Source organism: Bos grunniens, chromosome 17 (genome assembly GCF_055505025.1).
Source record: "Bos grunniens cultivar Pamir isolate PY7600 chromosome 17, Bosgru_T2T1.0, whole genome shotgun sequence".
NCBI lineage: Eukaryota > Metazoa > Chordata > Mammalia > Artiodactyla > Bovidae > Bos > Bos grunniens.
In genome coordinates, this window is record NC_141181.1 from 43758273 (window position 1) to 43865405 (window position 107133).

General features: G+C 38.9%; 1 protein-coding gene across 1 annotated transcript; it reads left to right on the forward strand.

Moving 5' to 3' along the window:
* The first annotated feature begins 29339 nt into the window (after positions 1 to 29339).
* ASIC5 (acid sensing ion channel subunit family member 5) lies at positions 29340 to 89335 on the forward strand. The gene is made up of 10 exons (XM_086346994.1): positions 29340 to 29379; positions 31930 to 32236; positions 53839 to 54076; positions 54700 to 54825; positions 57614 to 57763; positions 60670 to 60817; positions 63482 to 63538; positions 65572 to 65740; positions 85996 to 86087; positions 89145 to 89335. Exons 1-10 carry the CDS (start codon positions 29340 to 29342, stop codon positions 89333 to 89335), a joined length of 1518 nt encoding a protein of 505 aa, XP_086203120.1.
* Positions 89336 to 107133: the final 17798 nt, after the last annotated feature.

The following is a 107133-nucleotide window of genomic DNA, read 5'->3' on the forward strand; positions in this document are numbered from 1 at the left end:
AGTAGGGTCAATTCAGTTACTTGTCATGCAACATGAGAACTGATTATTCAAAGATGTGAATTCAGTGCATCAGAGAATACATAAGTTAACCTAAGGACAGTAACTACAATAACGATCCCTCATACAGAAATATTCCTATTTATTTTTGCAATAGAAAGTATAATGCAATTTTAGGACTGGTTGTATTCTGGCCAGAGTCTTGTTAATACTTACATGTTGCCTCTTGGAAATCAATCTGTTAGTCTGATGCTTACCTCATAGTGAAAATTTTTTCTTCATGATGGGATTTAAAACTTCTATAATCAATACAGTACTTATTGCTCCAAATATATTTTATGTACTGGATAGTTTATACAGACCTTGTAGAAAGATAATTTTAACTCCAAGAAATCTCATGGTGAGAACCTCAGACATCAAAGAAGGTGAAAAGGGAAGACAGACTTATGGGAACAGACAACGTTTTGTGGTACTCTTCCAAACTCATCATGTGTTCTCACACATGTAACTGTCTGCACACATGAATTTCAGAAGGGAAACACTGGACACAAAGCTGGCTGATGACCATGCTTAGAAGACAAGAATCATGCCCAATTTTTGACCCAAGGGAATCCCTACAAATCACCCATCTGTTTATAGGTAAAAATATTGAAAACCTGGGAAGCAAAGTAACCTTGTCCCCAGGTATGTCCTAAAAGGATTCTCCTGGTAGCTCAGCTGGTAAAGAATGCACCTATAATGTGGGAGACCTAGTTTTGATCCTTCAGTTTGAAAGATCCCCCGGAGAAGGGCATGGCAACCCACTCGAGTATTCTTGCCTGGAGAATCCCCATTGACGGAGGAGCCTGGCGGACTGCAGTCCACAGGGTCTCAAAGAGACACAACTGAGGATCTAAGCACAACACAGCACAGCACGTGTCCTAAAAATATTAAAAGTATATAAAAAATGAACTATTAAAACCAATGTTTTTGGTTCTTCCTTTGGTCTAAGATTAGGTGAAGAAAGGGAGCCTATGAGATGGAGCAAAAAGAATTGGCAAGAACTGGTGCTGGGCTCAATTTAGAAAGTGAAGGGAATTTGCCATCGCAGTATTGGTTTTGAAAGACCATCTGTAATCTGCTGTGGAATGTCCCATTTCCTTCTTTCACTTAGAACTGGGACAACACCCGCAACCCTACTCCACAAACCACCTGTTCCCATTTTTCTTGCTCAACAGTTAAAGATGGTGGCAGACAAGGAAATCAGGAGTCAAGAATGGAAGTTGTCATGGATAAATGACTAAGCATTCTATTTTTCAGAAGATAATTCTGAAAGGTATCCTGCACCCACTTCAAAACATCCGCAAGGGAACCTCAACTTATCTACCTCCATAAGGAATTTTGGTTTTGGCTTTTCCTCCTTCCCTGCCTGTCTCACCCACCCTCCTCCCCGCAACTCCTCACTACCTCCTCCTGGGACCAGTTTCTATATAAGCTCCCCTTGCTCAAGCCCTTGCCTCAGGCTCTGCTTTGGAGAAAACCAAAGCAATATGGAGAACTCTTATTCATCATGAGATGCAGAACACTCAGGAACTGAGTAGTTGTCAAAATCATTTTCCTTTCCAAGCGAAGAAAGTTCTATAAACATAGCAGCCATTCCACAATCCATTTTCATTGATTTATTTTGTGTGACAAATTGCCACTTGTTATATGAAGTAGTCTTTCATTGGTTGTTCTTGTATTGTTATTGTTGATGTTTTGCTTTAGTCCCATAGATGGGAGTCTCAAAAGAATTAAGATGCATTTTAGCTGATATTTAAATTTAGTCATACAAGAAGGAACTATGCAAAGTCTGTTTGATAAAACTTGGAAAAGCTATCAATAAGTAAATATTGCTCAGTTGTAATTATTATGACAGACCCAAGAAAAATCAGAAAAGACACTATTAGAACACCAATTTAAAGAGAAGGGGTTCTCATGTTGCTAAACATGGATCAAAGAAGGAACTATTTCTTCCCTCTGTGTGGATTTACAGTGACTATGACTACCTAGAAGAGAGCATAGGCAACACATCCTCTGACATAAATCGTAGCAATGTTTTCTTGGATTGGTCTCCCAAGGCAATAGAAATAAAAATGAAAATAAACAAATAGGACCTAATCAAACTTACAAGCTGTTGTGCAGCAAGGAAAATGATTAAAAAATGAAAAGACAACCTATGGGATGAGAGAAAATATTTGGGTTTAATCTCCAAAATATACAAATAGCTCATATAACCCAACAACAAAAAACTAAAAATTCAATCAAAAAAATTCAATCAAAAAGACCTTGATAGACATTTCTCCAAAGAAGACATACAGATGGCCAGTAGGCACAGAAAAAGATGCTCAACACCACGAACTCTTAGAGAAATACAAATTGCAACTACAGTGAGGTACCACCTCACACCAGTCAGAACGGCGTCATTATAAACTCTGCAAATAGCGGATGTTGGAGAGGGTGTAGAGAGAGGGGAACACTCCTGCACTATTGGTGGGATTGCAAATTGGTACAACCACCATAAAAACCAGTAGGGAGATTCCTTAGAAAACTAAAAAGAGAATTTCCATATGATCCAGCAAACTCACTTCTTGGAATTTACCCAGACAAAATTATAATTCAAAAAAATGCATGCACCCTTGCATTCATAGCAGCACTGCTCACAGCAGCCAAAACATGGAAACAACATACATGTCCATCAACAGAGGAATGGATAAAGAAGATGTATATACACATATATAAATATATATGGATACTACTCAGCCACAAAAAATAATGAAATGCTGAAAATATTGCAGCAACATGAATTCAACTAGAGGTTATCATACTAAGTGAACCAAGTCAGACAGAGAAAGACAAATACCATATAATTTCACATGTGTGTAATCTAACAGATGGCACAAATGAACCTGTCTACAAAACAGAAACAGACTCGCAGTCATGGGGATCAGACTTGTGGTTACCAAGAGAAGCAAGAGGGGGAAGGACAGACTGGGAGTTTGGGGTTGGTAGATGCAAACCATTACATTTAGAATGGACAGACAAGGTCCTAATGTATAGCACAGGGAATCGTATTCAGTATCTTTTGATAAATCATATAGGAAAAGAATATTTAAAAATAATGTATATATATATATACGTGTGTGTGTGTGTAACTGAGTCACTTTGCTGTACAGCAGAGATTGGCACGACTGTAAATCAACTATATGTCAATTAAAATATATATTTATATTTTTTATAATCCCATACATGAACATGTTAATCACTCTGTTGTGTCTGACTCTTTGCAATCCCATGGACTATAACTCACCAGGCTCCTCTGTCCTTGGAATTCTCCAGCCAAGAATACTGGAGTGGGTTGCCATTTCCTCCTCCAGGGGATCTTCCCAACCCAGGGATCAGACCTGGGTCTCCTGCCCCACAGGCAGATTCTTTACAGTCTGAGTCATCAGGGAAGCCCTATCCCATATACATATACATATATATATGATATCATAAAAAATATAGTTCCAGGCCTCATAAAAATCAGTCAACCTCAGTTTTCCTACAATAATCACCAGATGGACATAAGGGATTCTCAATGTCTAACTGTCCATGATATATGTATGTTCAACCCAATTATTTGTACAAGAAGAAGTGGTTTATGATGTAAGGAAAATATAAAATTAAGTTGGTAATATTTTAAAAAAAGGATGCAATTAATGTTTCTACCTTCCCTTTCCATCACCCTTTGTTCAAGAGAGTCAAAAACCAATTTAAAAACTTACCTATTTAGCAGAGAAGGAGCCTATTGATAGTATTTACAAAGGAGAGGCTAAACATGGTTAAACTTAGAAGAAAGTCAATGAACTTTGTTTTCAAATTAAGAATCTCAGATATCATGACTTGTATATTTAGAGCAAATATTTACACATAGGCAGGTAAGTGCGTCAACAACTTGCTAAAGCACCTGTTCAGTAAAAGTTGTTCAGGTGCAGTTAACCATCTTCTGTGTGTTTTTAATTTTTCTGAGTTCAAAGTTTAAATCAGTCACTCCCAAATAGTTGGCCAATATGTGTGAAATGATTTCCAGGAATGGAGAGAAAATTCAGTAAAGAGAAAGAGAAAATAATTGTGTAGTTTTTGTAATGTCCACTACGCGCCAAACACTATGCTAGGGCTGTACAAAGGTTCATACGTTTTTGGTCTTCTAAGAACTGACGCTGCACATGCTGGTGGTTGACAGAGCCAAAGTATAACCCAGACTCTCACTCTAAGTCCTTGCTCTCTCTCCTACATAGCCTGCCTTGTGTTTCCCAGCTGGTAGATTTCAGTAACATCCTAGGAGATAACAGGTCCTGGCACAGAGCTCTTTAAACCCTGGTAATTTCTTAAGTGATTAGAGTGTTGGCACAGGACTTCCCTGGTGGTCCAGTGGTTAACACTTCACCTTCTAGTACAGGGGACAGAGGTTCGATCCCAGGTCAGGGAGCTAAGATCCTGCATGCCTTGAAGCCAAAAACAAAACAAAACAAAACGTAAAACAGAAGCAATATTGTAATGAATTCAGTAAAGACTTTAAAAACGGTCCATGTCAAAGGGTGCTGGGAACATCTTTTGTTCTAATATTTGGTCTTTGACCCCAGCCCTGACACAGCTCCTGAAAGCCCTTTCATTTGCTGGATGACAGGAGTGTCTTTCGCTCTAATAAGGCAACTCTGGGTGGGTCCTGGCTGAGGAACGGTCACTGGAAAGAACAAGCCATAATCAGATGCTTGGGGTTTTCAGCCCCACCCCCACAATTCTCTTGTGAAGGGAGCATGGCTGAGAATGGGCTTAAAAACAGATCTTGCCGGTGTGATGGAGCCTCCACACACACCGCATAGTATGGCATCCAGGGGGGTTTCAGGTGGGTGACTGAGGGGAGGTGTGGCGAGGTGCTACAAAATGGGGGACACTCAGAGGGCACAAGGGCTCTGCACCCCTCCCCACACACCATGCCCGACACACCTCTTCATCTGTCTGTTCATCTGTGTTTTTAAACAAACTGGTAAATATAAGTAAGTGTGTCTCTGAGTTCTGTGAACTGCTATAGCAAGTAATTGAACCTGAGGAGGGGGTCATAGGAGTCTCCAATTTGTAGCCAAATCAGACAGAAGTTGTGGGTGACCAGAGGAACTATGATTGCAATTGGTGTCTGAGGGGTGGGGAGCAAACCTGTGGGGCTGAGTCTCAACCTGGGGAATCTTATGTGATCTCCAGGTAGACAGAGTTAGAATCCACTTAAGTCGTAGGACAGACACCTGCTGGTGTCCAGCTTTCCTTTTCCTTCCTTTTGGATGCTTTCTGTCCTTGACCCTCTCATGATTTTTGTGGGGAGCTCTTGGTGGTCTTTGCACCTGTTGCTCTGGGGCAGAGACTCTGCCTGTGAGGACCACCCTCCGCAGCAGCCCCGTCTGGGGAAACAGCCCAGCCCCTGGCTGGCCGCCTCTCTTCTGCTTGGTCTTCAGGTTAATTTGCTGCCCACCCTCTTTCTGCCCTGGCCCCACATCCAAGGTGGGGTTTTAAGTCTACATTGGTGTAACACCAGTTATCAATAATTCCAGAGGGAAAAAAGAACTCTTGGTGTGGGGGAAAAACCTGTACACAGCTGGTGACAGGAAGTAAACTGCTCTGTGAAAAGTAAAGGACACACAACAGGTGAGGCACTGAGGGTTTTCTTTTTACATACCTTTACTGATTCTCCACTTTATCAAGGATCGGGTCCCACGTTTCTCATTTCTGTAAATCTAGGAATATCTTGAGTTATCTTATACTATAAAGAAATCAGTTTTCATGATAATGATTTGCTGATTTGACTTTGACTTTAACCTTGATTATATTAATATTACATGATATTAACCTTGATTATATTAATATTACATGATAAACTTGCAGTATCCAGAGTCTGACCTGTAAGGCAAGTTTATTAGTTTCTCCAGGAAGGAAGCCATGCTGTTTTCTTTCACTAGTTCCAAATTTGCTTCAAGGCTTGAGTCTGTTTAAACAGCCAAATTTAAAGTAATACATCCAAACATTCAGATAAAACATCGTTAGGACACCCAAAGATTTATAGCTCTGGTGTAAAAACTCATGTGTAGTATTTTCTACACAGAATTTTTACCTCATAAAATCCTAGGTATTTAAAATACAGCCTGGGTTTCAGAAGTTAAAATCACTTAGTTTATCATCTGTCCAACAGTGGAAAATCCTTTTAAATACCAAAATAGAAATAATCTTAAGTGTTAACTTAAACTATTTATTATAAGTTTATTTAAAATTATACTAAAAATTCACTCAATCAGAATAGTGAGCTTGGTGACTATATTATAAACAGTGTTCTAAGCTCAAGGGTTAAAGTGATGAGCAGAACAGAAAATATCTGTGTGCTAATGTTAATACCCTTAGTAAGAAAAAATGACAACAAAATTTAAGACAAATTAAGAAAGATGAAAATTTTAGATCACAATGGATAAAATAAAACAGGATTATGAGACAGGGCTTGGGACACTTGATTGATAAGGCAAGGCCATCCGAGAGGTGTCATCCATGAGTCCAAATGGTATCAAGCCAGGCCCAGATTTGGGTGGACAAAATACATGTAAGGATGCTTGACTCTTGTATATTTTAACTCCAAAGCAAATCTATAAAAAACTTTCACATAAGACTGTTGATATCCAAAAAAGTTAAATTCACACAGGTGATTTAATATCTGTTGATAGCATGTGCTTGGCTCCAGGGTGACTGCCTACACTTGTTTCAAGGCAGGTCTTCCTGAGTGTTGCTTGTCAACAGGATGGGGCTGTGTAATGCCGCCATCCTGCCCGCACTTCTGTCTGTTCACACAATTGGGAAAGATCTGTTTCAGCAGAGCACAGGGATGGCATTTTTTTAAGCTGTTACTCTTTTATTGGAGTCACAATTCATACATAACTGTGTCCATTGGCTTTTTCACACCAACGGGGTAGAGTTCCAGGTGACTAGATGCCCACAGTGTCCAGAAGTGCTGTCTCTTATTCCATCACAGCCCTCTGCAGCTACAGATGGTGTTGTAGCGAGCACCTCAACAGTGCCCTAGTCACCAACTAAGGAAGCTGAGACACTCCCTATGTGCCTGGTGTGAACAAGTAGATACCCATTCAGTTCACCTGCATTCTTGTCTCATTTGCCCAGGACATATGTAGGGTTATGGGTGATAACGTGAATATAAACACGAATGCACAGCTCCCTGTATCATGGGGGAGACGTGACCAGAGCCTTCCTCTGTTTGCACAGGAAGCATCTTCAAGGCTAGGATGGAGGGGTAAGAAGATTCCTCACGAGTCTGACCTATCACAATTGAATTTTCTCTCCATGAGCAGGTGCAGGACAGTTAGCTGGAATTCTGAACATAAAGAATGCAAAACTATTGCTGTTTAATGGGAATAAATAACTTTTCATAAACAGATTCTCAATCCTTTGGCATGCTATTTTCTGAGGAATTTAAGATATAGAAGTATAATGAAGATGCCATTTTAAAAAGAAAAATTTTTTGAAAGAATTTAAAAATCTATTTCAAACTACTCATTCCACTTCAGATGTTGGAACTGAATCATCAGTAAGTCTGTGTTTAGAAACAATAATTCTGATTAAATGAAAATTTCTTCTTAACAGCTCTGTAAGAGATATTTGTTTAAATGGCCACCACACTGTGAGATAACTCCAGTCCTAGACCAGCACTGTTTCTACACAACACCAGACAAGAGCCGGTGCCCCTTCATTCTCTCCCTTCTCCAGAGGGCCATGAAAGTTGCATTTTCCCTCTCAGCCAAACTCCTTGACTTGAAATTCTTAACCTAGGCCATTTATTTCTAACAGTCTCACTTCACAGGTAGGAAAATGAAGGCTCAGAGAATTTCAAAATATGGCTTAAATGCAATATCTACTTAGAGATAGGATTGGAGTAAAACCATTTAAAAATCTTCTGCCTCCAAGAAGGGAATAATCATTCTCCTGTGTTACACTGCTTCTCTAAAAGGAGACTGGGTTAACTAAACAAAATACATGCAGGAAGTGGGATAAAAATATAGTTATTTATTATGTGATTGCTGCTGCTAAGTCACTTCAGTCATGTCCGACTCTGTGCTACCCCATAGACGGCAGCCCACTAGGCTCCTCTGTCCCTGGGATTCTCCAGGCAAGAATACTGGAGTGGGTTGCCATTTCCTTTTCCAATGCATGAAAGTGAAAAGTGAAAGTGAAGTCGCTCAGTCATGTCCAACTTCTAGCGACCCCATGGACTGCAGCCTACCAGGCTCCTCCATCCATGGGATTTTCCAGGCAAGAGTACTGGAGTGGGTTGCCATTGCCTTCTCCAATTATGTGTTTACACCTCTCCTATTCCAAAAGAAAAAAAAAAAATCAGGCAATTTATAATATATATTCAGTGAGCATGAAAAAAAATAGCTAAAATTAAACAGAGAACAGGGCAAAAAGAGAATGAATGTAGGAAAATAAGATTAAGCCAGAAATGATATTATCATAAGGCAAGCTGTAAGAATCTAGACAGTTTTTTAGAGAGGGAGCCAAAATTTGCTTCTAAGTTTTCTAGTAGCCAATGCAAAGAAGGAAATTAGATAAGTATACAAGTCTCAGTTTTGTTAAAATAAAGATAAGTCAGTTATTTGGGAAATCCACAAACAGTCCTAGTAATGAAACAGAGAAACGCCCTTTGTTCTAGTAAACAGAGGTTCCCTGGTGTAGGTAGGATGCTGCTGGGGGAGGGGCTAAGCCAGGACTCATCTCCATTAGGAGATGTTTCATTGAGGGTTATGAGTCCCTGAACAGCATACGAAGCTGTATTAATACCTTGCAATCTCAACCCATCACTTTAGTGGGAGCCTGAGACAGAATTGCTCTCATTGATTTCATGAGAGTCATCAAAATAAAGGTTTTGGTCATCAAATGATGGCTGTATGCACACAGGCTTAGATTCTGCAAGGCTTCTTTTTTTTTTTTTTTTCCATCTGGACACACGGTGTGAAGGGAAACATGGGATGAATTGGGAGATTATGTTTGACATAACTGCACTACCATGTGTAAAATATTTAATGTATAGTTAGTGGGAAGGAGAAGGCAATGGCACCCCACTCCAGTACTTTTGCCTAGAAAATCCCATGGATGGAGGAGCCTGGTAGGCTGCAGTCCATGGGGTCACTAAGAGTCGGACTCGACTGAGCGACTTCACTTTCACGCATTGAAGAAGGAAATCGCAACCAACTCCAGTATTCTTGTCTGGAGAATCCCAGGGACAGGGGAGCCTTGTGGGCTGCTGTCTATGGGGTCCCACAGAGTCGGACACGACCGAGGCGACTTAGCAGCAGCAGCAGCTAGTGGGAAAAGATGCACCATGTCCAGAGACAAAGAAGAAGGGATGGGCACAATCATGATAAAATCAAACCCCATTCCCACCAGGTAGGTGACACACAAACTGTAGAAAAATAATACCAAAGAAGTTCTCCCACTGTTGTGAAGGTTCTGAACCCCATGTCAGGCCTCCCAGCCTGGGGATCTGACAAAGGGACTGCGAATCCCAAGGGAATCTGACCTTGAAGGCCAGCAGGATTTGATTAAAAGACTTCCACAGGACTGGGAAAAACAGAGACTCCAGTCTTGGAGATCACAAGTAAAACCTTGCATACCAAGACTCAGAAGAAAGGAGCAGTTACCCAACAGGAGACTGAACCAAAATTACCTGCTAATGTTGGGGAGTCTCCTGTGGAGGTGTGGGTCAGCAGAGGCTCACCACAGGAATGGGGACATTGGCAGCAGCAGTGTGGGAAGGTCCCCTTGGCATAAACCCTCTTGGAGGTCACCATTAACCTGATCATAGAGCCCATAGACTCAAGGTCTGGGTCACCTCAGGCCAAAAATGTACCAGGGACGGAGTGCAACAAACCTGTCGGCAGATAAATGAATTAAAGCCTTACTAAGAAAGGCCCTTCACCAGAGCAAGACCCAGTTTTTCCTACCACTAGGCCCTCCATTAGGAACTTTACACAAGCTTCTTAGCCTCCTTCATCAGATGGCAGACAGAAGAAGCAAGAACCACAGTCCTACAACAACTAAAACAAAAACCACATTACAGAAAGTTAATCTGCAGGAAGAGGTCAGTTTTCGTTCCATTCCCAAAGAAAGGCAATGCCAAAGAATGCTCAAACTACCGCACAATTGCACTCATCTCACATGCTAGTAAAGTAATGCTCAAGATTCTCCAAGCCAGGCTTTAGCAATATGTGAACCGTGAACTTCCAGATGTTCAAGCTGGCTTTAGAAAATGCAAAAGAACCAGAGATCAAATTGCCAACATCTGCTGCATCATGGAAAAAGCAAGAGAGTTCCAGAAAAACATCTATTTCTGCTTTATTGACTATGCCAAAGCCTTTGACTCTGTGGATCACAATAAACTGTGGAAAATTCTGAAAGAGATGGGAATACCAGACCACCTGATCTGCCTCTTGAGAAACTTGTATGCAGGTCAGGAAGCAACAGTTAGAACTGAATATGGAACAACAGACTGGTTCCAAATAGGAAAAAGACTACAGCAAGACTGTATATTGTCACCCTGCTTATTTAACTTATATGCAGAGTACATCATGAGAAATGCTGGACTGGACGAAACACAAGCTGGAATCAAGATTGCCTGGAGAAATATCAATAACCTCAGATATGCAGATGACACCACCCTTATGGCAGAAAGTGAAGAGGAACTAAAAAGCCTTTTAATGTAAGTGAAAGTGGAGAGTGAAAAAGTTGGCTTAAAGCTCAACATTCAGAAAATGAAGATCCAGTCCCATCACTTCATGGGAAATAGATGGGAAACAGTGGAAACAGTGTCAGACTTTATTTTTCTGGGCTCCCAAATCACTGCGGATGGTGACCACAGCCATGAAATTAAAAGACGCTTACTCCTTTGAAGGAAACTTATGACCAACCTAGATAGCATATTGAAAAGCACAGACATTACTTTGCCAACAAAGGTTCATCTAGTCAAGGCTATGGTTTTTCCTGTGGTCATGTATGGATGTGAGAGTTGGACTGTGAAGAAGGCTGAGCGCCGAAGAATTGATGCTTTTGAACTGTGGTGTTGGAGAAGACTCTTGAGAGTCCTTTGGACTGCAAGGAGATCCAACCAGTCCATTCTGAAGGAGATCAGCCCTGGGATTTCTTTGGAAGGAATGATGCTAAAGCTGAAACTCCAGTACTTTGGCCACCTCATGTGAAGAGTTGACTCATTGGAAAAGACTCTGATGCTGGCAGGGGTTGAGGGCAAGAGGAGAAGGGGATGACAGAGGATGAGATGGCTGGATGGCATCACTGACTCGATGGACGTGAGTCTGGGTGAACTCCGGGAGTTTGTGATGGACAAGGAGGCCTGGTGTGCTGCGATTCATGGGGTCGCAAAGAGTCAGACACGACTGAGCAACTGATCTGATCTGAATCATCAGGAAAAAGCAGAAAGTTACATCCCAAATGAAGGGACAAGATAAAACCCAAGAAATACAGCTAAATGAAGTAGAGATATGCAGTCTTCCAGAAAATAATTTAGAATAATGATAGTGAAGATGATTCAGGATCTCAGAAAAAGAATGAAGGCAAAGACTGAGAAGATACAAGAAATGTTTACCAAAGAACTACAAGAACTAAAGAACAAACAAAGAGAGATAAATAGAAGGAATTGATAGTAGAATAACTGAGGCAGAATAATGGATAAATGATACAGAGGACAGAATGGTGGCAATCACTGCCACAAAACAGAATATAGAGAAAAGAATGAAAAGAAATAAAGACAGCCTATGAAACTTCTGGGACAATAATAAATGCACTGATATTCACATTATAGGGGTCCCAGAAGAAAAAGAGAGTGAGAAAGGACCTGAGAATATATTTGAAGAGATAATACCTGAAAACTTCCTTAACATGGGAAAAGAAATAGTCAACCAAGTCCAGGAAGCACAGAGTCCCAGGCAGGATAAACCCAAAGAGGCACACTGAGACACATAGTAATCAAACTGACTAAAATTAAAGACAGAGACAAAATATTAAAAGCAACGAGGGAAAAAAGATAAATAACATACAAGGGAATTCCCATCAGGCTATCAGCCAATTTCTCATCAGAAACTCTACAAGCCAGAAGGGAATAGCATGACATATTTAAAGTGATGAAAGGAAAGAACATGCAACCAACAATACCCTACCCAGCAAGACTCTCATTCAGATTTGATGGAGAAATCAAAAGCTTTCCAAACAAGCAGAAGTTAAGAGAAGTCAGCATCACCAAAGCAGCTTTACAAGAAATGGTAAAGGAAATTCTCTAGGCAGGAAACAATAGAAGGAAAAGACCTACCTATAGAAAATAAACCCAAAGCAATGGCACCCCACTCCAGTACTCTTGCCTGGAAAATCCCATGGACAGAGGAGCCTGGTGGGCTTCAGTCCATGGGGTCACTAAGAGTCGGACACGACTGAGCGACTTCACTTTCACTTTTCACTTTCATGCATTGGAGAAGGAAATGGAAACCCACTCCAGTGTTCTTGCCTGGAGAATCCCAGGGACCGGGGAGCCTGATGGGCTGCGTCTATGTGGTTGCACAGAGTCGGACACGACTAAAGTGACTTAGCAGCAGCAGCAAGAGGATAATACATGTCAGTAGTTACCTTACATATAAATGGATTAATGCACCAACCAAAAGAAATAGATTGGCTGAGCAGATGCAAACATGTGCATGTATGCACTTGCACTTACCACACCACTCTGCTTGAGCCCCAAAAAACAATGTAATTGTTTTACATTGTTAGAGTAATCACACTTCCAGTATGGCTTGCAATTGTAATTATCTTTTATTTTTTGTCTGGCTATTGACTGTGAGGATTCCCTGGTGGCTCAGAAGATAAAGACTCTGCCTGCAATGTGGGAGACCCAGAAACAATCCCTGGGTCAGGAAGATACCCTGGAGAAGGAAATGGCAACTCACTCGAGTGTTCTTGCCTGGAAAATCCCATGGATGGAAGAGCCTGGCAGGCTACAGTCCATGGGGTCGAAAAGAGTCAGACATGACTGAGCCACTTCACTTGCTATTGACTGTGAAAACTGATAAACATCTTTTACTATTGTGATTATATAACTATTACTCACTTAATACCATTGTATCATGATTGGTCAACAGAAAAAGAATAGAATTCTATATCATCAAAACTACCATTTAACAGAAACACCTACAATCACTTTTAATATCCAGATGCATATCAGAATTATCTTAAAATTTTTTGAAAAATATATATGCTCAGGTATTGCTTTTTTTCCTCCAGAGCTCCAGATATTTTTCTAATGAGCAGCCATGATTAAAAACAACTGAAATATTTTAAAATATTTTACTTTTATCTAGTTTTTTTCACTTTTTCTATTTCATATTCAGTGCTTCTATTTCGTTTAGTTTATTTTTTCCAATTTCTCCATCTCTTTTTTTTTTTTTGCATTCTTTCTCAAGCCTCTATCAAGCATAGTAGAAAGGTTTTTGCATACGTATATATATAAATAATATGTATAATATGTGTTTTTTAGAAAACGTGAATTTTCAGCTAACTAAAAAATTTATGACATTTTGATTCCATTTTGAGTTAGTATGAGTAGAATGCTAGTGTTCTAATTTAAAATAATTGATATGCAACAAAGCTGTACTGTACAGCACAGGGAACTATAGTCAGTATCTTGTGATTGACTATTGAATTATAGTAATACCTTGTAATAACTATAATGGAAAATAATTTCAAAAATGATATATGTGTATATGTATAACTGGATCACACAAGAAAGAATTTTACTTTTTGAAATTTAGTAATGTTTATCTCTTTACGGTTTTTGTAAATGTCCTATGGAAATCTAATAACCTATGAGATATAAAATTTTAAATATATTTATGTAAGATATAAGATTAATAGAAATATAAACTATTATATTTAAATTATTAATAACATCCTTCAAGATATTCTATTCTTATTTTTTCTGCACTTGATAAAATATTCTCAGAGAAATGTTAATATGTCTTACTATGATTATATTTTTTTTCCTTATATTTCTTCTGATTTTTGCTTTATGTACCTTTGTTTCTTTTCTGTTAGATGTCTAGTGGTTTATGAGGTCTATATTCTTTGTTAATTGTACTGTTCATCATTAAAAATATTCATCTTTGTTACATTTTAAAATAAATAAATTAATTAGTTTTTTAAAAAGATACATGTACCCTTATGTTCATAGCAGCACTATTCACAATAGCCAAAATATGGAAACAACTTAAATGTCCATCAACAGATGAATGGATAAAGAAGATGTGGTATAAATATATGTACAGTGGAACATTACTTAGCGATAAGAAGGGATGAAATAATGTCATATGCAGCAACATCTAGAGAGTATACTAAGTGAAGTAAGTCATATAGAGAAAGACAAATATAACATGATATCTCATATGTGGAACCTAAAATATGACACAAATGAACTTATCTACGAAACAGAAGTAGATTCACACACACATGTGTGGTTGCAATGGTGAGGAGGGTTGGAGGGGGATGAACTGGAAGTGGGATTAGTGGATGTAAGTTATTATATATATTATATATAGGAGGCCTAAACAACAAGATGTTACTCTATAGCACAGGGAACTATGTTCAGTATCCTGTGATGAACCATAATGAAAAAGAAAAACTACATTGTTAATGTTGAAAAAATAATGACAGCTTTAAACTTTTTGCTAAATTCAAATTATCATGCAGACTTGAGTGTGTAGTGGTTCATTTTAAAGCTTTCAGTCACCTCAAGCTTAAAAGGCTATTGTAAAAAGCCATGGGCCCTGAAACCATGACTGCTGCCCCCAGCCAAGCATAGATCTCATGTCACAGAAGGAAAAGAACCATGGCTGTCTCCTCAATTCTGAGATTAATTTAGCACATGGATAGAGATTCTTCAGCAGTCCTGAGAAAACACTGATACCAACAGAGTACAGCTGTGGTTAGCCACCTACTTTGGTGTTTTGTCTGTCCTGGTGAAGTCTGATTTAGCTGGTGTACAAAGAATGCTCAGGATTGTTGCAGAAGGCTAGAAAAGCATGTTCCTTGACACTCTGAGGGTACCTGGCTGTTTCTGAAAATCAAACTGACAAAGACAGATTAATAGAAGAAAATTATACAAATGTTACAGAATTTATACATGTACACAGGAGCCTTCATAAGGGAGTAAAGACCTGGAAGGAATCATTTATATTTCTTGGACCAAGAAACAATAAATCTGTGAAGAATTAACAAGAAAAAGGGGTCTGGTATAGTAAAGAGTGAAGAAGTAACTCAGGATATAAGGGCTAAGGGAAAAAGGCTTGTTTGCAGAGTCCTCAGCTGACTTTTTCTGGGCTGATAAGAGTCTGACTCCAGCAAAAAGGGAAAATTCCTGCTTTAGGCAGAAAGTGGGGAGCTTTTCCTACATTTACTGCTTCTTAATTGCCTTCAACTCGACATAATTTTTATGTCAAAGAAGCATGACACAGCCTGGGGTTTCCTTCTTTATTAAATACTTGGTAACTGTGGCTCTCCTTTGTATGTATTATCTAGCATGGTATTATACACACACGCAAACACACACAGAACAATGTTATTCAATTTTTTTTTTAAATCCCATGTTTTCTTCAGGAGAGACATTATATAAAATTAAAAGAACTCCAGGAAAAAACAGGCCTTTGAATTTTTCTTTATTCCTACAAAAATGTACACATTGTGAAACAATATCAATACAAAACAGCAGCAACTCAAAAATGAAGGTTACCAGGGCTCCACTTCCCAGAAAGAATCAATCTTTCACTTGAGTCAAATATTCCCATATCTAGAAAAATAATTATTTTTAATATTCTAAATTTAGTCAAACCTATTTACCTATGTTGAAAAATGCAAATATGTGTGTATTTGACTATTTTTATTATGAAGTTTTTCAACCCCAGCAAAAACAAGCTCATCTCTTAAGAGGTGTAAGCAAACCAGTGTCTCTTGATTAAGTGGTTCATTTCACTGTCCTGAAAATCTCCCCAAAGTTACTTATCCCCAAAGAAGCCCTCTCCAATATGCCTGCTTCTTCTCTCTGCATCTCTTTCACCATGGCCAGGGATAGAAATACCACTCACTTTTTAAAATTAATGTTTATCTTATATTGTGGTATAGTTGAGTTACAATGTTCTGTTAGTTTCAGGTGTGTAGCAAACTGAGTTAGTTTTATATATATATTCTTTGCAGCCAAAGATGTAGAAGCCCTATACAGTCAGCAAAAACAAGACCGGGAGCTGACTGTGGCTCAGATCATGAACTCTGTATTGCCAAATTCAGACTTAAATTGAAGAAAGTAGGGAAAACCACTAGACCATTCAGGTATGACCTAAATCAAATCCCTTATGATTATACAGTGGAAGTGAGAAATAGATTTAAAGGACTAGATCTGATAGACAGAGTGCCTGATGAACTATGGAATGAGGTTCGTGACATTGTACAGGAGACAGGGATCAAGACCATCCCCATGGAAAAGAAATGCAAAAAAGCAAAATGGCTGTCTGAGGAGGCCTTACAAATAGCTGTGAAAAGAAGAGAAGAGAAAAGCAAAGGAGAAAAGGAAAGATATAAGCATCTGAATGCAGAGTTCCAAAGAATAGCAAGGAGAGATCAGAAAGCCTTCCTCAGCGATCAATGCAAAGAAATAGAAGAAAACAATAGAATGGGAAAGACTAGAGATGTCTTCAAGAAAATTAGAGATACCAAGGAAACATTTCATGCAAAGATGAGCTCGATAAAGGACAGAAATGGTATGGACCTAACAGAAGCAGAAGATATCAAGAAGAGGTGGCAAGAATACACAGAAGAACTGTACAAAAAAGATATTCACGACCCAGATAATCACAATGGTATGATCACTCACCTAGAGCCAGACATCCTGGACGGTGAAGTCAAGTGGGCCTTAGAAAGCATCACTATGAACAAAGCTAGTGGAGGTGATGGAATTCCAGTTGAGCTATTTCAAATCCTGAAAGATGATGCTGTGAAAGTGCTGCACTCAATATGCCAGCAAATTTGGAAAACTCAGCAGTGGCCACAGGACTGGAAAAGGTCAGTTTTCATTCCAATCCCAAAGAAAGGCAATGCCAAAAAGTGCTCAAACTACCGCACAATTGCACTCATCTCAACGCTAGTAAAGTAATGCTCAAAATTCTCCAAGCCAGGCTTTAGCAATACATGAACCATGAACTTCCAGATGTTCAAGCTGGTTTTAGAAAAGGCAGAGGAACCAGAGATCAAATTGCCAACATCTGCTGGATCATGGAAAAAGCAAGAGAGTTCCAGAAAAACATCTATTTCTGCTTTATTGACTATGCCAAAGCCTTTGACTGTGTGGATCACACTAAACTGTGGAAAATTCTGAAAGAGATGGGAATACCAGATCACCTGACCTGCCTCTTGAGAAACCTATATGCAGGTCAGGAAGCAACAGTTAGAACTGGACATGGAACAACTGACTGGTTCCAAATAGGAAAAGAAGTACGTCAAGGCTACATATTTTCACCCTGCTTATTTAACTGGGGCTTGGTAAGCACAAGGTTTGTTTCATCCCTCCTAATGTCTCTGGCAGGTATGGGGTTTGATTCTAAATGTGATTTCGCCCTTCCTACCATCTTGCTGGGGCTTCTCCTTTGCCTTTGCACATGGGGTCTCTTTTTTTGGTAGAATCCAACTTTCTCCTCTTGATGGTTTTTCAGTGGTTAGTTGCAATTTTGGAGTTCTCACAGGAGAAGATGAGCACATGTCCTTCTATTCTGCCATCTTCTTTGAGGTCTTCCAGGTCACTCTTTATAAAAAGTCAAGGACTCAAGGAGAATGGAATCTTATGAAAGAAGGGCAAGGGCAAAGCCAGAAAGGAGGGAGTTTCCAAGGGCACCTCCTTGAAAGGATACACACACACACACACACACATACATATTCTTTTTCAGAGTCTTTTACAGCCTATAACCTGTAATATAGGTTATTACAGAATGCTGAGTAGAGTTCCCTGTTCTATGAGTAGGTCCTTGTTCTTTATCTATTTCTTATATATATTAATGTCCATATAGTTGAAACTATGGTTTTCCAGTAGTCATGTACGGTTGAGAGAGTTGGACCACAAATAAGGCTGAGCACTGAAGAACTGATGCATTCAAACTGTGGTGCTGGACAAGACTCCCTAGAGTCCCTTGGACTGCAAGGAGATCAAACCAGTCAATCCTAAGGAAAACCAACCCTGAATATTCATTGGAATGACTAATACTGAAGCTAAAGCTCCAATACTTTGACCACCTGATGAGAAGAGCGGACTCATTGGAAAAGACCATGATGCTGGAAAAGATTGAAGGCAAAAGGAGACAGGGGCAGCAGAGGATGAGCTAGCTAGATAACATCACCAATTCAATGAAATTTGAGCAAATTCCAGGAGATGATGGAGGACAGAGGAGCCTGATGTGCTGCAGTCCATGGGGTCTCAAAGAGTTGGAAATGACTCAGTGACTGAACAGCAACAACAACAAAGTGTGTACATGTTAATCCCAATCTCCTAAATTACCCCACACACACACCTTTCCCCTTTGTTAATCATATGTTTGTTTTCTGTGTGTCTATTTCTGTTTTGTAAATATGTTCATTTGTATCATCTTTTTAGATTCCATATATAAGTGAAATCATATTGTTTTTTCTCTTTCTGACTTACTTCACTCAGTAGGTCCATCCATGTTCCTGCAAATGGTATTATTTCAATTCTTTTTTTACAGCTGTCTGTTCACTTCTTATTCTTGTTTTCAGACTATTCTTTGTTTCTTTCTGAAAACTACATTACCCCTCACTGTTGATATGAAGGACAGAGTCCTGCACAGTCCTTTCATGTTTCCCAGGGCTTGTACCTACCTGCAGGTTGGCTTTCCTTTCAGAGGTTGTCATTTATTTATTCTTGAAACTTTCAGTGCGTGTAAACTGCCCTATGCACAGCCTGTCCAATCTGTCCTCTGGTCTTCTGTCTCCTCTAAGAATCTTGAACTTCCTTTTCTCTCAGCCAGTCACCCCCGGAGCCACCACCTGCTCTTGCACCACCCACACAGTAGCCATCAGATACATGTGGCTATTGACCACTTTAAGTGTCTTGGTCCAAACAGAGATGTGAGTGTAAAATATACACCAGATTTTGAAGGTTGAGCACTAAAAGAAGAGTGGGAAAATGTCTCTTTAATAATCATGTTGATAACAAGTCCAAATAATATATTAGTTATTCTGTTGCATGAGATATATGATTAAAACCAATTTCACCTGTTTCTCCTTTTTTAAAGTCTATAAGAAAATTTTAAAAGCTATACACGTGTTTTATTCTTGTGTCGTTCTACTGAATTCACTTTAAACTCATCACCATGAACCTCAGCTGGGTTCTTCACATGATTTTCATCTTCTCTCTTCCCCAGCCCTAGAACACAGAGTTAACATAGAAGGAACAGATTCAATATGGAGTCAAGTTTATTCTTTCCTGTTACACACTGACTGCCCCAGCATCATCTACACCATCTCCTCCAACTGAGGACCCTTGATCTCTCCTGCATGTTTTACCTTTTTCTTCTCAAGCACAGTTCCTTCTCTAACTCATTATATAATTTACTTACTGATTAGGTTTACTGTCATCTCCTGCTAAACTAGCACCTCCACAAAATCAGGCATCTCTGTTTTGCCCACAGATGCCTCTTACAGAACTGGGAGCAGCATTTGAACCACAGCAGGGTGTCCAGACTTTGTTGAATGAAGACAACTATCTCCACAGATTTAATGCTAAACCCAAGTATGGTGTAAAAGTATTTCTCATTGTTCTTGACTTATTGAAAGCCTTACAGAAATTTTGGGCTTTTGCTGTGACATAGTTTTCATGAAGCATTTCTTGATATCTTCAATATCTTTCCTGACATTCATCTGGATTGTAACATTTGTTTGCTATAGAGTTGCAAAGAGTTTCATCTCACATACAAACTTACTATTCACTTCTGAAAACCAGGCTTTATCATGAGGCTTAGTTGCCAAGAAATCTCACAACTTTTTTACAAATCCAGTTAAAAATCCACCAGATATCTCTTCATTGTATGCACGAGTTTGTTGTTGTTGCTTTTTAGTGGCTAAGTCGTATCTAACTCTTGTGATTCCATGGACTGTAGCCTGCCAGGCTCCTCTGTCCATAGGATTTTCCAGGCAAGAATACTGGAGTGGGTTGCCATCTCTTTCTCCAGGGGATCTTCCTGACCCAGGGATACCCTACATCTCTTCCATAGGCAGGCAGATCTTTACCACTGAGCTACCAGGGAAGCCCATGAGTTTTTTAGGACTGCTAAAATAATTTACCACAAATATGATGCCTGCCTCCTCCAGCTGCTGGGGGCTCCCAAAGATTCTCACCTGAGGCACAGTGTCCCTCCAATCACTGCCTCCATCTTCCATGGCTTCCTCTCTGTGTCCAAAATCCTGATGATTTCATCTTGAGATCCTTAATGGATCACATCTGCGAAGACTATTTCTAAATAAGGTCATATTGAAATTTCCAGTGGACATGAATTTTTTTTTTAATTTACCCCCCTCTAGTGTGTGAAATTCACATGAGAAAAATTAAAATTAGATCATTCCTATTACTCCCGACGATCTATGTCTGTTGAATGTTCAATTTTAAAAATTCACCATCTTTGAGTTTGTTTTGCCTTCTTTCTTGAAGATACTCTAAGCACACAACTTATAGCCTTCTTTAGAATAGTTTCCAAATGTATGAAAATTGTGAGGAATCACTATTTTTCCTCTAAGTAGTTGTAAGGCAGGTAAATTTTTCCCAAATATGCCATTGCACAAAGAAATAAGAGATCAGAGTTGAGAAAAAAAACAGAAACATAAAATCTCCAGTAGAATGTTTGGATAAGTTGACCCTATTCAAGTAACCTTGACCCCAGCATCATGAACTATATGGACACATAGTTTCACAACCTCCTGGGCCTGCAGGTTAAGCATTAGTAGAGTCCTTCCCCTACTTTGGCCAGTGACAGGAACATGTTCAATGCTGTGAGGAAAACCCAGCGGTGTTTAAACAGAGACCGTTTCCCTTGCGGGGTGGCAGGCGCTGAGTGACAAACAAACCTCCCACAGACTGGACCAATGGCAGGCTGTGGCAGAGCTGGAGTCCCCAAAGCCTTCCATTTTTAGAAAATTGAACATACCAGCTGGGGGTGGCCCTTTTCAACATACAAATAATTAGGATATCATTGAGGTACATTTAATACATGTTTATTAATGATGGTATTACAGATATGTGATGTTTTCTTGTCTGTCTTACTGCTATGTGTAGGAAACAGTAGCTTCCTATATTTAAAAATTAAAGGATGGGCATTTTATTGAATCAGAGCACGAAAATGAAATTCAGAATTGTTTGGATAACAAGGTCAACTTCTTATTATGGGTCAAGAGATAAAGAAACAGAGTCTGTGATTAAATTTTGTGTTGAGCCAAGAGGCTTTGTTTCTAGTATATCTAGAAACAAAGATAAATAAATGCATTTATCTTTATTTGATGTAAAATAAAGACAGAAAAGGAAATTGAGTTATTTAAAAGGAACACCCAAAAGTTAGCGTATCTACATGTCACCTTACCACTCTTTTGACAGCCACCCAAACAACTGAGTGCTAAAATAATTATGAACCCTATCTCTTTCCTAAAGCTAAGTATTTTGGTGCTTTAAATTAATTGATCCGAGTAGAAAACATCCCATGTTTTTATTCTCAGATTAACACTTTTTTGTCTAAAGTGCATTTTTAATTTCTAATTTTTAATAGATACTTATGGAAGATAAGAGAGGAGTAAACACAGGAAACATATTTCAATTAGTCCTTCCAGAAAAGTTGTCAATTTAAATAATTTTTTTAAAAAGTAGTAACCACAGAAATAAGTTTTAATGTATACAACAATTCAAAACTAATTTTAAAAAAATAAGGGAAATCAGAAGATAAAGCTCTTCTTTATAGAAGAATAGTGACAAAAAATATAGCAAGAATAAAGAAAGAGTATCATTCTATAAACACCATAGCTATAATAATTCAGATGAGACTCATTGATTTGTGCTAAAATCAGTGGGTGAACAGTTGGGAACAAGAGTCTAACTTCCTTCTGGTTACTTATTAATTACAAAGGGAAAAGGTGCATTTACAAAGAAGGAATATGACTGGCCTCCCTTAACCAGGCGATCAAGCTTCCTGCCGTCAATGATACAAGAGATTGAAGTCACATGCTCCTTGATCTGATGCTTTGTGAGGAACACCAATCCCCGAGTGGTTCTCCAGGGACCTTAAGTACCTGACCTGAGCCTAATTATGAAGAAGAAACTGTACAGCCCTGACTTGAGAGACATTCTGCAAAACATCTGGAATGAATTCCTCAAAACAGCAATATGATGAGAAGACAAAAAAAATAAACTAATGGCTAGGGAACTGTTCTGGATTAAAAGTTAATGAATAAAAATGATAAGGAAATAAAACCCATGATCCTTGAAGGGATTTTGGATTAGGAAATAAAATATTATAAAATTCAACTGGGGAAAAATTTGGAAATATTCAGTATAGAATGAGTATTAAAATATACTGCTGCATCAAAATTAAGTTTCCTGAGTGTGATTTTTACAGCATATTTACACAGGAGGGTGTCTTTTTTCTTAAGCAATAAGAGGATGGATTTTATTCCTTTATTTAACAAGGAAGATAAAGCAAATGTGAGAAAATGTTTAAAATGAATAGATTATGGTAGAGTATATAGGTACTCATTGCACAATTTATGCAATTTTAAGTTTGTACTTTTCAAAATAAAAGTACAAAATTAATGACAATAATTTTCTTGTATCATGATAGCATGTGCATAATGAAAAAAGTACAAGGCTAGGACAGACTTTGTATTCATTCAACATATTTGTTGACTATCTCTTACTTACCAGTTATTTTTCTACCCAGTTGGGTAAACAACAACAGCAAAAAAAAAAAGAACCCTGCTATTTTGGAATTTACTTTCCTTCTCCTCTTGTCTGGGTGAGGGTGGAGGTAGCTATGAGGCTTGGACTTGGTGGTAACATAAGTTTCCTTTCTGTGACAAATGCTATCATTTTAAATATGTGAATTTATTTGCTTTTAATAGATATGATATAGTAGCTAGTTTCTTTCATTTAGTGTTTTATAAAATATATATATATACTGTAACAAATACAAAAACACTAACCCACAATGCTTACACACAGGGCACAACAGAAAATAGCAGCTCTGTTTTTGTGTTAATACAAACCCAAAGCAAAATAGAATTATTTATTGTTGTTGTCCAGTCAGTCGAGTCTGATTCTCTGTGACCCCATGGACTGCTACATGCCAGGTTTCCCTGTACTTCAGCATTTCCCTGAGTTTGCTCAAACTTACATCCATTGAGTCAGTGATGTCATCCAACCATCTCATCCTCTGTGGCCTCCTTCTCCTCCTGCCCTCAATCTTTGCCAGCACGAGGGTCTTCTCCAATAAGTCAGTTCTTTGCATCAGTTGACCAAAGTACTGGAGCTTCAGCTTCAGCATCAGTCCTTCCAATTAATATACAGGGTTCATTTTCTTTAGGATTGACTGGTATGATCTTGCAGTCCAAGGGACTCTCAAGAGTCTTCAAACACCACAGTTTGAAAGCATCCGTTCTTCAGTGTTCAGCCTTCTTTGTGGTCCAGCTCTCACATCTGTACATGACTACTGGAAAAACCATAGCTTTGATTAGATGAAACTTTCTTGGCGAAGTGATGTCTCTGCTTTTTAATATGCTACTAGGATTCTCATAGCTTTTCTTCCAAGGAGCAAGCATCTTAATGTCATGGCTGCATTAACCATCTGCAGTGATTTGGGGAGCCAAAGAAAATGAAACCTGTTTCCACTTTTTCCCCATGTATTTGCCATTAAGTGATGGGATCGTATGTCATAATTTTAGTTTTTTGAACGTTGAGTTTTAAGCCAGCTTTTTCACTCTCCTCTTTCACTCTTATCAAGAGGCTCTTTACTTACTCTGCACTTTCTGCCATTAGAGTGGTATCATCTGCATATCTGAGGTTGTTGATACTTCTTCCAGCAATCTTGATTCCAGCCTGTCATTCTGCATAATGTACTCTGCATTTAAGTTAAATAAGCAGGGTGATAATACACAGCCTTGACATACTCCTTTCCCAATTTGGAACCAGCCAGTTGTTCCATGTCTGGTTCGAACTGTTGCTTCTTGACCTAATACAAGATTGTCAGGAGGCAAGTAAACTGGTCTGGTACTCCCATCTCTTGAAGAATTTTCTACAGTTTGTTGTGATCCACACAGTCAAAGTCTTTAGTGTAGTCAGTGCAACAGAAATTTTTCTGGAATTCCTTTGCTTTTTCTGTGACCTAAAGAATGTTGGCAATTCCATCTCTGGTTCCTCTGCCTTTTGTAAATCTAGCTTGTACATCTGGAAGTTCTCTCTTTACATACTGCTAAAGCCTTCTTTGAAGGATTTTGAGCATTACCTTGCTAGCATGTGAAATGAGTACAGTTATGTGGTAGTTTGAACATTCTTTGGCATTGCCTTTCTTTAGGATTGGAATGAAAAACTGACATTTTCTAGTCCTGTGGCCACTGCTGAGTTTTCCAAATTTGCTATCATATTGAATGCAGCATTTTAACAGCTTCAACTTTTAGGATTTAAAATAGCTCAGCTGGAATTCCATCTGTTCCACTAACTTGGTTTATAGTAATGCTTCCTAAGGCCCACTTGACTTCACACTCCAAGTTGTCTGACTCTAGGTGAATGACTATATCATCGTGGTTGTCTGGGTCATTAAGACTTTCTTGTATAGTTCTTCTGTGTATTCTTGCCACCTCTTCTTAATCTCTTCTGCTTCTGTTAGGTCCTTGCATTTCTGTTCTTTATTGTGCCCATTTTTGCGTGAAATGTTCACTTGTTATCTCCAGTTTTCTTGAAGAGATCTTTAGTCTTTCCCATTCTATTGTTTGCCTCTATTTATTTGCAGTGTTCACTTAAGAAAGCTTTCTTATCTCTCCTTGCTATTCTCTGGACCTCCACATTCAGGTAAGTATATCTTTTCCTTTGTCCTTTGCCTTTCACTTCTCTTCTTTGCTCAGCTGTTTGTAAGGACTCTTCAGACAACCACTTTGCTTTCTTGCATTTCTTTTTCTTTGAGGTTTTGGTCACCACCTACTGTGCAATGTTTCAAAACTCTGTCCATAGTTCTTCTGTCTGTCTACCAGATCTAATCTCTTGAATCTATTCTCACCTCCACTGTATAATCATAAAGGATTTTATTTAAGTCATACCTGAATGATGTTTTCCCTACTTTCTTCAATTTAAGCCTGAATTTTGCAATAAGGAGCTGATGATCTGAGCCACAGTCAGCTCCAGGTCTTATTTTTGCTGGCTGTATAGAGCTTCTTCATCTTCAGCTGCAAAGAATATAATCAATCTGATTTTGGTAACAACCATTTGGTGACGTCAATATGTAGAGTCATCTCTTGTGTTGTTGAAAGAAGGTGTCTGCTATGACCAGTGTGTTCTCTTGGCAAAACTCTGTTAGCATTCGCCCTGCTTCATTTTGTACTCCAAGGCCATATTTGCCTTTTACTCCAGGTATCTCTTGAATTCTTACTTTCGCATTCTAATTCCCTATGATGAAAAGGACATCTTTATTTGGTCTTAATTTTAGAAGGTCTGTTAGGTCTTCATAGAACCATTCAACTTCAGCTTCTTTGGCATTAGTGGTTGGGGCATAGATTTGGGCATAGACTTACTGTGATGCTGAATGGTTTGCCTTGAAAACGAACCAAGATAATTCTGTCTTTTTTGAGACTACATCCAAGTACTGCATTTTGGACTCTTTTTTTTTACTATGGGGGCTATTCCATGTCTTCTAAGGGATTCTTACCCACAATAATAGATATAATCAGAGAAAGTATTTGTTAAGATATGCTAAGCTGTGAGTTTGCTTTATTTTTTCCTTTCCAAGATTATTAAGAACAGTGTCTTAAAATAATACAAGATAAGGTATTTTTTACATTGTCTTCCTTTGCAGAACGTATAGTCATTATCAGATCTGTCTAAATCTAAAAAAGTTGTGCATTACTATTAATAGTTATGCACTTCCCTAAAGAGAAAGTAAAAGTTTTAATTCAAAGGTAAACTTAAAAGTAGCTAAAGATGATCTTTTTGATACCTTTAGATGTAGGTCGATTCAATGGGATCAAAAATTTTATTAAAAACACATAAGATTTGGGGCTTCTCTGGTGGTGCACCGGTTAAGACTCCACGCTTCCTATGCAGGGGGTGCAGGTTCAATCCCTGGCCAGGAAACTATGACCCCACCTGCTGTGTGGCAAAAAAACAAGCAACAACAACAACAACAAAAAAAACACATGAGATTTTTTTGAAAAATAGAATAAAAATGTGTCTGTATAACGAATGTGGTACCACAATATACTTCTCTAGACACTGCACAAAATTCTTAATGTTGCTTATGCTCTGAATTCAAATGCAAGGGCAGAGAAAATGCTCTCCCCCACCATCCACTCTATTTCACCTTTTGTATTTATCAGTAGTAATGAGTGGTTTTCTGCTGCTGATACTATTGGTGCAAGGGTGGTAGATAACAATAATTTAGAAATCTCTGGACTTCCTCTGGATTTGACTTTGTCTGTTCATGAGCATGTTAAGGGGTGGTGATGGGAGAAATCTGGAGATAGGATCTTTTGCCAAAGGCCCTTGCTATGCAAATCAAGGGCAGTGGGCAGGGCAAGCAGAAGGAAGGGAGTGGGAGGTTCTGTGTTTTCACTGAGCTGCTTAAAGAGGTACATTAATTAACAAAGAAGAAACCAGAGGCACTTTCAAGATGCACGGTGGCTTAGATTTCACACAAGGACGTGATGAAGCAAACGGGGGCATTTCCTCAACTGGACAAAGATTGAGTTCAAATTTACTACCAGCTGCTGATAGAGGAAAGTGACAGTAAAATATTTTAAAACTGAGCAGAGAAGGAGAAAAGGAAGCAATGTTGGAAAGGCCATCCTAAAGTAGAAGAGAGAGGAGGAGGTGTCAGAGCAAGCAGGCCAGAGCAACCACAGTCTTCAATTGTGTCACATGTGAGGAATACACACAAAAATAAGAGGCTTTTAAAATGCTATTCTCTATCAAGTAAAGGGTAGGCAAAACAAGAGAAGTCTTGGCAACCTTCTTTGCTTCCTGTCTGTTTCACTCTTCTTTCCTCTTTGCTCTGAGGTCTTATGTGGAAATAACCAGAAGTTGTGAGCAAGAGGGAGAGGGAGGGAATACATGAAAGGGACTTTAGGAATGTTCTAGTGGGGATTTCCCTGGTGGTCCAGTGGTTAAGACTGTGCCTTCCAATGCAGGAGGTAAAGGTTTGATCCCTGATCAGGGAGGTAAGGTCTCACATGCCTTGGGATAAAAAAAAAAAAAAAAAAAAAACAAACATAAAACAGAAGCAATATTATAAAAAAATTCAATAAAAACTTGAAAAAAATGTACCACATCAAAAAATTTTAAAAATCAAAAAAAGAAATATTTCTAGTTATGCCTGCCTGCTTGCATGCTCAGTCACTTCAGTTCTGTCTGACTCTTTGCTGCTCCATGGACTGTAGCCCCTCAGGCTTCTTGGTCTATAGGATTCTCCAGACAAGAACACTGGAGTGGGTTGCCATGCCCTCCTTCAGGGGATCTTCCTGACGCAGGGGTTGAACGCACAGCCCCTGTGCCTCCTGCACTGGCAGGCAGATTCTTTACTGCTGAGCCACCAGGGAAGCCCTGGTTATGCCTGAGCCTGCATTAAATTGTCATGCAGATAAAATGTGGCTTTGGAGGCTATCTTTCTCTCTCTTGATTTCCCTTCCAGCATTTTCCCCCCAGGGTACCCACTCCCAGTTTTATTACTGCCCCCCACCTGGCCTGCCCTTTCCATGTTGGCACCATCACCTACCAGTCTGTTCCCAAACTGAAATCACCCAGTGAGTCTGCCCCTAAAAGTTCAGACAGTGAGTGACAGGACATGAACAGGTAACCTCCAGGAATGCTGCAGAAAGATGTTCAGAAGAAGAAAAGGAGGAGGACATGCAGGGGAAGGAAAAGTGATCAGGTAAGTGAGGAGCACCTGGATTTTAACAGACTGTAACTGAAGCTGTCATTAACCCCAAAGGAGAGCCCTCTAAGGGAGAAATTCATACGTTAAGATTGACCCTCTTCCTGTAATTTTTAATTTCATGGTTATGGAAGTCATCCCAGGAGTTTCATTTACATCTCTTGAAATTTCTTAGTTTGCTTCCATATAAGAATAGTTTCAACTTAGAGTCCTGAGTTTCCAAGAAAATACATGTAACACATATGTTAAAGGTTAGTGATCATATGAAATGCTACCATGGCAACTCTAAAAGGCTTTAAGTAGTGATACAGACAGTTCCTCAGTTCTGTCAAGAGATGGTGCCGTTTAAACACAACAATGCATAGTCTCCAGTTTATTATTTAATATAATAAGTGCTTATAATTTCTCAGAATTGTTCCTATGAACAAATAACCAGCCTTTGTGCTCGATTGAGTTTGAATGCTTTCAACAACCATTTCCTCTCAAGGAGATATTTTTCTGGGGTTTTATTTTGTCATTTTCATTTGATTATTATTTCTGTACAAAACCTTCATCCGCTATTTAGAAAGAAAATTCAACAAGGAAAAGGCATCTTTATCCCCACAAATTTCACTCCAACTGCATTTTGATTCAAAGTGATGTAAAGAGAGGTGGAAATAAAGAACAAGAAGACTTTCTCCCGGGTGAGTCTTCAGAGTCACGTGGCCTGTTCAGGGGGATTCTAAAACCACAAATATCTGTAGGGATTGTCCCTTTAGTTCTGAGAAAATGGTTTCCTTAATTATACTTTTTGGTTTCACTCTGCCAGCTTCTCATGAGTCCACGGAGGCCCATAGCTGGTTCTGCCAGTGTGTTCAGCTTGCAGGTTATGCACTTTATGAAGCAAAGCATAGCAACACAAACATTTAAATTGCGCCCACGTTTTATAGCCTCAACTGCTGTATTTTATATAAAGGCCACAAAATGAGTATGGTTATTGATGGAAATTGGTTAGACCTCAAGGACTCCTGCTTATTGAAATTGGAGATGGAGCAGTTTGAGAAATCAAACACCCAGGCTAAGAAAGGTGGGTAAGGAGTAAAATCCTCAGAACAGGTAGAATTTTTATCTGTAAAAGCCAGAAATTAACAAAGGAAAAGGAGGTTATATTTTCATTGGGGAAATTTGATTTCCAATATTACTTGGATGTACTATAAGTAATACAGTTTCTGTTACCTAGGAAAAGTGTTATTTTGTATGCAGGAGTCAAATATATGCAGTTTTAAAATATCCTTGTATACCAGAATCAGTTTTTGTAGTTTTATTTATTTGGTTTCTATTTATCATGTGCCTACAATTTTTATATTAAAATACAGCAAAACTTGTTTGATGTTCTTTAGAATGCTTCTGTAAAGATCAATATTCAATGCAAGGGCCACTTGCAATAATTACAAAGTATCCATTTCAGTGGAAAAGTAAGAAGTTTCTTGCTTTGTAGACTGGTAGACTCCTTATTAAACAAATTCTAATCTTCCTGACAGTAATACATGACCTTGTTACTTCACTATCCATCCAAAAATATTTTTAAGAATTCTTTTAATGCCCTAGCATATGATGGAGAACACCCCAGGAAAGTCAGAGCAGTTGTCAAGAAGTAGATTTATAATAAATGAGCTGAGTTTTGACAGAGCTACTTAAAACTTATATTTTTCAGAGTAATGTTTACAACCAGAAACACTGCAGTTGACCAATTACTAATTTCTAGATCACTCTTCCCTTGTGGAAGGAAGGGCATCAGGTTCCTTGAGACTGAATTGTCCTTCTGTCAGAGTCAATTCCGCACATGTATTGTAGCTAATGGATAAATAGTATGTAAACAAGCATTATTAAGTTTATTTTGCTCATCAGTAATAATAACAAAAGCTTTTCATACATTTCTGATTTTGCTCTGGAGCTGTGCAGTTACTATAAATACACATATTTAGGGACTTCCCTGGCAGTCCAGTAAGTTAAAATTCTGCTGTTCCACCGCAGGTGGCATGAGTTTGATCCCTTGTCAGGAAGCTGAGATTCCGCGTGCAGGAATATATGTATGTAAAGAAAATGTGCTATGCTCAGTAGCTTCAGTCGTGTCCAACTCTTTGCGACCTGTGGACTGTAGCCTGCCAGGTTCCTCTGTCCATGGGATTCTCCGGGCAAGAATACTGGAGTGTTGCTGTGCCCTCTTCCAGGATATCTTCCCGAGCCAAGAATTAAACCCATATCTCCAGTGCCTCCTGCACTGCAGGCAGGTTCTTTACCCACTGAGCCATCTGGGAACCCCCATATATATATAATAAGTATGTATTAATATATAACCACATGACAGGAAATATATATAATATATATTATATATAACCTGTTTAAAATTCAAAAAATTTAAAAAAACCATTCGTGGAGATATTATAAGATCTTAGTACAAAGTCAAGCTAATCAGACTAATACGTAATTTCCTGCTCAGTGTACAATCTGTGTAAAACAATCATAAAATAATTTGTAATTGTGCCCTAATGCTTTGCAGATGAGATAGAGTCCCTTAGAAAATGTTCATAGGTGTCTTTATGTATCATTGTATATCCCATAACTTAAACTTAGTTAATTGATTAGAGACCTGGGGAATGTTAACTAATGATTTAATGAAACCTTTTGGAAATTAATTAATTTCCGATAAATTAATTAATTTCCAAAAATTTCCAATAAACACAATAAATTAATGTTGATTAGTTGACAGAAAGAATACTTCCTGAACCGAAACAAAGGATATAAGTTAATTCAACTAATCATGAGCATTTGCGAGACTTAGAACTCATCTCTCTTTATTTATTTATTTATTTTTGGCTGCCCTGGGTCTTTGTTGCTGTCTGGGCTTTTCTCTAGTTGCGGTATGTGGGCTTCTCATTGCAGCAGCTTCTCTTGTTGTGGAGCATGGGCTCTAGTGTGCACGAGCTTCAGCAGCATGTTGAGTTCAGCAGTCACATCTCCTGGACTCCAGAGCACAGGCTCAGTAGTTGTGACACGAGAGCTCAGTTGCTCCACGGCATGTAGCCTCTTCCCAGATCAGGGACTGTGCCCATGTGTCCTGCATTGACAGGAGATTCTTTACCACTGAGCCACCAAGGAAGACCCAAGAACTCATTTCTTAAATGAGAATTTTAGACATGAAACTTTTCCATCTACCACATCACTACCAAATCAATAGAAAAACACAAGCTGCTAATATGAATTGAGTACTTATCATGGTCTGGGTGAGGTGCCAAGCTATCTCCAGGTATTTTTTATTTAATACAACCAACTCATGAGGCAGAGAATATTTTTCCCATTTGACTAAAGAGAAATACACTATTAGAATAAGAAATGGGCTAAAGTAAGTTTGCATTAACTAGAGGCATTCTCTCATGAGAGGCCTCACATACTTATTAGATCTCTATAGTAGACACTTCTTGACTCCTGAAGAATCTGTGCAACTCAAGATGAATTTTGAGTCCTTATGTGTACACATAAAAGGGGAGCATGTTTAAAGTCATGTGAGTTGTGTTTTTCACATACAGTGTTAGGTTTTCCTAACTTATTGCTGGTTTTGTCTTTGGTTGAATTTAAGGACTCTTGGAAAAGATCAAGCTCTACCTTTCAAAGAAAACTTTGCCACCTCACACTGACCGTAGGAAGTTTGACCATGACTTTGCCATCTCCACTTCCTTCCACGGAGTCCACAACATTGTCAGGAATCCGAGTAGGATTCGCAAGGTGATCTGGTTGCTGGTGGTCCTGGGCTCCATCAGTCTCCTCGTCTGGCAGGTATACAGCCGTCTCGTCAATTACTTCAGGTGGCCCACCACGACATCTATGGAGGTACAGTATGTGGAGAAGATAGAGTTCCCAGCTGTGACCTTCTGCAATTTAAACAGGTAAAAACTACACTTTTAATAAGTCTCTGTAACTTTACTAGGTATAATCTTCCTTGGATGACTGAAATAGTTTATTGTGTGCTATTTAATATACACAAAACCACTCGTGGTCTTAAATTGTCTTAAAAACAGAAATGTTGGGTGCTAAGAAGCGTATTGATTTCTTCTTTATTTTCCTTTTTTTCTTCCTTTTTTCCCTCCACAATTATATGCTAGGCTAAGCACCAAACCCTGTGGTTAAATAGATGTACAAGTCTTTATCATTGCATTTATTTTTTTTTAATTTTATTTTATTTTTAAACTTTACAATATTGTATTAGTTTTGCCAAATATCGAAATGAATCCGCCACAGGTATACCCGCGTTCCCCATCCTGAACCCTCCTCCCTCCTCCCCCCCCCCCACCCTCCCTCTGGTTCGTCCCAGTGCACCAGCCCCAAGCATCCAGTATCGTGCATCGAACCTGGACTGGCGACTCGTTTCATACATGATATTATACATGTTTCAATGCTATTCTCCCAAATCTCCCCACCCTCTCCCTCTCCCACAGAGTCCATAAGACTGATCTATACATCGGTGTCTCTTTTGCTGTCTCGTACACAGTGTTATTGTTACCATCTTTCTAAATTCCATATATATGCGTTAGTATACTGTATTGGTGTTTTTCTTTCTGGCTTACTTCACTCTGTATAATAGGTTCCAGTTTTATCCATCTCATTAGAACTGATTCAAATGTATTCTTTTTAATGGCTGAGTAATACTCCATTATGTATATGTACCACAGCTGTCTTATCCATTCATCTGCTGATGGGCATCTAGGTTGCTTCCATGTCCTGGCTATTATAAACAGTGCTGCAATGAACATTGGGGTACACGTGTCTCTTTCCCTTCTGGTTTCCTCAGTGTGTATGCCCAGCAGTGGGATTGCTGGATCATAAGGCAGTTCTATTTCCAGTTTGTTAAGGAATCTCCACACTGTTCTCCATAGTGGCTGTACTAGGTTGCATTCCCACCAACAGTGTAAGAGGGTTCCCTTTTCTCCACACCCTCTCCAGCATTTATTGCTTGTAGACTTTTGGATCACAGCCATTCTGACTGGCGTGAAATGGTACCTCATAGTGGTTTTGATTTGCATTTCTCTGATAATGAGTGATGTTGAGCATCTTTTCATGTGTTTGTTAGCCATCTGTATGTCTTCTTTGGAGAAATGTCTATTTAGTTCTTTGGCCCATTTTTTGATTGGGTCATTTATTTTTCTGGAGTTGAGCTGTAGGAGTTGCTTGTATATTTTTGAGATTAGTTGTTTGTCCGTTGCTTCATTTGCTATTATTTTCTCCCATTCTGAAGGCTGTCTTTTCACCTTGCTAATAGTTTCCTTTGTTGTGCAGAAGCTTTTAAGTTTAATTAGGTCCCATTTGTTTATTTTTGCTTTTATTTCCAATATTCTGGGAGGTGGGTCATAGAGGATCCTGCTGTGATGTATGTCGGAGAGTGTTTTGCCTATGTTCTCCTCTAGGAGTTTTATAGTTTCTGGTCTTACGTTGAGATCTTTAATCCATTTTGAGTTTATTTTTGTGTATGGTGTTAGAAAGTGTTCTAGTTTCATTCTTTTACAAGTGGTTGACCAGTTTTCCCAGCACCACTTGTTAAAGAGATTGTCTTTAATCCATTGTATATTCTTGCCTCCTTTGTCAAAGATAAGGTGTCCATATGTGCGTGGATTTATCTCTGGGCTTTCTATTTTGTTCCATTGATCAATATTTCTGTCTTTGTGCCAGTACCATACTGTCTTGATAACTGTGGCTTTGTAGTAGAGCCTGAAGTCAGGTAGGTTGATTCCTCCAGTTCCATTCTTCTTTCTCAAGATCGCTTTGGCTATTCGAGGTTTTTTGTATTTCCATACAAATTGTGAAATTATTTGTTCTAGCTCTGTGAAGAATACTGTTGGTAGCTTGATAGGGATTGCATTGAATCTATAAATTGCTTTGGGTAGTATACTCTTTTTCACTATATTGATTCTTCCAATCCATGAACATGGTATATTTCTCCATCTATTAGTGTCCTCTTTGATTTCTTTCACCAGTGTTTTATAGTTTTCTATATATAGGTCTTTAGTTTCTTTAGGTAGATATATTCCTAAGTATTTTATTCTTTCCGTTGCAACGGTGAATGGAATTGTTTCCTTAATTTCTCTTTCTGTTTTCTCATTATTAGTGTATAGGAATGCAAGGGATTTCTGTGTGTTGATTTTATATCCTGCAACTTTACTATAATCATTGATTAGTTCTAGTAATTTTCTGGTGGAGTCTTTAGGGTTTTCTATGTAGAGGATCATGTCATCTGCAAATAGTGAGAGTTTTACTTCTTCTTTTCCAATTTGGATTCCTTTTATTTCTTTTTCTGCTCTGATTGCTGTGGCCAAAACTTCCAAAACTATGTTGAATAGTAATGGTGAAAGTGGACACCCTTGTCTTGTTCCTGACTTTAGAGGAAATGCTTTCAATTTTTCACCATTGAGGATAATGTTTGCTGTGGGTTTGTCATATATAGCTTTTATTATGTTGAGCTATGTTCCTTCTATTCCTGCTTTCTGGAGAGTTTTTATCATAAATGGATGTTGAATTTTGTCAAAGGCTTTCTCTGCATCTATTGAGATAATCATATGGTTTTTATTTTTCAATTTGTTAATGTGGTGTATAACATTGATTGATTTATATTGAAGAATCCTTGCATCCCTGGGATAAAGCCCACTTGGTCATGGTGTATGATCTTTTTAATGTGTTGTTGGATTCTGATTGCTAGAATTCTGTTAAGGATTTTTGCATCTATGTTCATCAGTGATATTGGCCTGTAGTTTTCTTTTTTTGTGGGATCTTTGTCAGGTTTTGGTATTAGAGTGATGGTGGCCTCATAGAATGAGTTTGGAAGTTTACCTTCCTCTGCAACTTTCTGGAAGAGTTTGAGCAGGATAGGTGTTAGCTCTTCTCTAAATTTTTGGTAGAATTCAGCTGTGAAGCCGTCTGGACCTGGGCTTTTGTTTGCTGGAAGATTTTTGATTACAGTTTCAATTTCCGTGCTTGTGATGGGTCTGTTAAGATTTTCTATTTCTTCCTGGTCCAGTTTTGGAAAGTTGTACTTTTCGAAGAATTTGTCCATTTCTTCCACGTTGTCCATTTTATTGGCATATAATTGTTGATAGTAGTCTCTTATGATCCTTTGTATTTCTGTGTTGTCTGTTGTGATCTCTCCATTTTCGTTTCTAATTTTATTGATTTGATTTTTCTCCCTTTGTTTCTTGATGAGTCTGGCTAATGGTTTGTCAATTTTATTTATCCTTTCAAAGAACCAGCTTTTGGCTTTGTTGATTTTTGCTATGGTCTCTTTTGTTTCTTTTGCATTTATTTCTGCCCTAATTTTTAAGATTCCTTTCCTTCTACTAACCCTGGGGTTCTTCATTTCTTCCTTTTCTAGTTGCTTTAGGTGTAGGGTTAGGTTATTTATTTGACTTTTTTCTTGTTTCTTGAGGTATGCCTGTATTGCTATGAACTTTCCCCTTAGGACTGCTTTTAAAGTGTCCCACAGGTTTTGAGTTGTTGTGTTTTCATTTTCATTCATTTCTATGCAAATTTTGATTTCTTTTTTGATTTCTTCTGTGATTTGTTGGTTATTCAGCAGCGTGTTGCTCAGCCTCCATATGTTGGAATTTTTAATATTTTTTCTCCTGTAATTGAGATCTAATCTTACTGCATTGTGGTCAGAAAAGATGCTTGGAATGGTTTCTATTTTTTTGAATTTACCAAGGCTAGCTTTATGGCCCAGGATGTGATCTATCCTGGAGAAGGTTCCATGTGCGCTTGAGGCAAAGGTGAAATTCATTGTTTTGGGATGAAATGTCCTATAGATATCAATTAGGTCTAACTGGTCTATTGTATCATTTAACGTTTGTGTTTCCTTGTTAATTTTCTGTTTAGTTGATCTATCCATAGGTGTGAGTGGGGTATTAAAGTCTCCCACTATTATTGTGTTATTGTTAATTTCTCCTTTCATACTTGTTAGCATTTGTCTTACATATTGCGGCGCTCCCATGTTGGGTGCATATATATTTGTAATTATTATATCTTCTTCTTGGATTGATCCTTTGATCATTATGTAGTGACCTTCTTTGTCTCTTTTCACAGCCTTTGTTTTAAAGTCTATTTTATCTGATATGAGTATTGCTACTCCTGCTTTCTTTTGGTCCCTACTTGCATGGAAAATCTTTTTACAGCCCTTCACTTTCAGTCTGTATGTGTCCCCTGTTTTGAGGTGGGTCTCTTGTAGACAACATATGTAGGGGTCTTGTTTTTGTATCCATTCAGCCAGTCTTTGTCTTTTGGTCGGGGCATTCAACCCATTTACATTTAAGGTAATTACTGATAAGTATGATCCCATTGCCATTTACTTTATTGTTTTGGGTTCGAGTCTATACACTGTTTTTGTGTTTCCTGTCTAGAGAATATCCTTTAGTATTTGTTGGAGAGCTGGTTTGGTGGTGCAGAATTCTCTCAGCTTTTGCTTGTCTGAGAAGCTTTTGATTTCTCCTTCATATTTGAATGAGATCCTTGCTGGGTACAATAATCTGGGCTGTAGGTTATTTTCTTTCATCACTTTAAGTATGTCTTGCCATTCCCTCCTGGCTTGAAGAGTTTCTATTGAAAGATCAGCTGTTATCCGTATGGGAATTCCCTTGTGTGTTATTTGTTGTTTTTCCCTTGCTGCTTTTAATATTTGTTCTTTGTGTTTGATCTTTGTTAATTTGATTAATATGTGTCTTGGGTGTTTTGCCTTGGGTTTATCCTGTTTGGGACTCTGTGGGTTTCTTGGACTTGGGTGATTATTTCCTTCCCCATTTTAGGGAAGTTTTCAACTATTATCTCCTCAAGTATTTTCTCATGGTCTTTCTTTTTGTCTTCTTTTTCTGGAACCCCTATGATTCGAATGTTGTAGCGTTTAATATTGTCCTGGAGGTCTCTGAGATTGTCCTCATTTCTTTTAATTTGTTCTTTTATCCTCTCTGATTCATTTATTTCTACCATTCTATCTTCTAATTCACTAATCCTATCTTCTGCCTCTGTTATTCTACTATTTGTTGCCTCCAGAGTGTTTTTAATTTCATTTATTGCATTATTCATTTTATATTGACTCTCTTTTATTTCTTCTAGGTCCTTGTTAAACCTTTCTTCCTTCTTCTCAATCTTTGTCTCCAAGCTATTTATCTGTGATTCCATTTTAATTTCAAGATTTTGGATCAATTTCACTATCATTATTTGGAATTCTTTATCAGGTAGATTCCCTATCTCTTCCTCTTTTGTTTGGTTTGGTGGGCTTTTATCCTGTTCCTTTGTCTGCTGGGTATTCCTCTGTCTCTTCATCTTGTTTAAATTGCTGAGCTTGGGGTGTCCTTTCTGTATTCTGGCAGTTTGTGGAGTTCTCTTTATTGTGGCGTTTCCTCGCTCTGTGTGGATTTGTACAGGTGGCTTGTCAAGGTTTCTTGGTTAGGGAAGCTTGTGTTGGTGTTCTGATGGGTGGAGCTGTATTTCTTCTCTCTCCTTTCAAAGACTTGGGTTGCTTTTCTGGGTGCCTGATATCCTCTGGCGGCTTTCAGAAGTTGTTTTGTGGAATTTACTCGGCGTTTAAATGTTCTTTAGATGAAATTGTTGGGGGAGAAAGTGTTCTCCCCGTCCTACTCCTCCACCATCTTAGCTCCTCCCCCTATCCTTGCATTTAAAAAGTTTATTTCAATTAGCCAAAAAGAGAGAAACATCAGCAATCACAATGCAATATATATGGTGACTGTAGATTACATGAAAGGTATGTGCAAGTACTCTGTGAGCACAGAGGACAGACAGGTGACGTCCCTGTCTAGGTGTCACGGAATGTGAGTGTCAAAAAGTGGCCAGGCAGTTTGTAGGGGGAGATGAGGAATAACTTGAAGATACAGGAAAGCACTGTGCTAAAGTTGGAGATGTGAAAAGTTCCCATGTGTTCAGGGTGAGATGTTTATTGTGATAGGAACATGCCCAGCTCCATGGGCATGTGACCTGTGCACACACTTGGTTCAGCACTCTGTTGCTATTGCACCCTTGACCACAACTCCCTCCAGAGATCTGCAAGTCCCTGATTGCGTACCAGGTCTCCTGTGGGGAGTAGGGAGGGAATTTCCCCATGAGGCCATTCATGAAAACCCTTGTTACTGCCTGTGGTCAAGCCTGAAATTCTGTACCTGGGATTTTCACCTAGCAGGTGGGGGAGGTAGTTTCCTTCAGATTCACCACTAATCAGCTATTTGGCCATGGACAAATCACTTCACCTTTTAAAGTTTCAACTTCTGTGTGTACAAAATGATGTAATATCTACTTCATGCATTTTCTGTTACATTAGTTCAGGTGGTATATACACCATTTTGTCTCACCCCTGGGGTGGTTCTTTGGACAGGTGTTCAATGTGTGTGTGTTAGTCACTCAGTTTCGTCTGACTCTTTGCGACTCCATGGACTGTAGCCTGCCAGACTCCTCTGTCCATGAAATTCTCCAGGCACAAATACTGGAGCAGGTTGCCATTGCCTTCTCCAGGGATCTTCCCAACACAGGGATCGAACCTGGGTCTCCCACATTGCAGGCAGATTCTTTACCATCTGAGCCACAAGGGAAGCACCAGGGTTCAATATATAGTTGATATTACAGCATGGGTAATAGTTAGATTTATTTCAAGATATGTGTCAAGGTGCCAAAGAGTAAAACAAAACCAAAGGCCCCACAAAGATATTCAATACGGTTGCACCATACTGTATTTTAAATGGCATGTGTTCTTTTTTAAAATTTTATTTATTTAAAAACTTTTTAATTTCTCTACTTCTTTTTGGTGGCACCAGGTCTTCACTGCCGTGTGCGGGTTTTCGCTAGTTGCAGCCAGTGGGAGGCGGCTCTCTAGTTGCAGTGCACAGACTTCTCAGTGTTGTGGCTTCTCTTGTTGTAAAGCACAGGCTCTAGGGCGGATGTGCTCAGTAGTTGCATCTTCTGGGTTCTGGAGCGTGAGCTCAGTAGTTGTGATGCATGGGCTTAGTTGTCCTGCCACACATGGGATCCCAGAGCAAGAATTGAATTCACGTCTTCTGCATTGGCAGGCAGTTTTTTAACCATTGGACCATGAGGGATGTCCAAATGGTATATGGTCTAACAAAAGCAAGGCTGGTTGAAGATAGCAATTATTAAAAAGAAATTGCACATATCATTTTGAGTATGCCAGTGTGAGGACCTTAACAGAAATTTTCCTGAGAGAAACAACCATAACTGGTACAATTTACTCAAAAAAACAACCATTTAGAAGCTAATCACCAAAATACAGAAGCAACTCCTACAACTCAGTGAAATATTATTAGTGGTAAAAAAAAAAAAAATAAGTTATCAAGCCATAAATAGATGGAGGAATCTTAAATAACAGTCAACATAAATTGCCCAACTTAGATATCAGACTTCAATTCAGTTCAGTTCACTCGCTCAGTTGTGTCTGACTCTTTGCGACCCCATGAACTGCAGCACACCAGGCCTCCTTGTCCATCACCAACTCCCGGAGTTCACTCTAACTTATGTCCATCGAGTCAGTGATGCCATCCAGCCATCTCATCCCCTGTCGTCCCCTTCTCCGCCTGCCCCCAATCCCTCCCAGCATCAGAGTCTTTTCCAATGCGTTAACTCTTCGCATGAGGTGGCCAAAGTATTGGAGTTTCAGCTTTAGCATCAGTTCTTCCAATGAACACCCAGGACTGATCTCCTTTAGGATGGACTGGTTGGATCCCCTTGCAGTCCAAGGGACTCTCAAGAGTTTTCTCCAACACCACAGCTCAAAAGCATCAATTCTTCGGCGCTCAGCCTTCTTCACAGTCCAACTCTCACATCCATACATGACTACTGGAAAAACCATAGCCTTGACTAGCCGGATCTTTGTTGGCAAAGTAATATCTCTGCTTTTCAATATGCTATCTAGGTTGGTCATAACTTTCCTTCCAAGGAGTAAGCGTCTTTTAATTTCGTGGCTGCAATCACCATCTGCAGTGATTTTGGAGTTCAAAAAAATAGTCTGACACTGTTTCCACTGTTTCCCCATCTATTTCCCAAGAAGATCAGATGCCATGATCTTCGTTTTCTGAATGTTGAGCTTTAAGCCAACTTTTTCACTCTCCTCTTTCACTTTCATCAAGAGGCTTTTTAGTTTCTCTTCACTTTCTGCCATAAGGGTGGCGTCATCTGCATATCTGAGGTTATTGATATTTCTCCCGACAATCTTAATTCCAGCTTGTGCTTCTTCCAGCCAAGCGTTTTTCATGATGTACTCTGCATAGAAGTTAAATAAGCATGGTGACAATATACAGGCTTGATGTACTCCTTTTCTTATTTGGAACCAGTCTGTTGTTCCATGTCCAGTTCTATCTGTTGCTTCCCGACCTGCATATAGGTTTCTCAGGAGGCAGGTCAGATGGTCTGGTATTCCCATCTCTTTCAGAATTTTCCAGAGTTTATTGTGATCCACACAGTCAAAGGCTTTGGCATAGTCAATAAAGCAGAAATAGATGTTTTTCTGGAACTCTCTTGCTTTTTCCATGATCCAGCAGATGTTGGCAACTTGATCTCTGGTTCCTCTGCCTTTTCTAAAACTAACTTGAACATCTGGAAGTTCATGGTTCACCTACTGCTGAAGCCTGCTTTGGAGAATTTTGAGCATTAATTTACTAGAGTGTAAGATGGGCGCAATTGTGTGGTAGTTTAAGCATTCTTTGGCATTGCCTTTCTTTGGGATTGGAATGAAAACTGACCTTTTCCAGTCCTGTGGCCACTGCTGAGTTTTCCAAATTTACTGGCATATTGAGTGCAGCACTTTCAGAGCATCATCTTTCAGGATTTGAAAGAGCTCAACTGGAATTCCATCACCTCCACTAGCTTTGTTCGTAGTGATGCTTTATAAGGCCCACTTCTCTTCACATTCCAGGATGTCTGGCTCTAGGTGAGTGATCACACCATTGTGATTATCTTGGTCGTGAATATCTTTTTTGTACAGTTCTTCTGTGTATTCTTGCCACCTCTTCTAATATCTCCTGCTTCTGTTAGGTCCATATCATTTCTGTCCTTTTTTGAGCCCATCTTGCATGAAATGTTCCCTTGGTATCTCTAATATTCTTAAAGCGATCTCTAGTCTTTCCCATTCTGTTGTTTTCCTCTATTTCTTTGCATTGATCACTGAGGAAGGCTTTCTTATCTCTCCTTGCTATTCTTTGGAACTCTGCATTCAGATGTTTATATCTTTCCTTTTCTCCTTTGCTTTTCGCTTCTCTTCTTTTCACAGCTATTTGTAAGTCCTCCTTAGACAGCCGTTTGCTTTTTTGCATTTCTTTTCCATGGGGATGGTCTCAATCCCTGTCTCCTGTACAATGTCACAAACCTCCATCCATAGTTCATCAGGCACTCTGTCTATCAGATCTAGTCCCTTATATCTATTTCTCACTTCCACTGTATAATCATAAGGGATTTGATTTAGGTCATACCTGAATGGTCTAGTGGTTTTCCCCACTTTCTTCAATTTAAGTCTGAATTTGGCAAGAAGGAATTCATGATCTGAGCCACAGTCAGCTCCCGGTCTTGTTTTTGCTGACTGTCTAAAGCTTCTCCATCTTTGGCTGCAAAGAATATAATCAATCTGATTTCGGTGTTGACCATCTGGTGATGTCCTTGTTTAGAGTCTTCTCTTGTGTTGTTGGAAGAGAGTGTTTGTTATGACCAGTGCATTCTCTTGGTAAAACTCTATTAGCCTTTTCCCTGCTTCATTCCACATTCCAAGGCCAAATTTACCTGTTACCACAGGTGTTTCTTGACTTCCTACTTTTGCATTCCAGTCCCCTATAATGAAAAGGACATCTTTTCTGGGTGTTAGTTCTAAAAGGTCTTGTAGATCTTCATAAAACCGTTCAGCTTCTTCAGCGTTACTGGTTGGGGCATAGACTTGGATTACTGTGATATTGAATGGTTTGCCTTGGAAATGAACAGAGATCATTCTGTTGTTTTTGAGATTGCATCCAAGTACTGCATTTCGGACTCTTGTTGACCATGATGGCTACTCCATTTCTTCCAAAGGAATCCTGCCCACAGTAGTAGATCTGAGTTAATTCACCCATTCCGGTCCATTTTAGTTCGCTGATTCCTAGAATGTCGACATTCACTCTTGCCATCTCCTGTTTGACCACTTCCAATTTAGCTTGATTCATGGACCTGACATTCCAGACTCCTATGCAATATTGCTCTTTACAGCATTGGACCTTGCTTCTATCACCAGTCGCATCCACAACTGGGTATTGTTTTTGCTTTGGCTCCATCCCTTCATTCATTCTGGAGTTATTTCTCCACTGATCTCCAGTAGCATATTGGGCACCTACTGACCCCGGGAGTTCCCCTTTCAGTATCCTAACATTTTGCCTTTTCATACTGTTCATGGGGTTTCCAAGGCAAGAATACTGAAGTGGTTTGCCATTCCCTTCTCCAGTGGACCACTTTCTGTCAGACCTCTCCACCATGACCCGTGCATCTTGGGTGGCCCCACACAGCATGGCTTAGTTTCATTGAGTAGACAAGGCTGTGGTCTGTTGATCAGATTGGCTAGTTTTCTGTGGTTATGGTTTCCACGTGTCAGCCCTCTGATGCCCTCTCGCAACACCTATCATCTTACCTGGGTTTCTCTTACCTTGGACATGGGGTATCAGACTTAGCAGACATCAAATCAGCTATTATAAATACAAATAATTGAATAAACTGTGATTGAAGACATAAAGGAAGATATAATGTCTCATTAAGCAAACAATATCAGTAAGGACAGAAATTATACAAAGAACCAAAAGGACATTCTGGTTTTGAAAAGTGTATTACTGAAGTGAAAAATTCACTACATCCATTAAGGGACTGAGCAATAGGTTTGAGGTGGCTGAAGAAAGAATCAGTGAACTGGAAGATAAATTAACAAAGTATGTGAGCTGAGAAACAGAGAGAAAAACTAAATGAAGGAAAATTAAAAGGGCCTCAGAGAAATGGGGGATACTAAAAAGCATAAAAATATATGTAAAATGAGAGTACCAGAAGAGGAGAGAAAATACAGTGGAAAAATTTCTTTTTAATATAATGTGTCAAAACTCCCCAAGTTTGCACAAAAATGTATCTTTAAAATGAAGATAAAATAAAAACATTCAGAGAGAATTCATTCTAGCAGGCCCATCATACAAGAAATACTAAAAAGTTGTTCAGACTTAAAGCAAGTGAACTCAGAGAGTTTTCAAATCCATATGAAAAACTAAAAGCACGTGTAAATATACTTTTGCAATTTTAAAAGACATTATAAATGTGTGTTTATTCTTGTTTCTTCTCTTGCTTGTTTTAAAATGCAAATGTGGAGATCCCTATAAGGCAGCCCTGATTGTGCTCCCACCAGATCCCTATAAGGCAGCCCTGATTGCGTTTTGTGCGCGAGAGCTTGGACACTAGAGCTGCAGCTGCGGCCTCTCCATTCTCTGATCAAAGCTTTTCTTTGTTTCTCAACCAAAAACTCAATCTATGGACCCACACAACACTGTGCTGAAGGAAGGACCCTGGTTGGGGATGGACTCTGGCAGAGTGAAATTTGGTTAAACAATTTCACTGTGGGGAGGAGCCAAGATGGCGGAGGAGTAGGACGGGGAGAACACTTTCTCCCCCACAAATTCATCAAAAGAGCATTTAAACGTCGAGTAAATTCCACAAAACAACTTCTGAATGCCGGCAGAGGACATCAGGCACCCAGAAAAGCAATCCAACTCTTCGAAAGGAGCGCGACTGAACAAAGAGAAGAAATACAGCTCCACCCATCAGAACACCAACACAAGCTTCCCTAACCAGGAAACCTTGACAAGCCACCTGTACAAACCCACACACAGTGAGGAAAAGCCACAATAAAGAGAACTCCACAAACTGCCAGAATACAGAAAGGACACCCCAAACTCAGCAATTTAAACAAGATGAAGAGACAGAGGAATAGCCAGCAGATAAAGGAACAGGATAAATGCCCACCAAACCAAACAAAAGAGGAAGAGATAGGGAATCTACCTGATAAAGAATTCCAAATAATGATAGTGAAATTGATCCAAAATCTTGAAATTAAAATGGAATCACAGATAAATAGCGTGGAGACAAGGATTGAGAAGATGCAAGAAAGGTTTAACAAGGACCTAGAAGAAATAAAAAAGAGTCAATATATAATGAACAATGCAATAAATGAAATTAAAAACACTCTGGAGGCAACAAATAGTAGAATAACAGAGGCAGAAGATAGGATTAGTGAATTAGAAGATAGAATGGCAGAAATAAATGAATCAGAGAGAATAAAAGAAAAACGAATTAAAAGAAATGAGGACAATCTCAGAGACCTCCAGGACAGTATTAAACGCTACAACATTCGAATCATAGGGGTTCCAGAAGAAGAAGACAAAAAGAAAGACCATGAGAAAATACTTGAGGAGATAATAGTTGAAAACTTCCCTAAACTGGGGAAGGAAATAATCACCCAAGTCCAAGAAACCCAGAGAATCCCAAACAGGATAAACCCAAGGCGAAACACCCCAAGACACATATTAATCAAATTAACAAAGATCAAACACAAAGAACAAATATTAAAAGCAGCAAGGGAAAAACAACAAATAACACACAAGGGAATTCCCATACGGATAACAGCTGATCTTTCAATAGAAACTCTTCAAGCCAGGAGGGAATGGCAAGACATACTTAAAATGATGAAAGAAAATAACCTACAGCCCAGATTATTGTACCCAGCAAGGATTTCATTCAAGTATGAAGGAGAAATCAAAAGCTTCTCAGACAAGCGAAAGCTGAGAGAATTCAGCACCACCAAACCAGCTCTCCAACAAATACTAAAGGATATTCTCTAGACAGGAAACACAAAAATGGTGTATAAATTCGAACCCAAAACAATAAAGTAAATGGCAATGGGATCATACTTATCAGTAATTACCTTAAATGTAAATGGGTTGAATGCCCCGACCAAAAGACAAAGACTGGCTGAATGGATACAAAAACAAGACCCCTACATATGTTGTCTACAAGAGACCCACCTCAAAACAGGGGACACATACAGACTGAAAGTGAAGGGCTGTAAAAAGATTTTCCATGCAAATAGGGACCAAAAGAAAGCAGGAGTAGCAATACTCATATCAGATAAAATAGACTTTAAAACAAAGGCTGTGAAAAGAGACAAAGAAGGTCACTACATAATGATCAAAGGATCAATCCAAGAAGAAGATATAACAATTATAAATGTATATGCACCCAACACAGGAGCACCACAGTATGTAAGACAAATGCTAACAAGTATGAAAGGAGAAATTAACAATAACACAATAATAGTGGGAGACTTTAATACCCCACTCACACCTATGGATAGATCAACTAAACAGAAAATTAACAAGGAAACACAAACGTTAAACGATACAATAGACCAGTTAGACCTAATTGATATCTATAGGACATTTCATTCCAAAACAATGAATTTCACCTTTTTCTCAAGCGCACATGGAACCTTCTCCAGGATAGATCACATCCTGGGCCATAAAGCTAGCCTTGGTAAATTCAAAAAAATAGAAATCATTCCAAGCATCTTTTCTGACCATAATGCAGTAAGATTAGATCTCAATTACAGGAGAAAAACTATTAAAAATTCCAACATATGGAGGCTGAACAACACACTGCTGAATAACCAACAAATCACAGAAGAAATCAAAAAAGAAATCAAAATTTCCATAGAAACGAATGAAAATGAAAACACAACAACCCAAAACCTGTGGGACACAGTAAAAGCAGTCCTAAGGGGAAAGTTCATAGCAATACAGGCATACCTCAAGAAACAAGAAAAAAGTCAAATAAATAACCTAACTCTACACCTAAAGCAACTAGAAAAGGAAGAAATGAAGAACCCCAGGGTTAGTAGAAGGAAAGAAATCTTAAAAATTAGAGAAGAAATAAATGCAAAAGAAACAAAAGAGACCATAGCAAAAATCAACAAAGCCAAAAGCTGGTTCTTTGAAAGGATAAATAAAATTGACAAACCATTAGCCAGACTCATCAAGAAACAAAGGGAGAAAAATCAAATCAATAAAATTAGAAACGAAAATGGAGAGATCACAACAGACAACACAGAAATACAAAGGATCATAAGAGACTATTATCAACAATTATATGCCAATAAAATGGACAACGAGGAAGAAATGGACAAATTCTTAGAAAAGTACAACTTTCCAAAACTCGACCAGGAAGAAATAGAAAACCTTAACAGACCCATCACAAGCACGGAAATTGAAACTGTAATCAAAAATCTTCCAGCAAACAAAAGCCCAGGTCCAGACGGCTTCACAGCTGAATTCTACCAAAAATTTAGAGAAGAGCTAACACCTATCCTGCTCAAACTCTTCCAGAAAGTTGCAGAGGAAGGTAAACTTCCAAACTCATTCTATGAGGCCACCATCACTCTAATACCAAAACCTGACAAAGATCCCACAAAAAAAGAAAACTACAGGCCAATATCACTGATGAACATAGATGCAAAAATCCTAAACAAAATTCTAGCAATCAGAATCCAACAACACATTAAAAAGATCATACACCATGACCAAGTGGGCTTTATCCCAGGGATGCAAGGATTCTTCAATATCCGTAAATCAATCAATGTTATACACCACATTAACAAATTGAAAAATAAAAACCATATGATTATCTCAATAGATGCAGAGAAAGCCTTTGACAAAATTCAACACCCATTTATGATAAAAACTCTCCAGAAAGCAGGAATAGAAGGAACATACCTCAACATAATAAAAGCTATATATGACAAACCGACAGCGAACATTATCCTCAATGGTGAAAAATTGAAAGCATTTCCTCTAAAGTCAGGAACAAGACAAGGGTGTCCACTTTCACCATTACTATTCAACATAGTTTTGGAAGTTTTGGCCACAGAAATCAGAGCAGAAAAAGAAATAAAAGGAATCCAAATTGGAAAAGAAGAAGTAAAACTCTCACTATTTGCAGATGACATGATCCTCTACATAGAAAACCCTAAAGACTCCACCAGAAAATTACTAGAACTAATCAATGATTATAGTAAAGTTGCAGGATATAAAATCAACACACAGAAATCCCTTGCATTCCTATACACTAATAATGAGAAAACAGAAAGAGAAATTAAGGAAACAATTCCATTCACCATTGCAACGGAAAGAATAAAATACTTAGGAATATATCTACCTAAAGAAACTAAAGACCTATATATAGAAAACTATAAAACACTGGTGAAAGAAATCAAAGAGGACACTAATAGATGGAGAAATATACCATGTTCATGGATTGGAAGAATCAATATAGTGAAAATGAATATACTACCCAAAGCAATTTATAGATTCAATGCAATCCCTATCAAGCTACCAACAGTATTCTTCACAGAGCTAGAACAAATAATTTCACAATTTGTATGGAAATACAAAAAACCTTGAATAGCCAAAGCGATCTTGAGAAAGAAGAATGGAACTGGAGGAATCAACCTACCTGACTTCAGGCTCTACTACAAAGCCACGGTTATCAAGACAGTATGGTACTGGCACAAAGACAGAAATATTGATCAATGGAACAAAATAGAAAGCCCAGAGATAAATCCATGCACATACGGACACCTTATCTTTGACAAAGGAGGCAAGAATATACAATGGATTAAAGACAATCTCTTTAACAAGTGGTGCTGGGAAATCTGGTCAACCACTTGTAAAAGAATGAAACTAGAACACTTTCTAACACCATATACAAAAATAAACTCAAAATGGATTAAAGATCTCAACGTAAGACCAGAAACTATAAAACTCCTAGAGGAGAACATAGGCAAAACACTCTCTGACATACATCACAGCAGGATCCTCTATGACCCACCTCCCAGAATATTGGAAATAAAAGCAAAAATGAACAAATGGGACCTAATTAAACTTAAAAGCTTCTGCACATCAAAGGAAACTATTAGCAAGGTGAAAAGACAGCCTTCAGAATGGGAGAAAATAATAGCAAATGAAGCAACCGACAAACAACTAATTTCAAAAATATACAAGCAACTCCTATAGCTCAACTCCAGAAAAATAAATGACCCAATCAAAAAATGGGCCAAAGATCTAAATAGACATTTCTCCAAAGAAGACATACAGATGGCTAACAAACACATGAGAAGATGCTCAACATCACTCATTATCAGAGAAATGCAAATCAAAACCACTATGAGGTACCATTTCACACCAGTCAGAATGGCTGCAACCCAAATGTCTACAAATAATAAATGCTGGAGAGCGTGTGGAGAAAAGGGAACCCTCTTACACTGTTGGTGGGAATGCAACCTAGTACAGCCACTATGGAGAACAGTGTGGAGATTCCTTAAAAAACTGGAAATAGAACTGCCTTATGATCCAGCAATCCCACTGCTGGGCATACACACTGAGGAAACCAGAAGGGAAAGAGACACGTGTACCCCAATGTTCATTGCAGCACTGTTTATAATAGCCAGGACATGGAAGCAACCTAGATGTCCATCAGCAGATGAATGGATAGGAAAGCTGTGGTACATATATACAATGGAGTATTACTCAGCCATTAAAAAGAATACATTTGAATCAGTTCTAATGAGGTGGATGAAACTGGAGCCTATTATACAGAGTGAAGTAAGCCAGAAGGAAAAACACCAATACAGTATACTAACGCATATATATGGAATTTAGAGGGATGGTGACGATAACCCTGTGTGTGAGACAGCAAAAGAGACACTGACGTATAGAACAGTCCTATGGACTTTGTAGAAAAAAATAAATAAATAAATAAATAAAATAAAATGCAAATGTGTAGTACTTAGGCCCATAATACCTATAGATCACTCTATATAACAGCAGATTACACACTCTTCTCATGTGTGCATGCAACACTTTCTAGGGCAAGTTGTAGCAAGACCATAAAACAAGCTTCAATACATTTAGAAGATTTGCAATCATTCAGAGTATGTTTATCAACTACAACAGAGTGAAATAAGTAGTCAATAATAGGAAGAAATTTGGCATATTAACTAATATATAGATATTACACAGCACACACGAAATAACCATGAAAGAAAAAAGTCACATGGTGTCAGACAACACTCTGGGATGAATGGAAAAACACACAGCGTACCTAAACTTACATTTGCAACTCAAGCAGTGCTGATCGGGAAATGCATGGATTAAAAAAAGAATGATCTCAAGGAAAATATTTAATACCCTATAATTTAAGTACTTTCATGTTTTTAGTACGGGGAGGGAGGTGGGAGGGGGGTTCAGGATGGGGAACACGTGTACACCCATGGCCGATTCATGTTGATGTATGGCAAAACCGATACAATATTGTAAAGTAATTAAAATAAATAAATTTAAATTAAAAAATAAAATAAAATACTAAACAAAAAGTTTATTTTGCATAATCCAAATCTCAGGTCAATGATTTAAACTCTGGTGTTGGATGGTGGCATTAAGAAAAAACTGATAGTGTACCCTGCAGTTAGATATAGTTAATATCCAGATGAAAAATGAGATTCAATAGTGTAGAAACTAAAATTGTAGAAGAGGAAAATTATGAATTATAAGAAAATTACTCTTTCTTAGGTAGCAAGTAATACATCATCAATACTGTCATGGTTAGAGACATTTTCAACTCTCAAAGTCTGATTTTACAAATAGATACTTTGAATGTCAGTTCACCAGTATCTCACCAACACTCTTTAGCAAATGACTGATGGATCAGGAAAAGAACTTAGGTTGCGAACTCCCCTGTTCTCACAGCCAGTGGTCTTCAAACATTTTCCCTCATGTTCCATATAAAGGAAGTTTGAAAAACTATGTATTTCAGTTACAAATTTTAAATTGGCAGCTAAAATTTTAACCATAGCTTTAAATAACATAATGTCTTAGTTTTAGGAGATCAAAAATAAATATTATGAGATAAATAAATATTATGAGATAAAATATGATAAGGATTGACTATTAAGAATAAATATGATTTTATAAATATTTAATTACTTCATTGATAAAAATCATGTAAATTTTAACCTGTGTACATTTTTTAATTGGAGAAGGAAATGGCACCCAACTCCAGTACTCTTGCCTGGAAAATCCTATGGATGGAGGAGCCTGGTAGGCTACAGTCCATGGGATCGCAAAGAGTCAGACATGACTGACCGTCTTCACTTCACTACACTTCACATTTTTTAATATTGCAATAATCTGGACTTTGCACACAACAACCCAGTTTCATTTAAAATAATGTGCAGGAAATCCAAAAAAGAAGGAGTATATATATACATACAGGTAATTTGCTTTTGTGTACAGTGGAAATTAACAAAATGTTATAAAGCAACTATACTCCAATAAAAATTTTAAAACCCTATTTTTTAATAACTCACAAAATAAAAATGAAATGACAAATTTTATCATATTACTTCAACTTTTCTCAATTCAGAGGATCCAGTAGGGGCTAAAATATCCTATGTTTAATGCCAAGCTTCACCCTAGCCAGAAATATGTGCATAACAGGACAAGACAAAGTTTAAGGAGCTTTGATTAATTCTTAGAGGAGTCTTCCACCAGTGTTTGCCTTTGTTACGGGCCTTGAGATTGCTATACACCAGGTGCATTATATGCTAAGATTTGTAATGATTGACAGGTAAGAACTCTTTCATAAATTGGAGAAGAATCCTTGTGGGTGTTTCTTTTTAAATGCTGAGTTAGAGCAGAGGATCTGGAAATTGATTCTAACACACATACACTTGGATCTATTTTGATGGAGCTCAACAAAGGACTGAGTGAGGCATCAATGTGGACTTGAAATGAAGCTTACTCATTTGGGTCATATAATTTGGGGAAATGTACTTAGAGGTATTAACACACCTAAGAAAGACGGGTTTAGTAATTGGTTATCAGTTATTAAACTGTTTAAACATATTGATGTATTTTTATTGTTTTGTTTTACTAGACTTATCAGTATAGGAAATGAAAGAGTAAGACAAGCTATCACTAAACAAGGTTTCTGACAAATTATATTTGGAAGAGTTTTGGAGCTTGAATTAAAGTTGAAAATAAACTTGGAGCAAAACACTTAGATTTTACGCTAAACAAAAATGTCTCACAAGATTTATCACTTCCTTTGTTCCAAATAATGTTGGACTTTATTCACTAAGTTTAATTCATCCACCTAAATTACTCTATGATCTAACTATTAATAGTATAAAAAATAGTTCTAAAATAATGTTCTAAAATGCTCTCCTCTTTAACCTTTTAATATATTGTGCTCAGACCTCCTACACCTGTAATAATTTCTTCATTTCTCTGCATAATCATCATGAAAAGAATGCAGTGAACATTGTATGAAGTGGTGTAGGATTCCAAGGTCGCAGGGCTTTGGAGCAGACCCTTGGTCCCCTGTCAGTCAGAGTTAGAAACCTGAAGCCAGCCAAAGGTTCATCCCTCCATTTAGAGCAAACACTTCTTCTTCACAAAATCTGTTACTAGTGTAGGTTTTTAACTCCTCAAAAGATCACTAAAAACACTTTTGCCCAAGAAAATCAAGGTTGTTAAATATATTCTAGTTAGATAAAATACCACAAGGGTGGAGGCTTAATAGTGTCTCTGAAGAAAAAGGAGGTCAAAGAGAATATTTATAGGGTTCTGGGACCTAGGTCAGCTGTTTTAAGAGAGGTCTTGCAAGGCTTAGAGCTAGTTACATAAGGTATTCTATTAAAAACTGGTCCAAAAAAGTTGTTTTGCATCTCTAAAAGGATATGCTGTTGGTTTGGTTGTCTTTTTTTTTTTTTCCCTTTTTTGGTTTTGTGTATGTCCCACCTTGACTGAGAAAGGGTTTAATGTGACTGCCCTGAGAATGAAAAATTACAGTACAGATAATACAAAAGGAAAGAGAAAATAAAATATAGATTTTGTGACATAGAAGCAAAGTCACATACAAACCATGCACCGCGTGGTCCTGTATGCTCACCAAGAATGACATGAAAGTCGCTCTTTGTGACCCCATGGATTATACAGTTCATGGAATTCTCCAGGCCAGAATACTGGAGTGGGTAGTAGTTCCCTTCTCCAGGGGATCTTCCCTACCCAGGGATCAAACCCAGGTCTCCCACATTGCAGGCAGATTCTTTACCAACTGGCTATGTATTTTATTCCATCCTGTTTGGCATCCGATTGGAGGAGAGAAAGTTTGTTCCATTTTAGATTGTGTAATAATATAATATAATATCCAAAATATGAAAATCACATTTTGAAAGAAGTTAAGGTATGAAAATAAAGAACCATACAGAATGCAAAGCAGAAATTGTCCAGCAAAATAAAAGAATTACAAGGCACTTATTAGGGCAAACACATTACTTCTGTTTTGATTGCCAGCAAGTTGCTTTGCCAATAATGAGGCATTTATTTAATAAATATTTACCTTACACTCTTCTAAATATGTTAGGAAAAGTAGTTTAATCATCTAAATGATTGTTTGACGTGTTATTAAAATATATCAATATATTAACCTTCATCATTGTTGTATTAACAAATACCAGTTTCATGAGTGAGGAAGATGTGCGACAGTGAGATGAAAAAGTGCACTGTCATAGCCTTAGATGGCTGTGACAATCAGGGCTCCATCCAAGAAGCAGAACCACTGTGAATGGCAGAAAACCAAGGGTTTACTATAGGGATTCAGCCCACTGAAACATAGGGGCTGGGTAAGCAGTCTTTGCAGGTCTGTTGCCTCTGTTTCTGGTGTTGGATCTAAAGTCAACAGGATCCGTGACTAGAAAGGGAGATAAATTTGAAATGAAGGAAACAAACATGATCATCTCTGATCCTGGTGGTGCCGGTGACCTGCAGGAGGAGTTGGCATCTTTTTCAGATTGCACCCGTGCTTGACCCAGCAGCAGAAGCTGTCTGAGGAGACTGGACAGGGCTGGGGGAACTGCCCAGTGCAGACAAGCTGGGGTTGCAGATCCACATACACAATGTACAGAACAACCACAACTCCACTCTGCAATGAACTGCAGGTTGTAACCAGATGCAGACAAGAGGGACAGGTTTAGCAATGCAGTTGAAGCAGCCACACAGATTCAGCATAGAGCACAGCAGGGCTTGGATGTGAACCCTGGAAATCTGATTCCTATAGTGTTAACAATTCCTAATACTTCTCTGTGTTGGGTGAAGATCCATTTGGATGTATCCAGAGCAAGGTCTGGAAGGTATTCTAGGTAAATGAAACTATATGTAGAAATTCAAGGTAGATTGCAGCAGGTGACAAAGACCTCTTAGTAATCCAATTTTGCTTGAATGTATTACAAATAAGGGAAAATATAGGAGATAGGAGGAGAAGATGATAGAGTTCAGATACCATCTTTGAGATAACAACAAGTGTTTATTATTCTAAATAGTGCCTTTATTCCCACAAATAGGTTCCAAGCAGGAGCTGCAGCCACATTTGGCATTATTTTTTTCTTATGGAATATTGTATCCAAAGTCCTTCATCTTCAGGAAATCAGTACCAATTCTACTGGCTCTAAAGAGGCTATTGATTTCCTCGCAAGTGAGCGAAACTTCAGCATTACAGAGTTTGTCAAGGAAAATGGTTTTTATCTCAACAGCAGCACATTGTTAGAATGTGAATTTTTTGGAAAGCCATGTGGCCCAGAGGTAATGTTGCAATATTTCTTCAAATTTCATCAATATAACAAGCTACTTCTTCGTATTATTTTGCATTGAGGTAAAGTTTACTCCCATGCGGAATCAGTTTAAATTTGCTCCAAGATCACATGTCCTTAGCTCAGCCTTATGGAATCAGGAGGTGTGAATACACATGGGACATGCCTCCTTTTTCATACAGTTATATAGGGAAAGATAGAGGACAGAAATATTTGGTGATATTTCTTGCAGGATTGTCCTTAAAGGGAAACCCCTATCTGTGGGTCCAAGTCCCAGCTGAGGATTCTACCAACCATAGGTTGAGCTGTACTGTGGTGGGTATTTATTTTAAAACAATGTGTCTATGAAGTTCAAATCCCTGTTGTTCAAGGGTCAACTGTATATGAAAATGTCTCAACTAGATAATCAGATACAAATTGACAGGTGCATTTTACAAAAAAATGAAAACTGTTTTTGGAATACAGACTAAAATCACCAGATTTCTATTCTTCCTGCTGTTTTTGCCTTCTCACTCAGCAGTATGATTAAGAAAAGAAAGTTATAGGCATTTAAACTTTGAAAGGACCAAAATACTCACCTGATTGTGTTTTCTTTGGTTTATTTTCATATTGGAGGATTTTGCACATGTCTTCACTGAATATGGAAACTGTTTTACCTTTAATCATGGTGAAAATATCCAAGCGAAGGAAAAAGTGAGTGTTTCTGGAAGAGGCTTACACTTGCTCTTCAATGTCAATCAGGTATTGAATTTCTTTAAACTTCACCAAGGTTTAAGGTAAAGAAGAATGCACAGGAGTTTCAGGACCCTGTGCCCTGTTAAATCGTTCCTACATGTCTTTTTGTTTGTTTGTTTGTTTAATTAATTTAGTCAAGACTCCCATGATGAAAATACAGACTTGGAGATTGAAAAGGTACAGTTTAGAGGAATAACCTGGACTTTTTTAGCTGTATTACTTACTGTCATTTTTATGACGCTGGAAATGTTCATGTCACAAAACAAGGAAACTAAAGATTTCTAAATCTCAATGTGTATAGTAATTTAAGAAGACCCATGTATTTTTAATGTTCAGATGATGTTTAGATTTTCACGAAAATAGGCAATATGTTTTAGAAAGAAGCCATACAGAGATATTTGACAAACCATAGAAATCTATAGTCTGATAAAGTGATGAAAAATATTGCTTTGCAAAAATATTGTATCAGTGGGCTTTGCCTAAGCCAGTTTTGTAAATCTGTAATTGGTGTAAGTAGATTCTAAGTGTTTAGACCTAGGTGGCAGCTGTCCAGGCTCCTTAGAAATTCAGAGGTGTTCCTTCAAGACTACCTGGTGTAACTCTCACCCAAGGCTGATCCTCACCCTCTATCTTGCACAAGCATTTGTAGTGTTACACACTTAGAAGTATTCCATTGTTATGATTTTGTAAGTGAAGATTTGAAATGCTATTGAATGAAGTATTCAGAATCACACAATTAATGGTAGAGGTGAGAAATAAAAGTAGCATCCCTGAATTTCACCAAACTACTCCCCAATCCAAATGAACAAGGCAATTGATTACTTTCCAGGAATTTCTGCTAAGCCACACTTCATAGTTTCCCCTGTATTCCATTCAAGAGTCCACAGCACTGCACATTGAGATATACACAGCCAGGATTGTATATCTAGTCCATTGATATTTTCAAGTTATTTAAATATAAGCCATATGTTCGCTTCAAATATTATATAATAACTTCTACAAGCTAGAATTTCCCCCAGTGTTTTTAGGGTGCAATTAAAATCTGCAAATTCAGTGCAAAGTTCAATAAGTAAATAGAGCTGAGATATTTCTCCAGACTAGCAGTTAAGTGTTCCTTAGAGAGTTACAGTGGGGCTAGGAGAAATAGGGTCCTGAGTATCAAACGCAAGTTTATTGTTGTTATATGTGCAGTTAACTTGTTCACAAGAAAAATCATCCTAGTCCCTCATCAAGGCCACCCCTTCCCCTTATAGCTTGAAATTATAACTAATAAAGTCACCAGAAGTTTGATCTTAAATTTCTTTTGCCCCTCTGACAAACCGGCTGCTTTGGGTCCTGCCTTTTGGAAGTCGAACTGCATCTGGTGCTCATGTCTGCACTGGTGGGGTTCCTTTCAGCTGTGCTCGCTGCTGTGGGTTGGTGAAACAGGCTCACTGTGACCCCTCCTTGGGAGTGTGCTCTTCCTGCCTCAGAGTTACAGGAATAAACACAGTTCAGTCGCTCAGTCGTGTCTGACTCTGCAACCCCATGAATCGCAGCACACAGGCCTCCCTGTCCATCACCAACTCCCGGAGTTCACTCAGACTCACGTCCATCGAATCAGTGATGCCATCCAGCCATCTCATCCTCTGTCGTCCCCTTCTCCTCTTGCCCCCAATCCCTCCCAGCATCAGAGTCTTTTCCAATGAGTCAACTCTTCGCATGAGGTGGCCAAAGGACTGGAGTTTCAGCTTTAGCATCATTCCTTCCAAAGAAATCCCAGGGCTGATCTGCTTCAGAATGGACTGGTTGGATCTCCTTGCAGTCCAAGGGACTCTCAAGAATCTTCTCCAACACCACAGTTCAAAAGCATCAATTCTTCGGTGCTCAGCTTTCTTCACGGTCCAACTCTCACATCCATACATGACCACAGGAAAAACCATAGCCTTGACTAGACGGACATTTGTTGGCAAAGTAATGTCTCTGCTTTTGAATATGCTATCTAGGTTGGTCATAACTTTCCTTCCAAGGAGTAAGCATCTTTTAACAGCATGCCTCCAAAAGCCCTTTCTGATCCTGATCATGAAGAACTACTGGCTTCTTAGGGAAAAAAAGAGAAACAATAAATCAGAAATTTGGTTTTATGATGATATATGAAAACCAACCAAGAAACCTAACCAATAAAGCAAAGCTTGAGTTCCTGAAATGTATGCTTTTATGTAATGAACAATTACATATATATATATATATATATTTGTTTTCTTGTAAAAAACTCTTTATCTGACATAAGATTTACAGGAGAAAAGCACTAGTGCTAAAGAAGTAGTATAAGTCTTCACTTTTAGGAGAAAATAAATTTGAATTTTAAGTCAGGTCGAATATTTTAATTGCAAAGAGAAGCAGAGGGCCAAAGGATTTTCTGAGACAAATAAGTAAAGAGAACAGCCAAAGAGAAAGAAACTAAAGAGGCAGGTGAGGAGAGGGCCAGGGGAACCAGGTGGCTGACAGTCAGGATACGATAAGTTCTGTATTTCTATTCAAATTGCCTCAGGCAAGAGGTGGCCTGGAGAAAACGGCCAAGGCCTTGATGTGCAGTTTAACCGTGAAAAGTAGGTCTTTAGGTGTTTAATTTTCACGGCTTTTATATAAAAGGAGCTCTCATATTGACATGAAGTATTTGATTTTTAAGTTATTCAAATGCTATCATGAGATGATAAAAATCAGTCTTGAACTCTGCACAAAATTCTGCACGAACTCATCTTGTGCATAATTGACATCAATTTGTAATCTGGGAAGAAATACTTGTTTGTTTCAGGAGGAATTTACTGATGACCCAACCCTTGGCTTTGTCGACGCTGGGATCACCTTTGTTATCCATTCACCCATGAAGGTGCCGCAGTTTGATGGTTTGGGCTTGTCCTCACCAGTGGGAATGCATACACGGGTGACCATCCGCCAGGTGAAGGTAAATATCAAATAAAGACGTACATATAATCACAAAATTCAGAATCTGAGGGATCTCTGACCCCCAGCTAATCAGAGGAATGCAAAGCTTGGCACATCAAGAAGCAGTGCCGGTGTCTGCCTTTCCTTCTTCCTGATAAATAGAGGCTGTGTCCATCAGTGGGGTAATGATCCCATAAATACATAATAACACATTTCATTAGAAACTCTTTTCTCTCCTGCATTTCAAACATCGCCAGAAATTCAACAGTTTCAGTTCAGATACTTTTCCATTACTGGGAGCCTCAAAAACAGCAAATTCACAGATACAGTTTAAGTGAGGGCTGGGAAGCCCAGCAAACCCAAGTCAACTTTGAATTTTATTTGAGTTGAAAATGGACATTAAAAAGGAAGCCCATGTGGCTGAACTGTACTTTTTCTCAACAGGACTTTCTAGGAAGGAAAAAGTCAATGGGCAGAGCAGGTCTTAGAATCCCAGTGTCTAACAGGTTTCCACTTTCCAGCCCCTTGCTCTGTAATTTTCTGGGTTAACTTCCTGAATTTCCATCTCCTCTCTGCACACTGAGGGCCAAGGGCTAGTGTTTCCTTTCACAGTTACTCTGTTGTTGTTCAGTCACTCAGCTGTGTCTGACTCTTTGTGACCCCATGGACTGCAGCATTCCAGGCTGTCCTTCACCGTCTCCCAGAGCTTGGTCAAACTCATGTCCATTGAGTTGGTGATGCCATCAAACCATCTCAGCCTCTAACACCATCCAACCATCTTCTTCTGCCCTCAATCTTTTCCAGCAGCAGGGTCTTTTCCAGTGAGTCGGCTCTTCGCATCAGGTGGCCAAATCACAGTTACTTTGAGGTTTAAGTGAAATAATATAAAGAAAACATTACCATATTGCCTGGCCAGGCTTCAGCAATATGTGAACCATGAACTTCCTGATGTTCAAGCTGGTTTTAGAAAAGGCAGAGGAACCAGAGATCAAATTGCCAACATCTGCTGTATCATGGAAAAAGCAAGAGAGTTCCAGAAAAGCATCTATTTCTGCTTTATTGACTATGCCAAAGCCTTTGACTGTGTGGATCACAATAAACTCTGGAAAATTCTGAAAGAGATGGGAATACCAGACCACCTGACCTGCCTCTTGAGAAATTTGTATGCAGGTCAGGAAGCAACAGTTAGAACTGGACATGGAACAACAGACTGGTTCCAAATAGGAAAAGGAGTACGGCAAGGCTGTATATTGTCACCCTGTTTATTTAACTTCTTTGCAGAGTACATCATGAGAAACGCTGGACTGGAAGAAACACAAGCTGGAATCAAGATTGCCAGGAGAAATATCAATAACCTCAGATATGCAGATGACACCACCCTTATGGCAGAAAGTGAAGAGGAACTGAAAAGCCTCTTGATGAAAGTGAAAGAGGAGAGTGAAAAAGTGGGCTTAAAGCTCAACATTCAGAAAGCGAAGATCATGGCATCCGGTCCCATTACTTCATGGGAAATAAATGGGGAAATAGTGGAAACAGTGTCAGACTTTATTTTTCTGGGCTCCAAAATCACTGCAGATGGTGACTGCAGCCATGAAATTAAAAGACACTTGCTCCTTGGAAGGAAAGTTATGAACAACCTAGATAGCATATTCAAAAGCAGAGACATTACTTTGCCAACAAAGGTCCGTCTAGTCAAGGCTATGGTTTTTCCTGTGGTCATGTATGGATGTGAGAGTTGGACTGTGAAGAAAGCTGAGCGCCAAAGAATTGATGCTTTTGAACTGTGGTGTTGGAGAAGACTCTTGAGAGTCCCTTGGACTGCAAGGAGATCCAACCAGTCCATTCTGAAGGAGATCAGCCCTGGGATTTCTTGGGAAGGAATGATGCTAAAGCTGAAACTCCAGTCCTTTGGCCACCTCATGCGAAGAGTTGACTCATTGGAAAAGACTCTGATGCTGGGAGGGATTGGGGGCAAGAGGAGAAGGGGACAACAGAGGATGAGATGGCTGGATGGCATCACTGAGTCGATGGACGTGAGTCTGAGTGAACTCCGGGAGTTGGTGATGGACAGGGAGGCCTGGCCTGCTACGATTCATGGGGTCGCAAAGAGTCGGACACGACTGAGCGACTAATCTGATCTGATCTGAAAGGATCTTTGGTGGGGCTAAACCACCACCAAAGGATCTTTTCTTAATTGAAGTTTAGCTGATTTACAATGTTGTGCTAATTTCTTCTGTACAATAAAGTGATTCAGTTATACATATCTATCTATATATACATTATTTTTACATTCTTTTCCATTATGATCTATCATGGGATATTGAATATAGTTCTGTGTTATGCAGTGGGACCTTGTTGTGTATCCATTCTATATATATACTAGTTTGCATCTGCTAATCCCAAACTCTCAGCCCATTTTCTCCCAACCTTGGCAACCATAAGTCTAGTCTCATGTTTTGATTCTGTTTTAAAGCATCTTTTTGTGTGTATAATTTTGGTTGCCGTTTTGTGAGTGGGTTGATGAATATGCTAAAATATATCAATAAATTTTTTTTCCTTGTAGGAGTTCAGTTTTAGAGCACTTTGTCTGATTTTATTGATTCACTACAGGTACAGGCATCACTGACTCAACTGACATGAGTTTGAGCAGACTCCAGGAGATGGTGAAGGACAGGGAAGCTTGTCATACTGCACTTCACGGGGTCGCAAAGAGTCAGACCCGACTGAACAACTGAACAACACAGAGCATTTAGGGCGGATACTAAAGGGCAAACAGTAGACTTAACTTCAGGGGTTTTCAGGTTAATAGAGTAGGCATAGTGGACAAATGTAGTCAACTAAAGAATATCAAAGGCTTGAGAGAAAAGGAAAGGGATATATTGAGTCAGACAGATCTCCTGACCCGGGTGTTTATTTTGTCTTAAGACAGTCCATCAGGAATACCCTTGGGGAGAATGCAATCCCCACATGAAACTGCAGAACTTCAGGACCTATAGCACCTCGGGCTGCTTGCAGGAATGCAAAGCTTGGCACATCAAGAAGCAGTGCGGATGTCTGCCTTTCCTTCTTCCTGGTAAATAGAGGCTGTGTCCTGTTCTGTAACTCTTTACTTAATCTGAAACATGGAAATAAATGTATCAGAAAGCTGTTTCACATTCTTAAGTAATACTATGCTGGAAAACCATCCACCTGACAAATAAACCTCCTAGCAGGGATATCTGGAAAAGAAAAGAGCCTTGTGTTGTCTGAGCCGGTCCCCAAATCTGATTTCAACATTTTCAATTGGGTGCTCTTAAGCTGCTCATCAAGATTTTTCTCCGTTTGAAAGAAACAGTAGATCTTCTTACCAATGCTGAATATTTCCTTGTTGAGACCTTTTTGTTGTTGTTAGAAAGACTCTGTAGTCTCCCTTTGCATCCAGTCTGAATGCTTTCAGAGCCACGGATGTCTGAGCCGAGCCCTGGACAGGGCATTGGAGCAGGGTGGATGGAGCTGGCCTCGCACTTAAGTTCTGCAGCTCCTGGAAAGTAAGGAGCAGCAGGATGTATCCAACCTGCATGGCCTGACAAGTTATAACATGGAGAGTGAGGATGCAGGTGGTCTCAAAACTGCTTGACACAGAACTCACTCCATGTAACAGCCAGATATTTCTATTCAGATTTCCTTCACCCTATTCTCCAGTGTATTTATGAAGAAGTGTAGAGTGATTTAAGCAGTGAACCAGTCTGGTCCTACAAGTTTACCAGTTCCCCATGAGATGGCCCATCACACACCACACACACACACACACACACACACAAACACTCACACACACCACACACACACTCACACATGAACATGCTAATACTGCCCCTATAACAGGGGTTGCAACTCGGCAAACGGCTTCTCAGAAATTTTGAGAATCATCACTTCCTTCTTTCCAGAATTTTTATTTTTGGTCTTGTGGCTCCTCCAAAACTGGCATTCTATAAAACTGCTAATTCTGGCTCTGATTCTCATTCCTAATTACAGAAAATTCCAAAGTTACAGGAAAGGGTCTAAATTGATATATGAAAAATAATGTTACAGTTTTAAAATGTATCATTTCTGACAGAACAAAAGAAAGATGAAATAACTAATAAGAATCAGACACTAGGCAAAACGAAACGTAAAACACAAAGCATGACATGTGCACAAACTTTGGGGTGCTTGCAGAAATGTAGCTTATTTGATTTGATCCTTAGTTATCCCTCTAAGTCTGCTTACAGATGAGGAACGAGATTTATACACATTAAATGAACTAGCTGAAGAACTCCCAGTAGCAAATTGTAGAGGCAATTCTAAAAATCAGCCTTTCAGATGTGGGTCATTTCCAAAATTGCATCGTTCTTGATGTGTATATGTCCCGTTGCTTCAGTCCTGTCTGACTCTTTGCGAGCCTGTGGACTGTAGCCTGCCAGGGTCCTCTGTCCATGAGATTCTCCAGGCAAGAATACTGGAGTGGGTTGCTGTGCCCTCCTCCAGGGGATCTTCCCCACCCAGGGATTGAACCTGCATCTCCTGCATTGCAGGCAGACTCTTTACCACTGAGCCACCTGGGAGTTTAAACTCACTTTTACATTTATCATCTCATTTTTTTCTACGGTGATTGTAAGGTGCGCAAATCACCATTTTACACATGAAGAAACCAAGTTTCAGAAAGTGGCTTGCTTAAGCATTACCTCTTGGTAATGAGAGAAATATCATTCAAGAAGTAAGCCACAGTGTGGTAAGAGAAACTTCTTATAGACTCAGTGTTCAAAGTAGACTTTTCTTTTTTATTTTCACTTCTTCACAAAGCACACTTCCCCCTTGTCAGCTGAACTTCACCACAGACTGTAAGTGATGTTCTCTGTTGTTTGTTTTCAGGACCATTGAATAAACATTGAGCTTACCCCAGAGATGCATGGGTTATAGCAAGAGACAAGTGCTGCATTAAAGTGAAAAAACTGAAGTTTTAGAATCAGCCTGGGATGAAACCCAGTTCTGATTGAGATTGATTCTTTCCCAAGGTTCACAGCAGGTGCTCCACAGAGTGCTACTTCCCTGCCCCATCCTACCACTAGACAGGCAGCCCCACCAGGTGCGTGGGTTTATGTATATTTAAATCAATGGATATAGGGAGCTGGACAGAAGGTGAAGAGATAAGTCTAAGCCCCCTACCTGCTTAGGCAAGCCACTTTCTGAAACTTGGTTTCTTCATTTGTAAAATGATGATTTGCACATCTTACAATTACTGTAGAAAAAAATGAGATGATAAATGTAAAAGCGAGTTTAAATTCCAAAGATATGAACAGTTGAAAATTATTATTCCTACTTTCAGTTCAGTTCAGTCTCTCAGTCACGTCCAGCTCTTTGTAACCCCATGGACTGCAGCACACCAGGCTTCCCTGCCCTTCACCAACTCCTGGAACTTGCTCAAACTCATGTCCATAAAGTCAGTGATGCCATCCAACCATCTCATCCTCTGTCATCCCCTTCTCCTCCTGCCTTCAATCTTTTCTAGCATCAGAGTCTTAAGATTTTAAGTGATATGGACAAATGGAAAGAAACATGGAGGAAACAAAAACATTATTTTCTTCTTCCCAGTGTACATTTTCATTGGGTATTGTATTTTCATACTAGCTTTTGCAAAATGATAGTTGGAGAGTGTTTTTGTCATTATTTCACTCATTTCATAAAATGTAAAGTCTCTATATTTACCCTTTTTATTTTTAAGGAAATGGGATAGAGTGTGACCTACAAAAGTTTTACAACTGTGTGTCTCCTATACTTGGTAAGTGGCTTAATTTATTTCTTTATTTTCAAGATTTATATGAAAGCTGCTCAGAATCATACAAGACTCTAAATCATACTATAGATAGTTCAGAAATGAAAAAAAAAAAGAGACTATAAGAGGTAGGTTTTCAATGTTCTTAAATTTAATAACAATAGCTTACACAGTAAAACACAATGAAAAGCCTTTCTTATTTCAAAATACATCTGAATCAAAGATATGCACTATCAAAGTAAGAGAGCTGTTGTTTTTACTTCTAATTTTTTTCAACTGTAAACATTTTTATAATGAAAGTAGCTTTGTTGGGTTTTCTTCTTACATACATAAATCACGCTTGTTGTGATTAGTTCAAACATTACAGAATAGGAAAGAATCACTTGAAAATCAATAGCAATAGCATCACTTTGAAAATTACTGTCACAATTTAGGTGACCATTCTTTTCCTCATTCATTTCACTATATGTAACTTATACAGAAGTGTGTATGGATAGTTTTTACATAAATGGAATCACAACATACATGGCACACATACTGGGGACAGCTTCCTCTTAAACAGCATTTTTCACTTATGTATCTCTCACCTTAACTCTCAACCAATGTTAACACTCCAGCACATTCTACCATAATTTTCTCCACAAATATAGTTTTCTATTTATGATTTTAAGTCATTGGTTATTTTATTAAAATGGAATCATACTATATACCCTTCTATGAAACTCGCTTATCTAACCTGTTGCAGAAATATCTCCAGGACAGCAGGACAAGATTTCAGAGACTCCTTTTAATGGCTGTAAAATATTTCATGGAATGGGCATGGGTACAAATGATCTGATATTTTTAAACAGCTTTACAAGCTGAATATGCAGAAGTCACATTACTAAGTGAGGAGTTAAAGTTACATTGTCAAATTTCTTGTCATTTCCTATCCCTGAAAAAGGATGAATGTGAAGTTTGGGGAAACATTATGCATGTAGTTACTTCTTGGGGGAGTTTTATGGGAAAATGGGATCAGAGGAGTGCATGTGTGTGTGTGTGTGTGCATGTATGTGTCTGTGCATGTATATGTGTGTGCGTGTGTGTGTGTGTAGGGAAAACATGGAGGTTATTGCCAGTCATCTTTCAGAACCAGGGGATGCCTACAAAAGTCATGCTCAGAGGAGTATCAATAGGAGAATCTAGAAAACAAGCCCAAAGTTGGTCCTTATTCAAGGTCTTGGTGAACAAAGGATTCACAGGAAAGAGTTTCACTAACAAAACCACAAGGAAAACAAGAACTGGAACATTTGCTGAAAGCAAAGAACAGTGAGATGGGCCCTGGCACTGGTCCAAAAGTGCCTGTGGGCAAACACCACTCCCTTCCCGACACACTCACATGGGTGGTGTGGTTGCTGAGGAGAAGCCAGAGGACAGGGAACTGAGTGAGAAAGTCATGGCATCCCCAGACCCGAGGACCTCAGCAGCCCACAGCACGATGTGCACCATCTTTATTGAGACAAGCCCAAGAGTACATTTCGTTTAAACCTGTGTCACTCACTTTCAAGATGATGTTTCTAAGTTCCTCTCAAGGTGACGTAAGGTCACAAAAACTTTCCATCTTTTATCCAAATGTCTAATTTCTTGTGAAAATAAGCCCCGAGACTTTCTGGTAAGAAATTCTTACTTCTAACAAAGATATGAATCCAGTGACACCATGAATCCAAGGTTAAACCCTATGATTGTCTTCTTTGCTGTATTTATACTAAAATGTAAACAGAATATAAATACCACTTCTTAAAGAAGCAGTGATTGAACTTGTTAACCACTGTTTTAAACATAGGAGTTTCCCTAAAGGCTCTGACTGTATAGAATCCGCCTTCAAGCAGGAGATGTGGATTCATTCCCTGGGTCAGAAATATCCCCTTCAGAAGGAAATGGCAACCCACCCCAGTATTCTTGCACAGCGAAAGTGAAATGATAAAATTTTTAAAAGCTCTGTCCTCCCCACTGTGAAATAATCTTTTTCTCCAAATATCCTATCCTAATTTTCATTTCAGACCACATTGAAATTAAGGGATTGTGTACAGTGGGAACACACAATTCCAGCTGCCCTGTACCTTGTGAAGAAACAGAATACCCTGCGTTCATTTCTTATTCTACTTTTCCAAGCCAAAAAGCTTTGAAGTATCTTTCCAAGAAGTTGAATCAAAGCCAGCAATATATCAGGTATTTGTTTCAGCTTTGTACATTATTTCTAATTAACATACATATTTTCTTTACTTTCAAAGACTCCAGGAATAAAATTCTGATCAATCACAGAAAGCAAGGGCTGACAGCAGTGAATCATCAATGAAAGCCTAGAATTTTAAAGGTAGAAAAGAGCTTGTCTTTCAATCCCTTAACTTAATTAAGTGAAAAGTGAAATAAGGACTGAATAATTTGCTTATGATCTTACATTTTTGGCCCAACTGGGGAATAATGCTAACATGACTGAAAACATGAAAATCCCTTACTTGTACATTATAAGGGCTTCCCTGGCAGCTTAGCTGGTAAAGAATCTGCCTGCAATGCAGGAGACCCCAGTTCAATTCCTAGGTAGGGAAGTTCCCCTGGAGAAGCAATAGGCTACCCAGTCCAGTATTCTTGGGCTTCCCTGGTAGCTCAGATGGTAAAGAATCCACCTGCAATGCAGGAGACCTGGGTTCTATCCCTGGGCTGGGAAGATTCCCTGGAGAAGGGAACAGCTACTCACTCCAGTATTCTTGCTTGGAGAATATCCATGGACAGAGGAGCCTGGCGGGCTATAGTCCACGGGGTCATAAAGAGTCGGATACGACTAAGCAGCTAAGCACAACCACATATATTATAACGTTTGGGTGTACTAATAACTGTATTAATTAAAGGGAATACAAATTATTCTCATTTTACAGAGGAGGGGAGTAAAGTTACTGCATTTCAAATGAACTGTCCTGTGAAGGTCCTTATTGGCACTCAGGGAATTTATGCCCCAAACCTATAACTCTGGTCTCTGTATATTTTCCACAGAGACACATCACTACAATTTTGATGAACTAAAGATTGTATTAGGTCTCCTGCTATATCACTCTCCTATCAGAAATAACAAATCAAACTTCTTAAAAAATATTTTAAAAATCAGGCAGCATCATAACATTTATCTTTGTATTTTATTCATATTTTTAAGCTGAGGACCTAAAATAGCAATATAGTACATTTGGTGTTTGTACTTAAGTCTATTATAATAAAATATATTAACTAATTAAAAGTGGATTTACTTTTGCCCAGCCAAGTATCTGACTTTGAAAGCATATTTCAGGTTTTAAGCTGGTATGTATTTTAATGAAACAAACAAAAAAGCATTCTCCCAGTATAAATTCCTAGACAATAAAATGATCTTTCAAATCAGGAAGAAAAAGTCTTTTCATTAAGATGGGGTTGATAGGGTAGCACTTTAAAAACTTGGATAAAAAGATAGAAAGCTAGAAAATTTGCAGCTGTATCTTTGTCAGCACTTCTGTCTCTAGTATAGATGCCTCTATTTCATTTTAATATGGAAAACTGGTGTATTTATAATATTATTCCTATTATACTTAGCTGTGCCTGAGAAGAGCAGTTCATGTGATTTTTTGGCTGGAAAAAAATCTCCTGGGCTCACTGTTTATCATGCAGAGGATATATACTTTATTTTAGAGACATATTGGTGAAGTCAGAAAAGAAACTCATTGTTATATAAAATGACTTTAGAAAACATTGTTGTTTTTTCTCCTAAAATTTATATTATTGTAAGTAGCTACCCATTAACCTCATCCTATAACTGACACATGGGGACTTGCAGGCTTGTGACTAGCAGAGGCCAGTGCCGGGAGGGCTAAGGTGAATGGCTAAACAAACACAGCTGGACTCAGGGCTGTCCAAATCCTAGACAGAGCCAGGGGTTAGAAATCACACATATAATTAAAAATTTGCTTTGTGCACAAATTTTAAGATCAAAGAGATCAAAAATTGAAGAGTGATTAATCAGAAAACATGAAGAGTTTGTTGCTGTTGTTTAGTTGCTAAGTGGTGTCTGATTCTTTCGCAACCCCATGAACTGTAGCCCACCAGCCTCCTTTGTTTATGGGATTTTCCAGGCAAGAAAACTGGAGTGAGTTGTCATTTCCTTCTCCAGGAGATCTTCCCCACCCAGGGATCGAACCTGCATCTCCTGCATTGGCAGGTGGATTCTTTACCACTGAGCCACCAGGAAAGACCATACAGTTTGTTAGGAAAGCAGATATAAAAGCTTAGCATCAGTAGGACTTAAAGCACTCTTAATTTAATCACGAAGTGTGATGGCAGTGGCACAAACCAGCCCCAGACTATGACCAGTCTGAAGCCCCAAGTGGCAGTTGCTGGGTCCCATCAAGAAGGAGGTTAGAAGATTAGCCTGATTGAAGCAGGCCCCATGGAAGTGAATTGTGGCTGAATTTAGGCCAATTTCATTAGCAAAGTAATTTTTTGTGTGTTTAATTGAACGAATTTTCAAGTGAAATTTGTATAAAATGATTTGGTTTATAAAAAAAAGTATTCCCTTTAATTAATCCAGCACTAAAACTTAAGCATGTGGAAGCATTTTTTAGTGTTTTATAAATGCAATAAACACTATTTTTTCTTTGATCTTCTTACCCTCATTAAAATCCAGATTTTATTTTATAATTGTATCTCTTGACATAAATATTCTTGGATCTAAATTCTGAAAAATTTTCCTATCACCATGAAATGTAGATTCAACAAGACCCAAATTACCAGCAAGTCACTCACTTTGGAGGAGCTGAGTAAACCTTGCGATATTTTTATAGGCGTTGAATTTATCTTCTCCCCAAAACACAAATAGATAATTCTGGAAAATGACTCTAAGTTTGTGCTTGGGAAATTAAACAGTATTATCAGTTTACATGCAAATTTGGATCACAAAAAGATTGCAATATTGCTAAAATTTCTCAACTTCCAAAACAACCTTATTATTTCCTTCACTTTGGCTGCTGTTTTATTATTTGCAAATATTATGATACCCCTTGCTTAGCTACTTAAACACAGTACATTCCCCTGTTACCCAGGGTTAAACCAATAGAAATTAAGTAAACATATTAATGATATATTTTGAATTAATTCTATTTGGGAATATTGATTTCTAAATGGTAAACAATAAAGAGAGTGATTTACAACCGTGCCTCTCAGATATTAAAGATACCACATAATTCCAGGAATCATTGCTAATAAAACCTATTCTTTTTTACTTTTTATTTTATACTGGATTATAGTTGATTAATAATGTTGTGTTAGTTTCAGATGTACAGCTGTTCCAGTTACACATATACATATATCTCTTCTTTTCCAAAATCTTTTCCCATTTACATATTATATTACATAATAGGATCTTTCTTAATGAAACTATTGTTGCATATGAAAACCATCAGGTAGTTGATTTTTACCTCAGTTTAAAAGACAGAGAGGTTAAATATTTATAAATTTATTCATTCGTTGTTTTCTTCTTTGATTTGTTCCCTTATTTGTCCATTTCACAAATTGGAAATGAGTGCCTTTTGTGTGTCAGTGTTTCAGAGTGCTCTAAAAACTAGAGATACTTCTGTGCGTAAAAGATAAACCCCTGCCATGCTGCATGCGTGCCCTGTGGAGTGAAGATGGACAATAATATATGGGGCAACCAGCCGTGGTGCTCAGTGCCTGGGAGGGGAAGGGACAGAAAAGAAGGAGTCAGAGTCGGGGAGGGCTGGTCTCAGCATGAAGGACTGAGATCAATAAGACTGTCCTGGCAGGGTGACAGCTGAGCAAAGACCCGGTGCTTCTCAAACTTGTCAGTGTCAAGGTCCCTTTACAGTCTTCAGAACCACTGAGGAGTCCAGTGAGTTCTCCTTCATGTGAGATTTAAGTATCAATATTTGCCATATTAGGAAAGTAAGGTGTGACTTCGTAAATTTATTGATTCACTTAAAACAACAATAGTGAATGTGCTATACAGTGACATAAGTAAAAGTTTTTATAAAGATTAACTATTTTCAAAAATGTTTAGGAAGAGGAGTGGTATTGTTTTAGGATGTGGTAGGTTTCTTCAGTGTCTGACAAGAGAAGACAGCTGGATTCTCATTTTTGCATTTAATCTGTCGGGTTATGTTGTTTGGTTGGAGAACATGAAGGAAAGCTTGTATGAAGCACATGTATAGTTCAAAAAGGGAGGCCTATTTTAATAGCCGTAATAGATAATTGTGATATTTTTCTTTGATGATACATCAAAAATCAACAAGACTAGCTTGTTACATGTTAACAGGAGTTTGTGTTTTGTAATTTGCCCAGAGGGACTGAGGTCAACTCTTGACTCAATATTTGATGCAACTGTTGAGATTCATGCTGCCATACAAGCATCAGGAGGGTATGAAAATGTGTATATTGTTCACATAATGACACTTTCTGTGAACGGAAGGGCAGGCTTCCAGGCAGAATTTTTCCTGGTTTGTGACAGAACAAGAAAAGGCAGCTGGCTCTGCCTGGCCTTATGGTTTTGAGGTAGGACTTGGACAAATAATCCAAGATGATGGCCAGGGTCTGTGTGGTTGAACTTTCCTAGATGCCAAAGGGGGAAGACCATGGCTTTCTCATCAGTTTAACTCTTTGAGGACAAGAAAGGGGCAGGGTGGCATTTGAAAGCTGTCATCTATGAAATGTCAAGACATATCAGTGAATTTTTCATATTCAATTCTATTTATATTCACTGAACTTGCACTTTGAATGGGTCTTTTATTTGTGCATGGTTTGGAACATCATTTATTGGGTGTTAGAAAAATTCTTTTAGCTATGCACATTTTCCAAATATCGATCTACTTTATTATATAATACACATTGGAATGTAATAACATTACTTTTCCTATCATGCTGCTGCTGCTGTTAAGTCGCTTCAGTCATGTCTGACTCTGTGCAATCCCAGAGATGGCAGCCCACCAGGCTCTGGCAACCCAGGAGGGGGTTGCCATTTCCTTCTCCAATGCATGAAAGAGAAAAGTGAAAGGGAAGTCGCTCAGTTGTGTCCAACTCAATGACCCCGTGGACTGCAGCTTACCAGGCTCCTCCATATATGAGATTTCCAGGCAAGAGTACTGGAGTGGATTGCCATTGCCTTCTCTGTTTCCTATCATAAAAGTCTTTAAAAATTGAGTTATCAAGCTCATCATAGCAGACATAAATTTTCCAAAATTTTAACTTTAGCATAAAAGTTAAAAGCTTAAAATTTATTATTGACCTCAAGTCTTATCAGTTATTCTCCTTGATGCAACAAGTTCATTTTGTTTATTATTGTGAAAATCTCTGCCAAATTTCACATTCTTAAGAACTATAGTTTGTCAGCCATTCCTTCAAGTGAAAATGATGTTTCATATCAAAAGTGGCTACTGCAGCTTTCTTTAAATAATAATCATAGTGGAAATGTTAGATAACATGTCAGTATTTTATGAAAATAATTTTGACTTTGTGAACTTCCAAAAGAGATAACAAGGACCCCTAGGGGTCTGTGTGGGCTTCCCTGATGGCTCAAGTGGTAAAGAATCCACCTGCAATCCATGAGGTGTGAGTTCCATCCCTGGGTGAGGAAGACCCCCTGGAGGATGGCATGGCAACCTACTCCAGTATTCTGGCCTGGAGACTCCCATGGACAGAGGAGCCTGGCAGGCTACAGTTTATGAGGTTGCAAAGAGTGTGATACTGAGTGACTAAGCAGGCATGCACAGTAGGGGTCTATAACCACACTTTGAAAATTGTTAGCCTTTAAGGTGATAATCAAATCCCTTATGATTATACAGTGGAAGTGAGAGACAGATTTAAGGTACTAGATCTGATAGATAGAGTGCCTGATGAACTATGGACTGAGGTTCATGACATTGTACAGGAGACAGGGATCAAGACCATTCCCATGGGGAAAAAATGCAAAAAAGCAAAATGGCTGTCTGCGGAGGCCTTACAAATAGCTGTGAAAAGAAGAGAAGCAAAAAACAAAGGAGAAAAGGAAAGATATAAGCATCTGAATGCAGAGTTCCAAAGAATAGCAAGGAGAGATCAGAAAGCCTTCCTCAGCGATCAATGCAAAGAAATAGAGGAAAACAATAGAATGGGAAAGACTAGAGATCTCTTCAAGAAAATTAGAGACACCAAGGGAACATTTCATGCAAAGATGGGCTTGATAAAGGACAGAAATGTTATGGACCTGACAGAAGCAGAAGATATTAAGAAGATGTGGCAAGAATACACAGAAGAACTGTACAAAAAAGAACACAACCAAGATAATCACAATGATATGATCACTCACCTAGAGCCAGACATCATGGAATGTGAAGTCAAGTGGGCCTTAGAAAGCATCACTATGAACAAAGCTGGTGGAGGTGATGGAATTCCAGTTGAGCTATTTCAAATCCTGAAAGATGATGCTGTGAAAGTGCTACACTCAATATGCCAGCAAATTTGGAAAACCCGGCAGTGGCCACAGGACTGGAAAAGGTCAATTTTCACTCCAATCCCAAAGAAAGGCAATGCCAAAGAATGCTCAAACTACTGCACAATTGCACTCATCTCACACACTAGTAAAGTAATGCTCAAAATTCTCCAAGTCATTCTTCAGCAATGCGTGAACCGTGAAATTCCAGATGTTCAAGCTGGTTTTAGAAAAGGCAGAGGAACCAGAGATCAAATTGCCAACATCTGTTGGATCATGGAGAAAGCAAAAGAATTCCAGAAAAACATCTACTTCTGCTTTATTGACTATGCCAAAGCCTTTGACTGTGTGGATCACAATCAACTGTGGAAAATTCTGAAAGAGATGGGAATACCAGACCACCTGACCTGCCTCTTGAGAAACCTGTATGCAGGTCAGGAAGCAACAGTTAGAACTGGACATGGAACAACAGACTGGTTCCAAATAGGAAAAGGAGTACATCAAGGTTGTGTATTGTCACCCTGCTTATTTAACATATGCAGAGTACATCGTGAGAAATGCTGGGCTGGAAGAAGCACAAGCTGGAATCAAGATTGCTGGGAGAAATATCATTAACCTCAGATATGCAGATGACACCACCCTTATGGCAGAGTGAAGAGGAACTAAAAAGCCTCTTGTTGAAAGTGAAAGAGGAGACTGAAAAAGTTGGCATAAAGCTCAACATTCAGAAAACTAAGATCATGGCATCTGGTCCCATCACTTCATGGGAAATAGATGGGGAAACAGTGGAAACAGTGTCAGACTTTATTTTGGGGGGCTCCAAAATCACTGCAGATGGTGACTGCAGCCATGAAATTAAAAGACGCTTACTCCTTGGAAGAAAAGTTATGACCAACCTAGATAGCATATTGAAAAGCAGAGATATTACTTTGCCAACAAAGCTCCATCTAGTCAAGGCTATGGTTTTTCCAGGGGTCATGCGAGACCACATGCGAGAGTTGGACTGTGAAGAAAGCTGAGCGCCAAAGAATTGATGCTTTTGAACTGTGGTGTTGGAGAAGATTCTTGAGAGTCCCTTGGACTGCAAGGAGATCCAACCAGTCCATTCTAAAGGAGATCAGCCCTGGGTGTTCTTTGGAAGGAATGATGCTAAAGCTGAAACTCCAGTACTTTGGCCACCTCATGTGAAGAATTGACCCATTGGAGAAGACTCTGATGCTGGGAGGGATTGGGGGCAGGAGGAAAAGGGGACAACAGAGGATGAGATGGCTGGATGCCATCACCAACCCGATGAACATGAGTTTGAGTGAACTCCGGGAGATGATGATGGACAGGGAGGCCTGGCGTGCTGTGATTCATGGGGTCGCAAAGAGTCGGACATGACTGAGCAACTGAACTGAACTGAACTTAAGGTGATATAAGAGCTGGTCTCAATAGTAATGGGGAAAAGGCAAACCTTTCCTTCCCCAGGAAGGAAAACCACATGCCAAGAAAAGTCCTAGACTGACAGCGCACCTTGTATATGGGCAGAATAGCCTGGAAATTGGTGTGGCAAGAGGCAGAGCAGATGATAGCCAAGGATGGGCAAGCATCAGTCACCATGAACAGGTCAGTGGTAGACAGAAATCTCATAACAACATAGAGGGTGAGTCTCTGGTGAGCTCTCAGCAGCAAAGTGATATGATTTACAAGTTGCAAAAGTATTGCCTTTGTTCTTGTGTGAAGAGTGGAGGGTGAGTATCTGTTGAGATGGAGTACACTAAGGTCAGAAGCAGAAGGAGAAATCAGAAAGCGATTGGAAAAATCCAGGTGAGAGATGATGGAGGTTTAGGCAAAGGTGGTCTCAGTGGATGGGTGAGAGGTTGGATTCTGGGTATATTTGAAAGTAAAGCAAATATTTACTGATGGATTAGCTGTGAAGTGTTATTGCATTAAAAATGAAGAAATATATAAAGTTTGACTTGGAATATTTGAAATATCTGTTGACCATCAAGTAGAATACCAAGAGGCAATTTGATGTGTTAGTGAATTTCAAGGTGGTGTCTGGGCTGAAGATGGTAAGTGTACATAAGAGTTATTTCAAAATAGTTATTTAGCCACTCTGGCTTCATATAAAGATTTCCAGAAAACACTGAGAAAAGTCTCTGCCCAAAATACTAATCATGTAAGGTAAATGACTAGGCTAAGGCTAGGCTAAGTCACTTCAGTCGTGTCCGATTCTGTGCGACCCCATAGACGGCAGCCTACCAGGCTCCCCCGTCCCTGGGATTCTCCAGGCAAGAATACTGGAGTGGGTTGCCATTTCCTTCTCCAATGCATGAAAGTGAAAAGTGAAAGTGAAGTCGCTCATTCGTGTCCAACCCTCAGGGACCCCATGGACCGCAGCCTTCCAGGCTCCTCCATCCATGGGATTCTCCAGGCAAGAGTACTGGAGTGGGGTGCCATTGCCTTCTCCGAGGTAAATGACTACCACTTATTAAAAGCACAATATATGCAGGTTCTGCGTCAGTTCTTTGCATATATTATTTAATTGCTTCTTGCCACAGAACTGAAATCCTGACTACAGAAGAAGCAACCAAGACTCGGGAAAAGAAGGTGGTTTCTCCAGGACCACATAAGTCACAAAGAACAGGACCCAGATTTGAATTAAAGTTAGACACACACTCAAGCATTTTTAAATCATATACTCAGTAGATATTTACTTTTAATGTCTTTTCCAGTTTCTTAGGAATGAAGCACAGAAAAGTTATTAGGTCAGGAGAAAAATTATTTTCCCTAAATACCAACATGACATGAATGTGTTCAAAATGTAGCTATAGTGATTAGTACTGAACACAATGTCATGTCTAATTCAATACTAAACAACCTCTGAGACAAAAATAAATACTACCTTTGTCAAATGGGAATTAAATGACCATTTGCCAAACCTTCTGTCTGTGCCTGTGAGGGCTACCGTGTTAGAATAAAGGCTGAGAATAGAATGAGTCAGCTAAGACTGTCACAAAAGGTGGTCAGAACCTCTCCTAATGTGGGGATAGCCCAGGGCATCAGAGGGCAACGTAGTTCAGTTCAGTTCAGTCGCTCAGTCGTGTCCGACAATTTGCGACCCCATGAACTGCAGCACACCAGGCCTCCTTGTCCCTGAGTTCACCCTGAGTTCACCAGCTCCCAGAGTTTACCCAAACTCATGTCCATTGAGTTGGTGATGCCATCCAACCATCTCATCCTCTGTCATCCCCTTCTCCTCCTGCCTTCAATCTTTCCCAGCATCAGGGTCTTTTTAACTCTTCGCATTAACTGGCCAAAGTATTGGAGTTTGAGCTCCAGCATCAGTCCTTCTAATGAACACTCAGGACTGATCTCCTTTAGGATGGACTGGTTGGACTCCTTGCAGTCCTAGGGACTCTCAAGAGTCTTCTCCAATACCACAGTTCAAAAGCATCAGTTCTTCAGTGCTCAGCTTTCTTTATAGTCCAACTCTCACATCCATACAAGATTACTGGAAAAGCCATAGTCTTGATGAGATGGACCTTTCCTGGCAAAGTAATGTCTCTGTTTTTAATATCCTATCTAGGTTGGTCATAACTTTCCTTCCAAGGAGTTAGTGTCTTTTAATTTCCTGGCTGTGGTCACCAGCTGCAGTGATTTTGGAGCCCCCCCAAAATAAAGCCACTGTTTCCACTGCTTCCCGTCTATTTGCCATGAAATGATAGGACCAGATGCCATGATACTAGTTTTCTGAATGTTGATCTTTACGCCAACTTTTCCACTCTCCTCTTTCACTTTCATCAATAGGCTCTTTAGTTCTTCTTCACTTTCTGCCATAAGGGTGGTGTCATCTACATATCTGAGGTTATTGATATTTCTCTCGGCAACTCCAATCTTGATTCCAGCTTGTGCTTCTTCCAGCCCAGCATTTCTCATGATGTACTCTGCATATAAGTTAAATAAGCACAGTGACAATATACAGCCTTGATGTACTCCTTTTCCTATTCGGAAACAGTCTGTTGTTCCATGTCCAGTTGCTTCCTGACCTGCATCCAGATTTATCAAGAGGCAGGTCAGGTGGTCTGGTATTCCCATCTCTTTCAGAATTTTCCACAGTTGATTGTGATCCACACAGTCAAAGGCTTTGGCATAGTCAATAAAGCAGAAGTAGATGTTTTTCTGGAACTCTTTTGCTTTCTCCATGATCCAGTGGATGTTGGCAATTTGATCTCTGGTTCCTCTGCCTTTTCTAAAACCAGCTTGAACATCTGAAAGTTCACGGTTCACGTATTGCTGAAGCCTGACTTGGAGAATTTTGAGCATTACTTTACTAGTGTGTGAGATGAGTGCAATTGTGCAGTAGTTTGAGCATTCTTTGGCATTGCCTTTCTTTGGGATTGGAATGAATACTGACCTTTTCCAGTCCTGTGGCCACTGCCGGGTTTTCCAAATTTGCTGGCATATTGAGTGCAACACTTTCACAGCATCATCTTTCAGGATTTGAAATAGCTCAACTGGCATTCCATCACCTCCACTAGCTTTTTTCATAGTGATGTTTCCTAAGGCCCACTTGACTTCACATTCCAGGATGTCTGGCTCTAGGTGAGTGATCACACCATCATGATTAACTGGGTCATGAATATCTTTTTGTACAGTTCTTCTGTGTATTCTTGCCACCTCTTCTTAATATCTTTTGCTTCTGTTAAGTCCATACCATTTCTGTCCTTTATTGAGCCCATCTTTGCATGAAATGGTCCCTTGGTATCTCTAATTTTCTCAAGGGGATCTCTAGTCTTTCCCATTCTATTGTTTTCCTCTATTTCTTTGCATTGATCACTGAGGAAGGCTTTCTTATCTCTCCTTGCTATTCTTTGGAACTCTGCATTCAAATGGGAATATCTTTCCTTTTCTCCTAACTTTTCCCTTCTCTTCTTTTCACAGTTATTTGTAAGGCCTCCTCAGACAGCCATTTTGCTTCTTTGCATTTCTTTTTCTTTGGAATAGTCTTGATCTCTGTCTCCTGTACAATGTCACGAAACTCCGTCCATAGTTCATCAGGCACTCTATCAGATCTAGTCCCTTAAATCCATTTCTCACTTCCAATGTATAATCATAAGGGATATGATATAGGTCATACCTGAATGGTCTAGTGGTTTTCCCTACTTTCTTCAATTTGGCAAGTCTGAATTTGGCAACAAGGAGTTCATGATCTGAGCCACAGTCAGCTCCCAGTCTTGTTTTCACTGACTATATAGAGCTTCTCCATCTTTGGGTGCAAAGAAAACATTCAATCTGATTTCGAATGTGGTCCACTGGAGAAGGGAATGGCAAACCACTTCAGTATTCTTGCCTTGAGAACCCCATGAACAGTATGAAAAGGCAAAAAGATGGGACACTGAAAGATGAACTCCCCAGGTGGGTAGGTGCCCAAAATGCTACTGGAGATCAGTGGAGAAATAACTCCAGAAATAATGAAGAGACAGAGCCAAAGCAAAAACAACACCCAGCTGTGGATGTGAGTGGTGATAGAAGTAAGGTTTGATGCTGTAAACAGGGCAACATAACTTAGGACTAAATATTTTTATTTTATTTTATTTTTAAACTTTACAATATTGTATAGTTTTGCCAAATATCGAAATGAATCCGCCACAGGTATACCTGTGTTACCCATCCTGAACCCTCCTCCCTCCTCCCTCCCCATACCCTCCCTCTGGGTCGTCCCAGTGCACCAGCCCCAAGCATCCAGTATCGAGCATTGAACCCGGACTGGCGACTCATTTCATACATGATATTATACATGTTTCAACATCATTCTCCCAAATCTCCCCACCCTCTCCCTCTCCCACAGAGTCCATAAGACTGATCTACACATCAGTGTCTCTTTCGCTGTCTCGTACAGGGTTATTGTTACCGTCTTTCTAAATTCCATATATATGCGTTAGTATACTGTATTGGTGTTTTTCTTTCTGGCTTACTTCACTCTGTATAATAGGCTCCAGTTTCATCCATCTCATTAGAACTGATTCAAATGTATTCTTTTTAATGGCTGAGTAATACTCCATTATGTATATGTACCACAGCTGTCTTATCCATTCATCTGCTGATGGACATCTAGGTTGCTTCCATGTCCTGGCTATTATAAACAGTGCTGCAATGAACATTGGGGTACACGTGTCTCTTTCCCTTCTGGTTTCCTCAGTGTGTATGCCCAGCAGTGGGATTGCTGGGTCATAAGGCAGTTCTATTTCCAGTTTTTTAAGGAATCTCCACACTGTTCTCCATAGTGGCTGTACTAGGTTGCATTCCCACCAACAGTGTAAGAGAGTTCCCTTTTCTCCACACCCTCTCCAGCATTTATTGCTTGTAGACATATGGATCGCAGCCATTCTGACTGGCATGAAATGGTACCTCATAGTGGTTTTGATTTGCATTTCTCTGATAATGAGTGATGTTGAGCATCTTTTCATGTGTTTGTTAGCCATCTGTATGTCTTCTTTGGAGAAATGTCTATTTAGTTCTTTGGCCCATTTTTTGATTGGGTCATTTATTTTTCTGGAGTTGAGCTGTAGGAGTTGCTTGTATATTTTTGAGATTAGTTGTTTGTCTGTTGCTTCATTTGCTATTATTTTCTCCCATTCTGAAGGCTGCCTTTTCACCTTGCTAATAGTTTCCTTTGTTGTGCAGAAGCTTTTAAGTTTAATTAGGTCCCATTTATTTTTGCTTTTATTTCCAATATTCTGGGAGGTGGGTCATAGAGGATCCTGCTGTGATGTATGTCGGAGAGTGTTTTGCCTATGTTCTCCTCTAGGAGTTTTATAGTTTCTGGTCTTACGTTGAGATCTTTAATCCATTTTGAGTTTATTTTTGTGTATGGTGTTAGAAAGTGTTCTAGTTTCATTCTTTTACAAGTGGTTGACCAGTTTTCCCAGCACCACTTGTTAAAGAGATTGTCTTTAATCCATTGTATATTCTTGCCTCCTTTGTCAAAGATAAGGTGTCCATATGTGCGTGGATTTATCTCTGGGCTTTCTATTTTGTTCCATTGATCAATATTTCTGTCTTTGTGCCAGTACCATACTGTCTTGATAACTGTGGCTTTATAATAGAGCCTGAAGTCAGGTAGGTTGATTCCTCCAGTTCCATTCTCCTTTCTCAAGATAGCTTTGGCTATTCGAGGTTTTTTGTATTTCCATACAAATTGTGAAATTATTTGTTCTAGCTCTGTGAAGAATACCGTTGGTAGCTTGATAGGGATTGCATTGAATCTATAAATTGCTTTGGGTAGTATACTCATTTTCACTATATTGATTCTTCCAATCCATGAACATGGTATATTTCTCCATCTATTAGTGTCCTCTTTGATTTCTTTCACCAGTGTTTTATAGTTTTCTATATATAGGTCTTTAGTTTCTTTAGGTAGATATATTCCTAAGTATTTTATTCTTTTCGTTGCAATGGTGAATGGAATTGTTTCCTTAATTTCTCTTTCTGTTTTCTCATTATTAGTGTATAGGAATGCAAGGGATTTCTGTGTGTTGATTTTATATCCTGCAACTTTACTATAATCATTGATTAGTTCTAGTAACTTTCTGGTGGAGTCTTTAGGGTTTTCTATGTAGAGGATCATGTCATCTGCAAATAGTGAGTTTTACTTCCTCTTTTCCAATTTGGATTCCTTTTATTTTTTCTGCTCTGATTGCTGTGGCCAAAACTTCCAAAACTATGTTGAATAGTAATGGTGAAAGTGGGCACCCTTGTCTTGTTCCTGACTTTAGAGGAAATGCTTTCAATTTTTTACGATTGAGGATAATGTTTGCTGTGGGTTTGTCATATATAGCTTTTATTATGTTGAGGTATGTTCCTTCTATTCCTGCTTTCTGGAGAGTTCTTATCATAAATGGATGTTGAATTTTGTCAAAGGCTTTCTCTGCATCAATTGACATAATCATATGGTTTTTATTTTTCAATTTGTTAATGTGGTGTATAACACTGATTGATTTGTGGATATTGAAGAATCCCTGCATCCCTGGGATAAAGCCCACTTGGTCATGGTGTATGATCTTTTTAATGTGTTGTTGGATTCTGATTGCTAGAATTTTGTTAAGGATTTTTGCATCTATGTTCCTCAGTGATATTGGCCTGTAGTTTTCTTTTTTTGTGGGATCTTTGTCAGGTTTTGGTATTAGGGTGATGGTGGCCTCATAGAATGAGTTTGGAAGTTTACCTTCCTCTGCAATTTTCTGGAAGAGTTTGAGCAGGATAGGTGTTAGCTCTTCTCTAAATTTTTGGTAGAATTCAGCTGTGAAGCCGTCTGGACCTGGGCTTTTGTTTGCTGGAAGATTTTTGATTACAGTTTCAATTTCCGTGCTTGTGATGGGTCTGTTAAGATTTTCTATTTCTTCCTGGTCCAGTTTTGGAAAGTTGTACTTTTCGAAGAATTTGTCCATTTCTTCCACGTTGTCCATTTTATTGGCATATAATTGTTGATAGTAGTCTCTTATGATCCTTTGTATTTCTGTGTTGTCTGATGTGATCTCTCCATTTTCATTTCTAATTTTATTGATTTGATTTTTCTCCCTTTGTTTCCTGATGAGTCTGGCTAATGGTTTGTCAATTTTATTTATCCTTTCAAAGAACCAGCTTTTGGCTTTGTTGATTTTTGCTATGGTCTCTTTTGTTTCTTTTGCATTTATTTCTGCCCTAATTTTTAAGATTTCTTTCCTTCTACTAACCCTGGGGTTCTTCAATTCTTCCTTTTCTAGTTGCTTTAGGTGTAGGGTTAGGTTATTTATTTGACTTTTTTCTTGTTTCTTGAGGTGTGCCTGTATTGCTATGAACTTTCCCCTTAGGACTGCTTTTAAAGTGTCCCACAGGTTTTGAGTTGTTGTGTTTTCATTTTCATTTGTTTCTATGCAAATTTTGATTTCTTTTTTGATTTCTTCTGTGATTTGTTGGTTATTCAGCAGTGTGTTGTTTAGCCTCCATATGTTGGAATTTTTAATAGTTTTTCTCCTGTAATTGAGATCTAATCTTACTGCATTGTGGTCAGAAAAGATGCTTGGAATGATTTCTATTTTTTTGAATTTACCAAGGCTAGCTTTATGGCCCAGGATGTGATCTATCCTGGAGAAGGTTCCATGTGCGCTTGAGGCAAAAGTGAAATTCATTGTTTTGGGATGAAATGTCCTATAGATATCAATTAGGTCTAACTGGTCTATTGTATCGTTTAACGTTTGTGTTTCCTTGTTAATTTTCTGTTTAGTTGATCTATCCATAGGTGTGAGTGGGGTATTAAAGTCTCCCACTATTATTGTGTTATTGTTAATTTCTCCTTTCACACTTGTTAGCATTTTTCTTACATATTGCGGCACTCCCGTGTTGGGTGCATATATATTTATAATTGTTATATTTTCTTCTTGGATTGATCCTTTGATCATTATGTAGTGACCATCTTTGTCTCTTTTCACAGCCTTTGTTTTAAAGTCTATTTTATCTGATATAAGTATTGCTACTCCTGCTTTCTTTTGGTCCCTATTTGCATGGAAAATCTTTTTCCAGCCCTTCACTTTCAGTCTGTATGTGTCCCCTGTTTTGAGGTGGGTCTCTTGTAGACAACACATGTAGGGGTCTTGTTTTTGTATCCATTCAGCCAGTCTTTGTCTTTTGGTTGGGGCATTCAACCCATTTACGTTTAAGGTAATTACTGATAAGTATGATCCCATTGCCATTTACTTTATTGTTTTGGGTTCGAGTTTATACACCGTTTTGTGTTTCCTGTCTAGAGAATATCCTTTAGTATTTGTTGGAGAGCTGGTTTGGTGGTGCTGAATTCTCTCAGCTTTTGCTTGTCTGAGAAGCTTTTGATTTCTCCTTCATATTTGAATGAGATCCTTGCTGGGTACAATAATATGAGCTGTAGGTTATTTTCTTTCATCACTTTAAGTATGTCTTGCCATTCCCTCCTGGCTTGAAGAGTTTCTATTGAAAGATCAGCTGTTATCCTTATGGGAATTCCCTTGTGTGTTATTTGTTGTTTTTCCCTTGCTGCTTTTAATATTTGTTCTTTGTGTTTGATCTTTGTTAATTTGATTAATATGTGTCTTGGGGTGCTTCGCCTTGGGTTTATCCTGTTTGGAACTCTCTGGGTTTCTTGGACTTGGGTGATTATTTCCTTCCCCATTTTAGGGAAGTTTTCAACTATTATCTCTTCAAGTATTTTCTCATGGTCTTTCTTTTTGTCTTCTTCTTCTGGGACTCCTATGATTCGAATGTTGTAGCATTTAATATTGTCCTGGAAGTCTCTGAGATTGTCCTCATTTCTTTTAATTCGTTTTTCTTTCATCCTCTCTGATTCATTTATTTCTACCATTCTATCTTCTAATTCACTAATCCTATCTTCTGCCTCTGTTATTCTACTATTTGTTGCCACCAGAGTGTTTTTAATTTCATTTATTGCACTATTCATTTTATATTGACTCTCTTTTATTTCTTCTAGGTCCTTGTTAAGCCTTTCTTGCATCTTCTCAATCTTTGTCTCCAAGCTATTTATCTGTGATTCCATTTTGATTTCAAGATTTTGGATCAATTTCACTATCATTATTTGGAATTCTTTATCAGGTAGATTCCCTATCTCTTCCTCTTTTGTTTGGTTTGGTGGGCATTTATCCTGTTCCTTTATCTGCTGGGTATTCCTCTGTCTCTTCATCTTGTTTAAATTGCTGAGTTTGGGGTGTCCTTTCTGTATTCTGGCAGTTTGTGGAGTTCTCTTTATTGTGGCGTTTCCTCGCTCTGTGTGGGTTTGTACAGGTGGCTTGTCAAGGTTTCTTGGTTAGGGAAGCTTGTGTCGGTGTTCTGGTGAGTGGAGCTGTATTTCTTCTCTCTGGAGTGCAATGAAATATCCAGTAATGAGTTATGGGATGTCTATGGTTTTGGGGTGACTTTGGGCTGCCTGTATCTTGGAGCTCAGGGCTGTGTTCCTTGCTGCTGGAGAATTTGCTTGGCATGTCTTGCCCTGAAACTTGTTTCACCCAGAGAGGTTTACAGCGTTATATGGAGAAGTGTGAGGAGGGAGTAAGAGGTGACCCGAATGAGATGAGGTGGAATCAATAGAGGAGAGAGTAGGCTATTCAGTAATCTCTTCCTTATGTGCACTCCACAACTGGACCACTCAGAGTTGTTCACAGAGTTATACAGAGAAGAGAAGAAGGAGGAAGGTGGCAGAGGTGGCCAGGAGGATAAATTGGGGGAATGAAAAGGAGGGAGACAGATCCAGCCAGTAATCAGTTCCCTAAGTGTTCTCCACCGTCTGGAACACACAGAAATTCACAGAGTTGGGTAGAGTAGAGAGGGGTTAGGGAGGAGACACAGGCGACCTGGTGGAGAAAAAGGAGAGTCCAAAGGGAGAGAAAGCAGTTAAGCCAGTAATCTCACTTCCTAGTGAAAAATGGGTACTGAAGATTGAGTTCTTAAAGGTACAAAATTGGTAAAAAATACATAAAAGCAAAAATTAAAAATCTAGAGTAGAGTTTGGAATTTCAAAAATACGATGTTAAAGAAAAGAAGAAGGAAAAGAAAGAGAGAAAAAACGAACAAACAAAAACAAACAAGGTCGCGAAAGTTATAAAGAAAATATAGGTACAAAATTGATAACTAATACCAAAAAGCAAAAGTTAAAAATCTAGAGTAGAGTTTGGAATTTAAAAAATACAATGTTAAAAAAAGAAGAAGAAAAAGAAAGAGAGAGAGAGAGAGAGAAAAAAAAAAACAAGAACAAACAAAGTCGCATAAATTATAAAAAAAAAAATACAGGTACAAAATTGATAACAAATACCAAAAAGCATAAATTAAAAATCTAGAGTAGAGTTTGGAATTTCAGATATACAATGTTATTTAAAAGAAGAAGAGAAAGAAACAGAGAAAAAGAAAAAGAAAAATAAAAAAGGGTCACAGAAATTATATATTAAAAAAACTATAGGTACAAAATTGATAACAAATACTAAAAAGCTAAAATTAAAAATCTAGAGTAGAGTTTGGAATTTCAAAAATACAATGTTAAAGAAAAGAAGGGAAAAAAGGTCAAAAAAATTATATTAAAAAAATATATATGAAGTTTGCTTTAAAAAAAAATAGGGTCTTCTCTTTTTTTTGCAAAGTAATCGGTTATAAAAGTGGAAATTAAAGAAATAATAGAGGACTTAAAATTTTTTTTAATTAAAAAAATTTTTTAAAAATAATTAAAAAAAAAAAAGAAAGAAAAAATGATCGTACAAATAGTAAAAATATATCTAGGACTTTCTCCGGTTTTGTTGTGAGTACTGTGGGTTCAGTTCATTTTTGGCTAGTTCCTTGGTCCGACTTATATTTCTCAAGATTTATAGGCCCCTTCCTATGTAGATAGTAGTAACCACAGCGTTTTAATCTATTGCCTGTAGCTTCCAAGGCGGTTCCCTCTGTTATAGTTTCTTCTGTTTGCTGGTCTCTTCAGTGTCTGGTTTCCGCCCTGACACAAAGGGGACGGTGGAGGACACTTTTTTTTTTTTTTTTTAGGCTCACTTGTTCAGTCGCGCTGAGGGGAGGTAGGGAGGGATGCTGCAAACAAATAACACTGTCCTGTGCTCGCAGTGCCTCAGCCACACTGGGTCTGCCCCCGCTTCACGGCGCATGTAGCCTCTCTGCCCACGCTGCTCAGGCTCTAGGTTGCTCCACCGGGAACCATCCGCGGCCGGCCCTGGGCTGCCTGTACTTCCCAGGTCCAAGCCACTCAGGTTCAGGCACTCGGGTAGTCCCCAGAGGCGCAGACTCTCAGTTGGGCCTGCGTTTTGTGCCCTTCCCAGATCCGAGCAGCTCAGGTGATGAGATGTTTTGCGCACGCGATTGCTGCGACTTATCGCCTCCCCGCCTCTCGGTTATCTAGTTGTGCACCGGCACACCTTCTCAGGCAGATGTTGACCGTCCAGACCCCCAAGAAGTTTTAGTTAGCAAAGAAGCCTGCTTACAGTTTTATAGATAATGTCTCTCTGGGGCTGCGATTGTCCCCTTCTGGCTCTGGCTGCCTATCACCGGAGGGGGATGGTCTGCCGCCGGCTATCTCTGTTCAGTCCTTTGTTCTGTGTGCAGGCCTGGCAGTGTCATAGGTTAGGGCTGGCTTTTCGCGTGGTAGATATCCCACAGTCTGGTTTGCTAGCCCAAATTATTTCGCTCAGATAGCGCTCCGGGTATTCAGGCCAGATTCTTGCGATGCAGCCCGCGCCGTGCCTGCCTGCCCAGCCCCCGCTTGCTAATTGCGGATGCAGGCATCTGCGCTGCTTCTCCGCTGGGGGAGTTACCGTAGGGCTCGCAGTGTGCGGGTTTTAATTATTTATTTTTCCTCCCTGTAATGTTGCCCTCTGTGCTTCCAAGGCTCGGCACAGATTCGGCAGTGAGAAGGTTTCCTGGTGTTTGGAAACTTCTCTCTTTTTAAGACTCCCTTCCCAGGACGGAACTCTGTCCCTCCCTCTTTTGTCCCTTTTTTTGTCTTTTATATTTTTTCCTACCTCCTTTCGAAGACTTGGGTTGCTTTTCTGGGTGCCTGATGTCCTCTGCCGGCTCTCAGAAGTTGTTTTGTGGAATTTACTCGGCATTTAAATGTTCTTTTGATGAATTTGTTGGGGAGAAAGTGTTCTCCCCGTCCTACTCCTCCGCCATCTTAGCTCCTCCCCCTCAGGACTAAATATTTTAAAGGTACAAAATAAGATACCTAACTGTTTGGTAAAATATGCTTGCCCACCTACCTCAAGTACATGGTCAAAATGACAAAGTCAAAAATATCAGAAGAAACCATAGATTTCTTTTCATATGATTGAAAGTTGGCAAATATCAAAGATAGATAAATTTAATTATATTGCACATGTTTGAGTGTGGGCAATGTTTATATGAGTAACCAAAAAAAGAGGAAGTAATTCAAAAGCTGAAAAAAAAATCTGGCTGACAATCTTGAGCTCAATTAACTCTGTTTTATCCCCAGGGAGAATCTTGTAAATATTGAAATAAACTATAGTGACTTAAACTATAAGATAACCCAGCAGCAAAAAGCAGTGAGTGTCTCTGAGTTACTTGGTAAGTATTATCTAGCTGTTCCTCATTTTTTAAAATATATCTATTTTAATTGAAGGCTAATTACTTTAAATTTTGTGGTGGTTTTTGACACACATTGACCTGAATCAGCCATGGGTGTGCATGTGTCGCCCCATCCTGAACCCCCAACCCCCTTCCCTCCCCATCCCATCCCTCTGGGTTGTCCCAGTGCACCGGCTTTGAGTGCCCTATTTCATGCATCGAACTTGCACTGGTCACCTGTTTCACATATGGTAATATGCATGCTTCAGTGCTATTCTCTCAAATCATCCCACCCTCACCTTCTCCCACAGAGTCCAAAAGTCTGTTCTTTATATCTGTACCTCTTTTGTTGTCTTGCATATAGGGTCGTCGTCGCCATCTTTCTAAATTCCATATATATGTGTTAATATACTGTATTGGTGTTTTTCTTTCTGACTGACTTCACTCTGTATAATCAGCTCCAGTTTCATCCACCTTATTAGAACTGACTCAAATGCATTCTTTTTAATAACTGAGTAATATTCCATTGTGTATATGCACCACAGCTTTCTTATCCATCCATCTGCTGATGGACATCTGGAGAAGGAAACAGCAACCCACTCCAGTATTCATGCCTGGAAAATCCCATGGATCGAGGAGCCTGGTGGGCTACAATCCATGGGGTCGCAAAGAGTCGGACACAACTGAGCGACTTCTGTGTGTGTGTGTGTGTGTGTGTGTGTGATGGACATCTAGGTTGCTTCCATGTCCTAGCTATTGTAAACAGTGCTGCAATGAACACTGGGGTACACGTGTCTCTTTCAATTCTGGTTTCCTTGGTGTGTGTGCCCAGTAATGGGGTTGCTGCATCATATGGCAGTTCTATTTCCAGTTTTTTAAGGAATCTCCACACTGTTCTCCATAGTGGCTGTACTAGTTTGCATTCCCACCAACAGGGTAAGAGGGTTCCCTTTTCTCCACACCCTCTCCAGCATTTATTGTTTGTAGACCTTTTGATGGCAGCCATTCTGACCAGCATGAGATGGTACCTCATTGTGGTTTTGATTTGTATTTCTCTGATAGTGAGTGATGTTGAGCATCTTCTCATGTTTGTTAGCCATCTGCATGTCTTCTTTGTAGAAATGTCTGTTCCTCAATTTTTAAAAAGATTTCTATTAGTTTATTTTCCTTTCATATTTAAGGTTTAGCTTATCAATGGAGAAAAATAATCCATGGTGCTTGTCATTCACTTGTCATGTAAATCTGACACCTTTCCAGTCCCTGGACATGTCTCCAGCAAATGCAGCGGGGTGCTCACAAATAAGGCAGGGCTCATGGACTTCCCAGGTGGCGCAGTGGTAAAGAATCGCCTGCCAATGTAGGAGACTCAAGAGACATGAGTTCCATCCCTGGGTTCAAAAGATCCCCTGGAGAAGGAAATGGCAACCCATTCCAATATTCTTGCCTGGAAAACTCTGTGCACAACAGAGGAACCTGGCGGGCTACAGTCCATGGGGCTGCAAAGAATTAGCCATGACTGGGCACAGTACAGTGCACAGCACGTGGTCTCATGGTCACTCGGCATCTTCCTTCACTCAGATGTATCTAACCCCATGTCAGTGTCACTGACCTCTGCAACAAATTCCACCCAGACTGGGCTGTAAAGAACCCGAAAAAGTAAAATCTGCATTTAAGGTACAACCACCACCTGTTCATACTCCTCCATCATTCCATCCTTGGCAAACTTAACCGCTGAATTCCAGATCTCACTGTCTCTCAGAGGAGGTTGTGGAACAGACAGAACAGGAATCAGAGTCAGGTTAAGTGACCATGGTCAAACCCTGGTGGCTGAGCCAATCTCCTCAACACAATGCAGAATCCTCAATGTTCTTGGATGGGCTTCCCTGGTAGCTCAGCTGGTAAAGAATCCACCTACAATGTGGGAGACCTGGGTTTGATTCCTGTGTTGGGAAGATTCCTGTGTTGGGAAGATCCCCTGGAGAAGTAAATGGCTATCTACTCAGTATTCTGGCCTGGAGAATTCCATCGACTGTATAGTCTATGGGGTCACATAGAGTCGGATAGGACTGAGCAACTTTCACTTTCATACTCAATCCATCACCAGGCCTTACAAAAATAACATTGTCCTAAGAATGGCTCAGGGCAAGGAGGAAAAGATTAGTAATGTAATCTATTTACAAAGGCAGTGCTTGAGGAGTCAGATTCAGAGACAAAAAATAGGGTGGTGAGTGCAAGGGACTGGGGAAGGGGGCAGTGAAGAGTCAGTATTTAATGAGGACAGAGTTTCTGCTGGGAAAGATGAGAAAGTTCTGGAGACAGAGGCTGGTGATGATTCTATGACAGTGGAAACATACTTAATGCCACAGAATTGTACACTTATTTTTTTTTTCTTTAACCAAAGTTATAACTTGCTATTCCATTTAACTTTTTTTTTTAATTTGTACATTTTAATTGTACATTTAAAACTGACTAACATGGCTAATTCTATACTATATACATTTTACCACAAAAAAAAAGCACAAACAATAAAGACTTATAGATGCTGAAAAATTTGTTAAAAAGAAGGCAGTACTATGTTCATACATCTTAGTTCAATGAAATACGGCAAATGCTTACAAAGAAATTGTTTGGACACTTGAGGTCATAAACTACTTGGAAATCTGTTTCTGGAAAGTATCATTAACAAGTAAGGCTGTCCTGGTGTCCAATTTCTGTTCTCCATTCTGTTCTCCACTTAGAAATGAATGTGTGATTGTCTAGGATGTTTTATGAATTTGCTGAGATTTAATACCCTCCAAAGTCCTTGAGTTGTATTTTTGGAAATAGAATTTATGTTTTCTTTTGCTCCCTTTTTTGAGACAATTATGTGAATGTTACTCTAAGGTATTATTTATTGCTACTGCATTATTTATGCTAAACTTAATACCATTAGCTCATATTCATATATCAGCTATTATTAACTTTTTAGCTTCAAATAATTTAAAATCTAGTAAAGTTTAGTTTGCTTTTTATGGAATAAGCATGATTTATTCACTTTCTTTATTGGTTTTATTACAGCAGATGTTGGTGGTCAGCTGGGCCTATTTTGTGGGGCCAGTGTGATTACAATTATAGAAATTATTGAGTATATATTCACCAATTTCTACTGGATATGCATTTTGTTCTTGTTGAAGATCCCTGAAATGACCCAGGGAGCTCCTGCACCTCAGAATCACCTGGGGAATAAAGACAGCATCGAGGTATGCTGATGTCCACTTAGGACAAAAGCATTTGTTCTTCTCTTCATGATACCTTCAGATTTACTCATGGCTTATTCACTGCTTTGTAACTTTATGTTATAGTCCTGGAGATATCTTTTTATACATACTTCATCTCTGTCTGTGTCTTTAATTACACATACATATTGATTTATATATTAAAAAAAAGAAACAGGCACTGTCTTGGGTTTTTTTCCACCATGGAATTAATTGATTAATCCCCAGCACCCAGAACAGTAGAGATTATATAGTAGGCATTTCAAAAATACTTCTTAATGATTGAAAGCTTGTGCAATAGAAAAGACACTCTATGATTAACTACATAAGTTAGACATGGTAGATACTCTATATTTGAGGAGACAAGATACTTCTTTATTCAGGAAACAGTGCATGTAATTTGTGCTTTATAAAATTTCTGAGAGATTTTATTTTGCGGAAAGGTCAACATGATTTCTTTTCTTTTGTCTGGAAAGTCCTATTATACAACTGACTTTTGGACAGTATCTATGTCTATTTCCTGTACAGGTGGATACTTACAATAAATCTGTTTGAAAGTAAATTTGTAGTATATTGGGAGAACACAGTGTTTATCTCTAATATCTATGTATACTTCTTTAATTTCGGGAGGAAATTCAAGATTTGCTGTTCTGTCATCATCCCTCAGGCAGTTAGTCTACTCTTCTCTTTGTGACTCTGTTATTAAATGCACCATCTAAATAGCATGTGTCAGGGGTTGGGGGGCATCCCTGGAGGTCCAGTGGTAAAGAATCTACCTGCCACAGGGTTTGATCCCTGGTCCAGGAAATTCCCACATACTGTGTAGCAACTAAGCTGGTGCACCACAACAATTGAGCCTGTGCTCCAGAGCCCGGGAGTTGCAACTACTGAGTCCTAGAACCACCACTACTAAAGCCCGCACACCCTAGAGCCCATTCTCTGCAGCAAAAGAAGCTACCGCAATGAGAAGCCTGCCCAATGCAGCTAGAGAGTAACCCCTGTTTGCCACAACTAGAGAAAAGCCTGAGCAGCAGCGAAGATCCAGCACAGCCAAAAGTAACTACCTAAATTAAAATTTTCAAAAATAAATAAATAAACAGCACATGGTTATAGGGCAGGTGAGAGTTGGACCATGTGGCTGAAAGGTACCATCACCCATCTGGGAATCTGTTTTCTTCATTTCTTTGCTTAAATAATCAAGGGCAAATAGTCAGAGAGTAAATGCAATGGAATGAAGAAGAAAATGAAATGGAGAAGAGTCCTTGAGATGAGTATTCATTTATGAGTGTTACTTCTTTGGGGATTGATGAAGGTAGCCACATAGAGATTTTTTGCTTTGAAAGTCAAAATTACAACTCTACCCCTTGCCCCCCCCCCAAAAAAAGGACTAGTCCTTCTGAAGCATTTTAAATATTGTGGAAACAAGCAAACCCATATTTGTGACATGACAGCCAGTAATGGGTCACCCTCAAGTGATACAACACTGAAGAGAGTGATGGTGGATGTGGATAAAGGTTTGAGTCCCTAATACAAACCTCCTCTTAAGAAGGGATGAAGCCATAAAGAAAGCTGAAGCTGCAGAAGGCAATATCCTAAAGCTGAAAGGACAGTTTGGAGGATGCAGTGCTGCTGCAGTGGAAGGCATTAGGGTAAACAAGAAATTGTGGGTTGGGGAGCAAGAAAGAAAAAGCCCTCTAATGATACATTTATCACATAAGATAGAGGGCTTTGCCACTAGAGGCTTATCACTTAAATAAGTCAGTTTCACCTTTTGCTCCATTTTTATTTGAGAACCTCTAGAATTGCCCGATTTCCATCCACAGTGACTACTGTAACTTTAATTAAAGCAAGAATCTTTTTGGAAGTATCAGAAAATGGATATATGCAGATTAGAATCTTTGGTAGAAATTTAATATCAAATCTCAGCATAAAATACTGAAAATTTAGGATTGTCAGTCACCAGATGCAGCAACTACTTAGAATTCTTTCAGGAGTCAATTGTTGATGTATTACCAGGTTTTATTGAAGATATATCCTGCCACTGAGACATCTAAGTCCCCTCATAACTGCAATATCAGAAGGACTTTCCAATAAAGACAGAGCAACTCAGCAGAGTCACTCATGCAATGGAAATGGTACCCAGGGAGCCCATCTGATGGCGACTCTGGAGCACGTGGAGGGAAGGGAAGAAGAACATTGTATCCAAAACCAGTTTGTAGCTGTGCATTTAAAGCCAGTATGGAGGTTCCTTAAAAAACTAAAAATAGAACCCAGCATACACATTGCATATGATTTAGCAATCCCATTCCTGGGCATATACACAGAGAAAACCACAATTCAGATACATGCACCCCAATGTTCACTGCAGCACCATTTACAATAGCCAGGACATGGAAGCAACTTAACGGTCCATCAACAGAGGAGTGGATAAAGAAGCTACATATATACAATGGAATAGTACTCAACCATAAAAAGAACAAAATTGTGCTATTTGTAGAGACGTGAATGGATATATATATGACTGTTATACAGAGTTAGATAAGTCATAAAGAGAAAAACAATTATTGCACATATATGAAATGTAAAAATGGTATAGATGATGTTATTTGCAAAACAGAAATAGAGACACAGTCATAGAGAACAAACATATGGACACCAAGACGGGTAAGGGGATAGAATGGGATGAATTGGGAGATTGGGACTGACATATACACACTACTGATACTGTGTATAAAACTAATTTCCGGGAACTGTTCTCAGTGCTCTGTCATGACCTAAATGGGAAGGAAATCCAAAAAAGAGGAGGTGTATGTGTATGTATAGCTGATTCACTTTGCTGTGCAGTAGAAACTAGCACAACATTATAAATCAACTATTCGCCAACAAAAATTAATTTAAAAATGAAAATTAAAAAATGAACATGGTGTATAAAAATGATGCACAGAACTTATATTCTGAAACTCAACAAGTAAATATTACAAGTAAAAAATAAAGCCAGTAAACAAAATCTCCTCAGTGGCCAGCTCCTATTGCTCTATGCCCTAAACGTTACAATCCCCTCTCTGCTATCTCAAAGCAGCTGCCTGAGGTACTGATGGAAAATTCTTAACTGAAAGTCCGTTTGGAAACCAGCCTCCCTTCAGACTTAGAGGGTGACACTTTGGTTGCAGAAGGTAAAAGTGAGTCCACACACTGGGAAAACAGAAGGCTCACTAGGGAGCCTGACCCTCGGGATTCCCACTCCAGAACAATACTTGGATATTTATAGATATGTGTGGCCAGTCAAATGGGCCCACAATAATTGGATGATCAGGAATTTCTCTCAATGAGGAAGGTGATTTTGGAAATCTCTGTCAGAATTCTGAAGGAGAATCAGAGCAGCTTATGAGACGCCCGCCTGGAAAACCCCATGGCTGACTCAGAGGGAATGTGGGATGTGAAGGCTGAGGCTTGCTTGTTCTGACCCTGGAGCTGGTTAATTGGCAAATGAATGTAAATGAACACAGAGATGTCCCAGCTACGTAATAATAGGTAGGAAGATGGTGTATTCCTTTCCCATGTGGTCAGGCACAGTCCAGAAGACTGAGAGGAAAGGAACTGCTTTCAAAGGCTTTGGGTAAGATGCTTAAGGACAAACACTAGCATGTAGATTGTTAAAATCCTTACCAGTAACCCTGGTGGCTTCAGAGTGGTTCTGACAGGAATAGGCATGATTTCTACTGTGGGCTGTATTACCCTTTGACTGGAGCCAGTCTCATCATTAAGAGGTTGATGCAACAGGTTGTGCTTCTGTTTGATTCTACCCACTACATTTCATGGACCAAAGTGACACATCACTGCTGTCAGTGCACCAAAACAGTGAGAAGCTTAATGCTGTCTGGTCTTAGGATATTTCCTACCACCTTCAAACTGGACTTAAAACACTTTTACTCAAAGATGCAGAGACTGTGGTAGAGTCTTGAAGAGCTGAGCTGACACTATGAGGGACAGTGGAGGAGAAGCATCTCTGAGAAGGTTTCTTTCCAAAGAGTTCAGGGATGAGAATGAAGGCTGAAGATGCTACGATCACACACTGACTTCTCATCTCAAAATACTTTCCTTATTTTCCTGGATCTAGTCACTGCGCATCAAGGGTTGCACTCGTGTGTCCTGAAGGAGGGGAGCATCACTGTGCAAACAATTGACACCACAATGTCAATTCCTCTGAAAGTATAAATATCCCTAGGAGAACAGAGAAACGCACACTGTGTGGCTCGCCTAGGACTGACCAGAATGCTGGCCCCCTGCTCCTGGCCACAGCGGTCCTAGAGCCTTTGCCTTTGGAAGGTGCTCCTTAGGACTGGACAAAGGGAACATTCCAGAAAGGAGATTTCTGCTACTTGCCTGAAAAATCAAGTCTGAGTTAAGACATGTCAACAACGGAAGAGAGACTGGGGAGATGGGAAAGGAGCTTGTGAATACAAATAACATCAGGAAGGATGCTGTCATACTTTCCCTGAGAGAGGGCTTGAATGAAAGAATTAATGTTTTTAATTCTCTCAGGAGCAGCAGTAGTTCATGATCCATGCGGAAAAGACCCCTGGATTTGTTTTTCCTCTAAGATGGAAAAGTGACCTTAAGCCTATTTATAAAGTTAACCCAAAAAACTACTTGAGTTCATAGCAGAAGAGGTATCATCAGCACTCCTTGATGACCTGCCTGAACGAAGAGCAGGTTGAAATCATCACTGGGTTTTATTTTTCAAGTCATGCTTATCACGCAGATGCTTTTACACAGCCGTAAGTCACCGATGAGTCATCCAAAGAATCTTCAGAAATAATTGCACATAGAAGCTGAATGTTTAAACTCACAGCCTCTGGGGGGTACTATTCATGTACATGCATAAAATATAACAAGTAGAAGTGTCACCACTGGCTTAGATAATGTTGATCTCAACATCCTAAGAGAGTAGGTACGTGGGAAATAGGACTTGGTGTGTTGAGCCAAGTGGTCCTGGCATTACTGGAGGATGCCTGAGAGGATTATGTGTAGACATGATGCACTATTCATATCTCTAAACCAGTGGAGCATTGTACTTGCCAACCATGCTGGGAAAGGGCTTATATCTTTCATTAATGTCTTGATTACAATAAAACCTATTGTGTTAAAAGTGCAACAGCGTAAAAAGAAATAAGCCACCAAGCCATAAAAAAGACATAGCAGATCCTTAAACGCACATTGCTAAGTGAAAGAAACAAATCTGAAAAGACAACATATTATATGGTTCCAACTATATGGCATTCTGGAAAAAGACAAAAATGTAAGAAGAAAAATCAGTGGTTTACAGGACTCAGGGAAGGAAAGGAAGTAACACCCAGAAGATTTTTAGGGCAGTGAAAATATTCTGCATGATACTGTAGTGGTGGACACATTAGACATTTGTCAAATTTTACAGAATGTTAAAAAAATAAAAGAGTGATCTCTCAAGTAAACTATGGATGTGCATTAATAATAATATACCAACATAGGGATATCATATGTAACATATGTACATATTAATGCAAAACATCAATAATAGGGTAAACCAGAGGTGGTGGAGTAATGGGTGTATGGGAATTCCCTACTTTCCACTCAATTTTTCTGTCAACCTAAAACTGCTCAAAAAAATAAAGTGTATTAATTATTTTTTCAAAGTGCAGTGGTGAGGGATGATGGAGACTCTGAATAGAGGGATGCATTTGTAGCATGACTATACACAGACTACAGTGTGACAATAATTTTCTGGCCAGAGCACTCTGAATTACCAAAGAACTTTCCCCGCAGTACACGGAATGAGTCAGAAGGCAGAATGTCAGTGTGTCAAAATGATACCTGGAATCCTGTGTCACTGAAAATCTGTTTCTTAAAGATTAAAGTATGGAATGATCCCCCAGTCCAGATGGACCTGAAATTTAGTGACCACTGGCCTCCAGTAACTCCTTTGTTCATTGGAAGTGCATTTTGTATAAAAAGAGATCTTTGTGGGAAAGTTGAGACATAACATCGTAATATTAACTGAGTTGTAATTTAGTCACTAAGTGGTGTCCGACTCTTGGACACCGTGGGCACCACTTGGAATCCATAGACAAGCCTCCTCTGCCCATGGGATTTCCCTGGCAAGGATACTGGAGTGAGTCTCCATTTCCTTCTTCAGGGGATCTTCCAGACCCAGGGATCAAACCAGAGTCTCCTGAAGTGGCAGGCAGATTCTTTACCTGCTAAGCCACCCTGGAAGCCCTTCTGTTAACAGAGATGTGTTATATAAAGTGTATTTGAAGCTCTCCACAGCAGCTATATGTCATAATAAAAGATTTATGATCTACTTGTAAACCTTAAAATAAATGAAACTTAAGTAAACTATAATCTCAGGATAAAGGTAAGTTTTCAGGAATTAACCTAAAACTCCCCACCAATGTCAGAGCTCATGAGATTAATCGGCCAGAGAAAGAAGTAAATTTAAGTTTGGGAGAGTAACCATATGCAGTTGAATTCCTCTATAAAAGCTATTGGAAGGTCCAAAAGAATAATGGATTAAGGAAGGAAATGAATAATCCAAGTGGTTAAGGAATATAAAAAAATTGTGAGACCTGTGGTCATCATCAGCGTGTTTTGAAAGCAAATCGCTACACTTCACTGGAAGCTGCAGGTCCTGACAGTCATCAGTGTTTTAGTTAGTCTGCTTCTATGGGTTGACTATTATAGAAATTACTATAGCAAGAATGACAAGCAATGCCTGGGGGATGCGTAGCAAGGAGATGGAAGTGAGAATAAAGGATTGGTTCTGTGGCCTCTCCCCCAGCCTCAAGGATTAATTACCTTGAAAATTCAAGGGATTTATGGGAGTCAACTTGGCTCAGAGCCAAGTGTTATGGACATTAAATGGAAGCAGCCTTGTTTAGGCTGCAGAGCCAAGAAAGCAGAGCAGGCCTTTGACCTTGTTTCTGACCTGCCTGGACACTGTCCTGACTGTGTGCCTGATAGCAAGTACACCAATCATTACCAGTAAGATGAATGACAATATAGATAAGATAGGGAGTGGGTCTTGGAATTCTTGAGCCTCTGGAGGAGGCCTGGCCAACCAAGCTTGGGTCTTAACAAAATCCTACAACAAGTAAGATAAAACAAACAGCATTGTAAAAAATATTAATGTGAAATCAGAGCTGCAATTTGCTTGCAAACTGATGATGATATCCATTTATGGCCTGGGATTCTAAGTGGGAACCCCCCAAATTGCAATTTTGAAGTCCCACCAGTGAGGTGGATGCACTGCCTGGGATCTTTTCTCAATGGGGACTCCAGATTGCTGTTATGCCAGGAAGTCCCAGTGCTGTTTAAATCTGGATGTTAGTTGGCCCCAATTAGGTGATGTTTGTGCTGTTATTCTCCTCTACTGTTTCTCTTTTCTTTTAATGATTGTATATTGAAAACAAGTTAGGTAATTCTCTATTAAATATTGAAATTACTTATTTGTATATAATGAGTGGTTTTTTTTGTTAATGAATCCTTTGAACCTAAAACAAAATTTAAAACTTCCAGCAAAATACCAAGATAACTGAAAATTAGGCCAAGCACTGTGGGTCATGGGAAACACACGCACCTGCATTGTTGGGGGTGTTTATTGAGCTGCCCTGGAGCTAAGAGCTGGTCACAAACCTTGAGAACCCCTGTGATCAGCAAGGAACAAAAGCTGGAGAAGCCCCAGAACTGGAGGCCACCACTGCCTCACGTGACAGCACATGTCCTGAGAGCAGAGTGTCTGGGGAACATTGGTAACAATTCCTGGCTATCATGAAGACTCTTTAATGCTGTGAGCATGACCACTGTTTAAAATTCAATACAAAATGGGGATTTCCCTGGTGGTCCAGTGGTTAATACTTCATCTTCCAATGAAGGGGTGCAGATTGGCTCCTTGGTCAGAGACCTAAGATCCCACATGCCTCACAGCCAAAAAACTAAAACATAAAACAGAAGCAATATTGCAACAAATTCAATAAAAAATTTAAGAAAATGACCTAGAGGGATGGTAGGGGGAGGGAGGAGGGATGAGGGTTCAGGATGGGGAACCCATGTATACCTGTGGTGGATTCATGTTGATATATGGCAAAACCAATACAATATTGTAAACTTAAAAAATAAAATAATAAAAAAATTTAAAAAAGAAAAATGGAAAAAAAAAAGATCTACATTTTTTAAAACCTTAAAAAAATTCTATACAAATTTGAGAATTCCCAGAGCAGACAAAACTGTTAAAGCCACTTAAGCAAAATGGAATGTAGCTCATCTCACAAGTGAAAATGAAACCAGGTTATTTCTTGTAAAGCTCCAGGTTATTTCTTGTAAAGCTCCCGGTTCTCAAGCTGTTCTTTGCCCACTAAACTGTTACTAAGTACTGTTTATTGACTGGAGGTTTTGATTTTGCTGTGTCTGAATTTCCGACAATGGTCAGTTTCCGCTGAGTGTGTGTTCCACCTCTAATCACAAAATCCTGTTTGTTCTCCTTGGACATTTCGTCTCCTTTCTCATTTTCTCTCATGTCTCTGTCGTAACTGAAGCCTTTAGTGCCGAATCCAGACAATCAAATACTCTTCTGGAATTCCATACCTCCTCTCAACAATTTACTATATGACAACATGTCATAGTCTGACCCCTCCTCTCACCTCAAATGGTTTTACTGTTTGCAACTTCCCATCATCCTTTGCAAGATGTCCATCTTACATAGTCAGCATATAGCATATTTCTTTTTTAATTCTTTCTGGTCCTTTTAATCAAGGACAGCTCTTTCTTTGTCACATAAAGTTTCCATGGTGATTTGTTCCTCAATAACTCTCCTCATTCTCTCCTCTTTTACAGCAATATTCTTTTTTCATGGGAATTCTGCAATCTTTCCCACTCTTCAGTGTTACACCTTCTCTATTTAGCTTCTCCCAGACTCTTCAATCTCTACTTCATTCCTGTTTGTCTAAATATGGTAAGACACGTAATCAGCACACATTTTAAAATTACTTAAATGTATAATAAATCAGTAGTTAAATAAGATCATTGAATATATAGAAATTAACATAGAAAGCAATTTATATGCAAGTGACACTTTAGTGATTATTAAATATAATAAAAAACTGAAAAATTTATGAAAATAAGATAAACAGCCATTTTTATTTAACTAATAACAAATTTGCTTAATATCACATTTTGCCTTATTCTCTTCAGGTTTTACATGTATTGAATCATGCTAAAGCCTGCTTTCTTATTTTACACGTTTACTATGTGTCCATGTCAACATATGAAGATCTAGTTTATTTACTGCACAAAATTACCAATAAATATATCATAATTTATTTATTTTCCCCCAACTAACTCATGTTCACATAACTTCAGTATTTTACCTATAGCAAAGATATTGCAATGAATCTCTGTACATCCCTTTTGGTTATTTTGAAATTTAATTTTTTTTTTTATTTTATAGCTGATTTACAATGTTGTATTAGTTTTGGTTGCACAGCAAAGTGATCATTTGTACATATACATATATCTAGGTTATGATACTAGAAGTGAAATTTCTGGGATTTTCTGAAACATACGTCTCCACCTTGAATGTCTCCTGTCAAATTGCTGTCTGATGTTGCTGTAACAATTCACACAGGCAGCAGCAGCAAGAGAATTCAGAGTTCCATTTATGCTGTATTTATCATCAAATTATAATGTGAGCCTTAGCAAGCATAAAAATGAACTCATTGGAATGTCTATTTTCAAAATCAGAACAAAGAATGAGGAATAGCAGGAATACAAGTCACATAAAAAGGGACTTAAATCTACAAATCCTATTAGAGATTGACCTAGAGATTGTCGTAATGAATGAAGTAAGTCAGACAGAAAAGGACAAACATCACATGACATCCCTTATATATGGAATCTAAAAATATGGTACAAATGAACTTATCCATAAAACAGAAATAGAGTCACAGATGTAGAAAGCAAAATTATGGTTACCAAAGGTGAAAAGAGAGGGGTAAACTGGGAGATTGGGACTGACATATGCACACTGCTATACATAAACTAGCAAGAGAGTTCCAGAAAAACATCTATTTCTGCTTTATTGACTATGCCAAAGCCTTTGACTGTGTGGATCACAATAAACTCTGGAAAATTCTGAAAGAGATGGGAATACCAGACCACCTGACCTGCCTCCTGAGAAACCTATATGCAGGTCAGGAAGCAACAGTTAGAACTGGACATGGAACAACAGACTGGTTCCAAATAGGAAAAGGAGTACATCAAGCCTGTATATTGTCACCATGCTTATTTAATGTATATGCAGAATACATCATGAGAAACGCTGGACTGGAAGAAGCACAAGCTGGAATCAAGATTGCTGGGAGAAATATCAATAACATCAGATACGCAGATGATACCACCCTTATGGCAGAAAGTGAAGAGGAACTAAAAAGCCTCTTGATGAAAGTGAAAGAGGAGAGTAAAAAAGTTGGCTTAAAGCTCAACATTCAGAAAACAAAGATCATGCCATCTGGTCTTCATGGGATAGATGGGAAAACAGTGGAAACAGTGTCAGACTTTATTTTGGGGGGCTCCAAAATCACTGCAGATGGTGATTGCAGCCATGAAATTAAAAGATGCTTACTCCTTGGAAGGAAAGTTATGACCAACCTAGACAGCATATTGAAAAGCAGAGACATTACTTTGCCAACAAAGGTCTATCTAGTCAAGGCTATGGTTTTTCCTGTGGTCATGTATGGATGTGAGAGTTGGACTGTGAAGAAGGCTGAGTGCCAAAGAATTGATGCTTTTGAACTGTGGTGTTGGAGAAGACTCTTGAGAGTCCCTTGGACTGCAAGGAGATCCAACCAGTCCATCCTAAAGGAGATCAGTCCGGGGTGTTCTTTGGAAGGAATGATGCTAAAGCTGAAACTCCACTACTTTGGCCACCTCATGCAAAGAGTTGACTCATTGGAAAAGACTCTGATGCAGGGAGGGATTGGGGGCAGGAGGAGAAGGGGACGACAGAGGATGAGATGGCTGGATGGCATCACTGACTCGATGGACGTGAGTGTGAGTGAACTCCGGGAGTTGGTGATGGACAGGAAGGCCTGGCGTGCTGCGGTTCATGGGGTTGCAAAGAGTCAGACACGGCTGAGCAACTGAACTGAACTGAACTGATACATAAACTAGACAACTTAAAACTAATAATATTATGCGTTAGTCCCCTTATAGCATAGGAAACTCTACTCAATACTCTGTAATGACCTATATGGGAAAAAATCTTAAAAAGAGTGGATATATTTATGTGTATAACTGATTTACTTTGTTGCACACCTAACTAACACAACATTGTATATCAACTCTACTTTAATAAAAGTTAAAAAGAAAAAATAATCCATTGACACAAACTTTTCCAGAGCTAGAGGTTTTGAGAAAGTGAAAAGGAAGATTGAGCATTGCCAAAGTTGCTCAACAGTTTTTACAATATGATGAGTCATTATCCACACAATGCCAACTTTTGTGCAAATTCATTATTCCATGTTCTTACACATTTGCATTATTACCTGGAGAAAGAGGTAGAGTAGCTCAGATAACTCAAATGTAAGCTTCAGATGACATTCAATTTTTTTCATGTGCCACAGTTTGTTAGCACATGAAAATTTGTACACAGGTCAGGAAGCAACAGTTAGAACTGGACATAGAACAACAGACTGGTTCCAAATAGGAAAAGGAGTTCGTCAAGGCTGTATATTATCACCCTGTTTGTTTAACTTATATGCAGAGTACATCATGAGAAACGCTGGACTGGAAGAAGCACAAGCTGCAATCAAAATTGCCAGGAGAAATATCAATAACCTCAGATATGCAGATGACACCACCCTTATGGCAGAAAGTGAAGAGGAACTAAAAAGCCTCTTGATGAAAGTGAAAGAGGAGAGTGAAAAAGTGGGCTTAAAGCTCAACATTCAGAAAATGAAGATCATGGCATCCGGTCCCATCACTTCATGGGAAATAGATGGGGAAACAGTGGAAACAGTGTCAGACTTTATTTTGGGGGGCTCCAAAATCACTGCAGATGGTGACTGCAGCCATGAAATTAAAAGACACTTTCTCCTTGGAAGGAAAGTTATGACCAACCTAGATAGCATATTCAAAAGCAGAGACATTGCTTTGCCAACAAAGGTCCGTCTAGTCAAGGCTATGGTTTTTCCTGTGGTCATGTATGGATGTGAGAGTTGGACTGTGAAGAAGGCTGAGCGCCGAAGAATTGATGCTTTTGAACTGTGGTGTTGGAGAAGACTCTTGAGAGTCCCTTGGACTGCAAGGAGATCCAACCAGTCCATTCTGAAGGAGATCAGCTCTGGGATTTCTTTGGAGGGAATGATGCTAAAGCTGAAACTCCAGTACTTTGGCCACCTCATGTGAAGAGTTGACTCATTGGAAAAGACTCTGATGCAGGGAGGGATTGGGGGCAGGAGGAGAAGGGGACGACAGAGGATGAGATGGCTGGATGGCATCACTGACTCGATGGACGTGAGTGTGAGTGAACTCCGGGAGTTGGTGATGGACAGGGAGGCCTTGTGTGCTGCAGTTCATGCGGTCACGAAGAGTCGGACACAACTGAGCAACTGAACTGACTGACTGAAAGCACTCTGTCTGATGAGTAACTTTGAATACATTAGAAAACATTATTTATTATTAAGAAATTGTTCTTCTTGACTGTATGCTCTGAAAATAATAAGAAATGAGCATAAAAAGTTATGAGGCTCACTAAGACATTATTTGTTTGTAATGGCTACAAATGGAAATAATCTTATTTAAAATTTTGTTAAATTGAATTGATGATATATCTCTGTATTTTTTAAAGATAAGGGAAAGTTCTCAAAGATTTAAATAGTGTATATAATATTTGGGGCTTCCCTGGTGGAAGCAGTAAGAATTCTTTGAAGTGGTAAAGAATCCACCTGCCAGTGCAGGAGACTTGGGTTTGATCCCTAGATCAGGAAGATCCCCTGGAGAAAGAAATGGCAACCAACTCCTGTATTCTTGCTGGGAAATCCATGGACAGAGAAACCTGGCAGGCTATAGTCCATGGGATCAAAAAGAATCAGACATGCTTAGCAGCTAAATAACAATACAATATTCAAATTTTGTGAAAGAATATATGAAATTTTATTATACAATGGCTTAGTGAGAAGACAAACTTGGGTATCTGTTAAGCATATAGAATATGGAAAACAGAACATAGGGACTCAACATCTGATAATTTTAGCCAACAAGCTAGAGGAGTCTCTCGAACAAATATACAGTATGTTAGACACAGCATTGTGTAATATTTGATACAAAGATATATAACAATAAAAGGGAAATATAGTATAAATACATATATAGCATTTTTCCCTGAGCATATTTTGAGAAAAATTAAATTTCCTGTTATGCTAAGTAGAGTATAACACAGTGAGTTATTTTTAAGTACTCCAACTACTTTTTACAGTGAAGCAAAATTCCTAGCCAAAAATATGGAATAGCTTAGCTTTGGGTACCTACTAGTTAATTTGATTTCATTTTAGATCTATTACTCAGACTTACCAGATTTTTCACTTTCATCCCCAAGTAGATGCTTAATTCATAACTATTTCTGTTGGAATTACTTCATAACACACAGCTGTCCTCTCTCCCTCATTTATTTATTTTTTCAATCATTTATTTAAATCAGCATGAATTCAGAAAGATTTTTTTTAATCCTTTGGGTTACAACCTGATATTATCATTATTTATGTTATTGCTGAAATAAAATTCATCATAAGAAACACTGAAGAAATCAGGTCCTCTTTTATTTGGAGATTGATTAGATTTTACATTTCAGTGTCATGGAGGTATTTGCTTTTAGTCACCAACATTATAACAAGTAGAAGAATGGGAATGGATTGTATCTGTATACAGGAGAAATACAGACCTAACTTTAGTATGGGAAACCAGGAAAATGTCTTCTATATTTTTTGAGAGACCTTGTTCAAAGCTTCAGAAATGAAAAGCAAAAAAGTTTCCCTAGTAGCAGTCCCCACCAATAATGAGAAAACACTAATGATGGAGAAAGGTGCAGGAGTCCAACGTGCCCATCGCCTGGAGGACTTCCTCTGTGTCCCTGAAAGGCTGCACTCTGCACTCTGAGCAGGTGCCTTCATGAAGCATGAAGCTAATGATGCCATTTCTCTACTCCCACAGCTCACCACAGCTCACTCTTGGAACTAGTCAATCTCACAACCTGAAAGCTCCAGAGCAATCTGGTTTTCAGGCAGAGAGGGGGCCCATCACTAGTAGGACATTTCTCCTGGTGCACATCATATGGGTTCTCTTATTCTATCCTGTGATTGCTACCTTGTGCCCCTTCTCTAGACCTATTTGGTCCCTTGCCTGTGCCACAGGCCTCCAAATCCTGTTCTGCAGTGCTCATCATCAGATTTGGGGCCAAAATCACCTGTCACACCTCACACTTCTTGTCCATCTGTCCAACTAGAACTTCATTACCTGACCAGTAATCATCTAACTCTAAGACACACTCTGAAAACTCATCACTTGCCGGCTTCTCTGCTCACCTGTAATCTGGAATATGTCAGAGGACACTGGTTGGAAGCTCAGGCTCTGTGTCTGCTTAGAGTGTGTAATTACTGGCTCTTCTCTCACTATTTTCTGACCTCAGGTGAGGAACTCAAACTTTATGTGCCCTTGTTTCCTTCTAAATAAAATGGAGGCAATAACAAGGATATTTACTTAATGAGTTGCTACAAGGATTCAACACATGCAAAATGTTCCAAACAGTGCTGGGGACAAGGGTGCTGTGTAGTGATTGTAGTATTGCCCCGATTGCCGCCTGGTGGTGTAAGCTTTGTTGTGAGCTTCAAGGACAGCAGGAGTTATGATTACTCCCATCTCAGCTTGTGCCTATCTTCTAAATTCAATTAGTGGTTATAATATGGACAACATTTCAAGAAATGCCATTTTAAAAATGAGTTTGTAACTTTTATTATAGTGTTGACACTATTTTTAAAAGAACTCCTTTTAAAAAGGCTTTACATGTTAGGAAATGCAAAGAGCTGTATTTAAAGAGTTTCTCAACCTCAAAAACTCATACACCAAGGGCAACTTTTTGACAAAAATCCCAGAGAAGGGCTTGTGTCAGTGTGATAGAGACATTTATTCCCACTAAAGTCTGAAGAGTCCCTATGGTTCTGGGACAATTTGCTGAGCACAAGCAAAGTAAAAACTGTTCATGTACATATGTGTGCAAAACATCTATTAGCTGTCTTTTGCATGATTCATTTTTAGTTAATACTTGGGTAATATTCTTGTCACTGCAAAAATAGCAGTTTTGGGGAGTTTGAGGTCGTCAGGGAAAGAACAATCTTTACAGGAATACAAATGAACAGGAGAAATGGAGTGTGGGTGGTTCCCAAGTGATGAACTCGATCTTTATAAAGAGGCTTAGATTTGTCAAAAGATAATAGGTGCTGCTTTGTGCCTCATAATTGCTTCTTATGCAAAAATTTCAAAAGAATGATCATGTGAAAATGAAAGGTCCTTTATCATCCCAAAACATTAAGTTACTAAATGTTAGTAACTTACAAAAAGGTCCAATTTCTTATTGCTTAAATATTTTCCTAAAAATCTCTCAGATAAAACTAATTTTTCTCATTTTATGTGGAATCTTAAAAATGATACAAATGAATCTATCTATGAAACAGAAACAAAATCAAGGACATAGAGAACAGATTGATGGTTGCCAAAAGGGAGGGATATGGGGGAAGGATGGATTGAGAGTTTGGAGTTAGCAGATGCAAGCTGTTATATATAGAATGAATAAGCAAGGTCCTACTGTATAACACAGTTCAGTTCAGTCAATCAATCATGTCTGACTCTTTGTGACTCCATGGACTGCAGCACACCAGGCTTCCCTGTCCATCACCAACTTCCAGAGCTTGCTCAAATTCAAGTCCATCAAGTTGGTGATGCCATCCAACCATCTCATCCTCTGTTGTTCCTTTCTCTTCTTGCCTTCAATCTTTCCAAGCATCAGGGTGTTTTCCAATAAGTCAGTTCTTTGCATCAGATGGCCAAAGTACTGGAGCTTCAGATTTAGCATCAGTCCTTCCACTGAATATTCAGGACTGATTTCCTTTAGGATTGTCTTGTTTCATCTCCTTGCTGTCCAAAGGACTCGCAACAGTCTTCTCCAACATCACAGTTCAAAAGCATCAATTCTTCAGCATTCAGCTTTCTTTATAGTCCAACTCTCACATCCATACATGACTACTGGAAAAACCATAGCTTTGACTAGATGGACCTTTATTGGCAAAGTAATGTCTCTGCTTTTTAATATGCTGTCTAGGTTGGTTATAACTTTTCTTCCAAGGAGCAAGCATCTTTTAATTTCATGGCTGCAGTCACCATCTGCAGTGATTTTGGAGCTCAAAAAAATAGTCTGTCACTGTTTCCATTGTTTCCCCATCCATTTGCCATAAAGTGATGGGACTTGATGCCAAGATCTTAGTTCTTTGAACATGAGTTTTAAGTCAGCTTTTTCACTCTTCTCTTTCTCTTTCATCAAGAGGCATTTTAGTTCCTTTTCACTTTCTCCCACAAGGGTGGTGTCATCTGCATATCTCAGGTTATTGATATTTCTCCCAGTAGTCTTGATTCCAGCTTGTGCTACATCCAGCCTGGCATTTCTTATGATGTACTCTGCATATAAGTTAAATAAGCAAGGTGACAATATACAGCCTTGACATACTCCCTTCCCAATTTGGAACCAGTCCATTGTGCCATGTCCAGTTCTAACTGTTGCTTCTTTACCTGCATACAGATTCTCAGAAGGCAGGTCAGGTGGTCTGGTATTCCCACCTCTTTCAGAATTTTCCACAGTTTGTTGTGATCCACACAGTCAAAGGCTTTAGAGTAGTCAATCAAGCAGATGTTTTTCTGGAATTCTCTTGTTTTTTCTATGACTCAACAGATTTTGGCAATTTGATCTCTGATTACTCTGACTTTTCTAAATCCAGCTTGAAAAATATGGAAGTTCTTGGTTCACGTATCTTTGAAGCCTCACTTAGAGAATTTTGAGCATTACCTTGCTACTGTGTAAGAGATGAGTAGAATTATCTGGTAGTTTTAACATTCTTTGGCATTTCCTTTCTTTGGGTTTGGAATAAAAACTGAACTTTTCCATTTCTGTGGCCACTGATGAGTTTTCCAAATTTCATGGCATATTGAGTGCAGCATTTTAACAGCATCATCTTTTAGGATTTTAACTAGCTCAGCTGGGATTCCATCCCCTCCACTAGCTTTCTCTGTAGTGATGTTTTCCAGGCCCACTTGACTTCACACTCCAGGATGTCTGGCTCTAGGTGAGTGATCATGCCATTGTGGTTATCTGGGTCATTAAAATCTTTTTTGTATAGTTCTTCTGTGTATTCTTGCCACCTCTTCTCAATATTTTCTGCTTCTGTTAAGTCCATACCATTTCTGTCCTTTATCTCTGCATTAAATATTCCCTTGGTATCTCTAATTTTCTTGAAGAGATCTCTAATCTTTCCCATTCTATTGTTTTCCTCTATTTATTTGCATTGGTCACTGAGGAAGGCTTTCTTGACTATGGATTTCTTTTTTACTGGGGAATGTTTTGTAAATTAGTACAAAATGGGCAGTAAATATTATTGGTAATAATAAAAACCTCTATATATACTACTCATTGACACATCTTGTCTTTAATTTTTAAGAGGTTA

Excerpts from the sequence above, each read along its gene's own strand:
- ASIC5 (XM_086346994.1), top strand. The coding sequence starts at position 29,340 with ATGGAGCAGTTTGAGAAATCAAACACCCAGGCTAAGAAAG. Across the intron at positions 57,764-60,669 it reads TGACCATCCGCCAGGTGAAG|ACAGTCCATCAGGAATACCC; the intron begins GTAAATATCAAA and ends TTTTGTCTTAAG. Across the intron at positions 86,088-89,144 it reads GAGTGTCTCTGAGTTACTTG|CAGATGTTGGTGGTCAGCTG; the intron begins GTAAGTATTATC and ends GTTTTATTACAG.